The sequence below is a fragment of the Pongo abelii genome, chromosome 19 (genome assembly GCF_028885655.2).
Source record: "Pongo abelii isolate AG06213 chromosome 19, NHGRI_mPonAbe1-v2.0_pri, whole genome shotgun sequence".
Taxonomy (NCBI): domain Eukaryota; kingdom Metazoa; phylum Chordata; class Mammalia; order Primates; family Hominidae; genus Pongo; species Pongo abelii.
The window spans coordinates 90,727,363-90,868,657 of record NC_072004.2 but is presented as its reverse complement, the minus strand read 5'-3'; the positions used below and the strand labels follow the sequence as shown (position 1 = coordinate 90,868,657).

The 141,295-nt window shown below is 45.6% G+C and overlaps 2 protein-coding genes, 1 long non-coding RNA gene and 1 other non-coding gene across 5 annotated transcripts; 3 read left to right on the top strand and 1 right to left on the bottom strand.

The window, feature by feature from the left end:
* The first annotated feature begins 25,405 nt into the window (after positions 1-25,405).
* Positions 25,406-43,972, top strand: LOC129051428 (uncharacterized). The gene is made up of 3 exons (XR_008515691.2): positions 25,406-25,869; positions 34,755-34,850; positions 43,545-43,972. It is a non-coding gene; the product is annotated as an uncharacterized LOC129051428 (long non-coding RNA).
* Positions 43,081-43,183, top strand: LOC112129760 (U6 spliceosomal RNA). Its single transcript, XR_010138376.1, has one exon. It is a non-coding gene; the product is annotated as a U6 spliceosomal RNA (small nuclear RNA).
* Positions 43,973-46,522: 2,550 nt separating the features above from the next.
* Positions 46,523-134,278, top strand: GRB2 (growth factor receptor bound protein 2). 2 transcript variants are annotated; one of them, XM_009252017.4, is made up of 6 exons: positions 46,523-46,791; positions 58,645-58,859; positions 119,601-119,698; positions 126,302-126,424; positions 130,519-130,687; positions 131,807-134,278. In XM_009252017.4, the coding sequence occupies exons 2-6, from the start codon at positions 58,782-58,784 to the stop codon at positions 131,990-131,992; spliced, it is 654 nt and encodes a 217-aa protein (XP_009250292.1). In that variant the 5' UTR covers positions 46,523-46,791; positions 58,645-58,781; the 3' UTR covers positions 131,993-134,278.
* Positions 113,229-114,784, bottom strand: LOC112129589 (large ribosomal subunit protein eL42-like). Its single transcript, XM_024234593.3, has one exon. The coding sequence runs from the start codon at positions 113,558-113,560 to the stop codon at positions 113,240-113,242; it is 321 nt and encodes a 106-aa protein (XP_024090361.1). The 5' UTR covers positions 113,561-114,784; the 3' UTR covers positions 113,229-113,239.
* Positions 134,279-141,295: the final 7,017 nt, after the last annotated feature.

The window sequence follows — 141,295 nt, the reverse complement described above, 5'->3', positions numbered from 1 at the left end:
GGCAAGGACAGACTGCAAAAGGGCAGAAGGGAACTTTTGAGAGGTGAAGGAAATGCCCCATATCTTGATTAGGGTGAGAGTTATGTAGGTTTATATATTTATCAAAACTCATTCAACTATGTACTTAAAATCTGTAGGTTTTAGTGTATTTAAATTATATCTCAATTTTTTAAATGTATGTGGCCGGATGAGGTGGCCCATGCCTATAATCCCAGCACTTTGGGAGGCCAAGGCGGGTGGATCACCTGAGGTCAGGAGGTCAAGACCAGCCTGGCAAAACCTCATCTCTACTAAAATACCAAATTAGCCAGGCATGCAGGTGAGCACCTGTAATCCCAGCTACTTGGGAGGTTGGGGCAGGAGAATTGCTTGAACCCAGGAGGCAGAGGTTGCGGTGAGCCTGGATTGCACCACTGCACTTCAGCCTGGGCAACAGAGCGAGATGCCAGCTCAAAAAAAAAAAAAAAAGTATACACACACACACACACACACACACACACAGAATCTGTTTTTAATTTTTTTTTTTTTTTTTTTGGTAGAGATAGGGTCTCACTATGTTGGCCAGGATTGTCTCAAACTCCTGGACTCAAGCAGTCCTCTTGCCTTGGCCTCCCAAAGTGCTAGGATTCAGCCAGGTGTGGTGGCTCACGCTTGTAATCCCAGCACTTTGGGAGGCTGAGGAGGGTGGATCACGAGGTCAGGAGATTGAGACCAGCCTGGCCAACATGGTGAAACCCCGTCTCTACTAAAATACAAAAAACTAGCCGGGCATGGTCTTGGGCGCCTGTACTCCCAGCTACTCGGGAGGCTGAGGCAGGGGAATCGCTTGAACCCGGGAGACAGAGATTGCAGTGAGCCGAGATCGCGCCACTACACTCCAGCCTGGCGACAGAGCAAGACTCTGTTTCAAAAAAAAAAAAAAAAGTGCTAGGATTCTAGGTGTGAGCCTATGTAGACTTTCAGTCAGGGGATGATTTTGCCTCCTAGGGACATTTGGCAATGTCTGGAGACATTTTTGGTTGTCACTACAGGGGTTGGGAGAGGGCTGCTACTGACATCTAATGTGTAGAGGCCAGGAATGTTGCTAAATATCCTACAACTTACAGTACAACCCACAACAAAGAATCATCTGGTTCAAAATGTCAACGGAGCAGTGGCTCACGCCTGTAATCCCAACACTTTGGGAGGCCGAGGTGGGCAGTTCACTTGAGGTCAGGAGTTCAAGACCAGCCTGGCCAGCACGGTGAAACCCCATCTCTACAAAAAATACAAAAATTAGCCAAGCATGGTGGTGTGCACCTGAAATCCTAGCTACTTGGGAGGCTGAGGCAAGAGAATCACTTGAACCCGGAGGTGGAGGTTGCAGTGAGCCAAGATCATGCCATTGCACTCCAGCCTGGGCGACAGAGTAAGTGAGACTGTCTCAAAAAAAAAAAAAGCAATGGAGCAGAGGTTGCCTAGCCATAAGTTTAGCATCATGCATGTATCATCTTACCGATCTTTGATATTCCCTGTACTAGAAGCCTCTTTTTGTTTGCTTTCCAGGAATAATGAAATCAGTAGCCTTAGTCTATGCTCACAGACACCAAGGTCTTCCGTGTGCTGCAAAGCAGCCATCTTGACTTCCAGAGCAGAATCTGTATTTCACTGCACATTAGAGGAAACTGAGACTAATCTTCGTTGCCTGTTGTGCTTGGATAGTTTGGGGTATGGTCAGAGGGAGTGCAGCAGAAGATAAAGCTAGAAGAGATTGCGACTATTTTCTAAGGAGCCCGGGAAGTTATGAATCACCAGAAGATAAATGCTGGAGGAGAACATTTCCTCCTCCAACATTTTTAAGTAGAGAAATGAGACAGTCAAGCTTAAGAGGAAGATGAGTTTGTAGAAGATAAACTAGAAATAGCAGTTTTGGGTCAGGTGTAGTAGTTCACATCTGTTTAATCCCAGCACTTTGGGAGGCCAAGGCAGGAGGATTGCTTGAGGCCAGGAGTTGGAGACCAGCCTGGGCAACAAAGTGAGACCTTGTCTTTACAAGATTTAAAAAAATTAGCCAGGCGTAGCGATGCATGCCTGTGGTCCCAGCTATAGTACATGGGAGGATCCGTTGAGCCCAGGAGGTCAAGGCTAGGGTCAGCTGTGTTCATGCCTCTGTACTCCAGCCTGGGTGACACAGGAAGATTGTCTCAAAAGAAAGAAAAGAAAAGAAAAATAAGGGCCGGGCACAGCGGCTGATGCCTGTAATCCTAGCACTTTGGGAAGCCGAGGCCGGCAGATCACCTGAGGTCAGGAGTTCAAGACCAGCCTGGCCAACATGGTGAAACCACGTCTCTACTAAACATACAAATTAGCCAGGAGTGGTGGTGCACATCTCTAATACCAGCTACTCGGGAGGCTGAAGCAGGAGAATCGCTTTTACCCGGGAGGCAGAGGTTGCAGTGAGTCGAGATCGTACTACTGCACTCCAGCCTGGTCAAGAGAGCAAGACTCTCTCAAAAAAAAAAAAAAAAAGAGAGAGAGAGACGGGAGCCAGTGGGGACAGGAAGCCAGCCATGGTGGTCTAGGCACTAGCTGATGAGATACCCAGCCCTACTCCCATCCCAGGAACCTTATCTGGCACTTTATTTCCCAAATACCAATCCCAGTCATCTCTGCCTCGCATTCTGGACTATTTTTGAACGGCTTCTTAGCATTTGAGGTGTAAATATCACTTCATTCACTAAATTTTAAGCTCTTTGAGAGCATGGATAGTGCCTTACTACTTTTTAATTTCTCTCAGATTATCAGAGGGATTGTTGACATGTACATTTGTGTCCTAACAGTGACACCAAAATTCCTCCTGGCGAGGAAACTGTCTTTGCATAGGAAAATCACTGGTAAATGTTTTAAGAAAAGATGAGACCCAGAGCCCAGGTCAGCCTGCATCAAAGCAGTAAGAGAATGAGCCCAAATGCTCTGCATTTTATTTATTTATTTTTATTTTATTTTATTTTTTTTTTGAGATGGAGTCTCGCTTTGTCATCCAGGTTGGAGTGCAGTGGCACGATCTTGGCTCACTGCAACCTCTGCCTCCCGGGTTTGAGTGATTCTTCTGCCTCAGCCTCCTGAGTAGCTGGAACTATAGGTACCTGCCACCATGCCCAGCTAATTTTTGTATTTTTAGTAGAGACAGGGTTTCATTATGTTGGCCAGGCTGGTCTCAAACTCCTGACCTCAAATGATCCACCGCCCTTGGCCTCCCGAAGTGCTGGGATTACAGGCATGAGCTACCATGCCTGGCCTGTTTATTTTTATTTTATTTTATTATTTATTATTTATTTATTTATTTATTTATTTATTTATTTATTTTGGGATGGAGTCTCGCTCTGTCACCCAGGCTGGAGTGCAGTGGCGCGATCTCGGCTCACTGCAAGCTCTGCCTCCCGGGGTCACGCCATTCTCAGACTCCCAAGTAGCTGGGACTACAGGCGCCTGCTACCACGCCCAGCTAGTTTTTTGTATTTTTAATAGAGACAGGGTTTCACCATGTTAGCCAGGATGGTCTCAATCTCCTGACCTCGTGATCCGCCTGCCTCAGCCTCCCAAAGTGCTGGGATTACAGGTGTGAGCCACTGCGCCTGGCCTATTTTTATTTTTTATTTTTTGAGACAGAGTCTCACTTTGTTGCCCAGGCTGGAGTACAGTGGCATGATCTTGGCTCACTGCAGCCTCCATGTCCCAGGTTCTAGTGATTCTCCTGCCTCAGCCTCCCGGGTATCTGGGATTACAGGCATGCGCTACCACACGTGGCTAATTTTTATGTTTTTAGTAGAGACAGGGTTTCATCATGTTGGATAGGCTGGTCTTGAACTCCTGACCTCAGGTGATCTGCCCACCTCGGCCTCCCAAAGTGCTGGCATTACAGGCGACAGCCACCATGCGCAGCCATAAATGGTTGCCAGAGGCTGGGGTGTTGGGGTGTGGGGAGAAGAATGAGGAGTGACTGCTTTTTTTTTTTTTTGAGATGGAGTTTCGCTCTTGTTGCCCAGGCTGGTGTGCAATGGCACAATCTCGGCTCACTGCAACCTTTGCCTCCTGGGTTCAAGCGATTCTCCTGCCTCAGCCTCCCTAGTAGCTGGGATTACAGGCGCCCACCAGCACTCCCAGCTAATTTTTTGTATTTTTAGTAGAGACAGGGTTTCACTATGTTGCCCAGGCTGGTCTTGAACTCCTGACCTCAGGTGATCCACCCACCTCAGCCTCCCAAAGTGCTGGGATTACAGGCGTGAGTCACCACGCCCAGCTGCTTTTTTTTTTTTTTTGAAATGGAGTCTTGCTCTGTTGCCCAGGCTGGAGTGCAGTGGTGTGATCTAGGCTCACTGCAATCTCTGCCTTCCTGGTTCAAGCAATCATCCCACCTCAGTCTCCCAAGTAGCGATCACAGGCGTGCACCACCACGCCTGGCTAATTTTGTATTTTTAGTAGAGCAAGTTCTGTGGGTTCTAACTCCAATTTGCTGTGTTGGCCAGGCTGGTCTAAAACTCCTGACCTCGAGTGATCCTCCCGCCTCGACCTCCCAAAGTGCTGGGATTACAGGAGTGAGCCACCACACCCAGCATGCATTTAAAAAATGAACCAAAAATTTAGAATTGGAAGAGAAAGAGAGGAGAGAGCAGAGAGGAAGGCTGAGCCATGTGTAAGGAAGCTGGAGCCTGAATGGTGGAAATGGCAGAGGACTTTTGGAGAAAAAACACTGACACTGAATTGAAAGCTGCTCACGTTTCTACGATGTAAATCCCTGCATCTTCCCAACTGTTCTACAGAGATCTCTACATGTATAGAAACCTTGGGTGAGCAGTTGGTTTAGTGACAAGTGGCAAGGGTATTGTTTCACATCTCAGTCTGTGCTCTTGGATAAGGAACTACACCCGTGGGATGGTGGGAGAGTCCTTCAAGTACACCAGTTCATGGGAACCAGAAGCAACCATGAGAACATATGATCCTATGATCCTGCAAAGAAGTCTTCTTTTTTTTTTTTTTTTCCTGAGACAGAGTCTCGCTCTGTTGCCCAGGTTGGAGTGCAATGATGCGATCTCGGCTCACTGCAACCTCCGCCTCCCAGGTTCAAGCAATTCTCCTGCCTCAGCTTCCTGAATAGGGGGCATTACAGGCGCCTGCCACCACGCCTGGCTAATTTTTGTATTTTTAGTAAAGATGGGGTTTCGCCACGTTGGTCAGGCTGATCTCGAACTCCTGACCTCAGGTGATCCACCCACCTTGTCCTACAAAAGTTCTGGAATTACAGGCGTGAGCCACTGCGTCCGACCTCAAAAAAGTCTTTCGAACAGGGTTTAAGTAACAGCATCTAGATCTATAAGGGCCAAAGAAGCCCCCTGCTGTACCTAAACAATATTTATATAGCTGCCTCTGGGGTTCTCTAAAACTGAGCTGGGGCCGGGCGAGGTAGCTCACGCCTGTAATCCCAGTACTTTGGGAGGCCAAGGCCGGCGGATCACGAAGTCAGGAGATCAAGACCATCCTGGCTAACACAGTGAAACCCCGTCTCTACTAAAAATACAAAAAAATTGGCCGGGCTTTGTGGCGGGTGCCTGTAGTCCTAGCTACTCCGGAGGCTGAGGCAGGAGAATGGCATGAACCCGGGAGGCGGAGCTTGCAGTGAGCCGAGATCGCGCCGCTACACTCCAGCCTGGGCAACAAAGCGAGACTCCGTCTCAAAAAAAAAAAAAAAACTGAGTTGCTTCAATCTGGGAGGTACGCTAATGGGAGGAGGTAGCTGGGTTCCTCCCAGTCCAGTAGAACACTGGCTCATCTACAGAGGGAGACACACTGTTTGAAACAGGATGGGGAGTATTCGAGAGGCAGTCAAACATCGTGCAGAGAAGCACTCTTTGTCAGTGAATGGTCAGGGCCTTGTAGGGTAACAAGACATGCTTCCTGAAACAATTACAGCTATTTTTGGCCCACCCTTCTCCGTCTTAGAAATACTTTTTTCTGAGAGGCTGAGGCAGGAAGATTGCTTGAGGGCAGGAGTTGGAGGCCTCTGTGAGCTATGACAGCTTCAATACACTCCAGCCCAGACAACAGAGTAAGACCCTGTCTTTAAAAATAAAAAACAGCCGGGCGTGGTGGCGGGTGCCTGTAATCCTAGCCGCCTCCCCTTGGCAGGAAATGGCACTGCCGAATACCCAGTTGCTTCAGCCAAAACCTGGCATGTTTGATTTCTTCCCTTGCCTCCCTTACCATATACATCTGTCAGCAAGTTCTGTGGGTTCTAACTCCAATCACAACCCTAATATGTCTGCTTCTGTCATTTCCAACTCTACAACCTGGGTCCAGGCCATCATCGACACCTGCCGTACTAGTTTAATAGCTCCTAACACCAGGTATGGTGGCTCACACCTGTAATCCCAGCACTTTGGGAAGCCAAAGTGGGCGGATCACGAGGCCAAGAGATCGAGAGCATCCTGGCCAACATGGTGAAACCCTGTCTCTACTAAAAATACAAAAATTAGCTGGGCATGGTGGCATGTGCCTGTAGTCCCAGCTACTCAGGAAGCTGAGGCAGGAGAATCACTTGAACCCGGGAGGCAGAGGTTGCAGTGAGCCGAGATCATGCCACTGCACTCCAGCCTGGCGACAGAGCGAGACTCTGTCTCAAAAACAAAAACAAAAACAAAAACAAAAAAAAAAACAAAGGCTGAGCGCAGTGGCTCATGTCTGTAATCCCAGCACTTTGGTAGGCCAAGGCGGGTAGATCATGAGGTTAAGAGTTCAAGACCAGCCTGGCTGAGATGGTGAAACCCCATCTCTACTAAAAATACAAAAATTAGCCAGGCGTGATGGTGGGCTCCTGTAATCCCAGCTACTCGGGAGGCTGAGGCAGGAGAATCACTTGAACCCAGGAGCTGGAGGTTGCAGTGAGCCGAGATCGTGCCACTGCACTCCAGCCTGGGAGACAGAGCAAGACTCCATCTCAAAAAAAAAAAAAAAAAAAAAAAAAGCTCCAGCTGGGCGCGGTTGCTCACACCTGTAATCTCAGCACTTTGGGAGGCCGAGGCGGGTGGATCACGAGGTCAGGAGATCGAGACTATGCTGGCTAACACGGTGAAACGCTGTCTCTACTAAAAATACAAAAAATTAGCCGGGCGTGGTCACGGGCGCCTGTAGTCCCAGCTACTCGGGAGGCTCAGGCAGGAGAATGGTGTGAACCTGAGAGGCGGAGCTTGCAGTGAGCCAAGATCGCGCCACTGCACTCCAGCCTGGGTGTCAGAGCGAAACTCCGTCTCAAAAAAAAAAAAAAAAAAAGCTCCTAACTAGACCCCTGCTTCTTCTCTAGCTCCCTATTATCCAGATTCTACCCAGTAGCCAGAAGGTCTTTCCACGCCAGAGGGTCTTTCCACACCAGAAGTCAGGTCATGACCCTCCTCTGCATGAACTCCTTAAATGGCATTCCATCATACTTAGACTCAAATCCCAAGTCCTTATGGTATATTGGTAGTCTATTACTGCATAATAAACTGGCCTGGAATTTGGTGCTGTAAACAATACAAATCTGGGCCAGGCGTGATGGCTCATGCCTGTAATCCCAGCACTTTGGGAGGCTGAGGCAGATGGATTATCTGAGGTCAGGAGTTCCAGACCACCTTGGCAAACATGATGAAACCCCGTCTCTACAAAAACTACAACAATTAGCCGGGCATGGTGGCACATGCCTGTAGTCCCAGCTACTTGGGAGGTTGAAGTTGGAGGATCATTTGGGCCCAGGAGGTAGAAGTTACAGTGAACCTAGATTGCGCCACTGCATTCCAGCCTGGGTGACAGAGGGAGACCCTGTCTCAAAATAAATAAATAAATAAATACCTGTATCTTTGTTTCCTGACTTACAGGAAAAGCAAAGGAAAAAAAAAATTTAAAGAGACAGAGTTTAAAAAAAAAACAATACACATCTATTATCTCAGACAGTTTCTGTGGGTCAGGTATCTGGGAGCAGCTCTGATGGCTAATCCTGGCTCTGGGGTCATGAGGTTAAAGTCAAGATGTCAGCCAGGGCTGCAGTCATTGGAAGGCTTGGCTGGGGCTAGGACACCCAAGATGCCTCCCTCACATGAAAAGTTAATGCTGGGTGTTGACAGGAGGCCTCAGTTCCCGATGATGTGGACTCTCCACTGGGCTGTTTGAGTGTCCTCAGGACATGGCTTCTGGCTTCCCCCAGAGCAAACGATGCAAGCAAGAACAAGGAGGAGGCCTCAGTGTCTCTTAGGATCTATCCCTGGAAGTCACACTCCATCATTTCTCTTTTTTTTTTTTTTTTTGGAGACGGAGTCTCGCTCTGTCACCGAGGTTGGAGTTCTCAGCTCACTGCAAGCTCCGCCTCCTGGGTTCGTGCCATTCTTCTGCCTCAGCCTCCCAAGTAGCTGGGACTACAGGCGCCTGCCACCACGCCTGGCCAATTTTTTTGTATTTTTAATAGAGATGGGGTTTCACTGTTAGCCAGGATGGTCTCGATCTCCTGACCTCGTGATCTGCCCACCTTGGCCTCCCAAAGTGCTGGGATTATAGGCGTGAGCCACCACGCCCGGCCACACCCCACCATTTCTCTAATATCCTATCGGACACAGGATAGCCCTGTTCAATGTGGAGGGGGACCACACAGGGAGTTAACACCAAGAGACAGGGATTGGCTGGACGTGGTGGCTCATGCCTGTAATCCCAGCACTTTGGGAGGCCGAGGCAGGTGGATCCCTTGAGATCAGGAGTTCGAGACCAGCCTGGCCAACATAGTGAAACCCCGTCTCTACTAAAAATACAAAAATTAGCGGGGCGGTAGTGGCGCGCGCCTGTATTCCCAGCTGCTTGGGAAGCTGAGGCGGGAGAATCGCTTGAATCTGGGAGGCAGAGGTTGCAGTGAGCCGAGATCGCTCCACTGCACTCCAGCCTGGGTGACAGAGTGAGATTCCGTCTTCAAAAAACAAATAAATAAATAAAATAAGGCAGGGCTCACCAGAGGCCCTCGTGGAGTCAGCTGTCACATATGACTGCAGGCCTTTCCTATGTTTTCATCCTTGCTTCCCACCACTCCTTGCCTCCAAGCTCAACACATTCCAGCCACACTGGCCTTCTCTCTTTTCCTGCCACATACCTGGTGTGTTCCTGCTTCAGGACCTTTGCAGCAGCTATTCCCACAGCCAGAATGCCCTTCTCCAGGACATTTTCAGGATCAGAATGTCCCCTTCTCTGAGGGCACTCCTTCGACTCTCAACCTAACATGCTCCCCGGTTTCCATCATGCTAACTTTTTGTTTTTTCAGAATACTGATCTCTGCCTGCTCCATTTTTTTGTTTATTTGTTCATTTCCAGTCTTCCTCTACTAAGATAAAAGCTTCATACGAGCAGGAAATTGTGTCTATTTTGGTCATTGTTGTTTTCCCAGCACTGAGAGCAGCGCCTGGGCACATATTCATATAACTGACGGATGAGAGAATGAAGGGCTTTCCAAGGTCTGATGCAGTATCCCACAAGGACGTCCACGTACTTCTGACTTTGTGCTTTCTAAGCATTCTTTTGACTCAGCTTCTTGAGTGCCTTAAAACCAGCTAAGGGGTGTCCTAGGAGACACATATCAGTAATAATAATAATATCAGTAATACTTAACCCTTACGTAGGGCTTACTATGTACTACACACTGTTCTAAGTGCTTTACATAATAACAATCATCTCCATTTCAGAGATGAAAAAACTGAGACCAGTCTTTTTTTTAACCCTTTTCCTGTTTAGCAGAAAAAAGTGCAGCTCGCTGCCAGCGCTCATTTAATTTTACATAAACGTGCTCTTTGAGGCTGAAGGAAATCTGATTGATTTTTTTTTTTTTTTTTTTTTGAGATGGAGTCTCGCTCTGTCGTCGAGGCTGGAGTGCAGTGGCGCAATCTCGGCTCACTGCAACCTCCGCCTGCCAGGTTCAAGTGATTCTCCTGCCTCAGCCTCCTGAGTAGCTGGGATTACAGGCACCTGCCACCATCCTCAGCTGATTTTCGTATTTTTAATAGAGAGGGGGTTTCACTATGTTGGCCAGGCTGGTCTCGAACTTCTGAACTTGTGATCCGCCTGCCTCGGCCTCCCAAAGTGCTGGGATTACAAGCATGAGCCACCGTGCCCAGCCATCTGATTGATTTTCAATGTGAAAATAAAATATAAAAACTGTTCTTGGATTTATTTCTAAACAGAACTAACATCAGAACTGTCTGAATCATCCAAATCATCTATTTCAGAAAAATCAAATTCATCAAATGAATCTTTGGCCAACAACTGTTCGCGAACATGTTAACATCACTTGTAGGAATGCTATGTTTTCTAGGATTTGACATTTTCAGCGATCGAGGATTACTTTTTTTTTTTGAGATGGAGTTTCGCTCTTGTTGCCCAGGCTGGAGTGCAATGGTGCCATCTCGGCTCACCGCAACCTCCGCCTCCCAGGTTCAAGCGATTCTCCTGCCTCAGCCTCAGGAGTAGCTGGGATTACAGGCATGCGCCACCACGCCCGGCTAATTTTGTATTTTTAGTAGAGACGGGGTTTCTCCATGTTGATCAGGCTGGTCTCGAACTCCCGACCTCAGGTGATCCTCCCTCCTCGGCCTCCCAAAGTGCTGGGATTACAGGCATGAGCCACCGCACCCGGCCAAAGATTTCTATATTTTGTAAATGGAAATACCACTACTAAAACCAGAATGCTGTAAATAGAATGATGTCTTTTGTTTCTAATGTCAATATACTAGAGTGATATGAAAATAATAATAAAAGTGAGATATTTCATTGCAACATTATCTCAGGGTAAACACTACAGCCGCAAGCATTACCAAGTATTCTCTGGGCAAACAGGAAAAGGGTTAAACAGCTTTGTTGAAATACAATCCACATACCATACAACTCACCCATTTAAAGTGTGCCAGTCTGGCCAGGTGCAGTGGCTCACACCTGTAATCCTAGCACTTCAGTAGGCCAAGGTGAGTGGATCGCATGAACTCAGGGGTTCGAGACCAGCCTGAGCAACATGGCAAAATCCCGTCTCTACCAAAAACACCAAAAAACTAGCCAGGCATGGTGGTACACGCCTGAAGTCCCGGCTATCGGGAGGCTGAGGTGGGAGGATCACTTGAGCCTGGGAGGCAGAGGTTGCAGTGAGCCAAGGTTGTGCCACTGCACCCCCTGTCTCAAATAAAATAAAATAAAGTATACCAGTCAATGACACTTAGTATATTCACAAAGTTGCGTAACCATCACCACAACCGATTTTAGAATGTTTGTATCACCTCAAAAAAGAAACCCTGCACCCCTGAGCAGTCATTTCTGTTTCCCTGTCACTGCCTCCCCCAGCCCAGGCCATCACTAGTCTACTTTCTGTCTTTGTGGATATTTCTATTTATTATTTATTTATTTATTTATTTTTTGAGACAGAGTTTCACTCTTCTTGCCCATGCTGGAGTGCAATGGCGCAATCTCAGCTCACTGCAACCTCTGCCTCCCAGGTTCAAGCAATCCTCCTGCCTCAGCCTCCCAAGTAGCTGGGATTACAGGCACCCGCTACCACGCCTGGCTAATTTTTTGTATTCAGTAGAGACAGGGTTTCACCATGTTGGTGAGGCTGGTCTTGAACCCCTGACCTCAGGTGATTCGCCTACCTCGGCCTCGCAAAGTGCTGGGATTACAGGTGTGAGATACCATGCCCGGCCGTGGATTTTTCTATTTAGGACATTGCATATAAATGGAATAATATACTATGTGGACTTTTGCACCTGGCTTCTGTCACTTAGTATGATGCTTTCAAGGTTCATCCATGTCATAACATGTATCAGCATTCCAGTCCTCTTTAGGGCTGAATACTATTCTAGCATATGGATATATCACACTTGTTTTCCTGTTCATCAGTTAGTTGATGAACATTTAGATTGTTTCCTTTTTTTTTTTTTTTTTTGCTATTATGAGTAATGCTGCTATGAACATTCATGTAAGAGTTTTTGTGTGGACGTGTATTTTCCATTTTCCTGGGTAGATGCCTAGGAGTGGCACTACTGGGTCACGTGGGTAAAGAGGGAGGTTCTTAACTGCTTTGCTATACCTCCTCCTGTAGTGAGGGAATTCGTCATCCATTCGGTTCATACATCAGTATTTATTTATTTTATTTATTGAGAGGCAGTCTCGTTCTGTTGCCCAGGCTGGAGTGCAACAGCACAATCCCTACCCACTGCAACCTCTGCCTCCCAGGTTCAAGCGATTCTCCTGTCTCGGCCTCCTGAGTAGCTGGGATTACAGACATATGCCACAATGCCCGGCTAATTTTTGTATTTTTAGTAGAGACGGGGTTTCGCCATGTTGGCCAGGCTGGTCTCGAACTCTTGACCTCAGGCGATTTGCCCGCCTCAGCCTCCCGAGTAGCTGGGATTACAGGCGCCCGCCACCACACCCAGCTAATTTTTGTATTTTTAGTAGAGACAGGGTTTCACCATGTTGGCCAGGCTGGTCTTGAATTCCTGACCTCAGGTGATTTGCCTGCCTCGGCCTCCCAAAGTGGTGGGATTACAGGAGTGAGCCTCCACACCTGGCCTTTTTAATTTTTTTAGAGACAGAGTTTTGCTCTGTGGCTCAGGCTAGAATGCAGTGGCACAATTGTGGCTCCAATGTGTTCATACATTGGTCTTTATTTACTTATTTAGAGACGGAGTCTCGCTGTGTCACCCAGACTGGAATGCAGGAGCACAATCTTGGCTCACTGCAATCTCCACCTCCTGGTTCAAGTGATCCTCCCGCCTCAGCTTCCCAGGTAGCTGGGATTACAAGTGTGCACCACCACGTCCAGCTAATTTTTGTATTTTTAGTAGAGATGGGGGTTTCACCATGTTGGCCAGGCTGGCTTGAACTCCTGACCTCAAGTGATCTGCCCTCCTCGGCCTCCCAAAGTGTTGAGATTACAGGCGTGAACCATCACGCCCGACATATTTTTGTTTTATTTTGTTTTGTTTTTGAGACAGGGTTTTGGCTCTGTCACTCAGGCTGGAGTGTAGTGGCACAATTGCGGCTCCACGGCAGCCTCCAGCTCCTGGGCTCAAGCAATCCTCCCACCTCAGCCTCCCCAGTAACTGGGACTACGGGCAGGTGCCACCACGCCCAGCTAATTTTTTTTATTCTTTTATTATTTATTTATTTTGAGACAAGGTCTTGCTCTGTTGCCCAGGCTGGAGTGCAGTGGCACAATTATGGCTCACTGCAGCCTCAACCTTCCAGGCTCAAGTGATCCTCCTACCTCAGCCTCCCAAGTAGCTGGGATTACAGGTGCAAGCCACCACACTTGACTAACTCTTTTTTTAGTTTTTGTAAGAGGTGGGGTTTCGCCATGTTGCCCAGGCTGGTCTCAAACTCCTGGCCTCAAGCCATATGCCCTCCTTAGCCTCCCGAAGTGCTGGGATTACAGGCATGAGCCCTTGTGCCCAGCCTCATGCAGTCTTAAGATTCCTGGTTAGCACAGTTAGCACCTGCCTGACCCAATGGCCTGATCACTTCTGAGTACACTCAAAGCTGAGAGGTGATGAGTTGCCCCGAGAAGGAAGATGCCCCCAGAGGAATAACTGTTGCCTGTTGCACTTCCTTATGGAAGGTCATTTCCCCATATGGTTATTCCTCCTTGTGTAAGGGGAGTGATGTGTTTGTATCAGCTCACCTGCAGCTTTTTGCCCAGGATCCTTTCTGATCAAGGGCAGGAATTTGCAGTATGACTGGTTGGTGTCTGGAGGTGCTGTCAATACCTGGGAATATAATATTCCTATTCAAAACAATTGGTCAGGCCGGGCGCGGTGGCTGACACCTGTGGATCACCTGAGGTCAGAAGTTCAAGACCAGCCTGGCCAACATGGTGAAACCCCGTCTCTACTAAAAAATTTTTTTAGGCCGGGTGCGGTGGCTCATGCCCATAATCCCAGCACTTTGGGAGGCTGAGGCAGGAGAATCACTTGAACCCGAGAGTCAGAGGTTGCAGTGAGCGGAGATCGTGCCGTTGTACTCCAGCCTGGGCAAAAAGAGCAAAACTCTGTCTCAAAAAATAAATAAATAAATATTTTTTTTTCAGTAGAGATTTAGTAGTTTTTGTTTGTTTGTTTGTTTTTTGAGACAGGGTCTTGCTCTGTTGCCCAGGCTGGTATGCAGTGGTTCTCTCTCGGCTCACTGCAACCTCCACCTCCTGGGTTCAAGTGATTCTCCTGCCTCAGCCTCCCCAGCAGCTGGGACTACAGGCGCTCATCACCATGCCTGGCTAATTTTTGTGTTTTCGGTAGAGATGAGATTTCGCCATTTTGGCCAGGTTGGTCTCCAACTCCTGATCTCAGGTGATCCGCCCATGTTAGCCTCACAAAGTGTTGGGATTACAGGTGTGAGCCACCACACCTGGCCTCTGCTCAGCTTTTGACAGTCCCTTGCCAGGTTGGTGGTGTCAGATGTCCAAGTTGTCACTATTCCTTTTTGCCACTTTCTCCAGGTGAGGGGATGGGGTCAGGGGTGAGTTGGCACAGCAATGACTGTGAGCGATGTCAGCTAATAAATGCAGATGCTCTCTCTCTGGGAAAGCAGTCCTCTTGTGCTCAGGAAGAGACAACCCTGTGGCTGAGCAGTTTGTCTAGGAAGAGAAGGTCAAGGGACACAAGTTGTTGCCTTGGTTTTGTTTTGATTTTATCATGGGGTGTGGTTAGCGTGTGGTTTAGAAGCGAATGAACTTTATAACTCCTTGGGGCCAGGCGTGGTGGCTTACAGGCTGGGCACAGCGGCTCATGCCTGTAATCCCAACACTTTGGGTGGCCAAGGTGGGCGGATCATCTGAGGTCAGGAGTTCGAGACCAGCCTGGCCAACATGGTGAAAACCCGTCTCTACTAAAAAAAAATACAAACATTATCCGGGCGTGGTGGCACACTCCTGTAATCCTGGCTACTCAGGAGGCTGAGGCAGGAGAATTGCTTGAACCTGGGAAGTGGAGGTTGCGGGGAGCTGAGATCGCACCACTGCACTCCAGCCTGGGAGACTCAGTCTCAAAAAAAAAAAAAAGAAAAAAAAAAAGCTGGGCTCAGTGGCTCACGCCTGTAATCCCAGCAGTTTGGGAGGCTTAGGTGGGCAGATCACAAGGTCAGGAGTTCAAGACCAGACTGACCAACATGGTGAAACCCCCCCGTCTCTACTAAAAATACAAAAATTAGCCAGGCATGGTGGCAGGCGCCTGTCATCTCAGCTACTCGGGAGGCTGAGGCAGGAGAACCGCTTGAACCTGGGAGGTGGAGGTTGCAGTGAGCCGAGATCATGCCACGACACTCCAGCCTGGGCAACAGAGTGAGAGTCCATTTCAAAGAAAAAACAAAAACAAAAACAAAAAAAGAAAAAAATAGAACTCCTTGGATGTCTTTATTAGACTGAAGTTCAGCTCTATTTGCCTTTCTAGTACTAAACCATTGAATTCCCACACATTTTTTTTGAGTACTCACAGGGCTTTCTACCACTGACCTCTCTTCGTATTAAGACGTCCCTGCAGATGTGTCAACACCGTATCCATGTTCTGGAAGGCAGAAATGTCGGACAACCAGGATAAGTAGTTTTATTCAGGATCACACAATAAACGGACTGTGGGTGGACACTGAAAATAAACCCTAAGCTTGTCATTCATCACACCCTTTCCACAGTGGGAAACATTAGGCTGACTTGCCATTGCTGTCTGAGTTTGCAAGAGGCTAGGGCACATTATTTAGGGAGCAGATGCTTGCTTCACACACCCCTGGTGACCCCAGCCAATGTGAGCATGCCATTCCAGCTTCTAGACCAAAAGGGAAAATTCGACCTTAACTTGAAGGTACAGCATGCAACCTTGTTTTCTTTGTCCTTAATAAACAACCTGGTTAGCCAGGCCTGGTGGCTCATGCCTGTAATCCGGCACTTTGGGAGGCTGAGGCGGGTGGATCATGAGGTCAGGAGTTCAAGACCAGCCTGGAAGATGGTGAAATTCCGTCTCTACTAAAAATACAAAAATTAGCTGGGCATGGTGGTGGGCACCTGTAATCCCAGCTACTCTGGAGGCTGAGGCAGAGAATTGCTTGAACCCGGGAGGCGGAGGTTGCAGTGAGCTGAGATTGTGCCACTGCACTCCAGCCTGGGTGACAGAGCGAGACTCCATCTCAAATAAATAAATAAATAAATAAATAAATACAACCAGGCTATTCAAGGGTTGCAGAGGAACAACTTGGTCAAAGATGTTTTAAAATCTGTGGTCCACAAATGAGGGTAATGGTGACTCAGTGTCGGCGCTGAAACAAAATGTCAGAGAGATTTCTCCCGCCCTCCTCTTTAAAGTTTTCATTCATCATGCTCTTGAAATGAGCCGGGCACAAGCATGAGCATTCAGCAGATGATAATGACCAAATTTATCTAATTTGAAAAAAAAACCCAAATTTTTAAAATATAAAAACATACACAACAGACTTTCCTTTCTTCTTAGCATTGTAATACCAGCTGCACCTAGGAAAAAAATTATCTTCCTAAAAAATAAACATTTGGCCGGGTGCAGTGGCTCATGCCTATAATTCCAGCATTTTGAGAGGCTGAGGCAGGAGGATCACTGGAGCCCAGGAGTTGGACATCTCTATTTATTTTAAAAATAAGGCCGGGTGCGGTGGCTCATGCCGGCAATCCCAGAACTTTGGGAGGCTGAGGTGGGTGGATGACGAGGTCAACAGATTGAGACCATCCTGGCCAACATGGTGAAATCCTGTCTGTACTAAAAATACAAAAATTAGCTGGGTGTGGTGGCGTGCACTTGTAGTCCCAGCTACTTGGGAGGCTGAGGCAGGATAATTGCTTGAACCCTGAAAGTGGAGGTTGCAGTGAGTCGAGATCATGCCACTGCACTCCAACCTGGCAACAGAGTGAGACTCTATCTCAAAAATAAATAAATTAATTAATTAATTAATTAAATAGGCCAGGCACGGTGGCTCACACCTGTAATCCCAACACTTAGGGAGACTGAGGCAGGCGATCACTTGAGGTCAGGAGTTTGAGACCAGCCTGGCCAACATGGTGAAACCCTGTCTCTACTAAAAACACAAAAATTAGCTGGGCGTGGCGACACATGCCTGTAATCCCAGCTATTCTGGAGGCTGAGGCACGAGAATCGCTTGAACCCGGGAGGCGGAGGTTGCAGTGAGCTGAGATTGCGCCACTATACTCTAGCCCAGACAGCAGAGTGAAACTCCGTATCAAAAAAAAAAAAAAAAAAAAAGGCATCATGGATGCAAACTTTGAAGGTGGGAGAAATCTCTCCTACATTTTGTTCTAGTGCCAATACTGAATCACCATGACCCTCATTGTTTGAAATCAAGTCTATTTCCCCAGATGTTCTACCCTGGTCAGAGCCTGCAGACTTGGAACCCTGCTTGCTGCTGCCTTCCAGGGGCTGCTATTCCAAGGCAGCCCACCTCACTTGGTTATCTGTTGGGGCATATAGAGAGAGAGGGTATTGGATACCAGCACTAGAGGAAGACAGGACACTTGCTCCCTCAGATGAAATCATGCACGTGGAGATACTTTTGAACTGCAAAGACTATCAAGAATACGCTTATAAAGCCTTCCTCTAACAGCAGGAATAAGCTCCGTAAGGAAGGCAGCTATATTTAAAGATGATTACCAGATCCTTGCCTTGATTTTCACCACAAAAAGTTGGAGTAATTGATGGCTGTTTGTAAAACCCCTTTTCTATCTTTGGATGACAGAGGCTTTGTGCGAGCGTGTGATATGTTATCAGCTGTTATTCCACCTGGCCTTCTGCAGCCTCCTCTTGAATTGCGGGCTGCTTGGTTAGTTTTCATTGCAATCCTGTCCTTTCTTCTTGTGTCCATAGAAACTACTAGTAATGCAGGGGTTTGTCCTTTCATGGGGCTGCTAAGATTCTCACAGCTTTGCTCTGAACCCAAGAGCATTTCCCCTTAAACCAAGAAATAGGGCTGATGTGTCTGTTGGTGATGTCTTCTAACTCAAACCAAAATGTTTCCCTTTCTTTTTTTTTTTTTTTTGAGACGGAGTTTCGCTCTTGTTGTCCAGGCTGGAGTGCAGTGGTGCGATCTCAGCTCATTGCAACCTCCGCCTCCCAGGTTCAGGCAATTCTCCTGCCTCAGCCTCCCAAGTAGCTGGGATTACAGATACCCTCCACCATGCCTGACTAGTTTTGTATTTTTAGTAGAGATGGGGTTTCACCATGTTGGTCAGGCTGGTCTTGAACTCCTGACCTCAGGTGATCCGCCTGCCTTGGCCTCGCAAAGTGCCGGGATTAAAGGCATAATAAGCCACTGCGCCCGGCCGAGGTTTCCCTTTCCATTTGAATGCTGTTTACGATGTGTCCCTCTAAGAGGGACCTTGCTCAGGATTTGGTTGTAGGGGACCAGAGACCTCATACTTTGGTAAACTGGCTAGCCAGTAATCTTGCAGAAATAGTTTGTCTCCAACATGAAAAGACATGTACTGAAAACCCAGCTTTGCTGTCAAAGAGCATGCATTAAATGTGCTTCATTACTTTAGTGTCTTTTATTTTTTATTTTTATTTATTTATTTATTTATTTGAGATGGAGTCTCGCTCTGTTGCCCAGGCTGGAGTGCTGTTGCCCAGACTGGAGTGCAGTGGCGGGATCTCAGCTCACTGCAAGCTCCGCCTCCCGGGTTCACGCCATTCTCCTGCCTCAGCCTCCCAAGTAGCTAAGACTACAGGTGCCTGCCACCACGCCCGGCTAATTTTTGTATTTTTAGTAGAGATGAGGTTTCACCATGTTAGCTAGGATGGTCTGGATCTCCTGACCTCTTGATCCGCCTGCCTCGGCCTCCCAAAGTGCTGGGATTACAGGCGTGAGCCACTGCGCCCGGCCACTTTAGTGTCTTTTAGAGTCGCATCGCATCGCATCGCATCGCATCGCACGTTGAGACGGAGTCTTGCTCTTGTTGCCCAGGCTGGAGTGCAGTGGTGCGATCTCGGCTCACTGCAACCTTGGCCTCCTGGGTTCAAGCTTTTCCTGCCACAGCCTCCTGAGTAGCTGGGATTACAGGCACATGCCACAATGCCCGGCTAATTTTTGTACTTTTAGTAGAGGTGGGGTTTTGCCATGTTGGCCATGCTGGTCTCAAACTCCTGACCTTAGGTGATCTGTCCGCCTCGGCCTCCCAAAGTGCTAGGATTACCGGCGTGAGCCACCATGCCCAGCCTATTTATTTATTTTTAAAGGCTAGTCAAGTGAAGCAGTGGGATTGGAGAAGGAACATAAAAATCTGTAACTGGCTGTGATCAACTAGCCGTAAACACCACTGCACTGGGACCAGCCAGGAAATTGGTTGAAACGTGTTAGAAAGTTGTTTTTTTTGTTTTTTTTTTTGCTTTTTTTTTTTTTTTGAGACGGAGTCTTGCTCTGTCGCCCAGGCTGGAGTGCAGTGGCGCCATCTCGGCTTACTGCAAGCTCCACCTCCCGGGTTCACGCCATTCTCCTGCCTCAGCGTCCAGAGTAGCTGGGATTACAGGCGCCCGCCACTACGCCGGGCTAATTTTTTGTATTTTTAGTAGAGACGGGGTTTCACCATGTTAGCCAGGACGGTCTCAATCTCCTGACCTCGTGATCTGCCCGCCTCGGCCTCCCAAAGTGCTGGGATTACAGGCGTGAGCCACCGCGCCGGGCCGAGAAAGTTTCTAATGTGTTTGATGCAGTTTAATACTTCAGTGTTCTTACAGCTACTGAGGCAGTAGGTGTGGGGGTTACAAGCTGTGACTAGTCAGACAGACCCAAGTTTGAATTCTAGATCTGATACTTAACTGACAAAGGGACTTCTTTCTAAGCCTCAGTTTCCTTGTCTGTAGAATTTGAATAATAATGGAACTTTCTCGTTGGCTTGTTAAATGAGATAATGAACACAAGATGTGGAGGAAGTGGTCAGCAAAAGGTAGATGAGGTTGTTGTGATGATTAGTTAAATCCAGAGCTACAAAAGACAGGGAAATGGCCGGGCGCAGTGGCTCACACCTGTAATCCCAGCACTTTGGGAGGCCAAGGCGGGCGGATCCCAAAGTCAGGAGATAAAGACCATACTGGCTAACACAGTGAAACCCCATCTCTACTGAAAATACAAAAAATTAGCCGGGCGTGGTGGCGGGCGCCTGTAGTCCCAGCTACTCGGGAGGCTGAGGCAGGAGAATGGCGTGAACCCGGAAGGCAGAGCTTGCAGTGAGCCGCGATGGCGCCACTGCACTCCTGCCTGAGTGACAGAGTGAGACTCCGTCTCAAAAAAAAAAAAAAAAAAAAAAGGGAAAAAAACTCCTGAATTCCTGAATTGGAAGAGAAGGAGCTAAGTTAAATTCCACATAGTATTTTACAAGCCTTATGTTTAAATTTTTTTTTTTTCTTCTTTTTTTTTTTTTTTGAGATGGAGTCTTGCCCTGTCGCCCAGGCTGGAGTACAATGGCCCGATCTTGGCTCACTGCAACTTCTGCCTCCGGCATTCAAGCTATTCTCGTGCCTCAGCCTCCCGAGTAGCTGAGATTAGAAGCGCGCACCTCCATGCCCAGCTAATTTTTGTATTTTTAGTAGAGATGGGGTTTCACCATGTTGGCCAGGCTGGTCTCAAACTCCTGACCTCGTGATCCACCCACCTTGGCCTTCCAAAGTGCTGGGATTACAGGCGTGAGCCACTGCACCTGGCCTATGTTTAAAATTTATTTTGGAAGGCCAGGTGCGGTGGCTCACGCCTGTAATCCCAGCACTTTGGGAGGCTAAAGTGGGTGGATCATGAGGTCAGGAATTTTGAGACCAGCCTGGCCAACATGGTGAAACCCCGTCTCTACAAAAATACAAAAATTAGCGAGGCATGGTGGTGGGCGCCTGTAATCCCAGCTACTGGGGAGGCTGAGGCAGGAGAATCCGGGAGGCGGAGGTTGCAGTGAGCTGAGATAGCGCCACTGCACTCTAGCCTGGATGACAGAGCAAGACTCCGTCTCAAAAAAAAAAAAAAAAAATCAAAAGACATAAAGAAGTATACAGTGAAAAATATGTCACTCTCCCACCCCTGTCCCCTACCTCTTAGGTTTCCTACTCTGAGGCAACTAATATATGAGTATCCTCCCAGAAATTCTCTTTAACTTAAAAAACTACCTCCAAGGGAAATTCATGTTGAAGAGCACCGCGATGGGAGCATTCTCACAAATATTTTGCTAAGTATTAGGCAGAACAGTGTGATAATAAAGACAGCTGCCTGTGTGGTCTTGTTGGACCCCGAGTTTAGGGAGTATTTTGACAACATATTTAGTTCTCTGTAGCCTGAGCCAGACTGGATGAAGTCTTTCTAGCTATATTAAGACACATGGGCTCAGAAAAGCAATATGATTCAGAAGCAGAATTTACAGCTTCCAAAGCAGAGAGCCCCTCTCCAGGAGCCGCCTCGCTTCATTTTCATGAAGGATATCAGGGCGGGGCGAGCCACACCGGGCTATCTGAACCGTGGACTGTGGTCTCATTCCCGGCATTCCCCATTTGCCGAGCCCACATTGCCGACATTCCCCTAGGGTTTAGATGCTTTTCTTCCCTCCTGGACAGACATACTTGGGGTCACATAGCTTTGCCTTCAGCTGCTAGAGAGTCCCAAGGACAGGGTGGAAGAGACGATGATCAGAGGCTATGTGAAAAGAGCAAGGATTCCTTCCTGCATTCTCCCCCTGGCTGCTGGAGTCCAGCTTCTGTTTTGTAAAATGTACAGATCTTATATTTATCTATGATCAACTTGACAAATTTAAACTTGTTGAAGTCCTAGGCACACCTGTTTATTGGATAAACAGGGCTATTTGTGCCATACTGTTAATAGGGTAACTATATTTATTTATTTTTTTATTTTTTGAGACAGGGTCTCACTTTGTCGCCCAGGCTGGAGTCCAGTGACATGATCTCGGGTCACTGAAACCTCCGCCTCCCGGGCCCAAATGATCCTCCTACTTTAGTCTCCCAAGTAGCTAGGACCACAGGCACCACCACGCCTGGCTAATTTTTCTACTTTTTGTAGAGACAGGGTTTCGCCATGTTGCCCAGGCTGGTCTCAAACTCCTGGGCTCAAGCGATCCTCCTGCCTCAGCCTCCCAAAGTGCTGGGATTACAGGCATGAGCCACCACATCTGGCCACTATGTATTATTATAGATTTACAGAGCTTAGATATATTAAATATATTTAGAGAGCTTAGAGAGTTCACTGCCTTGGCTCCGACCTTATGCCAAAAAAACAGGTACCTAATCACCTCAACTGAAAGACATTCTGCAACCTCAGTAACACATTCCAGTATTTAACTCTTATGTCAAAAAGGTCCCACTTGATCTAACCTGAATTTGCTAAGCTAGAATTTGTCTGGTTTCCAATAAATAGGGAAAGCAACAGTGGTTGTCTTTCATGACAGTTTGTACTTTAAGATGTTCACTAAGCCTTTGTCCCTTTAATACTAAATGAAAGCACGTTCAAGTTCTTTCATCTTCTATTTGTGTTTAATTTCTTTCTTTTTTTTTTTTTTGAGACAGAGTCTCGCTGTGTCACCCAGGCTGGAGTGCAGTGGCATGGTCTCAGCTCACTGCAACCTCCACCTCCCGGGTCCAAGCAATTCTCATGCCTCAGCCTCCCAAGTAGCTGGGATTACACGCGCGCACCACCACACCTGGCTAATTTTTGTATTTTTAGTAGATTCGGGGTTTTGCCATGTTGGCCAGGCTGATCTCAAACTCCTGGCCTCAAGTGATCCGCCCACCTCAGCCTCCCAAAGTGCTGGGATTACAGGCGTGAGCCACCGCGCCAGCCTCTATTTGTGTTCAATTTCTAACTCCTCAGTTACACAGAGGCCTGTGGTTCAGGCCCCTCCTTTCATGGCCTCCAAACCAGGACGGAATCTGGTGAAGAATTTTCTCTGCACAGAATATCAGGAAGGATCCCTCCTGTCTTTCACTCTATTTTCACTTCCCTTGCATCCTACAGGCATTTGGAGCGGCTTCCCTGATTCATCTTCAGCCTGGGTGTATGTAAGCGCAGCTATATAAAGCAAAAGGTTTTCCCCATCTGACACAGCTAAATATCAGAGAGAATGAGTAATCCGTTCTGGTTGCTAGGCAGTTCTGGTATTTATATTGATCTTAGCTCAGGATACTTATAGAGATTTAATTTTCCTAAAGACCAAACGCTCATGTTAATTTGGGAGAGGATGGAGACTTGATTTCTTGAGCAGGGCCAAAGATTCAGGAACGGGTTGATTGTTAGCCTCAGAGAAGCTGCCAGCAGAACTTTGAAGCAAGTTGCTTGATTTCTTTGGAGCTCAGAACAGAGGGAGTATTGGTAAACTTCCGGGGGCTTTGTGACTGAGTGAAGTCTCATAAAACACTCAGCTAGGCCAAAAAAGAGAAAGGACTGGAAAAGCAGAAAGCATTAGAATTGATATGCAAGCACTCCTATCCTGTTTGCAAATGAAACAAGCCTCTAGAAAGCAGGAAAATGGACATCATCAATTATTTCTCACACACCTTACGTTACTATAGACGAGGACTCTGAGGTTTGCGGAAGTTAGTTGAGAAACTATGCCAAGTGTCCAGCACAGGGCCCGAAAACATAGTCAGTATTCTGTACGAGTTAGTTCTCCTCCTAATCTAATTGGTTGTAATAAGAAGGGTTAAAGACAGGCTTAATAGAGTGGACATTCTAGTTGCCAATTAAAACCCAGGCCAGGCACGGTGGCTCACGCCTGTAATCCCAGCACTTTGGGAGGCCGAGGTGGGCGGATCACGAGGTCAGGAGATCGAGACCATCCTGGCTAACACGGTGAAACCCCGTCTCTACTAAAAATACAAAAAATTAGCCGGGCGTGGTGGCGGGTGCCTGTAGTCCCAGCTAATCTGGAGGCTGAGGCAGGAGAATGGCCTGAACCTGGGAGGCGGAGCTTGCAGTGAGCTGAGATTGCGCCATTGCACTCCAGCCTGGGTGACACAGCAAGACTCTATCTCAAAAAAAAAAAAAAAAACAAAAAAACCCTTAGCTGTATTGTCATATAAAACACAGCCAGGAAACAGTGTCTGTTACCACCAAAACTATTGGTTTTCATTATGCCACGCTACTTCACCTTCTCCTGTGGTCAGACTGCTCGGGGAGGGGGTTGTTCCCGGTGACAGCCTGGTTCAGGGTGCCCAGATGCCTTGGGGGTAGGGGCTTGGGGCAGGCTTGCATCCTTGCAACCAATCTTGTTCCTCTAGGTTCTAACTGGCAATTATCTTAGTGTCACGATCCAGACATACAATAATAATAGCAGTAGTAGTAGTAGCTAACTTTTTTTTTGTTTGAGACGGAGTCTCGCTCTGTTGCCCAGGCTGTAGTGCAATGGTGCAATCTCGGCTCACTGCAATCTCCACCTCCCGGGTTCAAGAGATTCTCCTGCCTCAGCCTCCCAAGTAGCTGGGATTACAGGTGCCTGCCACCACGCATGGCTAATTTTTGTATTTTTAGTAGAGACGGGGTTTCATCATGTTGGCCAGGCTGGTCTCGAACTCCTGCCCTCAAGTGATCCACCCACCTCAGCCTCCCAAAGTGCTGGGATTACAGGCATGAGCCACTGTGCCCAGCTGTAGCTTACATTTAAGAGCTTGCTGAGGGTTAGACTCTGAGCTAAACACACTGTGTGCATTATTTCACTTTTGCTCCTAAGACAAAATGTCCATACATTCAGGATCCTAACCGGAGAGGAAGACATCAGACTTTGCCACTGAGCAATCTAAGTCTGAAAACGTTTTAGAAGTGAAAAGAGAATAAATTCCACAACTTTCTGCCCTTGAGCCATAAAACCAAAAAACAGTCTAGCAGAAAGGGAAGATATGTTTCATAGAAGGCAGAGAAAATACAGCTTCTGAGTTTATTAAGTAAATGGGAAAACATTATTTCTGTTCTTTCGTAACCACAAAGAATTGAAACTTGTGGTTGGCCGGGCCCAGTGGCTCACGCCTGTAATCCCAGCGCTTTGGGAGGCCGAGGTGGGCAGATCACGAGGACAGGAGATCGAGACCATCCTGGCTAACACGGTGAAACCCCGTCTCTACTAAAAATACAAAAAATTAGCCGGGCGTGGTGGCGGGCGCCTGTAATCCCAGCTACTCGGGAGGCTGAGGCAGGAGAATGGCTTGAACCCGGGAGGCGGAGCTTGCAGTGAGCCGAGATGGCGCCACTGCACTCCAGCCAGGGCGACAGAGTGAGACTCGGTCTCAAAAAAAAAAAAAAAAGAAGCTTGTGGTTAACAAAGATTTAGGGGTTGGCGGGGGAGGGAGAGAGCAGTCTTGTTGGGTCGTGAATTCTGTTTTGGTTCCAGGGAAATAGGGTTTCCATTGCATATGGTGCAACAGGATATTTCCTCCACGCTCCATCAAACAACGTTTCCTGGCACTTCTAGTGCGGCGAGTCCGGGCAGCGAGGTCGAATCCATTTTTGGAGCCAAAGGACTGCATTCCTTTACAGTTAGTTCTACAACCGCCTCCGAGGAAGCGCCTGCCTGTCTCGAGTGACATCTAATGGCAACCAAGGGAAGTGCCCGATTTTCCAGCCTGCGTAAGGATCACCTAGAAATGCTGTACTGTTTGTCACAACAGAAGACGCTTGATCCTTTCCCTCACTAATTACCCTGTGGTTGATGACGACACGTAGGGCTGACAACATGAGCAAGTAGAAGTTGTTCCACTTGCTAATTAAAACCTTCAAGTATGCTTTCATGTAAAATGGGAAACCACCGACTTACATTTGAATGCTCCCAAATCCCGGCCTCGGCAGTCATTGTCCTGAGTAAGTCACTTGTCCACCAGGGGTACACCTGCTTAGCTATAGGCTGGAGTGGCATGTTTTCTCTGTAAAGGGGCCTTAAAACATTTTTTTTTTTTTTTTTTTTTTGAGACGTAGTCTCACTCTGTTCGTCCAGGCTGGAGTGCAGTGGTGCAATCTCGGCTCACTGCAAGCTCCGCCTCCCAGGTTCAAGTGATTCTCCTGCCTCAGCCTCCGGAGTAGCTGGGATTACAGGGGCCCGCCACCATATCCGGCTAATTTTTGTATTTTTAGTAGAGACGGGGTTTTACCATGTTGGCCAGGCTGATCTCAAACTCCTGACCTTGTGATCCACCCACTTCGGCCTCCCAAAGTGCTAGGATTACAGGTGTCAGCCACTGCTCTGGACCATTATTTTTTCTTTTCTTTTCTTTTTTTTTTTTTGAGACAGAGTTTCACTCTTGTTGCCCAGGCTGGAGTGCAGTGGCACCATCTCGGCTCACTGCAATCTCCACATCCTGGGTTCAAGTGATTCTCCTGCTTCAGCCTCCCGAGTAGCTGGGATTACAGGCATGTGCCACCACGCCTGGCTAATTTTGTATTTTTAGTAGAGACGGGGTTTCTCCATGTTGGCCAGGCTGGTCTCCAACTCCTGACTGCAGGTGATCTGCCTGCCTTGGCCTCCCAAAGTGCTGGGATTACAGGTGTGAGCCACTGCGCCCGGCCTGCCATTATTTTTTCTATAAAGCTTTAAGGCACTGGGCACAGTGGCTCACACCTGTAATCCCAACACTTTGGGAAGCCGAGGTGGGCAAATCCCTTGAGCCCAGGAGTTCAAGACCAGTCTGGGCAACATGGAGAAACCCAGTCTCTACTAAAAATACAAAAATTAGCAGGGTGTGGTGTGGTGGTGCGCATCTGTAGTCCCAGCTACTAAGGAGGGTAAGGCAGGTGACAGAGGGAGACCCTGTCTCAAAAAAAATAATAAGAATAAAATAAATAATGGTCATAATCTACAAAGTGTTTTGAGATCATTGGGTGACTGAGAATATAGGTATGCTCAGGAGAGAACAGCTAAAAGATACAGTCTGAGAAGCTTTTAATAACTATGACAGTGGTGGATCCAAGTGGAATCGTTAAGACGAAGAAAGGGAAAATTGAGAGGAGAATGTCTAAAAGGTAATAATTAAGAAAAAAAATTTTTTTTTTTGAGATGGAGTTTCGCTCTTGTTGCCCAGGCTGGGATGCAATGGCGCGATCTCAGCTCACCGCAACCTCTGCCTCCCTGGTTCAACTGACTCTCCTGCCTCAGCCTCCCAAGTAGCTGGGATTACAGGCATGCACCACCACGCCTGGCTAATTTTGTATTTTTAGTCGAGACAGGGTTTCTCCATATTGGTCAAGCTGGTCTCAAACTCCCAAACTCAGATGATCTGCCCACTTCAGCCTCCCAAAGTGCTGGGATTACAGGTGTGAGCCACCATGCCCAGTCAATTAAGAAACATTTTACAACACTTGGCCGGGCGCTGTGGCTCACGCCTATATTCCCGTATTTTGGGAGGCCTAGGCGGGCAGATCACGAAGTCAGGAGATCGAGACCATCCTGGCTAACATGGTGAAACCCCGTCTCTACTAAAAATACAAAAAAATTAGCCGGGCGTGGTGGCGGGCGCCTGTAGTCCCAGCTACTCAGGAGGCTGAAGCAGGAGAATGGCGTGAACCCGGGAGGTGGAGCTTGCAGTGAGCCAAGATTGCGCCACTGCACTCCAGCCTGGGCCACAGGGGAGACTCTGTCTCAAAAAAAAAAAAAAAAGAAAAAGAAAGAATCTTTTTTTTTTTTTTTGGAGAAACGGGATCTCACTGTGTTGCCCAGACTGGTCTCAAATTTCTGGGCTCAAGAGATCCTCCTGCTTTGACCTCCCAAAGTGCTGGGATTACAGGTGTGAGTCACCACACCCAGCCAATACGCATTGTCTTATTTTGTTTCATTTTCATGTCAACTCTGTTTTGAGATATATTATTATTATTATTATTATTTTGAGATGAAGTCTCACTCTGTTGCCTAGGCTGGAGTGCATTGGCGTGATCTCAGCCCACTGTAACCTCCGCCTCCTAGGTTCAAGGGATTCTCCTGCCTCAACCTCCCAAGTAGCTGAAATTACAGGCACTGACCACCACGCCTGGCTAATTTTTTTGTATTTGTAGTAGAGACGGGGTTTCACCATGTTGGCACCATGTTGGCCAGGCTGGTGTCAAACTCCTGACCTCAAGTGATCCACCCTCCTCAGCCTCCCAAAGTGCTGGGATTACAGGCATGAGACACCATGCCTGGCCTGTTTTGAGATATATTATTATCAACACTTTTCCAGATGAAGAAATTAAGTCACAAACAAGTGACAAGACATGTCACAGATTCCTCACTCAGCACTGGGAACTGGCTGGCTGGCTGGCATTGGAACCATCTCTCCTACATTAAATCCTATTCTTATTTCACTGTGTCTCTCGGGTCGGTCCTCCAGCGCTCAAGCTGTAAACCTGGATGTCGTCCTGCTTCTCACTCTCACTCACCGCTCATTTCCAACCCTGCCACCTGTGTTTTCTCTCTACAGTAATATCTCAAGTCCACCCATCCCACGGCATCTCCAATGCCTCCAACAGAGATCAAGATGGATCTCTAATCCCTCTTCTTCGTTCAAGTCCACTTAGATGGTTAAAACAGGCTTCTAAATTTGTAATTAGGCCAAGCGTGGTGGCTCACCCCTGTAATCCCAGCACTTTGGGAGGCCATGGTGGGTGGATCACCTGAAGTCAGGAGTTTGAGACCAGCCTGGCCAAGCTGGTGAAACCCCGTCTCTACTAAAAATACAAAAATTACAAAATTAGCTGGGTATGGTGCCGGGTGCCTGTAGTCCCAGCTACTCAGGAGGCTGAGGCAGGGGAATCACTTGAACCCAGGAGGCAGAGGTTGCAGTGAGCTGAGATTGCGCCATTGCACTGCAGCCTGGGCCACAGAGCAAGACTCCATCTCAAAAAAAAAAAAAATTCTAATTAAATCATATTTGTTTACTGGCTTGTTGCTTGTTGTTCACCTTTCCTCATATGATTGTAAGCTCCAAGAGGGCAGGAACCCTGTCCTTTTATTTATTTATTTATTAGACAGGGTCTCACTCTGTTGCCCAGGCTGGAGTTCAGTGGTGCAATTTTGGCTCACTGCAGCCTTGACCTCCAAGGCTCAGGCAGTCCTCCTACCTTGGTCTCCTGAGTAGCTACAACTACAGGTACGCACCACCATACTTGGCTAATTTTTGTATTTTTGGTAGAGACGGGGTTTCCCCATGTTGCCAAGGCTGGTCCCAAACTCTTGAGCTCAAGGCATCCACCCACCTCGGCCTCCCAAAGTGCTGATATTACAGGCGTGAGTCACTGCGCCCTGGCCCAACCCTGTCCTTTTTAATTCACTCATGCATCCCTAGTGCCTGGTGATGTTCCTGGCTCATAATGCACATTCAGTATGTGTTTGTTGAATGAATGAGTGAAAGAAAATGTACAAATTCAGCAATTCCATAGTCTATTAAAATACTGATGTTGAGGGTGTGGTAGCTCATGCCTGTAATTCCAGCTACACAGGAAGCTGAGATGGGAGGATTGCAAGACCAGACTGACCAACATAGTAAGACCCTGTTTCTAAAAATAAAAAAAAAAAGATGAATTAGTTGGGTGTGATGGTGCACTCTTGTAGTCCCTAGCTACTCGGGAGGTTAAGGTGGGAGGATCATTTGAGCCCAGGAGTTCAAGGCTTCAGTGAGCTATGATTACACCACTGCACTCCAGCTTGGGCTACAGAGTGAGACATTGTCTCCAAAAATAAAAAATAAAATACTGATGTTTAGGCTCCAACCCCAGAGATTCTGATTTATCTGAGATGGGGCCAGACATCAATATTTTTTTAAATTTTAATATTGGCTGGTTATGGTGCCTCATACCTGGAATCCCAGAACATTGGGAGGCCAAGGTAGGTGGATTGCTTGGGCTCAGGAGTTCAAGACCAGCCTGGGCAACATGGCAAAACCTCATTTCTACAAAAATTACAAAATGATGAGCGAAGCATGATGGCGTGAGCTTGTAGTCCCAGCTACTTAGAAGGCTAAAATGGGAGGATCACCTGAGCCCAGGAGTTCCAGGCTGCAGTGAGCCATGATTGCAGCACTAAACTCCAGCACATGAAATAAAATGAGGCCCTGTCTCAAAAACAATTCTTGGGGGGTTTTTTTTTGGTTTTGTTTTGTTTTGTTTTTGAGGCAGAGTTTTGCTCTTGTTGCCCAGGCTGGAGTGCAGTGATGCGATCTCGGCTCACTGCAACCTCCACCTCCTTCATTCAAGCGATTCTCCTGCCTCAGCCTCCCAAGTAGCTGGGATTACGTCACCTGCCACCATGCCCAGCTAATTTTTTGTATTTTTGGTAGAGACAGGGTTTCATCATGTTGGCCAAGCTGGTCTTGAACTCTTAACCTCAGGTGATCCACCTGCTTTGGCCTCCCAAAGTGCTGGGATTACAGGCATGAGCCACTGCACCTGGCCATCAAAAACAAATTTTTTTTTATTTTAATATTTTTGGGATTTTTTTGAGACAGAGCCTTGCTGTGTCACCCAGGCTGAGTGCAGTGACACGATCTCCACTCACTGCAAATGTCACCTCCCGGGTTCAGGAGATTCTCCTGCCTCAGCCTCCTGAGTAGCTGGGATTACAGGCATGCGCCACTACGCTGGCTATTTTTTGTATTTTTAGTAGAGATGGGGTTTCACTATGTTGGCCAGGCTGGTCTCAAACTCCTGGGCTGAAGTGATCTGCCCACCTTGGCCTCCCAAAGTGCTGAGATTACAGGCATGAATCACTGTGCCCGACCAATTTTAATATTTGAAAAACTTATTATGGTATAATGTACATAAAATTTGCCATTTTAACCTTTTTAAGTGTACAATTAACTGACATTAAGTTAATGTCAGTTAACTTCACATCATTATGCAACCATCACCATTGTCCAACTCCAGAACTTTTTCTTCATCTCACATTGAAACTCCATAGCCATTAAACACACCCAAATCCTCCCTTTCTGTTTTTCACTGGGCTTGGGTTTCATGCTCCAGTGCTGTACCTGCTGCCTTGCGCACACATCCTCAACACTCTGAGCCCTCTCTCCATATCGAGTTGGCAAAACCCTAACCTGGTTAAATCAGAATCTATGCCTGCTCCGTGTCTGCAACCAGGCCGCTGAATTTGACTGGTTAAGAACACAGGCCGGGCGCAGTGGCTCACGCTTGTAATCTCAGCACTTTGGGAGGCCAAGGTGGGGGTATTGCCTGAGCTCAGGAGTTCAAGACCAGCCTGGGCAACATGGTGAAACCCCATCCCTACTAAAATACAAGAAAAAATTTAGCCAGGCGTGGTGGCATGTGCCTGTAGTCCCAGCTACTCAGGAGGCTAAGGAAGGAGAATTGCTTGAACCCAGGAGGCAGAGGTTGCAGTGAGCTGAGATAGCGCTTCTGCACTCCAGCCAGCCTGGCAACACAGCCAGACTGCGTCTCCCTTATACCAAAAAAAAAAAAAAAAAAAAAAAAGAATACAACTAGGCCAGGCATGGTGGCTCATGCCTGTAATCCCAACACTTTGGGAGCTCAAGGTGGGAGGGTGACCTGAGGTCAGGAGTTCGAGACCAGCCTGGCCAACATGGCGAAACCCTGTCTCTACTAGAAATACAAAAATTAGCCGGGCGTGGTGGCAGGCATCTGTAATCGCAGCTACTCAGGAGGCTGAGGCAGGAAAATTGCTTGAACCCAGGAGGCAGAGGTTGCAGTGAGCTGAGATCATGCCCCTGCACTCCAGCCTGGGCAACAGAGCAAGACCTCGTCTCAAAAAAACAAAACAAAACAAAACACAAAAACTACAAAAAAACACACACACAACTAGTTGTTGTTGTAGACATCAGGTAAAATAAAACAGAAAAAAAAAAAAAACACACACACCAACTAGGTTAAAAACACACTCAACTGTCTGGGCGCGGTGGCTCATGCGTGTAATCCCAGCACATTGGGAGGCTGAGGCAGGAGAATGGCGTGAACCTGGGAGGCAGAGCTTGCAATGAACCGAGATCGCACCACTGCACTCCAGCCTGGGCGACAGAGAGAGACTCCATCTAAAAAAAAAAAAAAAACCACATTCAACTAGTCTGAGCGGCCTTTTGAAATTTACAACCACCGAGGCCGGGCGCGGTGGCTCACGCCTGTAATCCCAGCACTTTGAGAGGCCGAGGCAGGTGGATCACGAGGTCGGGAGACCGAGACCATCCTGGCTAACAAGGTGAAACCCCGTCTCTACTAAAAATACAAAAATTAGCCGGGCGTGGTGGCGGGCGCCTGTAGTCCCAGCTATTCGGGAGGCTGAGGCAGGAGAATGGCATGAACCCAGGAGGCGGAGCTTGCAGTGAGCCGAGATGGCGCCACTGCACTCCAGCCTGGGCAACAGAGTGAGACTCCGTCTCAAAAAAAAAAAAAAAAAGAAAAGAAATTTACAACCATAAGTCTGAGTTGGACTTTAGCGCTGCCTGCAATGTCTCCTGAATCTATTGTTCCCCCACTGTCCAAAAGGATAGTTTCAAGCCTCCTGGTCTTTTCACAACTCCTCCAGGCTTTGCCATCCCCACCACAGGTGTTCTCATTAATTCAGCTGAGAGAATGGAAGCCATCAGAACAGAAATATCTAAAAAGATTACATCTTCCTGCCACCACTGCTACCCACCGACCTAGCTCTGTTCTCAGAAATGGTTCCTTTTTTTTTTTCTTTTTTGGGACAGGGTCTCATTCTGTTGCCGAAGCTGGAGTATAGTGGCATGATGTCAGCTCACTGCAGCCTCAAACTCCTGGGCTCAAGCAATCCTCCCACCTCAGCCTCCCAAGTAACTGGGACCACAGGCGCATGCCACCATGGCTGGCTAATTATTTTTTTACATTTTATAGAGATGGGGTCTCACAATGTTGCCCAGGCTGGTCTTGAACTCCTGGGCTCAAGCCATCCTCCCGCCTCAGACTCCTAAAGTGATGGGATTACAGGCATGAGCCCCAGTGCCTGGCCTGAGATGCGACTTCTTGCCCATGGAAATGTAGGAAGTGCAAACATTTTGTTCCTCAATTCTCTCCTGTCTCTCATAGCTGAGTTTCTCCTCTTCTAGATATTCCCCTCAGCACACAAAACATGCTGTAGTTGGCCCCATATTTAAAATCCCTTCCTTGGCCCTCCAACTCCCACTCTTTGCTCTGCTCTGTTTTATAGCAAAACTCTGAAAAAGAATAGCTTATCCTCGCTGCTCATTGTTCCTCTTTCTCCCATGCTTTCTTTTTTTTTTTTGGAGATGGAGTCCTGCTCTGTCACCCAGGCTGGAGTGCAATGGCACGATCTCAGCTCACTGCAACCTCCGCCTCCCAGGTTCAACTGATTCCTCTGCCTCAGCCTCCCAAGTAGCTGGGATTACAGGCATGCGCCACCATGCCCGGCTAATTTTGTATTTTTAGTAGAGACAGGGTTTCTCCATGTTGGTCAGACTGGTCTCAAACTCCCGACCTCAGGTGATCTGCCTGCCTCCACCTCCCGAAGTGCTGGGATTACTGGTGTGAGCCACCGCGCCCGGCCCGAATTTTTTTTTTAACGGGAGATGTTAAGGAGAAGAAAAGGGAGAATCTCATAGGGATAATATTTTACTATTTTAAAATAAACAAGTTCTGGGGATCTAATGTACAGCATAGGTGGTGGTGAATGTGTTAATTTGTGATAATCATTCACAACATATACATAGATCATCACAATGTACACCTTGAATATAAACAAACTTTCTCAGTGAAATATTTTTATTTTGCATTAGTTTTTAAACTTGGTGTAGAGATGGAGTCTTGTTATGTTACCCAGGCTGGAGTGCAATGGTTGTTCACAGGCATGATCATAGCACATTGCAGCCTTGAACTCCTGGACTCAAGTGATCCTCCCACTTCAGCCTCCTGAGTAGCTGGGACTACAGGCATGTGCCACCATGCATGGCTACTGAAATTTTTATTTATTTATTTATTTATTTATTTATTTTTGAGACAGGGTCTTGATCTGTCACCCAGGCAGTGCCATGATCACAGTTCACTGCAGCCTTAACCTCCCAGACTTAAGCAATCCTCCCACCTTAGTTTCCTGAGTAGCTGGGACCACAGGTGCATGCCACCATACCCCGGCTAATTTTTTTGAATTTTTGTAGCGACAAGGGCCTTGCTAGGTTGCCTAGGTTGGTCTGGAACTCTTGGCCTCAAGCAATCCTCCCACTTCAGCCTCCCAAATTGCTGGGATTACAGGCGTGAGCCACACCGCTTCTGGCCTGAAATATTTTTAATTTTATAAAAACCAACATTGGAGAGACTTCCTAGTATTAAGCTGCTAAAGTTGCTAATGCTTCTTTCTTGTAGGCGTAGGAACACGAGGAAATTTCCACCCTTTGGACGCATCACTTGCATTTTAGCTCATGGCCAAAATGGAACTGACTTCATCTCCTTAATGGGCAGAGTGTGTGCTAAGGAAAAAGAGATGTGCAAACTGAAACAGAAGGAAATGAGAAAGGCCAGGCTCCTCTGAACTGACCCTGGCATCGCTACAGGGAGCTGTCAGGACCAGAGTCCATTTGCTTATCTGAAGTTTTTTTTTTTTTTCTTTTTTGAGACAGAGTTTCGTTCCGTCGCTCAGGATGGAGTGTAATGGCACGATCTCAGCTCACTGCAACCTCTGACTCCCGGGTTCAAGCAATTCTCCTGCCTCAGCTTCCTGAGTAGCTGGGATTACAGGCACCTGCCACCACGCTGGGCTAATTATTTTATTTTATTTTTAGTAGCGAAAGGGTTTCACCATGCTGGCCAGGCTGATCTTGAACTCCCGACCTCAGGCGATCCGCCCATCTGGGCCTCCCAAACTGCTGGAATTACAGGTGAGAGCCACCGCGCCTGGCCTCTTTTTTTCTTAATTTAATTTAATTAATTTATTTATTTTGAGGTAGAGTCTCCCCCTATCGCCCAGGCTGGAGTGCAGTGGCGCAATCTTGGCTCACTGCTGCAACCTCCGCCTGCCGGATTCAAGTGATTCTCCTGCCTCAGCCTCCTGAGTAGCTGGGATTACAGGCATGTACCACCATGCCCGGCTAATTTTTTTGTAATTGTAGTAGAGACAAGGTTTTATCATGTTGGCCGGCTGGTCACAAACTTCTGACTTCAGGTGATCCGCCCACCTTGGCCTCCCAAGTGCTGGGATTACAGGCGTGAGCCACCATGCCTGGCCCCCTTTGAACCATTTTCATCTCCTCTGTCTCTCTCTCACCTTTCTTTCTTTCTTTCCTTCCTTCTCTCCCTCCCTCCCTCCTTCCTTCCTTTTTTTTTTTTTTGAGATGGAGTCTCGCTCTTGTTGCCCATGCTGGAGTGCAGTGGTGTGATCTCGGCTCACTGAAAGAAAGCTCCGCCTCCCGGGTTCAAGAAATTATCCTGCCTCAGCCTCCCCAGTAGCTGGGATTACAGCCATGCGCCACCACCCCTGGATAATTTTTGTATTTTTAGTAGAGATAGGGTTTCATCATGTCAGTCAGACTGGTCTCCAACTCCTGACCTCAGGTGATTCACCTGCCTCGGCCTCCTAAAGTGCTGAGATTACAGGCATGAGCCACCATGCCCAGCCCCTTCTTTCTTTCAGAGTCTCGCTTTGTTACCCAGGCTATAGTGCAGTGGTGCGATCATGGTTCACTGTATCCCCAACCTCCCAGACTCAGGTGATTCTCCCACCTCAACCCCCCGAGTAGTTGGGACTACAGGCATGCAACACCACACCTGACTCACTTTTTTACTTTTTGTAGAGATGAGGTCTTGCTATATTGCCCAGGCTGGTCTCAAAACTCCAAGGCTCAAGTGATCCACTCACCCCAGCCTCCCAACGTGCTGGGCTTAAAGGTGTAATCGCCACACCTGGCCCATTTACTTTTCTTCATGGTTCCTTCTGTCCTCCTGCCATGACTAAGCCAGCCAGTCATTTGGTTTTTATTGGAGTGTGCTCTTGCCAGGCATTAGGCTAGATGTGGCGAGCCAAGAAAAACAAGACATGGTCCCTGCGCTTGAGGAACTCATAGTCTAAAGGGGAGAGGGACAAGTGAGTAGATGATAGTTTCCTAGGGCTGCCATAACAAAATTCACAATTTTGAGTGTTTTAAAATCCTTAAAATCAAGTCCAAGATCAAGATGTTGGCAGGTTTGGTTTCTTCCTCTTCCTCTTCTTCTTCTTCTTCCTCTTCCTCTTCTTCTTCTTCCTCTTCCTCTTCTTCCTCTTCCTCTTCTTCTTTCTTCTTCTCCTCCTTCTCCTTCTCCTTCCTCTTCTTCTTCCTCTTCCTCTTCTTCTTCTTCCTCTTCCTCTTCTTCCTCTTCCTCTTCTTCTTTCTTCTTCTCCTCCTTCTCCTTCTCCTTCCTCTTCTTCTTCCTCTTCCTCTTCTTCTTCTCCTTCTCCTCCTTCTCCTCCTTCTCCTCCTTCTTCCTCCTCCTTCTTCTTTTTTTCTTTTCAAGACAGTCTTGCTCTGTTGCCCAGGCTGGAGTGCAGTTGCACGATCTTGACTCACTGCAACCTCCGCCTCCCGGGTTCGAGTGATTCTCCTGCCTCAGCCTCCTGAGTAACTCGGATTACAGGCACCCACCACCACGCCTGGCTAATTTTTGTATTTTTAGTAGAGATGGGGTTTCATCATATTGGCCAGGCTGATCTTGAACTCCTGACCTCAAGCGATCTGCCCACCCTGGCCTCCCAAGGTGCTGGGATTACAGGCATGAGTCACCACACCTGGCCAGGTTTGTTTTTTTCTGAGGCCTTATGGCTGTGGCTCCGCCGCCTAGGTTCACGCCATTCTCCTGCCTCAGCCTCCTGAGTAGCTGGGACTACAGGCGCCCGCCACCGTGCCCAGCTAATTTTTTGTATTTTTTTTTTTAGTAGAGACGGGGTTTCACCATGTTAGCCAGGATGGTCTTGATCTCCTGACCTCGTGATTCGCCCGCCTCGGCCTCCCAAAGTGCTGGGATTACAGGCTTGAGCCACCGCGCCCGGCCCCAGTCTCTTCTTAAGTGGACACCAGTCAGATTGGGTTAGGATTCAGCCTAACAGCCTTTCTTTTTTTCTTTTTCTTTTTTTTTTTTTTTTGAGATGGAGTCTGTCTCTGTTGCCCAGACTGGAGTGCAGTGGCATGATCTCGGCTCACTGCAACCTCCGCCTCCGGATTCAAACGATTCTCCTGCCTCAGCCTCTCAAGCAGCTGGGACTACAGGCGCCTGCCACCATACCTGGCTGATTTTTTTGTATTTTTAGTGGAGACGGGGTTTCACTGGGTTAGCCAGGATGGCCTCGATCTCCTGACCTCGTGATCCGCCCACCTCAGCCTCCCAAAGTGCTGGGATTACAGGCGTGAGCCACCGTGCCTGGCCTCAATAGCCTTCTTTTAATTCAGTCACCTGTTTAAAGGTCCTAGCCTCAAATACAGTCACATTCTTAGGTACTGGGGCTGGGGCTTCAACATATGGATTTTGGGGAAAAGGATACAATTCAGCCATAATACCAACATATACTGCTATGAAAAGAGCAAAGATGGAGTGTTACCAGAATACACTGGAGGAACCAGATCATCTGGGAAGGCTTCCTGTAGCAGGTGGCTCCTGAGTTAAGTGGTGAAGGACAGACAGGAGCCAGCTAAAGATGGGGAAGGCAAGGAGAGGAGGCATTTGAGCCCAAAGGAGTAGTCTGCACAAGGTAAAAGTTATGGAGCTATTCGAGAAACTGTAAATAGTTCAAAAGAGTGGGGACAAAAAATTCAAAAGGAGGTTAGGCAAAGAGTTGAGGCCATTTGTAGAAGATATTTACAACTTTTTAAAAAAGGGGTTGAGGCTGGAGTTTTCATCAGGGGCCAGCCATGGAGGGACATATGGGGCATGCTGAGGAATTTGGGACCTTATCTGTGATCCCCACACCCATTGTATTTGTGTTTTAGGAAGTCCATTCTGGTTCCAATATAGATAATGTCTTGGAGGGGACCAGGATGATTAGTTAGCAGGTTAAAGCAGCCACCCAGGAAGGATGGTGGCATGGGTCAGGTCAGGTGACAGAAATGGGGCCAGGAGGCCGGGCGCAGTGGTTCCTGTAATCCCAGCACTTTGGGAGCCTGAGGTGGGAAGGCTGCCTGAGCCCAGGAATTCAAGACCAACCTGGGAAGCCCCATCTCTACAAAAAATACAAAAATTAGCCAGGTGTGATGGTACACACCTGTAGTCCCAGCTATTCTTGGGGACTTAGGTGGGAGGATCACCTGAGCCCAGGGAAGGTTGAGGCTGCAGTGAGGCAAAATTATGCCACTGCAATCCTGCCTGGGAAACAGAGTGAGACCATGAGAAAAGAAAGAAGAGAAGGAAAGAAAGAAAGAAAGAAAGAGAAAGAGAGAGAGAGGGAGGGAGGGAGGGAGGAAGGAAGGAGAAAGAAAAAAGAGGAAAGGAAGAAGGGGGAAGGGAGGAAGAGAAGGAAGGAAAAGAAAGAAGGGAGGGAAGGAGGGAGGGGGGAAAGGAGGAAGGAAGGAAGGAAAAGAAAGAAAGAAAGAGAGAGAGAGAAAGAAGAAAAAAGAAAAGAAAAAAGAGGAAGAAAGAAGGCCAGGTGCGGTGGCTCATGCCTGTAATCCCAGCACTTTGAGAGCCCGAGGCAGGTGGATCACCTGAGGTCAGGAGTTCGAGACCAGCCTGGCCAAGACGGTGAAGCCCCGCCTCTACTAAAAATACACAAATTAGCTGGGCGTGATGGCGGGCGCCTGTAATCCCAGCTACTTGGGAGGCTGAGGCAGGAGAATCACTTGAACCCAAGAGGCAGAGTTTGCAGTGAGTCAAGATCGTGCCACTGTACTCTAGCCTGGGCAACAGAGCAGGACTCTGTCTCAGAGAGAGAGAGAGAAAGAGAGAAAGAGGGAGAGGGAAAGAGAGAAAGAGGGAGAAAGAGAGAAAGAGGGAGAGATAAAGAGAGAGGAAGGAAAGAAGGTAAAGAAAGGAAGAGCGAAAGAAAGAAAGAAAATGAAGAAAGAAAGAAGGAAAACAAGAAAGAAATAAAAGGAAAGGAAAAAGGAAAGAAAGAAAGACAAAAAGAAGGAAGGAAAGAAAGAGGGAGGGAGGGAAGGAAGGAAGGAAGGAAGGAAGGAAAAGGTGGCAAGGATGTTGGAGAGGGGTCACAGCACTTGGTCTCACTGCTAAACTCAGCATCAGAGGGAACACTGGAAGCTTGAGAGGAGTACACAGCCTTGGCTCACAACTTAAGTGAAGGAAATTCTAGATGAGAACTTCCAAGATCAATTGGGAAAGGCAGCATAAAATTTCAAATGCCGAATTTTAGGCTGTCACTGGCTGTTACTGGGTATCTAGTGCTTTCCCACTAAAGAGAAGCTTGGAAATATGGGCTCAGGATGACCCTGAGAGGGTCTTGAGCCAGATCCTAAGGGAAAGAGGCTCACTGTCAGGCCAGGTTTGTATCCAGGGTTCGGTAAATTTCAGGGCAATGTCCAGATTTTACCTGCAGGTGGCAGCCCCGTAACTCACAGAAAACAAAGCCTGAAGCCCTTTCCGACGACTAAAAACTCCCAAGGAAAACAGAGACTTTTTTGGTGATTTTGTGCATTCTGAAGCTACTGATGGAGACAGTTTGTAATTAGCAAGTTTTGCTACAGTGACAACAGGTTTTCATAGCAGGGTGTGACTTTTACTTTACAACTTGCCTCTTGTTCCAATTTCTTTTCATTATTTAACACTAGCCATGCACCTATTCAAAACACTGCTGCCTCTAATGTGCTTTTTCTCAGTGTGGAATGATCTTGGGCAACGTTGTCTCAAGTTTCTGAGTCTGTGTCTGTGAGAAAAAAAAATTTATCGAAAAGACAATATAACAAATGTTGACTTAAAAAAATGTCACCCACGAGCGTACCATTTTAACACATATTATTTTTACTTTTCAATGTTCCCTTCCAAATCTGGTTCCCATGCATATACTTTTACATGGACATACTCGATGTCTGTTTTTATCAATGGTGTATTTTAAAAGGAAATACGTACCTCTTTTTTTTCCTGTTCTCTTAGGCATCTACTCTTTTCTGAGATCTCACCCACTTCCTTAGCTTTAAATACCACCACGGCACAGAAGAGCAGCCACATTTCAGTCTCTGGTCAGCCTTTATTATTCATCCATCCATCCATCCATCCATTTATTCACTGCATGTACTGTGCTGGGTACTGGGAATACAAATGTGAAAAGGTGACCCTGTCTGTTTGGGAGCTTGTAGACCACTGAGGGGGGAGGGCTAGGGGAGAATGAGTAATGATTCATGATGCAATGAGATTGGAGGTATGGTGGAAATTTTTTTTTTTTTTTTTTTTTTGAGACAGGGTCTTGCTCTGTCGCCCAGGCTGAATACAGTGACACGATCATGCCTCACTGTAGCCTCCATCTCCTGGGCTCAGATGATCCTCCTACCTCAGCCTCCTGAGTAGCTCCCAGCTAGAGGTGTTTGCCACCCTGCCCAGCTAATTTTTGCATTTTTAGTAGAGGTGGGGTTTTACCATGTTGCCCAGGTTGGTCTTGAACTCCTGGGCTCAACAGATCCACCCACCTCCACCTCCTAAAGTGAGATGTGAGCCACCGTGCCCAACCTACCATGGAAATTTTGAAGAAGAAAACTGACTTGGGGACTTAGACGCAGGGTAGAAAGCCAACTGAACAGAGGAAATTGCATGTGTAAAGATATGGACACTCAAAGGACCATGACACCTTCCGGAAACCACAAGTGGGTTAGTATTGGTGGAGTATGTGTTGCTGGAGACTGAGAAGGTGGCACTGGCTGGAAGGGCCATATCTTTAAGAGCTTTGTAAGGGACTTGAGACAGTCTTGTCTCAAGTCTTGAGACAGATAAATGTCTTAGTTCCAATTGGTTTTCTACTCTGCAGCCAGAGTGACAAAATATTTGGAAGATAAAAATTTGACCATGGCCCACTCCTGCTTCAGTATTCCATAGAGTCGAGTCTCAAGTGTTTAGCAATAACGAAAAAGTGGGTGCAGTGGCTCATGCCTGTAACCCCAGCACTTTAGGATGCTGAGGTGGGAGGACCAAGAGTTCAAGACCAGGCTAGCAACAAAGTGAGACTCCTCTTCTCTACAAAAAATAAAAAAATTAGTCCGGGCACAGTGGCTCACGCCTGTAATCCCAGCACTTTGGGAGGCCGAGGTGTGTGGATCACTTGAGGTCAGGAGTTCGAGACCAGCCTGGCCAACATGGTAATACCTCATCTCTACTAAAAATACGAAAATTACCAGGGCATGGTGGCACGCGCCTGTAGTCCCAGCTATTGGGGAGGCTGAGGCAGGAGAATTGCTTCAACCTGGGAGGCAGAGGTTGCAGTGAGCCAAGATGGTGCCACTTCACTCCAGCCTGGCTGACAGAGCAAGACTCTGTCTCAAAAAAAAAAAAAAAAAAAAAAAATTAGTCAGGCATGGTGGTGGCGCATGCCTATGATCCCAGCTATGTGGCAGGAGGATTGTTTGAGTTCATGAGGTTGAGGCTGCAGTGAGTTGTGATCACACCACTGTACTTCAGCCTGGGCAATACAGCAAGACCTTGTCTCAAAAAAAAAAAAGAGAGAGAGAGAGAGAAAGAAAAGCAAAGGCCCTTCACGAGCTTCTTCAGCTGCTTCACCCATATGCCACACATCCTTCCTTGTCCCAGCTATTGGCTTCCTTACATCCTTGCCTACTGTCTGGCCTTCACACTTGCTGTATCCTTTCTTCCTCTCAGGCTAACCAGGGTCTCAGCTTAAAGCCCACTTCCTCTGCCTTCCCTCATAGTGGATGAGGTCAGGTGCCCTGCTGTATGCTTCCAAAGCCACCAGCACTATCCTGGTCAAATTCTCAGAGACATGTCTTCCCCTTCAGGCTGCAGACTCTGTGAAGGGTTGTCCTCCTCTCTAGAGAGTAGATGCTCTAGGCTGGGCATGGTGGCTCACGCTTGTAATCTTAGCACTTTCGGAGGCCAAGGCAGGCAGATTGCCTGAGCCCAGGAGTTTGAGACCAACCTAACATGGTGATACCCGTCTCTACTAAAAACACAAAAACTTAGCCAAGCGTGGTGCATGCCTGTTGTCCCAGGTACTGGGGGGCTGAGGTAGGAGGATCTCTTGCCCAGGAGGTTGAGGCTGCAGTGAGCCCTGATCGTGCCACTGCACTCCACCTGGGCAACAGAGTGAGACCCTGTCTCAATAAATACATACATACATACTTACATACATACATACATAACACAAAAAATTAGCTGGGCGTGGCAGCACATACCTGTAGTTCTGGCTACTTGGGAGACTCAGATGGGAGAATTACCTGAGCCTGGGAAGTCAAGGCTGCAGTGAACTGAGGTTGTACAACTGCACTTCAGCCTGGGTGACAAGAGTGAGACCCTGTCTCAAAAACAAAAAAAAAAAACAAAGAGAATAGATGCTTAGTTAATGTTGGCAAAGAAAATGAATGAATACGTCAAGCTTTTCTTTTCTTTTCTTTTTTTTTTTTGAGACGGAGTCTGGTTCTGTCCCCCAGGTTGGAGCGCAATGGCATGATCTTGGCTTACTGCAACCTCTGCCTCCTGGGTTCAAGCAATTCTCCTGCCTCAGCCTCCCGAGTAGCTGGGATTACAGGCATGTGCCACCACGCCCAGCTAATTTTTGCATTTTTAGTAGAGATGAGGTTTCACCATGTTGGCTAGGCTGGTCTCAAACTTCTGACTTCAAGTGATTCACCTGCCTCAGCCTCCCAAAGTGCTGGGATTACAGGAGAGAATGTTGCGCCCAGCTTGTCAAGCTTTTCAACAGCATACTGGATATTTCCACCTGCATGTCTCCCGGAATGCTGAATTCTGCATTTCCAAAAATGAGTCATCATCATGTTGGGGTTCAGAGAATGATACCCCAAAGTATGCTCCCCTGGCATTCTGAGCACTTTTGAATGAAAGGAAATTGGAAGGACTTACAAGCTGCCTCAGAACCAAGGACTTTTTAAAGTCTTGTTTCACCACCCCACGTGCATGCAGGGGCTGTCTGAAAGTTCCCTTAGCTGACTGAGAAACTAAAAGAAATTCAATTGTGTACTTGCTTTGGCAGCACATATACTAAAATTTGAATGATATAGAGATTAGCATAGCCCCTGAGCAAGAAGACATGCAAATTTTTGAAGGGATCTATTAAAAAAAGAAAGAAAGAAAGAAAAAGAGCAGGTGTGGTGGCTCACACCTGTAATCCCAGCATTTTGGGAGGCCGAGGCAGGTGGATCACCTGAGGTCAGGAGTTCGAGACCAGCCTGACCAACAGGGAGAAGCCCCATCTCTGCTAAACATACAAAATTAGCTGGGCGTGGTGGTGCATGCCTGTAATCCCAGCTACTCGGGAGGCTGAGGCAGGAGCATCACTTGAACCTGGGAGGTGGAGGTTTCGGTGAGCTGAGATCACGCCATTGCACTCCAACCTGGGCAACAAGAGCGAAACTACATCTCAAAAAAAAAAAGAAAGAAAGAAAAAAATAGATGCAATTGTCTTAAAATTTCCTCCCTAGGACCCTCGTCAAATAACCAGGAAATATTAACTACCAGAGAAGAGAAAAGACTAAAAGTTGTCACCACATCCAAACAGACTTTTCATCTATTCTGAGGACAGCTGAGATTATCTAGGAGACTTTATCTGCATAGTAAGACAACCTTTATTTACAGTGAAGTCCTGCACCTCACCTTCCTGAAATTTGTCACAACCTCCAGCTCCCAGAGCTCAGAGGAACTTTGTCCCAGGCATTGTTTGGGCTCATTCCTTTCCCCTAAAAATCATTGACTACCTCTCAATATTGCCGACCTCCCCTCATCTCCCTCTCCTCTGTAAAGATGGTGCTCTTTAAGCTTCAGCCAACTGGCTCTTCTCTGAGTCTCATATTCTGTATGGTAACCATGCACACTGCATGTCAGTAAATTTGTATGTGTTTTCTCCTGTTAATCTATTGCCAGTTTATTTCAGCAGACTCAAACTGTCAGAGTGGAAGGGAAAAATTCCCTTCACCCCTACAATTGTCTTCTCACCTGCCCTTCCCTGTTCTCTGTGCCCGCCCCCTCCAGTCAGCTATGCCTCTTGACTGGCAAATTTCTGTGTTCTCCCCATTATCCAGGCCCACTCAAAACAAAAAACTGCAACTCTTCCCTCATGTCTTCCTCTCTGCTTAGCAGCCAAGTCCCTCCCTTCCATTTCTATTTTTTTCTGGCTGCTATTTTAGAACAAAGTGGCATAGTGCGGGGAAAAAATGTGGATTTTAGAACAAGACAGGCCTTAGTCCAGATCTTAGGTCTACTATATTTTGGCTTCCTTGGAAAAATTACTAACCTCTCTAAGGCTTAGTTTCCAAGTCTGTAAAATGGGGATATTACCCACCCTGTGGAGGCGCTATGACTTAAGTATGCATCAAGTGGTAAATAGAGGGTCCTTTTGTTATTTTCACCTCATATCAGACACCTCCTGCTCAGAAACCTTCAGAGGTTGCCCATCACTTGACTATGACACCTAAGCCATGCATTTTGCATTTTGCATTTTGGCCCGTCTCTCTCATCACTCTTCCCCCCAATTCCTGGGGCTTGGACTAATCAAAAACATTGGTTGATGGCCAGGAGTGGTGGCTCACATCTGTTATCCCAGCGCTTTGAGAGGCCGAGGCAGATGGATCACCTGAGGTCAGGAGTTCGAGACCAGCCTGGCCAACATGGCGAAACCCTGTCTCTACTAAAAATACAAAAATTAGCTGGGTGTGGTGGCAGGCTGCTGTAATCTCAGCTACTTGAGAGGCTGAGGTGAGAGAATGCTTGAACCCAGGAGGCGGAGGTTGCAGTGAGCCAAAATCATGCCACTGCACTCCACTCCAGCCTGGGCAACAGTGCAAGTCTCAAAAAAAAAAAAAAAAAAAAAAAAACAAAGCCAGGCGCCGTGGCTGACGCCTGTAATCCCAGCACTTTGGGAGGCCAAGGTGGGTGGATCACCTGAGGTCAGGAGTTCGAGACCAGCCTGACCAACATGGAGAAAACCCATCTCTACTAAAAATACAAAATTAGCCAGATGTGGTGGCACGTGCCTGTAATCCCAGCTACTCGGGAGGCTGAGGCAGGAGAATCCCTTGAACCCAGGAGGCGGAGCTTGCGGTAAGCCAAGATTGCATGCCATTGCACTCCAGCCTGGGCAACAAGAGCAAAACTCCGTCTCAAAAAAAAATTAAAAAAAATGGCTGATTCCATTACTCTTTCCTCTTTCCTCCCTGCTTTCACTTTGCCGTTCAAACCAAATCCTTCTTGATTAGCTCAGCACCAAGTACTGGCTCCCTCCTCAGCCATCCCTATGTGTAGTTCAGTGGCACTTGGGGCCAACTGCTTGTCTTACAGATTAGGCAACTCTAGATTACAAAGCACTGAAAGCAGGGGCTTCATCTGGTTGATCTTTGACCCTGCAGAGCCCCTTGCACACAGGTGATGCTCAATAAATACTTGGTGAAAGAACAATTCATTTTCTGTGTTTCAATGGGCTTGTTTTCTCTATAAAATCAGATGCTTGGCTATTCTCACCTCAGCGCTATTTTGTTGGCTTCCAGAAGGCACATTAACACTAGGTGTGTTCTGTTCTATCCTTTAATTGGAAGAGCTTTGGAAACTGAAAAATAAGAATTATTTCTCCAAGCCTCATCTTCTGCCACTCCCCCGTACTCACCGGCCTCATACAGGAATTGAACTACTTAGCACTGCACAGAACACGACTTTCTCTCTCACGCCTCCGTTCCTCTGTACTTAGCCTCTGTACTTACGTGCCATTCCCTTTCCCTGAAATGCCCTTACTCTGGCTTCTCTGCCTGGCAAATTCCTACTCATCCTCCAAGACTCAGCTCAGACATCGCCGCATCACGTCTGTGAAGGCTCTTCTGCAATGGGCAGTGTGGCAGTCCCCCCTCCATTTTTTTAGCTTCCTCAGCAAACTCCAAATAATTATAACAGTACTTATGGCATTATTTGTTTATTTTTCTTCTACTTCCTAGACCGTGAATTCCTTAAGGGCCAAGATTTCTGTTCTATACCCAGCACAGTGTTCGGCCTATATTTGAGAATCCGGTCGGTACAAACTCTGCGGTGATTCAATCAATGAGCAAACAAACTCACCAATCATTCAACACTGCAGAGTTTGTACGGACCGGATTCTCAAACATTTTAAGACCTGGTCCTCTATTTGGAGTGCTTCATTCTGGAAGATCTCTTCCTCCCCCCAGCCCCTACCCATCCAACTGCCTAGGTTTGGTAGAAGAGGAAAAGAAAGTGATTAGACGGGGAAAGAGTCCTTCAGGGCTAAGCTGTCATTTACCCGCTCTGGCACCGAGAGGGTTACGGCGACCCGGGGGCGGAGCCGTGCCGAGGCCACCTGCTGCGGGGCGGTCTGGCGCATGCGCCCTGACACCTAGCTGGTTCCCTACCTGCAGGGGCCCGGCTGAGGAGGAGCGCTTGCGCTCTGGGCCTTTTCCGCCGAGGGAAGTCTCGCGGGGGCGGGGCGGGGCGGGGCCTCGTGGAGAAGTTCTCGCGGGACACCGACGGGGAGCGGAAGCGAGGAGGCATTGCTGCTTCGGCGACCGGGCGGCGGCGGCGGCGGCGGCGGCGGCGTCTGTGGCAGAGCCTGTGCCTGTGGCGGTGACGGCGGCGGGAGCAAGCGCTGCCCTCGCAGAGGAGCCTTGGGGACGCCGGCCGCTCGCAGCGTTGTGGAGGGGCGGGCCGGACGCTGAGCGGAGTAGCTGCGCCACGGTGAGTATGGGAGGCTGCGCTCAGCGCCTCTCTGGTGATTTTTCCTCTCGGCTCTACAGCGGGAGTGGGCCCCGGGGGAACCGGGACCGGCCCCGGGGTTCGCGTCGGGGCGGCGAGGCTTTGGACGTGGAGCGGAATCCCGGGGGCTCCGGACTCTACGTTTCCCCTTTTGGGGCGCTTCCTTCCTGGGGACCGTCCTCCTCCGGCTGTCGGCTCTGGGCAGTCCGGGAGTCCGGGGGAAGAGGTCGGGGTTCCCTGGCGAAGTCCCCTGCCTTCATCGGGAGGGTTTGCACGGAAGGGGCCCGGGAAGCCCAGGCGGGCCGAACGCCGACTGAGTCAGTCTGCCCGAGCCTGGCGGCTGGGGACTGCTGTGGGCTGCAGCTGCGGTGATTGATGTGCCTTCGACCTGCACGGCAACCACGTCACCATCTCTTGGCGTCTTTGGGCTTAATTTTGTGCGGGAATCCAGCTTGGGGCAGAATGTTTGCTGCTGGAGCCGGGGGAGATACCTTTATTCTGACACTTAAAAAAAACTATTTGAAAAATATTTGTCAAGAAAAATTCAGCAGTAGCAGGTTGGACTGCACCGAGGAAGGATTGCGGCGAGAGCCGGCGCTGGTAATTTTCATTTGCGGCGCGCCCTCTCTGTGATTGTAAGCCACACATGAGTTATGGCTTGTTTAGAAAGTTTTTCAAGGCTGGCTTCAAACGCTCTGAAAGTGCAGTTTGCAGGGGACTGAAGTGCACTTGAGGTCTGTCTCTTCTTGATGCTGTTGACTTTCAGAAATGTCAGACACATGAGAGAAATTAGCATTAGTCTATTTTGGCTTTCTTACCCCTCTTTCTCCACTTATTTCCTTCCCTCTCTATCTACTTCTGTCCATTCCACTAGGGACACGAAATGCTTGTGTAGTGCAAGTCATTTGCCCCTTCCTCCCCCCACCCCCCCTTTTTTTCTAATCTACTTCCCCTTCCTCCTTGTAGTCCCCACTCTGGCGTAATTTTTCGAGGTTTCTTCCCTTTCGTGCTGTTCGTTTTCTCTCATTTCAAGATTCTGTCTTTTTTCTCGGGAAGAGACCCTCTTTCCTTGCTTTCGTTCCTTTACTTTTGCGCGTCCCCTGCGTTCCCTGCAGTCAGCCAGAAGGGTTGCTAGAGAGCCGTGGGAGGCTGAAGTACCCTCTCTGAGAACGGGAAGGCTCAAAAGATTGAATTCATCCCTAAGAAATCAGTCCTGCCACTAGGTCACAAGTGTGGTTTGCTTGTATTATTTTTGTCTTTTAGTCTTTTTCTTTTAAGATTATGCTTCTATGCCTACTTATGCTTTCTTCTAGTATGTCTTTATAATAGTAAGGAAGATTGGGTCAGCTCAGGGCTTACATGACTTTTTTTTTTAGGCAGAGTTTTGCTCTTTTTGCCCAGGCTGGAGTGCAATGGTGCGATCTCGGCTCACTGCAACTCTGCCTCCTGGGTTCAAGCGATTCTCCTGCCTCAGCCTCCCGAGTAGCTGGGATCCCAGGCGCCCACCACCATGCCCAGCTAATTTTGTATTTTTAGTAGAGATGGGGTTTCCCTGTGTTGCCCAGGCTGGTCTTGAACTCCTGACCTCAGGTGATCCACCCGCCTCGGCCTCCCGAAGTCTTGGGATTACAGGCGTGAGCCACCGCGCCCGGCCAGAGTTAATTCTTATAATCAGCTTTCTTCTACTAAACACAAGCATTTATTTATTTATTTTATTTTTTTGAGACGGAGTCTCGCTCTGTCGCCCAGGCTGGAGTGCAGTGGTGCGATCTCGGCCCACTGCAGCCTCCACCTCCTGGGTTCAAGCGATTCTCCTGCATCGCCCTCCCGAGTAGCTGGGATTACAGGTGCTCACCACCACGCCTGGCTAATTTTTGTATTTTTGTAAAGACAGAGTTTCACCATGTTGGCCAGGCTGGTCTCGAACTCCTGACCTCAAGTGATCTGCCCATCTCAGCCTTGGGATTACAGACATGAGCCACTGCGCCCGGCCTAAACTTAAACGTTTAAATGTTTGAGGCACTTTACTTCGTCAACAAGTTATTCAGATTTGAGAGGCTTGCTAGGTTTTAAATACTACTAGTTGATGGTACTTAGAGATTCTTCTCAGTAATTGCTGTTATCATGTTGCATGTTGTCCATCAGAGTTCTAATTGTTACACATACAACAGAAGAGGAACGGATTTTGGAGAAATGAAGTAATACAGAATAGAGAGTCACCATGCCCTCCAGAGAGAAATTAATACTTGCTTAATTCAGAGGAACTCTCCACCATTACTGAATGGCTTTTGAGAGTCTGTATATATATATATATATATATATATTTTTTTTTTTTTTTGGTCAAAGTTGCCTTTTTCCTAGTTGTGCCAAGTGAATATGCATTATTTCCTTTTTTTTTTTTGAGACAGATTCTTGCTCTTGTTGACAGTCTGTATATATATATATATATATATATATATTTTTTTTTTTTTTTTTTTTTTTTTTGGTCAAAGTTGCCTTTTTCCTAGTTGGGCCAAGTGAATATGCATTATTTTCTTTTTTTTTTTTGAGACAGATTCTCGCTCTTGTTGCCCAGGCTAGAGTGCAATGGCATGATCTCGGGTCACCGCAACTTCCTTCTCCTGGGTTCAGGCAATTCTTCTGCCTCAGCCTCCCTAGTAGCTGGGATTACAGGCATGCACCACCACGCCTGGCTAATTGTGTGTTTTTAGTAGAGACAGGGTTTCTCCATGTTGGTCAGGCTGGTCTGGAATTCCCGACCTCAGGTGATCCACTCACCTCAGCCTCCCAAAGTGCTGGGATTACAGGCGTGAGTCACCGCGCCCGGCCAATATGCGTTATTTTCATTTCATGCAAGGACATTGTAGTGCATTATCTGGAATGCACATTTTAAAATCTGGTTAAGGCATCCTTATGGTATAGCAGTGATTTAAAATTTAGTATCCATAAAAATCACTGGGAGATCTCTTTAAAATTAGGTTCTGGTAGAACTCCAGGATGTACCCCACAGTGAATCAGTCTCTGAATGGGTGGATTTTGATACAGATGGTCTAAGGATCAAAACTGTTGTTACCGAATGCAGCCATACATAATAAGACTGATGTGTGGCTTTAAGTAATTCAACTTAAAATTACATTTTTCTGTGTATACACAAAGTCAGTATTTAGAATAGCCTAATGGAATGAGTGACTATAAGCGTGATTCATTTTTATGTGTGTAAATTTTTTAGCATTCTTAATACTGTGATGTGGAGTGATTTAACTTAAAATTTATACTTAGTAGGGTCATTAATTTGCCTACCAGAGAATTCTTCTGATTCTGTAGACTCAGACTAAAGATTTTTCAGCTTTACAGTGGTGTGAAAGCAACAGCACTCAGTAAAAACTATACTTCCACTACCCATATAACTGTTTTGTTTTTCACTCTCAGTACACTAGTCAGTAAATTACAGGAGATATTCATCACTTTGTTATAAAATGGGCTTTGTGTTAGATGATTTTGCTCAACTGTAGGCTAATGTGTTTGGAGCACGTTTAAGGTAAGGTAAGCTAGGCTAAGCTGTGGTGTTTGGTAGGTTAGGTGTATTAAAATGCATTTTCGTTTTTTTTGGTTTTTTTTTTTTTTTTTTGAGATGGAGTCTGGCTCTGTCGCCCAGGCTGGAGTGCAGTGGCGCAATCTTGGCTCACTGCAAGCTCCGCCTCCCGGGTTCACGCCATTCTCCTGCCTCAGCCTCCCGAGTAGCTGGGACTACAGGCACCCGCCACTACGCCCGGCTAATTTTTTGTATTTTTAGTAGAAACGGGGTTTCACCATGTTAGCCAGGATGGTCTCTATCTCCTGACCTCGTGATCCACACTCCTCGGCCTCCCAAAGTGCTGGGATTACAGGCATGAGCCACCGCGCCCGGCCTAAAATGCATTTTCATTGTAACAGTATTTTCAACTGATGATGGTTTCATCAGGATATCTGCCTATGCAGATGGAAACTCCACATTTAATCTTAGAACATGTAGGCTAGTATTTGAAAAGAGACTGAAAATACTAGTTAAGGTCTCTGGTTTATACTAGATTATAATAATAAAATCATCACAAGCCCACACTATAGTGGATAATTAGTTAGCTCAGTCTTTTGGAGAGAGCCAGAGACTTCTGCCAGGCAGTTTACAACCATTATCTCTTTTAATTATCGGAATGACTTTGTAAGGTAGTTGCTGTTGTTATTCCCATTTTCCAGTTAAGGGATACTAGAGATTACAGAATATAAGTTACTTCTCCAGTGTCCCCTCAATAGTAAGTGGAAAGTGACATTTGAATCCAAGTCTAACTCCAGAGCATCAGTAAGCTTTTTGGTTTGTGTTGTAACTGCAAAAGTAACACATGCCTGTTGTAAAAATAATGAAAATACGATTGAGGTGTATCATGCAGAAAGTAAAAGTGTTCTGTGATCTCGCTAGCAGAGATAACCATTGTTAGCCTTTTTTTTAAAGCACATACTGGTGTATTATTTTGCCTTACAGAAATAGGATAAACTATAATTTTTCTGCAGCTTTAAAAATTTGAGGTGAATGGCTTGAACCTGGGAGGTCGAAGTTGCTTTGAGCAGAGATCACACCACTGCACTCTAGCCTGGGCGACAGAGCAAGACTCCGTCTCAAAAAAAAAAAAAAAAAAATTGATAACATATCCTGGTATTTATGTAGATACTCCATACACAAGCTCATGGATATTGATCAAGGGTGTGGGTGTATATGTGTATGTTGCACATTGTGTTTTGTCTCATTGTTTCAGTGAGATAAATCTGGGAAGTGGAATTGCTTGGTCAAGAGTATATATTGGTTGGGCACAGTAGCTCACACCTGTCACCCCAGAACTTTGGGAGGCTGAGGTGGGCGGATCACTTGAGGTTCGAGACCAGCCTGACCAACATGGTGAAACCTCGTCTCTATTTGAAAATACAAACATTAAAAACACACACAAACACACAGAGAAAATTCAAAAATTAGGTGGTGGTGGCACGCCTGGAATCTCAGCTACTTGGGAGGCTGAGGCAAGGAGAATCGCTTGAACCCAGGAGGTGGAGGTTACAGTGAGATGAGATCACACCACTGCATTCCAGCCTGGGCAACAGAGCGAGACTCTGTCTCAAAAAGAAAAAAGGAGCATGAGGCTGGGTATGGTGGTACGCATGTAATCCCAGCACTTTGGGAGGCCAAGGCCGGTGGATCGCCTGAAGTCAGGGGTTCGAGACCAGCCTGGCCAACATAGTGAAAGCCCGTCTCTACTAACAATACAAAAGTTAGCCAGGCATGGTGGTGCACGCCTATAGTCCCAGCTACTTGGGAGGCTGAGGCAGGGGAATTGCTGGAACTCAGGAGGCAGAGATTGCAGTAAGCTGAGATCGTGCCATTGCACTTCAGCCTGGGTGACAGAGCAAGACTCCATCTCAAAAAAAGGAGTATGTATTTACAAAAATTAGCCAGGTGTGGTGGCACACACCTGTAGTCCCAGCTACTTGGGAAGCTGAGGCGGGAGGATGGCATGAGCCTGGGAGGTCAAGGCTGCAGTGAGCCAAGATGGCACCCACTGCACTCCAGACTGGGTGACAGAGCAAGACCCTGTCTCAAAAAAAAAGAGGACGTATTAATATTTCAAAATTGTCGGTCAGGGCAGGGCACGGTGGCTCACACCTGTAACCCCAGCACTTTGGGAGGCCGAGGTGGGCAGATCACGAGGTCAGGAGATCGAGACCATCCTGGCTAACACGGTGAAACCCCATCTCTACTAAAAGTACAAAAAAATTAGCCGGGCGTGGTGGCGGGCACCTATAGTCCCAGCCACTCGGGAGGCTGAGGCAGGAGAATGGCGTGAACCTGGGAGGTGGAGCTTGCAGTGAGCCAAGATTGCGCCACTACACCAGCCTGGGCGACAGAGCGAGACTCCGTCTCAAAAAAATAAATAAGTAATTGTTGGTCGGGCGTGGTGGCTCCCGGCCTGTAATCCCAGCACTTTGGGAGGCCAAGGCGGGTGGATCACGAGGTCAGGAGTTCAAGACCAGCCTGACCAACATGGTGAAACCCCGTCTCTACTAAAAATACAAAAGTTAGCCAGTCGTGGTGGTGGGGGCCTGTAATCCCAGCTACTCAGGAGGCTGAGGCAGGAGAATAGCTTGAACCCAGGAGACGGAGGTTGTGGTGAGCCAAGATCGCGCCACTGCATTCTAGCCTGGGTGACAAAGCGAGACTCCACCTCAAAAAAAAAGAAAAACAAGATTGTCAAGGCCAGGTGTGGTGGCTCACCCCTGTAATCCCAGCACTTGGAGAGGCTGAGATGGAGAGGATCACTTGAGTCCAGGAGTTTGAGATCAGCTTGGGCAACATGGTGAGACCTGGTCACCACAAAAAAAAAAAAAAAAAAAAAAAAGCCAGGCATGGTGGTGTGCACCTGTAGTCCCAGCTACTTGGGAGGCTAAGGCAGAAGGATGGCTTGAGCCAAGGAGTTTGAGGCTGAAGCGAACCATGATTGCTCCACTGCACTTCAGCCTGGGCAATAGAGCGAGACTCTGTCTCAAATAATAAAAGTAAATAGGCCGGGCGCAGTGGCTCACGCCTGTAATCCCAGCACTTTGGGAGGGCAAGGTGGGCGGATCACCTGAGTTCAGGAGTTCAAGACCATCTTGGGCAACATGGCGAAATCCTGTCTCTACTAAAAATACAAAAATTAGCTGGTCATGGTTGCAGGCACCTGTAATCCCAGCTACTTGGGAGGCTGAGGCAGGAGAATCGCTTGAACCCAGGAGGTGGAGGTTGCAGTGAGCGGAGATCATGCCACTGCACTCCAGCCTGGGGGATAGAGCAAGACTCTTGTCTCTAAAAAATAAATAAAAGTAAATAAAAGTTATCAATAGATTACCAAAGAGCTCACCAAAAAGATTGAGCTGAGCTCATTAATTCCTTGCTGTAGTGTGGGTTCTGTGGTGATTTTATTATTATTATGTAACACCAAGCCACATTGTCAGTTAGTAACTTCTCAAAATGTTGAATCAATGGACACCGGGTAGGGTAAAAAGTCTGTTTGTGCCTGGTGTGGTGGTTCATACCTGTAATCCCAGCACTTTGGGAGGCCAAGGCAGGCAGATCTGTTGAGCTTAGGAGTTTGAGACCAGCCTGGGCAGCATAGGGAGACCCCATCTCTACAAAAAAAAAAAAAAAATGAGCAGGGTATGGTGGCTGGTGCCTGTAGTCCCCACTAAGGAGGCTGAGGTGGGAGGATCCCTTGAGCCCAGGAGGCGGAGGTTGTAGTGAGCCACGATCACGCCACTGCCCTCCAGCCTTTGCTACAGAGTGAGACCCTTTCTGAAAAATAAATAAATAAATAAATAAAAGTGTGTTTACTCAAAGTATTGCAGATTAGCTATTATAAATATTTTTAAAATTTGCCAATTAGTATATGAAAGAACTGATTGTTTTAATTTGCATTTCTTTTCATATGTTTTAAATAGAGTAACATTTTAAATTTCTTTTGAAGGCTGGGTGCAGTGGCTCATGCCTGTAATCCCAGCACTTTGGGAGGCTGAGGTGGGAGTTTGAGACCAGCCTGGCCAACATGGCGAAACCCCATCTCTACTAAAAATGCAAAAGTTAGCCAGGCTTGGTGGTGCGCACCTGTAGTCCCAGCTACTTGGGAGGCTGAGGCAGAAGAATTGCTTGAGCCTGGGAGGCGGAGGTTGCAGTGAGCTGAGATCGTGACACTGCAGTCCAGCCTGGGCGACAGAGCTAGATGCTGTCTCAAAAAAAAAAAATTAATTAATTAATTTTGAGTGATTATTACATGTCAGGCTCTATCCAAAGCACTTAATGTGTTACCTATGTTGTCTAATTTAATCCTCAGTGGATCTTATAAGGTAGATATTATTCTCATTTTACAGATGAGAAAACTGGAGTTTGTTTCACAACTTTGCCCAAAACTGTAGCTGTAAGTGTGAGGGGCCTGCCTCTAGAGACCATGAAGATTCAACACTAAGCTATACTGGACTGGTGTCATATATTTTATTTTCTGTGAATTTTGGGAAGAAGAGAGTTAAATGGAAGAAAGAAAAAAGTCTTACAAATACCTTTAGGATAGTAGTTTTTTGGATACAGTTGACATTGTTTGAAATGAATGATTAAAACTGTACTTACCTTTCTTAAAATTCACTGCTTGGAATGGGCTGGTAACAGTTTCGAGGTTACTCTCGTTAGGCTTCAGTGTTTAGTACATTCTTGGGAAGTGAACAGCAACATCTACTCTGTTAAAATCATTACACATTGTGTCTGCTTTCAGATTTCTTCCTTTTAGTAATTAGTGTTGTGTATGTGTTAGATTTTTTTTCTGTCTTTACTGAAACACACCCTTTTGAATTCCTTTAGCGAATATGCTCTTTTGGGTGGATAACCTAATAAGCTTTCCTCTTTGAGTTTTCTGTTTTTTTACTCAGCACAGCCATGGACGTAGGGATTTAATTTTCTGTCAAACTCTGCATCTCACAAAGCAATAGTTACTCAAAACATGACTTTCAAGAAAGTTATTCTTTTTAAGCTTTCAGCAGATGAGTTGAGTAGCAGCAGGAAAGCAGGTATTGAGAACTGTCTTGGTTTTTGTACTGCTGTTGAGTAACATTGCAGTTGTCTTAAATCCTGAATGACACAGAAGCTTATGGCTGGTCTTACTACATAGCACCTTGAAAGTGACAGGGCTTTTCATTTCTATCTGATATCTGTTTTTCAAAAATAAAACTCCTTATTCTTTTCCTATCATTTTAAGTATTCTTCAGCTTGCTATCACTAATACATAGTCTCAGCAATAGAGACCAGTTAAAATAAATAGGCTGAGGAAAATCTTGATAGTAGGAGAGATTTTGGAGCATTCGTTAAAAGTAAAAATAGGGCTGGGCGTGGTGGCTCACTCTCCCCTGTATTCCTAGCACTTTGGGAGGCCGAGGCAGGCAGATTGCTTAAGGCCAGGAGTTTTGAGACCAGCCTGGGTCTTAAAAGGTAGATATTATTCTCATTTTACAGGTGAGGAAACTGGAGCTTGTTTCAAAAGTTTGCCCAAAATCGTAGCAGTTAGCGTGAGGGGCCTGCCTCTAGAGACCATGCAAATTCAACACTAAGCTATACTGGACTGGTCTCACATAGTGAGACCCTGTCTCTACAAAAGTAGAAAAAGTAGCCGGGCATAGTGGCCCACACCTGTAGTTCCAGCTACTTGGGAAGCTGAGGCATGAGGATTACTTGAGCCAAGGAGGTCAAGGGTGCAGTAAGCCATGACCATGCCACTGCACTCGTGCCTGGACAACAGAGCAAGAACCTGTCTCAAAAAAGAGAAAAGAAAAAGTAAAAGTAGATACACAGGGAACTAGGCAAGTAAAAAATAGAACATTAAGCAGTTGCTAATGCTGGGGAAAATTGAAGGATTGTACAAAAAAGTATGTTTGGGTCAGGCACAGCGGCTGATGTCTGTAATCCCAGCACTTGGGGAGGCCAAGGTGGGCGGATCACTTGAGGCCAGGAGTTCAAGACCAGCCTGGCCAACATGGCGAAACCCGTCTCTACTAAAAATATAAAAAGTAGCCAGGCTTGTTGGCACGTGCCTGCAGTCCCAGCTACAGGCCGAGGTAGGAGGATTACTTGAATCTGGGATGTGGAGGTTGCAATGAGCCGAGATCATGCCACTGTACTCCAGCCTGGGCAATCTTAGAGAGAGAACTCTATCTCAAAAAAGAAAAAAAAAGTATTATTGGTTTTAATGCATTATTTAAATTATCAGTGAGTAGTATTTCATAATATACTACTGATTAAACCAGAATATGTGATATTACTGGTATAGGTCAGGGGAAACTAAATCTTCACCTTTCGGACAATAGATAATGGCTGGAATAAACTAAGAAAGCAGTAAAAGCACATTCTTTAGAAACACTCTATCCATTTTGTGCATTGACCACAAAATTAAAAAAAAGAAAAATACTCTAAGTAAATACAAAGAGAAAGCAAAAAACAAAATTGAGAGTGATCGCCTGTGGGTTGTTGGTAGGGAGCTGCTCTTTTTCATAAGCCTTTTAATACTCTGACTTTTAAAATTATGTACATGGATTAGTTTGATCAAAATAACTACAGAGAGTGTAAGTGAAGGGCATTTAAGGATACACAAAAATAAATATTCTCAGATCAACCTCCGTATTTTTTAATATTTGCTGGGACTCTTTCTTTACTTTCCCTGTTACAGCCAGCACCACATGGAATATCTTAGGTATGGCCTGAAGGAACAAACATTGGTTTGGTTTATTAGTTACCTGCAGCAGAATGTTTGGCTTTCAGAATTTGACTGAAGGACTCATTGTCAGACGATTTATTTTCTTTTTGATAATACTTATCTCAGTCTAATCTTAATATTCCCCACTGGTTTACTACTTGGTCCATTTGCAGCTATGCTTAATTAGTGCCCCAATTGTCAACTTTAGAACAAAGGAATAATAATCACTTGTGCCCCTCAAATGAGCTGCTGGGTTGTAGTTATCCAAGAAAGGTGTCACTATAAATAATCTGTCCCAGTTCTGTTGTTTTCTGCTTTTGTTTAGCAAGTATGAAAACAGTGACCGAGCTAAACAGAACGGGGCTTTATTTTTATTTAGTTATCCACAGATCTAGGTTGTGTCCTATATTCATGGCTGGAGATGCTTCACTACACCGGTGATTGTACTACTGCCAGTTCATCATCATCTGATACAGTATCTCAGGGTTCTCACAGAACCTTTTACCTGCAAAATGCAGTTTGCATCAGTTTTATACTCTGCTTGCTCTAAGAAGCTGTGCACAGGGAGACTGTGAGAGAGACTTCTCTTTGACCTTCTTCGGGCACCATCTCCCTGCACTTTCTTTCCCAAACAAGATACTTGGCAGCTCAGATTCTGAAAAAGGGATTCCTTTCAAGTGTAGATTAGGACTTCAGCTCTGCTCCTTAGGTTAGTTAGAAATAATGTGGAGCTATTTATGGAGTGCTGAGCCTTGGTCATTTATTTCATTCCTGGTGGGGACCCCAGAGTCTTGGGGATCTGCAGGGGAAAGGGAGCCTTATGCAAGAGCGTCATCCCCACCATTTCCACCGGTACACAGCTCGGAGCTATGATCTTTCTCTGGTTACCTGAGCTTGCCGATCACAGCATGGAAGTGCAGGGGAAAGCCGCCGGTGCTTGCAGCAGTAAATGGATTGAAAAAGCAGTTCCTACATTTACTTTCTCCTGCTCTCCTGGGAGCAGATCATGGTTTAGTTTCGAGAAGAGTGCAGCAGCTCCAGAGCAAAGAGTCTTGCTTTGCTTGCTCTTGACTGTGGAGTAGGGAAGCCAGCATTCTCAGAAGACCAGAAAGGATGGCGGGGGGGAAGGGAGGGAGACAGGCCTGTTTAACCGAGAAGAGACAGGTGCCATCCCCAGGGTGAGGCCTTCCTTTCAGTGGACCGTATTTGGTGCTGGAGAACAGCCTGTGAGGAGTAAAGGAGGAAAGGCGGAGACTGAGTGGGACTCCAGCCGGTTCCTGCACGCAGTGCACACCCAGCGGGAAGGAAGAGGAAGTGTGTTCAGGAATAGCTCAGGCAGCTGTGCCATTGGCCGGCAGGCCTGTCAGTCGCCTGGGGGCTGAGGCTGAAAAGAGGAAGAAGTGGGGGGGGGCTGTTGCCTGGAAGGGAGGGAGGAGGGCTGAGCCAGGCCGAGCCAGGGGGCGTGGGGGCTGGGACAGCAGGCCGATTGGCAGGGCGGGGTTGCCTTCAATCCTGGCCACTGCTCTTAATCGTCCCTCTCCTGCTTCAGGGTGGCATTGTGTGTCCCAGAGTGCCGGAGCGAGTCCCAGAAGAGAGGCGAGGCTAAGCCCAGAGCGCTGGGTTGCTTCAGCAGGGAAGACTCCCTTCCCCCTGCTTCAGGCTGCTGAGCACTGAGCAGCGCTCAGAATGGAAGCCATCGCCAAATATGACTTCAAAGCTACTGCAGACGACGAGCTGAGCTTCAAAAGGGGGGACATCCTCAAGGTAAGTGCTGATGCCGAGCACAATGCTGAGATCGCTCTCCTCGTGCTCACCCACCTTCTTTCGCCCTGATTACACACAAAGAAGCTGTGTTTTTCATTGTACACTTTTAACATTTACCATCATATTTGTTCTGGAGAGCTTGAGATAGATGCTGAGTAGAATATTAAATATGACTTAAGTGAGTTGGTGTGATGTGTGGTGTTTAACTGCCTTTGTGTGAATGCTTCATTTGTCTGTTGATACTGGTAATATTTCAAGTAAAGTCAAAGTAATGTGATTGTAGAAAGGAAGTATATCAGTAGATTGATTTGCCCTGTAGAGTTTTATTTTAAAAATAGCATTTTTTAAAAAGACCTAGACCTGAAGTATTTATGTAAAAGCATTCAGTTAGTCTTATTTTATATAGCCAAAGGATTTTGCATTCTGGAATATGATTTTGGTAGGTTAGAAATTAATTTTCCCAGTTTAGAGAGGTTGTTAGAAGTACATACCAAGACTCATTAAAGAACCTCAGTGTGTTTTTATTCTTTGTGAAAAAACAAATGGAGTTCTAAATAATAAGGTGCAACCTGCTATTGTACAAGTCAGATTTCGACTTTCTTAAAAGAAACTTGAGGAGCAATTACCACATATTAAACTCTAATTGCACGAAAAGAAACCTGCTGACAGTTTAAAAATCAGCTTCTATACCATGTGCAGCTTATTTTGAGCCCCACTATTTATGTGAGAATTCGCTCTCCCCCAGCACATGTTAATTATGTTGTTTACCCAATTGACTGTAGCAGTTTGTCCTTTTGGATGTGTAATTTATTTTAACGAGGATGAGTGTTATCAAAGAGTATGTTAACTTTAAAGGAGGAAAGGCTGAAGCTTAATGTTTGAGTGTTCCCTGTGTCTCAAGTTTTGACATTTTTCCTTCTGAGCCTTAGACTGATTGTTGGAATTTGCTACCTCATTTGTTTACTACCCCTGAATGAAATTCTTAGAATTTTATAAAGAGAAAGCAAGTGGAGATGTAGAAATATGGTTCTTTATAAAAGGACGTGCAGTTTTTTTACTTTTAAGTTATGTGGACTTATTAATAGTCTCTATTTTGCCCTCATTGCCCAAGGCGTAGAGTTCTACTCTGAAGTTAACTGCCCAGTAATTTTTTAATGTTAGAAATGTAGGTTGAGCCTCATAGAAGATGATGCTGCAGAGCCCTTTAAAGAGAAGAAAACTTTGTGTCTGTGTGTTCATTTCAAAGCTGTGTTTGTGACACCACACTTTTTGAGGGTATTCTCAAAGTCAACATAAATTGTCAGAAAGCAGACGGAACCAGCTATAGGTTTCTATTTTCTTGGACTAGAGAAAATATGCCCAGCTAGAGATCAGGGCAAAGTTAACTTAAACTCCAAAATTGCTTAGTTTTCATTGGTGTATGGGAGAGGTAATTTGATGTTTCTGTAGGTGATTACTGTTTTCCGCAGATAACCCACTTGTGATGGTATAAGATGGGCTACTCAAATGCCCATCTATAGCCTGTACAAAAGCCCTTTTGGGCTAGTATTTTTTGTTTTTGATACAAACTTAGATTTCTTCATAAGTTTATCTTAGAAACTTGAACCTAGAAGGCTGGTGGTTCATATTTTTCTCTAAATCTGTCCCATTGCACATTAAGCACTGAAGCAACAAATTAAAACAAAACCAGGGGCATGCAGTCTCTTTTTAAGAATTTTTTTTTTTTTTTTTTTGAGATGGAGTCTCGCTCTGTCACCCAGGCTGGAGTGCAGTGGTGCAATCTGGGCTCACTGCAAGCTGCACCTCCCAGGTTCACACCATTCTCCTGCCTCAGCCTCCTGAGTAGCTGGGACTACAGGTGCCCACCACCATGCCCGGCTAATTTTTTGTATTTTTAGTGGAGATGGGGTTTCACCGTGTTAGCCAGGATGGTCTCAATCTCCTGACCTCGTGATCTGCCCACCTCGGCCTCCCAAAGTGCTGGGATTACAGGCGTGAGCTACTGCGCCCAGCTTCTTTTTAAGAATTTTTAAACAAGAACTTTCCCTGATTTCTGTCTTTGAAGTTTGTCCTAGACCTAGACCATGAACATTTTATGAATTCTTTAACTTAAATTAGTAAACTCTGGAGCAAGTGTAAAAACCTTCTTTCCTATCCTATTATTAGGGAAGAAAATCCTGTTTAACAGTCCCGCAGAAATTTTTATTATGGAGGAGAAAGTAAATCAGAATACTCACATTCACTTTCAGATTTTCTTTGAAGAGAGAGAAAAATACATATATGTGGTTCTTTTCAATTTGGTAGATAACTGAGATATGAAGTCATAATGCCATTATTGCTTTTGAACGGTGGCCATTAGCTGTTTGTTGGTAATGTTGTGGCTTTACTCCAAAAGAAAAAGAGTGACGATACAGTATTTGCCCTTTGTCTCATAACTGTGTGAAATGGCTGGGTGAAGAGGAGGAACATGCTTTCTTAAAAGCTGTTAGTTAAAAAAACGGAGTTTTCCTCATTTGATTCTTCAAGGAGTAAACTGGCTTCATTTGAATTGCTTTGATTTGGGAAGTCTTGAGGGTATTAGTTGTAAGCCAAAACACGTTTTAAAAGTTGCTGGAATAGCATTGACCAATTTAACTTTCATTGAAATAGGCATATATATGCCCTCTCTTGATAAAGGAAACGTGCATATGGATATTGAATAAGTTTCATTTCAAGATAATGAATGGCACTTAGCGTTCACCCTCTGTCTATAGTTCAGAAGGATCACATCTTCTCCTGTCTTGGAGTTCTTGGTTAACTTTTAGTTAAAAATCGTGACTCCTCTCCTCCAGCAGACCCCTTCCCTACTTTCTGTCTACACATTGACCTGTTACTGTCCTGAGAAAAAGAGGAAAAAATAAAAGCACTACTGGAAGCCTAAAATAGAGTTGAATGGTTCAATATGTCTGCCTTTGTTTCTCTCTCTTATAAAAGCTTGTGTTTTTCTTGGCTGGGGGAGGGAGAAGACACTGGGATGTAAAATAGAAGGAATTGCCCTTCCACTGCAGGTTTCAGGCCTGGTGTGGTTGGAATAAATCAGAATTCCTCCCACCATTGTAGGGCAGGCTTGAGACAGTCCCAGAGGTTCTCCACTGACAAGACCCCTAAATAGTCTACACTAGAGCACATAAAACTGGATGAGCTCACCTAGGAGTTACAGCTGCCATTTAGGGGCTTATGTATACGTACTTCAAATTGTGCTGCATAGGAATTAAGAGACCATTTTGAGCTCTCAAATCTGTGCTCATTCCATTCTAGAGCCAGCTTCTTGCTTTCTTCAGCTCTAGTGGAGAGCCAGCCTGGATCATCTAGGTGTATTCTACCCTCTCTGGCACTACCTTTACCAGTTTCTTAAACTACTTTAGAAACAGGTCTTGAGTTCACATTGAGATCTTAAAAGCATTCTGTCTCAGCACTGCCTGGCCTATTTCAGTGTCACACTGACTGAGCATCTCTTGAGCCAGATACTGGGATAAGTTGCTTTGAGAGTTGGGAGAGAAATATAAGATGTACTTTCTCCCTTCAGAAGCTCCAGAATCTCAAGTAAGAGAATTGAGATTAATATGTGAAACAGTACAAGATGGTATATAAAAATTTTTTTAGAACAGGAAAAGATCTCTTAAAATTTATTTTTATTTATTTTTTTTTTTTTTGAGATGGAGTCTCGCGCTGTCACCCAGGCTGGAGTGCAGTGGCGCGATCTCGGCTCACTGCAAGCTCTGCCTCCGGGTTCACGCCATTCTCCTGCCTCAGCCTCCCAGTAGCTGGGACTACAGGCGCCCACCAGGAAGCCCGGCTAATTTTTTGTATTTTTAGTAGAGATGGGGTTTCACTGTGTTAGCCAGGATGGTCTCGATCTCCTGACATTGTGATCCGCCTGCCTTGACCTCCCAAAGTGCTGGGATTACAGGTGTGAGCCACCGCGCCCGGCAAGATCTTTTAAAATTTCTTAAGTTAGACTTACTACTTTACAGATGAGGAAATGGTGGCCCATATAGGTTAAATGACCTGTCCAAGATCACACAACTATCATTCTTGGTAGTGATTTGTAGTAGTGATTCTTAGTAGTATTTGATGGTATACTTGAGTCGGGTTGCACACTGTAACTGCTAGAGTCATTCAGGAAGGATGAAACTGGCAGGCGCTGACATCAGTCAGGTGTGTGCAGAGTTGTGACTTGAACTGAACCTTGTAAGGAGAACAGGACGTGTAGGTTAAGAGAAGGAGGACATTTCAAGGGAGTCGGAAGTTGTGCTTGTTGTGTTTGAGATAGGAAGGCTGGAATAAGAATCTAGACTGACATAGTGGAAAATAAGGTAGAGTTGGAGCGAGGTGAGAAAAGCCCAGTAAGAGTTTGATCTGGTCCTTAAGAAGCCTCAGAAGGTTTTTAGCGATGAAGAGCATTGTGTATGTGTGTATAAAGAATTGCAAGGGGACAAGGCTGGGGCCCCAAGCCTGGATGGTGGCAAGTAATCGGATTGTGTGTCAAGTGTCTGTATCAACCCTAGGATACTAGAAATGAAGGAGGGGAGTGGTTTGAAAGATACTGAAAGGAAGAATCATGGGATTTCTGCCTGTCAGATAGGGGCATTTTAATAAGTCTCCTAAGAAAGGAATGCCCTTTGATTATGATCCTCAATGGAGAAGATCAGTGGAGAGCCAATTCCTAGTTTGGTTGGTTAGAGTTTTCACAAGTTATAAGTCCTGAGTTTCAGTGCACAAGTCCCATTTCACAGGTTCAAATTACCTAATCTAAATAAAAAGCCAGGTATGCTAGTGCAAGCCTGAAGGCCCCACCTGCTCATGAAGCTGAGAGAGGAAGATTGCTTGAGCCCAGGAGTTGGAGCCCAACCTGGGCAACAAAGCGAGACCCCATCTCCAAATTAAAAAAAGAAAAAAGTATTGTTTTTTTTTTTCCCACTATTTTAAAGTCCTAGTATCAGTATACTCTGTAGAAGCATTTATTTTTTCCTCCCAAAGTGCTGGGATTACAGGTGTGAGCCATTGCACCCAGCCTTTGCCTTTTGGTAAGAATTCTTATCAATCTTGTTGACTAAACCAGAATATTGCATTTAATCTTTAAGAAGGAGGTTAGTTTGTGGTCAGGCGTGGTGGCTCACACCTGAATCTCAACACTTTGGGGAGGCCGAGGCGCATGGATCATTTGAGGTCAGGAGTTCGAGACCAGCCTGGCTAACATGGTGAAACCCCATCTCTACTAAAAATACAAAAAACAGCCGGCCCGGTGGTGCGCGTGCGTACCTGTAATCCCAGCTACTTGGGAGGCTGAGGGAGGAGAATTGCTTGAACCCAGGATGTGAAGGTTCCAGTGAGCCAAGATTGTGCCACTCCACTCCAGCCTGGGCAACCGAGAGAGACTCCATCTCAAAAAAACAAAAAACAAAAACAAAAAAGGAAGGTAGCAGTTTGTTGTTTGAGTGCTCTTAAAGCAAATAATCTGCTTGCTTTTTATTATATTCATTTTGTCAGCTGAATGGACTATTTCCAAATAGGTGCTGAGAATGAACTTTCATTTCCTATATAAGACTCTTTTTGGGAGACTGGCTGAAGATGATTCTTCCCCGTTTGGAGAAAGAAATGAGTAAGGAAATGTAGTATTCTTTCAGAATCTTTCAGTTTCACCTCTAAACCATATGGTAGTATAGCTTCTAAGTTGTTGGGTTTTTTTTTTTTCTTTTTTGAGGCGAAGTCTCACTCTGTCGCCGAGGCTGGAGTGCAATCGCACGATCTCGGCTTGCTGCAACCTCTACCTCCTGAGTTCAAGTGATCGTCCTGTCTCAGCCTCCCGAGTAGATGGGATTATAGGCGCCCGCCACCAAGCCCGACTAATTTTTTGTATTTTTAGTAGAGATGTGGTTTTATCATGTTGGCCAGGCTGGTCTTAAACTCCTGACCTCAAGTGATCCACCTGCCTCGGCCTTCCAAAGTGCTGGGATTACAGGTGTGAGCTACCATGCCCGGCCTACTAAATTATAGATCATTTCTAATCTTGAGTGCTGAAATATTGGCCTTTTTTTTTTTTTTTTTTTTTTTTTTTTTTTTTAAAAGACAGGGTCTCCCCCTGTCACCAAGGCTGGAATGCAGAGGTACCATCATAGCTCACTGCAACCTCTGCCTCCCAGGCTCAAACGATCCTCCCACCTCAGCCTATAGCTGGGACTACAGGCACATGCTGCCACACCCTGCTAATTTTTATACTTCTAGTAGAGATGAGTTTCACCATGTTGGCCAGGTTGATCTCGAACTCCTGGCCTCAAAATATCCACCCACCTTGGCTAGGATTACAGGCTTGAGCCACCATGCTGGGCAAGATTGGCACTCTTTTTTTTTTTTTTGAGATGGAGTCTCGCTCGAGTGCAGTGGCAGGATCTCAGCTCACTGCAAGCTCCGCCTCCCGGATTCATGCTATTCTCCTGCCTCAGCCTCCCGATTAGTTGGGACTACGGGCACCCGCCACCACACCCAGCTAATTTTTGTGTGTGTGTGTGTTTTTAGTAGAGACGGGGTTTCACTGTGTTAGCCAGGATGGTCTCGATCCCCTGACCTCGTGATCCGCCCCTGTCAGCCTCCCAAAGTGCTGGGATTACAGGCGTGAGCCACCGCGCCTGGCCAAGATCGGCATTCTTAACCCCATTTTATGGGTGCAGAAACAGGCTCAAAGCTTAAGAAACTTGCTCAGATTCACACATCTAGCAAGTGACAGAGATGGAGTTTGATCTTAGGTCTTGCTGTGGTGTACTGGGTGTACCCATCACAGTACATGGATACCCCTCTTAACTGTCCAGGTATGAGTAAACCAGAAATGTTAGGGTATCAGTAGTCTTGCTTTGTTCAACTGCGCGGCATTGCTTCCATGAGTGATTTATTGGACTTCCTGTCAAGAGTAAGTTTGTCATTTTGTATGTCAGATTACCAAAGATAACAAAGATTGACCCCATCCTCTGCTGGCTACAGTGTGAAGAAATGGGTACCACTTTCCCATGTCTCTGGAGATTTTTACCAATATTGTCTTACTCACTGGTGGCTTGGTAATAGGTATCAGAACATAAAATGATCCAGCAAGTAACATTTTAAGAATTTGTTCTAAGGCCGAGCGCAGTGGCTCATGCCTATAATCCCAGCACTTTGGGAGGCCAAAGCGGGTAGATCACTTGAGGTCAGAGTTTGAGACCAGCCTGGCCAACATGGTGAAATCCCGTCTCTACTAAAAATACAAAAATTAGCTGGGCGTGGTGGTGTGTGCCTCTAGTCCCAGCTACTCAGGAGGCTGAGGCATGAGAATCGCTTGAACTCGGGAGGCAGAGGTTGCAGTGAGCCGAGATCATGCCACTGCACTCCAGCCTGGGCGACAGAGTGAGACTCTGTCTCCAAAAAAAAAAAAAAAAAGTATTTATTCTAAGAAACTCTTAAACAAGTTTTTTAAAGATGTGGACATAAGGATGTTTATTTCAATTATGTATATACCACCTAGAAAAATTTTTTTCTGCCAATACTGTCAATTGTAAGATGCATTTTAGAGATGTTAAAACACATAAAAGTGGCATGCACCTTCCAGTTCATGAAATTGCCATGCTAGCCAAAAAGCAAAACCAATTAGTGGGGTTTACAGAGGTAGATTATGGCACCTATTAAGTGGAATACAATGAAGGTGTTAACGTTGATCTATATCAACACAGAATAATGCCTACACTTGCACAGAGAAATGTTTAAATGGATCCTGTTTTAATAAGTAATAATATAACTAACATATTAAATACTTAGCATGCCTTTGCACTAAGCTAAGTATTCAACTTCCCTTCTCTTTTAATCTCACACAAATCCTGTAAAGGCAGATGCTGTTATCCCCATTTTACTGACAAAAAATCTGAGGCTTAATTTGCCCAAATTCACAAGTTAGGATTCAGATCCAATCTGGTTTAGTCCTGATTTTATGTTCTTTTTTTCTTTTCCTTTTTTTTATTTTTAGTTTTTATTTTCGAGATGGAGTTTCACTCTTGTTGCTCAGGCTGGAGTGCAGTGGCACAATCTCAGCTCACTGCAACCTCCACCTCCGTGGTTCAAGTGATTCTCCTGCCTCAGCCTCCTGAATAGCTGGGATTACAAGCATCTACCACCATGCCCAGCTAATTTTTGTATTTTTAGTAGAGACAGTGTTTCACCATGTTGGCCGGGCTGATCTCGAAATCCTGACCTCAGGTGATCTGCCTGCCTCAGCCTCCCAAAGTGCTGGGATTATAGATGTGAGCCACCACGGTCAGCCTTATTTTCATTTTTGAAACAGAGTCTTGCTCTGTCACCCAGGCTGGGATGCAGTGGCATGATTTTGACTCACTGCAGCCTTGACCTCTCAGGCTCAAGGAATCCTCCTACCTCAACCTCCTGAATAGTTGGGACTACAGCTGTGCACTACCACACCTGGATAATTTAAGGGTTGGTTTGTTTGTTTGTTTGCTTTTTTTTTTTTTTTTTTTTTGGTAGAGCCAGGAGGTCTCACTGTTGCCCACGCTGGTCTCGAACTCCTGGGCTCAAGCTATCCGCCTGCCTCCCAAAGTGCTGGGATTACTGACATGAGCTACCACGCCTGGCCTCTGTAAACAAAGCCTTTCTGTACACAAATGAGGTCAAACTAGAGAGAGAGGCCATTTAGAAAAAATTGCTGTCTTTTCCTCTTTTTTTATCACATACATAGATCTCTTTCTGAATGGTCTCCCAAGTTGTAATTGTTGTCTCCAAGTAACTGAATTTCAGGTGACTTTTACTCTTTATACTCTTTTGAATTACTTACCATATGTATCAGTTTTATTATTTATTTTATTTTATTTTATGTTATGTTATTTTGAGACAAGAGTCTCTGTCGCCCAGGCTGGAGTACAGTGGTGTGATCTCACCTCACTGCAACCTCCACCTCCCGGGTTCAAGCGATTCTCCTGCCTCAGCCTCTTGAGTAGCTGGGATTACAGGCGTGTGCCACCACGCCCGGCTAATTTTTTGTATTTTTAGTAGAGACAGGGTTTCACCATGTCGGCCAGGCTGGTCTCAAACTCCCGACCTCAGGTGATCCACCCGCCTCGGCCTCCCAAAGTGCTGGGATTACAGGGGTGAGCCACCGTGCCCAGCTATCAGTTTTATTAAAAGAAAAAAGTTACATTCAGATAGTAAGCAGTTTACATTCTCCATCTAGTTTACCTTGAAGGATATTCTAGGAAGGTGAAGTGCTCTGCTGAGGAGTGGTTTTGTTTCTTAAGCATTGAGGTTTAACCTGATTTTAAATCTTAGGCTGAAGTTCACTGTGACTGTGCTCAGTATCATAAAACTTTGAGACATTTGAAAAAGTGACCCAAAATGACTTTTTGAGGAAAACCTTTGTCCTTTTGGCAGCTACTCCCTTAATTTTACCTCCTTCTGGATGTGGAATGAGAGACATCTGAAGTATTGTAAAGAATACTGGCTCTAGACGAGACCTGCCTGTTTGGAATCCTAGCTCTGTCACAGACAGATCTGGCATTGCGATCTTGGGCAATTTACGGGATGGCTTTGTGTTTTGGTTCTGACATCTGTAAAATGGGAACAATAGTTTCCTACCTTCCTGGGGTCATAGTGAAGATTAAAAGAGCCAATATGTTGGTGTTTTTTTTTGTTGTTGTTTTCTTTCTGGAAAGGAGTCTCGCTCTGTCACCCAGGCTGTAGTGCAGTGTAGTGTAGTGGCGCTATCTCGGCTGACTGCAACCTCTGCTTCCTGGGTTCAAGCGAGTCTTCTGCCTCAGCCTCTTGAGTAGCTGGGACTACAGGAGCGCGCCACCACACCCAGCTAATTTTTTATTTTTAGTAGAGATGGGATTTCACCATATTGGCCAGGCTGGTCTCAAACTCCTGACCTTGTGATCCGCCCACCTCAGCCTCCCAAAGTGCTGGGATTACAGGCGTGAGCCACCCGCCCAGCCTATGTTGGTGTTTTTAAAGCAGTAACTAGCATAAAGTAGACAGTAATTGCTAGCTTTTAGTTTTATTAATCTATTCAGTACACAGCATTGATAAGAGGTGATTAGTCCAGATCCCGGGTTCAGGAAACTATTGAGTCACATGACTCTACCCATAAAACTGGTCAAAGGTTATCTGCTATTACCTCAGACTCAGAACTGTTCCAGCCCTGTCCCAGAGCTCAGCTGAAAGCACAGTATTGATGGAGAGTTTTTCTCCATTCTTACACATCTATAGCAAATAGATGGATACCTATGCTGTGTCCTATTGGGGGCCTCTTTTGTAAGTTTCTATAGTTTACTGAAGCTTTGGGATTGTGCAGTTGGCTCACAGTAAGGAAAGTTTGAAAAAACAGCCTTGGGAAAAACTCATAGTATTTACTGTAAGGATATTAAGGACGATTTCATTATCTCTTAATTGCCCTCAGTGAGAAGCCATGGGTAAACATTCTCTCTAGTCTCAATAATGAGAATAGGCGTATTTTTCCCAAACAACTTTTAAAAATCTTAAGGATGCCGGCTGGGTGCGGTGGCTCACGCCTGTAATCCCAGCACTTTGGGAGGCCGAGGCGGGCGGATCATGAGGTCAGGAGATCGAGACCATCCTGGCTAACATGGTGATAACCCCGTCTCTACTAAAAATACAAAAAATTAGCCGAGTGTGGTGGCGGGCGCCTGTAATCCCAGCTACTCAGGAGGCTAAGGCAGGAGAATGGCGTGAACCCGGGAGGCAGAGCTTGCAGTGAGCCCGGATAGCGCCACCGCACTCCAGCCTGGGCAACAGCACGAGACTCCGTCTAAAAAAAATAAATAAAAAAATAAAAATCTTAAGGATGCCATAGATAATGCTTAGTATTTCCTTCTTTACTAGAAAGTTTAGCCCACCTTGGTCCGGTTTCTAGCAGTAGTTCTTTTACTTTCTGTCCTAACATTTTTATCAAAAGAACTACATATTGAGTATCCCTAATCCAAAGATCTGAAATCTGAAACTTTTTTGAGCGCCAGCATGGCACTCAAAGGAAGCGCCTATTGGAGCATTTTGGATTTTGAGATTTAGGGATGCTGAACCTGTATAAATGCAAATATTCCAAAATCCAGAAACCTTGAAATGCCTCTGATCACTTATTTCAGTTAAGAGATGTACAACCTGTATTAATTATTAGCAGTAAAATAGTGAAAGTTTTTTTCTTCGTTTTAACAGTGGCTTTTATTTTCAACTAATTTATTCTTTAGTTTAATAGTGGACTTTTTATTCCTTTTTTTTGAGACAAGGTCTCGATACATTACCCAGGACTTTTTTTTTTTTGGAGACGGAGTCTCGCTCTGTCATCAGGCTGGAGTACAGTGGCGCGATCTCGGCTCACCACAACCTCTGCCTCCGGAGTTCAAGTGATTTTACTGCCTCAGCCTTCCAAATAACTGGGACTACAGGCACGCACCTCCACGCCCAGCTAATTTTTATATTTTTAGTAGAGACGAGGTGTCACCATGTTGGCCAGGGTGGTCTCGATCTCTTGACCCAGTGATCTACCCGCCTCAGCCTCCCAAAGTGCTGGGATTACAGGAACCCAGGACTTTTAAAATCTAGGTTTAACAAAATGGCAAAAGCCCTTGGTAACATTTTTCTTTTGAAAAATGCAAGAGCATTAGTTCAGTTATAAAGTGAGAAAAAATGTATTTTGGACCCTAAAACTGTAGGATTCACTGAGAACAAGAAAGGGGTATGTGTTTTGGGAAGTGTTGATCATTTCATGTCATTATTTCATATCTTTATTTTCTTTTTATTTTTTTTTTGAGATGGAGTCTTGCACCATCACCCAGGCTGGAGTGCAGTGGCGTGATCTCGGCTCATTGCAACCTCTGCCTCCCGGGTTCAAGCAATTCTCCTGCCTCAGCCTCCCGAGTAGCTGGGATTACAGGTGCCCGTCACCATGCCTGGCTAATTTTTTTTTATTTTTAGTAGAGACGAGGGTTTCACTATGTTGGCCAGGCTGGTCTTGAACTCCTGACCTCATGATCCGCCCGCCTCGGCCCCCCAAAGTGCTGGGATGAGCCACTGTACCCAGCCGTATCTTTATTTTCATGCATAACTATGAAGAGGAGTTTGAAAAGGAATGCTGAGGAAAAAGAATATATTTAGATTATTTTATTAGCAATATTTCCACTTTACTGTAACATTTGAATTACTTTAGCTTACATTAATAGATAGGAAAGTCAATAAGTCCCTCTATTCCAGTATTTTTACTATTTCAGATCTCTCTTAAGCATTATCATTATGTATACATTTTTATAATCCTGTAATTGTAGTGAATTTAAAATGTTACCATTTTCCATATTAGTTTTACTAATTATTTTCAGTGGTTGTATAATATATCAAGTTAATGTTCTGTAATTGACTTAATTATTTCCCTATTGCTGTATATTTCACTTGTTTCTGTTAATAATTTAGTTCGTAATCTCAAGGAAGGTTTTGATGTATGTATTGTCCTATTGTCTGAATGGCTGAACAAATGGTTACCTACTTAAGATGACCTTAAATAAGAATGGCCCATAATCCCTAACCAGAATACATAATAATAGCTAATGTTTGCTTCATTCTCTAGTCTCCTTTAACAATAGAACATTATTTCAAAGTTTAACAGTGTTTTATAGGACTATGTTAACCAGATTTCTGAGATGATTAAACATCTTTCCCTCAGCATGTAAGATGCTTGACACAGTTTTTCGGCCGCACATTTTATTTTGTACTATTTTTTTAAGTGGTTAATTTCCTTTTTTTTTAGCTTTGTCAGGTTAAATTAATAAGTGATTATGTTAGAGAAATATGGCATGTATTCATAATTTAATTTGTCTGTGAACTAAATGAATATTTTCTAGAGGGAGACCATCCATCTTAACTCATGCTTGGAACAAGATGGGAAGACAGACAAACCAGTCTTTGTTTAGTTTATGCTGCAAATGTTTAGCTTTAAGCCAGGAGGCTCTGCTGAGAGCTTTTGAGAAAAAAGTATTGTAACTTAATGAAACATCCTTACTCACATATACTGCAATATAAAGAAAAAAGAAGAGTGTGATGTTGGGTAACAGTTGGTTTTCTCTGGATGTAGGGATTATGGAGAACTTTAACTTTCTATATGGTGCATTTCTATAATAGATTTTTTTTTTTTTTTTTACTACAAGCTGTTAGTTTTGTAATCAGAAAAAGCAGTAAAAAAAACACTACAGTAGTTTTCCAGATGTCTGTTTGCAGGTCAACAAATATTCTAGGGCCGTTTTGCTGTCTAATAAGGAAAGAAAAAATCACTGTGCACAGCTTCAAGGAGCAAATTCGTTTCCTATTAAAACTCTTCTTGGTGTAGGCAGTACATCATCTTCCACACTGTATAAGACTATTACATAGAAATTTTGTAGAATCTAATATGATAAACTAGAAACATGACATGTTAAGCTGTTTTCTCTATGAATAAACAGATTGGCCCTAAAACTGGTCTTGCTATCTAGATTTCTAGTTATATCTCAATTATCTTTTCCCCACGTGGGATGTGAAAGTAATGTTATATGCTTTCTTATGTATGTGCTTTTGACTTAGGTCAGTCTCCACACTGCATTAAAATTACTAATGAGACAAATTGCAGTTTTCCAGAGGTTCATGTTTCCATTTCTCCTTCCTTGGCTTTCCTGCATTTTTAGCTCCAGTCAAAATTCTATTTATTATGTATCAACTTTTATAAAATGCTTGGCTTTGAAAAGTATAATTAAAAGACAAAGATCTGAAATTAATAGTGGGTTTTAGCTATCTATCATGCATTAAGAAATCAAGTGACCAGGTGAGGTGGCCTGTAATCCTAGCACTTTGGGAGGCTGAAGTGGGAGGACCACTTGAGCTCAGGAGTTCGAGACCAGCCTGGGCAACATAGCAAGACCTTGTTTCTACTAAAAATAAAAAAAAATAAGCCAGGTGTGGTGGTGCATGCCTGTAGTTCCAGGTACTTGGGAGGCTAAGGTGGGAAGACTGCTTGAGCCCAGGAGGTGGAGACTACAGTGAGCTATGTTTGCCCCACTGTACTCCAGCCTGGGTGACAGTGTGTGACCCTGTCTTTCTTTCTTTTTTTTTGTTTTTTTTAAGAAATCAAGTGTCTTCTTTATTTAATTCTTTTAAAATTTTTATTAGAATCATTTAATAGAAAAAGCATAAAAGAAATTAGATCATACTTCCCTCCTGATGCCCATATAACAATTTTGAAATTAAATAAGCAAATAAATAAATGTCTCACTCATCATTAGAAAATTTATATGACAAACCTTCTCAAAGAAAATCACTATTCAGGTTTTCTATAACCTTTCAGAAAAAACGTTTAATGCATATAGCCATAGTTACTTTTATTGCAGTTCCTGGGTACCATAAAACATAACAATGAAACCATATTCAAAATTTTATAATGAAAGTAAGCAGGTACTTCATCTTTGGAGAGACGAATGGCATTTCTGTTAAAGTGTACCTCTTTAGAAAATGGCAGTAGCTCAGAGGATTTCTGTGCCAGACTCTTAGAAAAGATACAATGATTAAGACTTTTCTCAAAATCATATTAAAGCTAAGTCAGAATAGATTGTGAACCGAAATTTGTGTGAATTTTTCAAAACATTGTGCTGAAGTAGTCCATGTCATATATCCCAGTGAATTTGTAACTAATGGCCTCATTTAATGCTAGAAGTGAGAACTGGTAGACCCTACAAGCCTTCCCTTAATTAATTGGTTGGTCTCCTTCTATACTTAGGTTACCAGTACAGAAGAACTAATACTTTAGTTGTTCGTAAACTTGGAAAAAGTCACACTGTATCTGCTCAGAGGCCTGTCATCTGCCGTGTTTAAACTTGTAATAGAACTACACCCACCTGAACAGTTGTTACCTTTAAATTTCTTAGTAGTAATTTTCATATTTAGCTGTGAGTTTGTTAGTGTTGTACGTTCATGTGTGAAATTTCTATATGTTTTTCTCTCACTTCATCCCTTCCCTGTTAGATATTAAAGGCCTGGCAAAAAGGACATGCCTCTCACCCGCATATCCTCAGGTGACCTCATGAGAAATTATTCTTGTGTAACTTGCTTTTGGGTTTGGGTGTTTGTTTGTTTGTTTGTTTGTTTTTTGAGACAGTCTCACTCTGTTGCCCAGGCTGAAATGCAGTGGTGAGATCTCAGCTCACTACAACCTCCGCCCTCCTGTGATTCTCCTGTCTCAGCCTCCCAAGTAGCTAGGATTACAGGTGCCCACCACCATGCTCAGCTAATTCTTGTATTTTTAGTAGAGACGGTGTTTCACCATGTTGGCCAGGCTGGTCTTGAACTCCTGACTGCAGGTGATCCTCTCCCCGCACACCTCGGCCTCCCAAAGTGCTGGAATTACAGGCGTGAGCCACTGCACCTGGCCTGGGTTTGGGATTTATATTGTCAACTGAAACTAAAGACTATTGAGGCAGAAATTATTTCATAAAGGTTTATTGGAAGGCCTGGCAAATGAGAATTGACCTGGGAAGACACACCAGCAGACTTGGGGGTTGTTCTGAAGTCTGTCACAAGGTGAAAGATGTTTTTGTTTTGCTGTTTGTTTCTTCGTGGGTTGTTTTCTTTTTTAGAGTCTTGCTCTCTCGCCCAGCCTAGAGTGTAATGGCGTGATCTTGGCTCACTGCAACCTCTGCCTCCCAGGTTCAAGCAGTTCTAACACCTCAGCCTCCCTAGTAGCTGGGACTACAGGCGTGTGCCACCATACCCGGCTAATTTTTGTACTTTTAGTAGAGACAGGGTTTCGCCATGTTGGCCAGGCTGGTCTCTTAACTCCTGACCTGAAGTGATCCACCTGCCTCGGCCTCCCAAAGTACTGGGATTACAGGCGTGAACCACCACACCCGGCCTTTTTTTTTTTCTGAGACAGGGTATCGCTCTGTTGCCTGGGCTGGAGTGCAGCCTCAGCTTCCTAGGCTCAAGCACTTCATCCACTTCAGCCTCTTGAGTAGCTGGGACAACAGGTAAGCACCACCATGCCCAGCTAACTTTTTGTATTTTGTAGAAACAAGATCCCTCCATGTTGCCCAGGCTGGTCTTAAACTCATGGCCTCAAGCAGTCCTCCCGCCTTGACCTCCCAAAGTGTTGGGATTACAGGCATGAACCACTGTGCCTGGCCACTTTTTGTTTGGAATAGACATGGGGTCTCATTCTGTCACCCCAGGCTGGAGTGCAGTGGCCCCACCATAGTTCATTGCAGCCTTGAACTCCTGGGCTCAAGTGATCATCTCATCTCAGCCTCCTCAGTAGCTGAGGACTACAGATGTGCACCACCACACCCTGTATTATATTTAAAAATGTAACTTTTAATTTTTTTTTTTTTTTTTGTAGAGGTGGGGGTCACTATGTTGCCCAGGCTGGTCTCGAGTGATCCTCCCATCTCAGCCTCCCAAGTAGCTGGGATTATAGATGTGAGTCACTGGACCCAGCTGTGAAGGTCTGTCTTTATGTTTTTGAGACAGGGTCTCTCTCTTACCCAGGCTGGAGTGCAGTGGTACAATCATGGCTCAGTACAGCCCCAACATTCCAGGCCCAGTTGATCCTCCTACCCTGGTCTCTGGAACTACAGGTATCCACCACCATGCCCAACTAGTTTTTGTTTGTTTGTTTGTTTTGTTTTGTTTTGTTTTGTAGGGATGGAGTCTCATTATGTTGCCCAGGCTTGTCTCAAACTTCTGGGCTTAAGCGATCCTCTCACCTTGGCCTCCCAAAGTGCTGGGTTTATAGATTACAGGTGTGAGCCACCTTGCCTGGCCTGTGAAAGGTTTTTAGGAAAGTTTAAAAGAAGGGAGGGGGTACTCCTCATACCAGAGTTGTCTTCTTTTCATTGGATGGTACAATATATAAGTTATAATCGTTGGTTGCAGATTTATGTTATACAGGCTAAAAATATCTATGTGCAAGACAATCAGTAGAAGTTCATGCTTTGGCTAATCTTTTTTTTTTTTTTTTTTTTGTGAGACAGAGTCTCGCTTGCTCTGTTGCCCAGGCTGAAATGCAGCAGTGCAGTCTCAGCTCACTGCAGCCTCCACCTCCCGCATTCAAGAGATTTTCTTGCCTCAGCCTCCTGAGTAGCTGGGATTACAGGGGCATGCCACCAGGCCGGGGTAATTTTTTTTTTTTTTTTTTTGAGACGGAGTCTCTGTCTGTCACCCAGGCTGGAGTGCAGTGGCACAATCTCGGCTCACTGCAACCTCCGCCTCCCAGGTTCAAGCAATTCTCCTGCCTCAGCCTCCCAAGTAGCTGGAACTACAGGCGCATGCCAACACACCTGGCTAAATTCTTGTATTTCAGTAGAGACGGGGTTTAACCGTGTTGCCCAGGCTGGTCTCGAACTCCTGAGCTCAGCCAATCCGCCTGTCTTGGCCTCCCAAAGTGCTGGGATTACAGGCATGAGCCACTGCGCTCATCCAGGCCCCAGTAATTTTTTTTTTTGAGACGGAGTCTTGCTCTGTCTCCCAGGCTGGAGTGCAGTGGCGCAATCTTGGCTTGCTGCAACCTCCGCCTCCCGGGTTCACGCCATTCTCCTGCCTCAGCCTCCCGAGTAGCTGGGACTACAGGCGCCCGCCACCACGCCCGGCTAAATTTTTGTATTTTTAGTAGATACAGGGTTTCACCGTGTTAGCCAGGATGGTCTCGATCTCCTGACCTCGTGATCCGCCCGCCTCGGCCTCCCGAAGTGCTGGGATTACAGGCTTGAGCCGCCGTGCCCGGCCAGTCCCCAATAATTTTTGTATTTTTTGTAGAGATGAGGTTTCACCATATTTGCCAAGATGGTCTCAAACTCCTAGCCTCAGTTAATCTACCTGCCTCGGCCTCCCAAAGTGTTGAGATTTACAGGTGTGAGCCACTGTGCCCGGCTGATTTCTATTTTCATTGTAGTTGTAGAACATACTTTGTATGATTTTAATCCTTTCAGATTTATTGGGGCTTGTTTTATGGCCTACCATCTGGTTTGTCCTGAGAATGTTCTCCTGTGCGCTTGAGATAGATTTTTATTCTGCTGTTGTTGGGTAGAGTCTTTTATAGATGTTGTTAGATCTATTGGTTAATTACTTTCTCTTTTTTTTTTCTGAAGATTGTGTTCAAATGGATTTAACTACCATGAAATTCATCATAATTCATAATCAGCAATTATAGGAAAGAATAATGTGAGCTTTTGTGGACTTGTATCCAGTTGAAAACATGAAAGATTAGACATAGAATGTGATGTGATGATTGGCATAAGAAGTATAGTGATAGAATTATGTAGATCAGGCTAGCTGGCTCACATCTGTATTCCCAGCACTTCGGGAGGCTGAGGCGGGAATGCCCCTTAAAGCCAGCAGTTTGAGACCAGCCTGGGCAACACAGTGAGACCCCCCGTCTACAAAAAAAAAAAAAAAAAAATGTTTAAATCAGCCAATCGTGGTGGCATACATCTGCAGTCCCAGCTACTCAGGAGGCTCAGGCAGGAGAATGACTTGAGTTCAGGAGTTTGAGGCTGCAGTAAGCCATGATCTCGCCACTGTACTGTAAACCTGAGCGACTGTACTGTAAACTTGAGCGACTGAATGAGACCCCTTATCTCAAAAAAAAGAAACAGAATTATTTAAATGCGTGAATCTGAATGCCGTGCAGAGAGTATATGCCATATAGAGTTATATGAGAATGTCATGATAGTAGTAGCTTTTTTTTTCTTCTTTTCTTGAGACAGAGTCTTGCTCTGTTGCCCAGGTTGGGAGTACAGTGGCGTGATTGATCATGGCTCACTGCAGCCTCAATCTCCTGGGCTCCAGCGATCTTCCCATATCAGCCTCCCGAGTAGCTGGGACTACAGGCATGTGCCACCACACTTGGCTATTTTGTGTGTGTGTGTGTGTGTGTGTGTGTGTGTGTGTGTGTGTGTGTAGGATTTTTTCCATGTTGCCAGGCTAATCTCAAACTCCTGAACTAAAGTGATCCACCTACCTTGGCCTCCCAGAATGCTGGGATTACAGGTATCAGCTACTGTACCCAGCCAAATGTAGCATTTTGAGGAATTCTTTTTTTTTTTTTTGGGATGGAGTCTTACTCTGTCTCCCAGGCTGGGGTGCAGTGGTGCAATCTCAGCTCACTGCAACCTCCGCCTCACGGGTTCCAGCGATTCTCTTGCCTCAGCCTCCTGACTAGCTGGAATTACAGGCGCCCGCCACTATGCCTGGCTAATTTTTGTATTTTTAGTAGAGAAGGTTTCACCATAATGGCCAGGCTGGTCTCAAACTCCTGACCTTAGATGATCCGCCTGCCTCGGCCTCCCAAAGTGCTAGGATTACAAGCATGAGCCTCTGTGCCTGGCCTTGATGAATTCTTAAGAATATCAGTACCTGGCAGGGCACGGTGGCTCACTCCTGTAATCCCAGCACTTTGGGAGGCTGAGGTGGGCGGATCATGAGGTCAGGAGATTGAGACCATCCTGGCTAACACAGTGAAACCCTGTCTCTACTAAAAATGCAAAAAAAAATTAGCCAGGCATGGTGGCGGGCGCCTGTAGTCCCAGCTACTTGGGAGGCTGATGCAGGAGAATGGTGTGAACCCGGGAGGCGGAGCTTGCAGTGAGCCGAGATTGCGCCTGGGCGATAGAGTGAGACTCTGTCTCAAAAAAAAAAAAATACCGGTACCTTGATGAATTATAGCAACAAATTATTGAGTGTCTCCTAAGCAAAGGGTTCTGTGTTTAGTGCTAAGGTTGATACTAAGAGCAGAATTAAAGATGTGAAATTTAATAAATACCCTGTTTTAAGAGCTTTGCTAAAGACGTGTATAGAATGTTCTGAATGAAACAGACTTAGTAAGACATGAGTGTTGAAAAGTTTTCTTAGCTAATTTAGCAGCACTCAGGACTGCTTTGTCCATGCAGATATGGCTGACTTACTGGGGACTTTTGTTTCTAACATTAGCCAAGCTTACTGTCAACTCTGAAGAGATGTTGGAGTTGTCCTAGAACACTTAAACTTGGAAGTTAAATTGCCTTTCAATGTGTTTGGCAGAGTTATAAAAGTAGATATGAGCCATATTGATAGCGGCACGGCATATGAAGAGCTTCAGAATACTTATGACACTTCTTTGACATTCTGTGAAAGGCTGTAGATAAGTACCTCCAAACTTCATGCCTCCAGCCTCACTCTTGCTTAAGGAAATACTCTGAAAGTAGATTTTCTTTCTTTTTTGAGACAGTCTCTCTGTCTCCCAGGCTGGAGTGCAGTGGCATGATCTTGGTTCACTGCAGCCTCCACCTCCTGGGTTCAACCGATTCTCCTTCCTCAGCCTCCCGAGTAGCTGGGATTACAGGTGCCCACCACCACGCCTGGCTAATTTTTGTTCTTTTAGTAGAGATGGGGATTTGGTTACGCCATGTTGGCCAGGCTGGTCTCAAACTCCTGACCGCAAGTGATCCGCCCACCTCGGCCTCCCAAAGTGCTGGGATTACGGGCATGAGATACTGCGCCCAGCCAAATATCTGTTCTTTTAGCTCTTTGATAGTTCCTATGTAGTGACAAATTATTTTCTAAAAGCTTATAAATTGGTGTTTCTGTGGAAGATGTTATTTCTCATCGAATGCGTATTGATAGTGTTTTAAGGTTAGACCACAAAGTATTTGTCTTCCATGTGCCTGATATTTACATAGTACTCTAAGCTGCACTGTTGAGTACTGTAGCCCCTAGCTTATATGGCTATTTAAATTTATATTAGGCTAAAAATTCACCAGTGCAGCCATATTTCAAGTTTTCAGTGGCTGTGAGTGGCTAATGGCTCTATTGTATTGGACAGTGCAGATATAGGACATATGCAGAAAGTATCATTGGACAACCCTGCTGTAGAATGTCACCATTGTTTCTGGAATCACTGTTTTCGTGCTTGAAGTATTTTGTGCTCCACTTTGAAATGCTAGGAAATCGTGTCTTCCCTTCTCATTGTAAACTCTTGGTGATTATTGTGGTCTTTGGAGGTGAAGCCTTTGAGCAGAATTGGGATGGGAGTGGAAAGTAAACTGCTTTGCTGTGGACTAGAAGTAGAATTGGGATGAGGTGTTCCCGTTCTCGTGAGTCCCTTCCCTGTCTGCACTGTTCCCTTTCCTTGTCAACCTTTATTTCCCAAACCCCTTCTTCACCTTTTCCACCTCCAGCCTGTGCAGAGGCAGATAGATACTGGGGACCTGTTGCACTTTGTTCTGCATCTTCACTAGTGGAAATAAAAGAGTTCTTCTCTTAGGCTTGCTGCTCGGGGGTGGCCTGTAAGATGTTCTTGAGTCTAGTGCTTTCTCTTCTAATTTGGGTGCCTTGTGTCATTGGATGTGTAATGTGGTCTTGAGCTAAATGTGCAGACAGCAGCATCTGAGACATATCCAGAGAGCAGAGGCAGCATTTCTTTGAATTCAGCAAAACCATAATTATTGTGCTTTCTTTTCAGAACTCTGTTTTACGCAAATAATCTTCGGCAAAGTCTTACTCTTATTGTAGATACTCATTTTAATTCTTTGTGTTAACTTGCACCACAATTTTGCATAATTTACTATCTTCCTCCAGAAAGCTCTACAGTGTTCCATTGGTCAACATTTTTGCCAGTAATGTCAGAAATAATGGGTTGGGTGATCTTAGTTTCTATATTTAAACAAAATTTTGTCAATTTTCAGTTAGTTGCTTGTTTTCCCTGACCACTGGGCTATCTCGTATTTCTGGTCCTCAGTCATGTTGTTCCTTTTGTCTGGTGTAACCTTTAGCATTTACGTGCCTTGGCCACCTCTCGTTGCTTAGAACAGACCCAATCTCCAGAAGGTTTTCTAGGTGTTCTTCTTTTCCCTCGGGATCCCCTTCGCTGCCCCGAGCACCATTGTGTACCTCTTGCCACAGTGTGCTTTTGTTTCTCCATTTCACAGTAGGTTCCTCTATCAGCATCTTGCACAGTTGCCTAGCAACATAGTTTAATGTGTTGGAGGCAGGAAGGGAGGAAATTCACACCATGTTCATCCTACTCAGTGTGAACTGAGTCTATAGTTGATATCCTCTTTGTGTCACTCAGTGTTGTCCTGCCTGAGTTCAGGCTTGGTTCTTACGTTGCGGCAGCTCTTTTGCCTTTATTTAGGCAACAGATCAGAAATAGAAACCCTTGAATTTTTTTTCTTATTCCTTTATTTTCCTTGCCAGCACCTTGGTTAGGTTTCTTAACTACTTTTTTCTTGAGTCTTTGTAAAGTATAATTACACTTTACTGTGCTTATGATCTAAAGAATACTAATCAGTGTTATTTTTTATTTTTATGTTTTATTTTTGTATTGATTAGGTCTCACCATGTTGCCCAGACTGGTCTCGGACTCCTGGACTCGAGCAATCCTCCCACCTTGGCCTCCCAAAGTGCTGGCATAACAGGCATGGGCCACCACACTTGGCCTCACTTTTATTTCTTAAAGTCATTGCCCAATAAACATTCCAAGTTTCAACCAGTTTTTGTTTTTGGACATTTGTTCCATCCAACATCATGGTGGCATTATATTTTAGTAGATTGTCCAAACATGGGTAAGAAAGATCAACTATGAAAGGAGGTGTCGAACACATTGGCTTTCCCACCTGAATTTGTTATTTATTCTTTGGATGTATAAAAAACAAGAATAAAACTCACAGGGAGAGTTTGAAGGAACCGTGAAGATTCATTCTAATTTACATAGTTTACACAACCCATAGCCCTAGGGAAAGTGCCAAAGAACAGCTTTGCAGAGGACTGAAGTCCTCCTGGGAAGAAGAGTCCCTTCGTATCAGATGGCTCTCTTGAGTTTACTTTGCTGCTAAAAAAGTGAGCTGGATTGAGGGGAAGGTTTTTTTTTCAAGCTTTGCCAGAACACTTGGCTTAACAAACAGCTGTTTGAAGTCTTAATTGTGTCTCTGTATTTCCAGGGATGCGTTCTGACCTCTTATTAGCAACACAGCTAGGGCTGGCTGGCATGCTTTGTGGTGCCAAACATAGCTGTAGCCAGCCTGGAAGGTATCCAAACCGAACAAGATATTGAAGTCAGAAGGAACAAGTGGTACAAATTCTCTCTTAGTCAGAGTTTGGAAAGCCTTCGTATTGAAATTCATGCGGACAGATTTGACACACTTCTGAAAATTTTTTTCGTCAACTGACATTTCAGTTCTTCCAGGCCCGGAATAGTGGGTTTCAGTCAACAAGGCATCAATATCTCTTTTTAAATTTGCCCATAGTAGCCAGCTTTTGGGGTGTATGAATATTAGTGGCAAACTTGGAGCTTGAACGTTTTATCAGTAACCTCTCTTAACGGCTAACCATATGATATCCACAAAATAATGAATTTACATTTCTCATGGGACCTGGCTTTAGCCATTACCTCGAGAGTCAGTCTGAGCATCACTTTTAAGCATTCATTCATTGAGTGTCCCTGTCTCTTAGTTAGTACTGTGATGGTCCATGTTTTGAGTAAGTAATGCCATCCTTCAAGCAAAGGAGCATATATGCTTTGAGTTGTTTTTCTAGTACTGGTAGGTACATTTGCATCAGAATCAGTAAGTTCTTAAATACCATCAGCCAGAGTCAAAAACAGCTTTTTTTTTTTGAGACAGAGTCTCTGTTGCCCAGGCTGGAGTGCAGTGGCACGATCTCAGCTCACTGCAGCCTCTGCCTCCCTGGTTCAAGCAATTACCCTGCCTCGGCCTCCTGAGTAGCTGGGGACTGCAGGCACGTACCCCCACACCCGGCTTATATATATATATTTTTTTTTGGTGGAGACGGTTTCACCGTGTTGCCCAGACTGGTCTTGAACCCCTGACGTCAAGTGATCAGCCCGCCTCGGCCTCCCAAAGTGCTGGGATTACAGGTGTGAGCTACCGCGCCCGGCCCAGAAACAGTTTTTAACCAGTGCAACTCATACCCATCCATCCAAAGTCCTTGTCTCAGTCTCACATTCTGATTTAACAGCTGAGCTCAGAGCAGCAAAGGAATAAATGGGAGTTTTTCTCAATATAAGGTTGACTATGCCTTCTTATATTTTGCCTTCTTAAATTTTCGTGTCTTTGGCTCATGGACTGTGGTGTAAAGAAACCTTCAATTTTCCTGTAACATTGTGCTGCTACTCCTGTTCCAGCTTAAAATCATTTAAATACGTTACTTTTGATATGTCCCATCGTGAACTCCTAGGTTAGGAATATCTAGTGGTAAGTTGATGCAAAATGAGGATAATCATTAATTATTAAATTTCTAAGATGTTCTTTTTATATACCAAAGCTGTGTTTTAGAAAGATGACTTTGAGTAGTGTGGATTGAAGTAGGGGAGAGGCCAGATACAGAGGACCTAGGCTGGAGCCAAATTATCTGGGTTCAAACTTTGGCTGTGCCATTTGCCATGATCATGATGTTGGGCAAGTTTTGTTCTTTTTTTAAACTTCTTTGTGTCACAGTTTCCTCACTGGAAAAATGGGGATAATAATGGTCCTTGACTCATTAGATATTGTGAGGATTAAACTAACTGAAATATGGAGGCACTTAAAACAGCAAGTATATAAGAAGCAGTTTTGTTTCAGGCAAGCTGATGGAGTATGTTAGTGGAAATGGAAAAGAGTCATATTATCTGGGTGCAGTGGCTCACACCTATAATCCCAGCACTTTGGGAGACCGAGGCAGGAGAATCATTTGAGCTGAGTTCAAGACCAGCCTGGGCAACACACTGAGACTCGGTTTCTACAAAAAAAAAATAAAAAAATGAGCCAGGCATGGTGGCATGTGCCTGTAGTTCCTGCTACTCAGAAGGCTAAGGGAGGATCATTTGAGCCTGGGAGGTTGAGACTGCAGTGAGCTATGATCTCACCACTGCACTCCAGCCTGAGTAACAGAGCAAGATCCTATCTTAAAAAAAAAAAAAAAAAAAAAGAAAACACGCCTGACGCAGTGGGTCACACCTATAATCCCAGCACTTTGGAGGCTGAGGCGGTTGGATCACGAGGTCAAGAGTTCGAGATCAGCCTGGCCAAGATGGTGAAACCCCATCTCTACTAAGAACACGCACACAAACAAAAATTAGCCGGGCACAGTGGCGGGCGCCTGTAATCCCACCTACTTGGGAGGCTGAGGCAGGAGAATCGCTTGACCATGGGAGGCGGAGTTTGCAGTGAGCCGAGATCGCATCACTGCACTCTAGCCTGGGTGACACAGCGAGAGACTCTGTCTCAAAAAAAAAAAAAAAAAAAAAAAAAAAAGAGCGCAGTAGCTCTTGTCTTTAATCCCAGCACTTTGAGAGGCCAAAGCGAGCGAATCACTTGAGGTCAGGGGTTCGAGACCAGCCTGGCCAACATGGCAAAACTCCATCTCTACAAAAAGTACAAAAATTAGCCAGGCGTGGTGGCGGGTGCCTGTAATCCCAGCTGCTCCAGAGGCTGAGGCATGAGAATCGTTTGAACCTGGGAGGCTGAGGCATGAGAATCGCTTGAACTTGGGAGGCAGGGGTTGCAGTGAGCTGACATCGCGCCACTGCACTCCAGCCTCAGTTACAGAGCAAGACTCCATCTCAAAAAACAACGAAAAAATCTAAAGGGTATTTTAAGAGAAGAAATAACAGGATTTAATGATTAGATGAGACATTCTGTTTAGCCAGAGGATTCCAGGGCTTTGAGGCCAAGGAAATATTGGTGTCATTAACAGAAATGAGTAAATTAGGAATTATCTAATTGGAGAAAGGAAGATACTGAATGCTAAAACCATAGGAAAAAATTTGACTAAAAATACTGTGAATAGTTTAGAATCTTTGCCCACTGCTGTATCAAGTAAAGAATAAAGGGCTGAACTCATTTCTCACGAGGTAACTTCTTTATGCATATTTCCCAGCAAGAAGCAGCCTTAACCTTGAGAAACATGAGTCACTTCTGAGACTTTACTGCTCTAGGCAGTTTCTACCTCATGATCTCCCTTAAAAAGAGGGTAACGGCCCAGCTCAGAGGCTCATGCCTCTAATCCCACCACTTTGGGAGGCTGAGATGGGAGGATCACTTGAGCCCAGGAGTTCAAGACCAGCCTGAGCAACACAGCAAAACTCTTACCTCTACAAAAAGATTTTTAAAAAATTAGCTGGGTGTGGTGGTGCACACCTGTAGTCCCAACTACTCCAGAGGCTGAGGTGGGAGGATTGCTTGAGTCTGGGAGGTCAGGGCTGCAATGAGCCATAATCACGCTACAGCACTTCAGCCTGGGTGACAGAGTAAGACCCTGTCCTGAATAGGGGGAAAAAAAGAGCAATGGGTCCGATTATGACCTTTGTGACAAACACTAGATCCCATTACCATAGACTTTCTGAATTGGTTATAGTAAGCCTTAATTTTATTTGTGCCTCATAAGAATAGTGTGGCCCTATAAATGATAGATTCAAGTGAGAATTCCCACATCTAAATTGTAAGACCCTCATGTACTGAAGGCTTGCGTATTATTTTTTTCCTTTTTTTTCTTTTTTGAATTTTTGTTAGTATATATCCCAGGAAATTTTACCTGGGAACCTTAAGCTTATTGGTGATCTAGTTATTAGAGATTTAAGAAGTATTTTTCATTTTCATTGGCTTATTTCAGGGAAAAAAACATTTTGTTGGATTACTTTCTTGTTTTTTGAGCCAGGGTCTCACTCTGACACCCAGGCTGGAGTGCAGTGATGCAATCATGGCTCACTGCAACCTCCACCTCCTGGGCTCAGAGGTGATCCTCCCACTTCAGCCTCCTAAGTAGCTGAAACTACAGGCATGCACTACCACAACCGGCTAATTTTTGTTCGTTTTTTTGTAGAGGTGGGGTTTTGTCATGTTGCCCAGGTGCCCAGGTTGGTTTTGAACTCCTGGGCTCAAGTGATCCACCCTCCTCAGCCTCCCAAAGTGCTGAGATTACAGTGTGAGCCACTGCACCCGGCCATTTTTTTTTTTTTTTTTTTTTTTTTTTTTGTATTTTTGGAAGCTGATCTCAAACTCCTGGGTTCAGGGGTTCAAATGATTGCCTGTGCCAGCCTCCCAAACTGCTGGGATTACAGGTGTGAACCACCATGCCTGTCCTGGGCATTTTAAAAGTAGAGATCAAACTGTATATAACTTGCCTTTTAGAAAAATAAACATTTTCCCATTGTGTTAAGCCACTGTTATTTGCAGTTAACAGAATGTGTTATACTAGCCTACACAGTCGAGTTATGTGTGTTTTGGCTCACATAATCAAAACGTTGAAAGGTAGTATATAGATCAGATAAGGTTTGATCAGGGCTCAAGCTCAGCATCTCCATGATTTTTTTTTTCCAAGTTCTGCCCTGAAATTTGTAACGGCTGCAGGGTATTTCATTATATGAATGCACTGTAATTTATTTAACTGTTCTACTACTGGACACTGTAGGGTGTTTCCTTTCTGCCTCCCACTATTAAAATAATGCTTAGGTAAACATCCTTGTTATGTTTACATGTGTTTTAAAGGAGGAGTAAGACTTGATATGTGATTAGGTATGACTATGAAAGAGAGGAAAGAGGAGAAATAGTATGAAAAGTGGTATTTCTACAGGTAGAAATGGGCAATTTCAATAGAAGGGAGACATGGGCAGCTGATGGGTTGCGTTGGGCATGCTGAGTGTTGAGTCCATTCCTCTAGCCATTCTTTTCATCTTTTTGGTGCTCCTGAGCAACCCCTGGGCACCCACTGGTTATTAATTGTTTCTAATCACTTCTGTTTTATCTTTTAATGACTCATTGTACTGGCGGTTTTTTTTTCTTTCACTCATTGTCTTTCTATCCCTCATAGTTCCATTGTACTTTCTTTTTTCTTTGTTGTACTTTAATTTGAACTTTTTCGCTTTGGTATAGATTGTACCAGATGTTCCTTTTCAAGTTAAACCAAGCAATCCATTACTACCACAGTTGTATAAGGTGAACCTTTTAAGTCATCTTCTTACCAGAATAACCTGTCCCCATCTAGTCTTCTGTGTTTCACTTTTATTAAAAATGCAAAACTGATTTATTCTGAGTAAAAGAATAGCTTACTTTTCTGTACCATTATTTATAGCAAAGTAGAATTCATTAAAGTAGGATTTAGAATTTCTTGGATATAAAGTTCTGTCCAGGAAGATTTAAATAGTTCTAATTTAGAGGTTTCGGGGGTTTTGTTTTTTGTTTGTTTTGTTTTGAGAAAGTTAACCGTGGGAGATCTAGTGTCAGATGAGCCATTCGTTTCTGCCCCCTCGATGGACTTTTCCCACTGTAAACATAAGCCTCTGGGTGGGCAGCAGATGGAGCTGCAGTGGGGTTGGTGTCGGACACCTGCCAGCTTGTGGAGCTCACATATTCTCATTATAGCAATCATTTGATACTAGAACTGCCAGAGAATGTCCTAAAAATAAAGATGGCCAGTACAAGATTCATTTGATTTTGCTCTTCATGGTCTGCCATTAGAAGTTTGGGTGTTAGGCTCAAAACTACCAAATAAAAACAATTTTGATGTTTTCAGACTGCTCTGTCTTCTGAAAAATGAGAGATGCTTTTTCCCTTTGAGAATTGACCTAAGTAAATAAGTAGTTAGTAGATTTTTTTCCTAAGTGGACCTCAAAACACTGCCTTTTTCTGCTTGGCTGGGTTTTTATGTTTGGATAGAATGGAGAGATTAGTTTGGGGACTAGATACTTGTCTGTGAAGCAGTTTAGAGTAATCCTGTTATTCTGAGTTCATTGTCCATAACAGTCTTAAATCTGAAATACCTCCATCCCCTACAGCTGCAGAAAATAGGCAACCCTAATAGAAACCTATTAGATGACTGATTACAGGAAGTACTGGTCAGAAATAGTATGGACAGTGATCTTTGGGGGTCCATTAAAGACAGTATAAAACAACACAGGGAGGGAAGTTTACATAGTGGTTACAAACATGGACTCTGGAATTGGTCAGACCTGGGTTCCAATCCTGCCTCTTCCACTTGTAAGCTCTGTCTCCTTGGGCAAGGTATCTGGTTTTTCTGGGTGGACCTTAGATTCTTCATCTGTAAAATGGTTATAGTACCTGTACACCTTACAGAGTTGTGAGGATGAAATGGCCTAATTTGTCATGAATTCTGGTACTTAATAAATCTTTACTAAATGTAAGCTGCTGCTTATTAAAGGAGAGACTAACTCATTTCTCAAATGTGTTGAGTGTCTACATAGGTATGTAATAAAACCACAGCCACTACTGTGAAGGATATGGGCTGGCTATTTAAGCCCAGTTGGTTTGAGTTCACTAGTAGAGGCAATGTACAAGGCAGCTTGGTGGCTGTGCGTACTATTAATTGGGCAAGGTAATATGGGAGATAGAATATTTTTTGGAACATACTGAGTTCCATTTGGTTATGGTTAAGTTTGTGGTTCTTGTGAGACATAGAGGGAAAGAGATGTATTGGGCTGTTAGATATGTTGGTTTAGGCTGCAGAGATTTGGGCATATCCAAATAGAATATAGGCAGTAATGAAGTTTGTGCAGAGGTTGGCTCTTTCTAAAGTGAAACTGTCGAGTTAGAACAATATCAAAAAGCAAACCTTGAGGAATACCAAACTTTTTTTTTTTTTTTTTTTTTTGAGACAGAGTGTCGCTCTGTTGCTCAGGCTGGAGTGCAGTGGCGCGATCTTGGCTCACTGCAAGCTTCGCCTCCCGGGTTCATGCCATTCTCCTGCCTCAGCCTCCTGAGTAGCTGGGACTACAGGCGCCCACCACCACGCCCAGTTAATTTTTTTGTATATTTAGTAGAGATGGGGTTTCACCATGTTGTCCAGGATGGTCTCGATCTCTTAACTTTGTGATCCACCCGCCTCGGCCTCCCAAAGTGCTGGGATTACAGGCGTGAGCCACTGCGCCCGGCCCGTTAGTTTGCTCTTAAGCTCAGCAAAAATTCAGAGTTGTGATTTAATAAGCGTGAGACTTAGTAAAGCATTTTGTAAATAGAGTATAACATTCCTTGCATTTGTTGTACTTTTGGTTTCCTGAAATAATAGACAATATATCTATCACTGTCCTCCCCACAATCCACATAGCTTTCCAGAGTAGAAAAGATAGTCCATGGAGAAAGTTTAGAAGCAGAAAATGAAATGAGAGTAGGTGGAAGTAAAAGTAGCCTATCCTCTGTAACTGATTTTAGAGGTGACCTGTGACCTGACAGTTCCTTATTTATGAGTGGGTACAGGGCACACATTGACCAAAGAAGATAATTTAGGGGAGATGCTACCCTATCTTTGAGAATGGGACTTTTGGCTCTTAAAATTAGAAACCGGGAGATCTATGGGATGGAAAATAGCCTTCCCTTTCCCCCAAATCAAACAGATACACATACTTTGTGACAGGAATAGATTATGAAATATGGTGTCCAGAACAAACTGTCTGCTGGGCTTTTAAAAGGGTTTTATACTTTCGGCTGGGCACCTAGAGCACTTACTCTCCCTTCTGTCTCCTTTTATTACCCACCTCAGTCATAATTTTTTTCCTTTCCATTCCCTAGACTTAGCCCTCTTCCTTCCTCTATCCCCAAAATGGGAAAGCCTTTAGCATTTAACTGTAGTACTTTATTTGGCTGTCAGTATTTGTCACATTAGTAATTGGGTGAGCTTGGCTGGAGGTGGGGGGCTGTTCTGCCCTTTTTAAGATTGGCCTACACGCCATTGTACTTAGGTACCCACACAGGAGCAGAGCAAGTTGGCTAGATTTTGAACACAAAAGCATGATATTGTGGGTGGGAGCATGTGTAGTTTTAGAATTTTTAAAGTAAGACAAAAGCTATGTACCTAATGAGGCCAGTGGAATAAACTTTACAACAGATAGAACTTTTGTTTCTGTTTAACACCCAGCAATAAAAATGCTAAGAACAGGGATAAAGTGAAAATTATTAAGCCCTTGTATCTATTGCTGACTGGTAAAACCAACACATCAAAAAATATCTGTTGGCTCCCAACTTGTTAATAGTTTCTGACTTACATGTGTTCTGAGTGATTTGGTGGAGTGAATGAGCTAGGTCTTGATTTTTCCCTCAAAGGATTGAAATTTGGTTCTTGAAGGGTGAAAAAACAAAACTCAACTCTTTATGCATAAAGCACAGATAAACAGTACAGTACATAAATATATATGTATTTCATCTGTGGTATCGAAATTTCATGAGAAGCTGTAATTAAGGAAAAAATGTCTACAAAGACATGGCGGAGGCGATGATGATTAATAAAAAGACTGAGATACGGGGCTCTCCCCTTTGAGGACCTGTAGGACCTACGTATCTGTGTCCTGGAGAGGCTAGTGCCCCTTCTTTATTTTTCTCATCTCTAAAACTGGCCTGAGGGTGATGAATGGTGTCACTAGCTGAAGTGCTTCAGGAATGCCAGTGGGTACTCTTAGGATTATTATGGTACAATGTATGTGGTTCTGACACTTACCAGGAATACAAGCAGTGCTTTACATACTTTCCTTGTATTGGAGAGCCTAGTGGTTGCATTAAACATGAGGGAACAAATCTGAAAAAATACTAAGGATGAGAAGAAATGAATATTTTAATAATCCCTTTTTTTTTTTTTTTTTTTTTTTTAAAGACACAGTCTCACTATGTTGCCCAGGCTGGTCTCGAACTCCTGGCCTCATGCAAGCCTCTCATCTCTCATTTTAATAGAGTTGCTCAGTTAGTAATGGACATGTAATGAGCGTAATATATTTTGCTCATGAAATCGTAATGTTTTCAGGGATATTAAAACTAAGTAAATTGGGAAGCTTTTTTCCCCCTAGTTTGGTGGGGAGTTTATTGCCCTGCGTGCATCACCGTCTCCTCACCCTGTAATTTTTAAGGATGGCTCCTCAGACTCTGTGTTTGAGTATTTCCCTCATACCATATTTGGTATTTTGCAAGTAGATAACTTGGTACCTTTGTAATATGATAAGCCTAGATAGATGAGGGAAGTAGTGTTTCCTGATAAATTACGCAGTTAGTTGGTAAGGAGATGATAGGATTTATGATGACATTTTTAAGAGTCAAGTGTTTAGACCCATTTTTCTGAGGATTTCCCTGTCTTTCCCACAGCATAGGAGACCATCTTGACCTATTTTTCTGTCCTTATACTGCCTGAAGGAAAGATGTGCATTTGGATCTTTGCCACTCTGTAGTTTAGTTTGTTCCCTTGTCCTCGTTTAAGACAGGTTAGCAAAATGTTTTTGAGAACAACACAGACCAGAATTTGAATTGAATTGCAATTTTTCTTTTTATTAGCTGTGTTTGTGGTCAAGACACCTGACCTCTTTGAGCTCTGGTTTGTTCATCTGTAAAATAAAAGTACTATCTCTAGGAAGAGCTGCCTGTAATACAGGAAGGAAGTGTAACAGTTACACAATATATTGTACCTTTTAAAAGTTTGACTTTAGGCCAGGCATAGTGGCTGATGCCTGAAATCCCAGCACTTGGGAGGCTAAGGTGGGAGGATCGCTTGAGGCCAGGAGTTTGAGACCAGCCTGTTCGATAGAGCAAGACCCCATCTCTACAAAATAAAAATAAAAATTAGCTGGGCGTGGCAGCACATGCCTGTAGTCCTAACTGCTCTAGAAGCTGAGGTGGGAGTTCAAGGCTGTAGTGAGCTGTGTTCACGCCACTGCACTCCAGCCTGGGTGAAAGAGCAAGAACCCTGTCTCAGAAAAAATTGAAAAAAGTTTAAAGTAAAAAAGAACATAGCATCGTAGGACTCTTATTTTACAAGGGGATTTATCTGAGGCCCAGAGAAGCCAAGTGGCCAGAGAGCAAGGTGAGCAGGAGCAGCTGGGCCCATGCCACAAGGTCCCTGTGTGTCCTTTTTGCCCCACAAACCTTGCTTTTGTATTAGGTCACTCCTTACTGTACAGACACATGTGGTAATGGTGGTGTTTTGCTGTCCTGTGTGAACTAGTGTTGAGTTTGACCTCAGTTGAATCAGTAGGGGATTACATTTCTGTGAGTTCTGTGGAAGCCTTCTAAAATCAGATAATTACCTTGCTTGTATTTGTGACTTCAGTTACCAGGCTTTATGTTAGGAATATGGATTGGAAAATACTCTAAAATCCCATCTGGTCCTTTGATTTTTGTGTGTGAAGGGCTTAAAATTACCAGGAATTGTTCCAGACACAGAAAACTAGCTCCTGTTGTCCAGAATTATGTTTCTAAGATAGTAATGGGGAGACTAAACTTGTAATCTGTTGAAAACATATTTTTGAGATTTAAGTTATTGAAGCATTTGCTTATTGTGAATAAAAAGAAAACAATAAAAAATCATAATCACATTTCCTTGTTTACATTTGGGAGATCGTTTATCATTTCTTTTTAATTTGACTGTTTAAGTATATTAGAGACAAGGTCTCGCCATGTTGCCCAGGCTGGTCTCTAACCCCTGGCCTCAAGCAATCCTCCCACCTCAGCCTCCTAAATTTCTGAGATTACAGGCATGAGCCACCATGCCCGGTCTGTCTTTTTTTCTTTTTTTTTTTAAGACAGAAAGAACTTTGTAACACACCATTTTTTCCAACAACATTTATCTTTCCAAGACAAGTCAAACACTTATTGAATGCCCTTGAGTATATACCAAGATTAATAGCGGAGGCTACTACCCACGAGTAGTTCAATTTAGTAGAGAAAAGAGTGTATTGAGACAGGTATACAAGGTTCAGTGGTGGAAAGAAAGTGATTCTTAAATTAGGTCTTGAGTTTGCCATTTTAGGCAGAGATAACAACATATACAAGTGTGAAAATCATAAAACATTCTGGCAGTTGGGAAACCGCAGGTAGCTTTCGTGTTGTTGAAACTTGGAGTTCAAGGCAGGAAGGCAGGAGATGACAGGGACTGGCAGGTGAAGGCTGGGGAGTTAGGCAAGATCTGGGCCATGGAGAGTGCTTACACCAATCTGAAATTACTATTATTATTATTTTGAGACAATGCCTCACTCTGTCACCCAGGCTGGAGTGCAGTGGCACGATCGTAGCTAGCTGCAACCTCGAACTCCTGGACTCAAGTGATCCTCCTGCCTCAGCCTCCCAAGTAGCTAGGATTATAAGCATGTGCCACCGTGCCTGGCTGATTTTTGTATTTTTTGTAGACATGGGTCTCACTTTTGTTGACCAGGCTGGTCTTGAGCCCTTGGCTTCAAGCAGTCCTCCTGTCTTGGCCTCCCAGTGTGCTAGATTACATGTATGAGCCATCAGCTATTTGGAGACAATTTAACCAAAGTTGTATTGTCTACTATTCCTTTTTTTTTTCTTTCTTTTTTTTTTTTTTTTTTTTGAGATAGAGTCTCGCTGTGTGGCCCAGGCTGGAGTGCAGTAGCACAATCTTGCTCACTGCAACTTCTGCAGGTTTAAGGGATTCTCCTGCCTCAGCCTCCCAAGTAGCTGGGATTACAGGCATGTGCCACCACACCCAGCTAATTTTTGCATTTTTTAAATAGAGACAGAATTTCACTATGTTGGTGAAGCTGGTCTTGAATTCCTGACCTCAGGTAATCCGCCCACCTCGGCCTCCCAAAGTGCTGGGGTTACAGGTGTGAGCCACTGGCCTATTATTGTAATTTTTTTTTTTTTTTTTTTTTTTGAGACAGAGTCTTGCCCTGTCGCCATGCTGGAGTGCAGTGGCGCAATCTCAGCTCACTGCAACCTCTGCCTCCTGGATTCAGGTGATTCTCATGCCTCAGCCTCCTGAGTAGCTGGGATTACAGGTATGTGCCACCATACCCAGCTAATTTTTTGTATTTTTTTTTTTTTTTTTTTAGTAGAGATGGGATTTCGCCATGTTGGCCAGGATGGTCTTGATCTCCTGACCTCGTGATCCGCCTGCCTCAGCCTCCCAAAGTGCTGGGATTACAGGCATGTCCAACCGCGGCCGGCCCTGTCTATTACTCTTAATGATCTTAATGACAGCTCTGTCAGTGTTAACATGTTTCTCCGTTTTAGGATAATGCCATGAATATATAGAGCTAACCACTCGGCAAACACTCAAAGGTAATGGGGAATGAGCATGCCACAGATAAACAATGGAAAGAGGCTAGAATGCAACTTAAATTGGAATTTAAAAGAAACAAAAACACACTCCACCCATAGTGTAGGAGATATTTAGTAACATGAATTGGAGTTTTAAAACTGTAGTCAAAATGTTAAATATTTGAATTTTTTTCTAACAATTTAGGTAAAATGCAATTTGGAATAATTTTAACAGGGCTTGTGGCCACATTTTTGGTTTAAATATTTATTTACTTAGCTATTTTCTTCCTCTATACTTGTGTGGGCAGTGTACCTAATAATTAGGTTAAAGGATTAAAAAAAATCAATTCCAGAGAGCTCACCTTTGACTAATATAGCAAAGACCATCATTTAGATTAAATCAGTAGTAATTTCAGGCTAGACATGGTGGCTCATGCATGTCATCTGCAACCTCCACCTCTGGGGTTCAAGTGAGTCTCTTGCCTCAGCCTCCTGAGTAGCTGGGACTTACAGGCATGCGCCACCACGCCCAACTAATTTTTGTTTTTGTGTTTTGTTTTTTTTTTTTTTGAGACAATGTCTCACTGTGTCGCCTAGGCAGGAGTGCAGTGGCGCGATCTTGGCTCTCTGCAACCTCTGCTGCCCAGATTCAAGCAGTTCTCTTGCCTCAGCCTCCCGAGTAGCTGGGATTACAGGCACCTGCCACCACGCCCAGCTAATTTTTGTATTTTTAGTAGAGACAAAGTTTCACCATGTTGGCCACGCTGGTCTCGAACTTGTGACCTCAGGTGATTTACCCGCCTCGGCCTCCCAAAGTGCTAGGATTACAGACGTGCACCCACTGCTCCTGGCCTGCCTCAGTTTTAAGCATGAATAGACCGTCAGGGAGCACCAGATGTTTGAGGAATGGAATATTTGGGCCATTGAAGGATTTTTAAGCCAAATGACCTGACAGTCCAACTTTAAAAGAAGAAGACAACTTTATTTTCTCAAAGAACAATTTTAGATTGATAGAGAAGTTGTACAAAGAGTTATCATATGCCCCACATTCACTTTCACCTATTACTATTACTATTCACTTTCACATATTACTATTATAATACACCTATTATTATGGCATATTTACTATGAATGAGCCAATATTGATACGTTATTATAACTAAAGTTCATACTTCATTCAGTATTTCCTTAGTTTTTCCCAGTGTCCTTTTCTGTTCTACAGTCCCATCCAGGATACCACATTATACCTAGTCATCATGTCTCTCTAGACTCCTCTTGGCTGTGACATTTCTGACATAACTACATCATTGTAGGGTGAGAAATAAAAATTAAAAAGAAAAAAAAAACCCTCAAACATTTCTGCCTTACATTTTAATGATGCTAATTCTGGTTGCAGGATTCAGAAGATTCTGATGGTGGCAAAGTGAAAGCAGTGAGACGGATTAGGAAGCCACTGCAGTAATCCAAGGCAGAGATAATGATAGGCTGGATCAGAGTGATGGTGGTAAAAGTGAAAAGTGTTCCATTTGGGGATGTTATAAAAGCCATTAGCCTGGATGGGGAAACTAAAGGAATGAGTGTAGATGGAGAAGAAAAGAGTTCCAGGGATGGAGCCCTTGGGGCACTTGAATGTTTAAAAGTGAGATAAGAAACTAACAAAGGAGACCCAACAGGAAGTGGCCAGTTAGATAGGAAGAAAAGCTGGGAAATGATGTGTCTTGGAAGTCAAGAAAGTGCTTCAAGGTGAAGGAAATGATCACTTCTGTTATACCCTGCTTATAGGCCAAGTCAGACGAGGGCAGAATTGACCTTTGGATTTAGCAGCAGGAGCTGGTTGGTGACCTTTGGTAGTTTCCGTAGAGTGGTACGAGCGGAATCGTGCTTGGAAGCTGGTTCAGAGAGGATGGGTATGCACAGGGAAAGCTGCACAAGGAAACTTGCTGTGGTGATAGATGTGTTCTTTATCTCAAAGGTAGCGGATATGTAAATTATACATGCAAACTAGCATTTATGAAAGAACGAATGATAGGGTCTTGCCCTGTCACCTAGGCTGCAGTACAGTGGTGTGATCATGGCTCATTGCAGCCTCGACCTCCTGGGCTCAAGCGATCCTCCTGCCTCAGCCTCCCAAGTAGCTGGGACCACAGGCACACACCACCACACCTAACTAATTTTTAGAGAACAGGGTTTCACAACATGTTGCTAGGCTGGTCTTGGCTCCTGGGCTGCAGCGAACCTCTTGCCTCGGCTTCCCTAAGTGTTGGAATTACAGGCATGATCCGCTGTACCTGGCCCAAATATTTAAATATAGGTAATAATATATATACTGAAGTATTTAGGGGGAAATGTACTCATATCTGTAACTTTGAAATGCATTAAAAATTAAGATAGATAGGGCCGGGTGCGGTGGCTCATGCCTGTAATCTTAGCACTTTGGGAGGCCAAGGCGGGTGGATTACCTGAGCTCAGGAGTTCGACACCAGCCTGGGCAACATGGTGACACCCTGATTCTACTAAAATACAAAAAAAAATTAGCCGGGCGTGGCAGCGTACGCCTGTAGTCCCAGCTACTTGGGAGGCTGAGACAGGAGAATTGCTTGAACCCGGGAGGCGGAAGTTGCAGTGAGCCGAGATCACGCCACTGTACTCCACACTCCAACCTAGGCAGCAGAGCAAGACTCTGTCTCTTTAAAAAAAAAAAAAAAAAAAAAAGACAAAAGGAAAATTAAGATAGATCAATAGGAGAGAGGGATGTATATAGATGGATAGATATGTGACAGAGCAAATAATTTAGGTCAAACTTGTCCAACCCCACAGCCCGCAGGCCACATGTGGTCCAGGATGGCTTTGAAGGCGGCCCAACACAAATTTGTACTTTCTTAAAACATTATGAGATTTTTTTTCCTTTTTTTTTTTTTTTAAGCTCATCAGCTATCATTAGTGTTAGTGTATTTTATGTGTGGCTCAAGACCTTTTTTTTTTTCCAGTGTGGCCCAGGGAAGCCAAAAGATTGGACATCTCTGATTTATGTGATGGATAAATTTATTCATTGTAAAATTCTTTTCACTTTGCTTTATGCTTGAAAGCTTTTATAACAAGATGTTTGGGGAGGAGGAGAGAACTGGGACAGAGAGTATAGACAACTGTTCCAGGAAGTTTTGATTTAAAGGGGAACAGAGAGATGAGGCAGTAGAGTCAAAAGAAGTCTGCTTTCACCCCACTCCCAGAGATGAGAGAAATGACAGCATTTTTATTTGTTGATTAGAAAAATCCAGTAGAGATTTTAATTAAAATTGATGATGCAGAAGAAAGGAAAATAACTGAGTTAATGTCCTTGAGCAGGCAAGAAGAGATGGGATTCAACACTTTCATAGAATTTTGTTTTGCTAGGAACAGGGACAAAAGTACGAGTACAGGTCCTGGCCAGGCGCGGTGGCTCACGCCTGTAATCCCAGCACTTTGGGAGGCCAAGTCAGGTGGATCACCTGAGGTCAGGAGTTCGAGACCAGCCTGGCCAACATGGTGAAACCCTGTCTCTACTAAAAATACAAAAATTAGCCAGGCATTTTGGCATGCGCTTGTAATCCCAACTACTTGGGAGACTCTCGAAGTGCTGAGATTACAAGCATGAACTGCGCCCGGCCATAGATCTGTTTTTATTCACTATGGCTGGGTTCTCAGTGGGCCCTTCCTATCTGAAAATTCATATTCATCAGCTATGAGAAGTTAAGTTTTTCCTTTTTAAAAAACATTTCATAGTGTCTTTTCTTCTATTTTCACTGTTCTCTTTCTGGAAGTTTGAATAATAGCTGTCACATCTTTTGGAAGACTGCAGCGGGTTCTTCCAGCAATTCTTGAATCCAGCAGTCCCCAACCTTTTTGCTACCAGGGAGTGGTTTCATGGAAGACAATTTTTCCATGGAAGTCGGGGGTCGGGATGGTTCGGGATGACTGTTCAACGTCACATCATCAGGCATTAGATTCTTACAAGGAGCGGGCAACCTAGATCCCTCACGTGAGCAGTTTACAATAGGGTTTGTGCTCCTACGAGAAGCACTGGCAGTGTGGTGAAAAACCCCATCTCTACTAAAAATAGAAAAATTAGCCAGTTGTGGCAGGTGCCTGTAATCCCAGCTACTCAGGAGGCTGAGGCAGGAGAATCGCTTGAACCTGGGAGGTGGAGGTTGTTGGAGTGAGCAGAGATCATGCCATTGCACTGCAGCCTGGGAGACAAGAGTGAAACTCCATCTCCCCCTGCCAAAAAAAAAAAGACCGCAAATAAACTTTGCTTGTACAACTCTGAATACCAGAAAACAATGTCTCTTCCAAGTTCTGAGGGAAAATGCTGTTCAGCCCAGGATTCTGTTGAAATCTATACCCAGCTGAACTAGCCTTCAAGTATAAACATAGAATCAAGACATTTCTAGACATGTAAGGACTCAAAACATTTGCCCTTCAAGCACCGTTTCTTGTTTTTTTTCTTTTTTTGAGACAGAGTCTCGCTCTGTCACCCAGGCTGGAGTATGATGATGGCGTGATCTCGGCTCACTGCAGCCTCCGCCTCCCGGGTCCAAGCGATTCTCCTGCCTCAGCCTCCCAAGTAGCTGGGATTACAGGCATGCACCACCATGCTTGGCTAATTTTTTGTATTTTTAGTAGAGATGGGGTTTCTCCGTGTTGGCCAGGCTAGTCTTGAACTCCTGACCTCAGATGATCTGCCTGCTTCAGCCTCCCAAAGTGCTGGGATTATAGGCATGAGCCACTGTACCTGGCCAGAATTTTTTTTTTTTTTTTTTTTTTTTTCTGAGACGGAGGTTCGCTCTTGTTGCCCAGGCTGGAGTGCAGTGGCGCAGTCTCAGCTCACCGCAACCTCTGCCTCCCAGGTTCGAGTGATTCTCCTGCCTCAGCCTCCTGAGTAACTGGGATTACAGGCATGTGCCACCACGCCTGGCTAATTTTTGTATTTTTAGTAGAGGCGGAGTTTCACCATGTTTGTCAGGCTGGTCTTGAACCCTTGACCTCATGATCCGCCTGCCTCAGCCTCCCGAAGTGCTGGAATTACAGGTGTGAGCCACCGCGCCTGGTAAAAATGGTTTTTTTTAAGGTCATAGAAACTCGAGGAAATACAGAAGGCCAACCAGTAAAGGAAGTACAGTTGACCCTTGAGCAACAGAGGTTTGAGCTGCGTGGTTCCGCTTATACACGGATTTTTTTCAGTCTACATGTGTGTCAAAAAGACAGTATTCATAGGATGCACAGCCCACTTACACAGAGGGCCAACTGTGCGACTTGAGTATGCACAGATTTGGGTATATGCAGGGGACCTGGAACCAGTCCCCCACAAATACAAGGTACAACTGTGTCTTTTTTTGTTTGTTTTTTGAGACGGAGTCTTGCTCTGTCGCCCAGGCTGGAGTGCAGTGGCGCGATCTCGGCTCACTGCAAGCTCCGCCTCCCGGGTTCACGCCATTCTCTTGCCTCAGCCTCCCGAGTAGCTGGGACTACAGGTGCCCACCACTACGCCCGGCTAATTTTTTGTATTTTTAGTAGAGACGGGGTTTCACTATGTTAGCCAGGATGGTCTCGATCTCCTGACCTCCTGGTCCACCCACCTCGGCCTCCCAAAGTGCTGGGATTACAGGCTTGAGCCACTGTGCCTGGCCAACTGTGTCTTTTTTAAAAAAAAAAACAAGTTAACTTTTTCTCCCAGAGAACGGTCTTGTGAGCTTGATGAAAATTCAACTAGAGAAAACTGGAAATTTTGGTGCTAGTCAGTTCAGAGTTGACAGCCTTAATCATTATAATAGACATTCATGACATATGACATTAAAACACTTCTACTGCATAGAGGGGATCATAAAGGCTGAATGATACCAGGCTGTAGCTGCAAACAATAGGGATATCTTAGTTGTCACATAATATGTCTGATCGCTTTTCTCCTTTGGGAAACAACTACTTGTTATTGTGAGCAGGAGAGTGAACCGTTTATGCCTGGTCACCCTTCCATTTCCAGGGAGCATGGATGTTCTGTTGGTACTGGGGGCTGACCCAGAATCATGGGATGGTACACACGTTTCTCCTTTAAGCGCAACATGAAATCAGGAAGTTGTTCTTATAACGTGGAGTCGCGGGTCTGACAAGCCTGTTGTTTGCGTTAATACATCCTATCATTTAGCCATCTTAGTCCCTCTCTTCTCTGCAGGTTGTGACAGTTCTGTGGGACAAAAGTGCTGATTTTTCACATGGAGCAGCGTGTAGGTGCTTAGAGAGAGAACTAGAGGCGGAGCAAGGCTGGGCTTGTCTCTTCGTGATAGTGCCTGCTAAGAGCAGGGGCTGTGCTGCAGCTGCCCTGCCCCGCAGCCCTCACAGTGAACCTGAACCTGCTCCTCCTGAGCTGTGCAGCTGCCTGAAGGAGGCCAGGACCCGGGTAATTAATTACTAGAGAAGCCTCTGGTCTAGCAACAAAAGGAGGTAGTTAATTTAGCCTGCCTGTTAAAAATAGTTATATTTGCCTCCGATTCCATTAGAGATGCTTAGGAAAAGGTTGTTATATCCTGAACCCTGATGTCCATTTTCTTAATGCAAAGGCCTGTACTTGGGGTCTTGTAAGCCCCCTAATGTCACTCTTTGAAGTGAAGTAACTATGCGTGGTAAGTGAATAAAATGTGTCAGAGTGTACTACTTAGAATTTTCATAGATTGTAAAGATTTTTTATATATTTATTTGAATTGGTAATTGGTTATGAGCAGTTTGGTGTAGCTGTTTTTAATTGTACAACAATTAAGATATCATCTATATTCTCGAAGAATGGGATCATTCGTTCTAGGTGAGGGATTATCCTTTTCGTATATTTTCTTTCTCTTTTTCTTTGTTTATGGTGGAGAATAATTAAACTTTTTTTTTTTTTTTTTTTTTGGAGGTAGGTCTTGCTCTGTCACCCAGATTGGGGTGCGGTGGCATGATCATAACTTACTGCAGCCTCAGCCTTCCAGACTCAACTGATCTTCCCACTGTAGCCTCAGAGTAGCTGGGACTACAGCCGCACACCACTACACCCAGCTAATTTTTTTGTTCTATTTTTTGTAGAGACAGGTCTTGGCTATATCCCTCAGCCTGGTCTTGATCTCCTGGGTTCAAGTGATTCTTCCGCCTCAGCCTCTCAAAGTGCTAGATTACAGGTGTCAGCCACGAGCACTTGGCCGTCTTCCTCTAATTTTTAATTTTTTCACTTTGAGAAGCCTATGATATGACATGGAATTTGATGTCTCATCCTGTGTGGTCCTGTGCATCCTGTTCCTACAGAAGTACAGAGGGAATCTTTTGGGAGGGAGGGATAAACTTAGATTCTTAAAAATAATGCACATGGGTTTTTCAGTGTTCATTTTAGATTCTCTTCAAAACAGAAGCCCCCTACCCTAATCTCAATTCCTGTCTGCTCCCTCCTGGCTCCCTGCAGTAACCCCTTCTCCACCTGATCTTCCTGCTGCTGCTCTTTGTCCGCTCAGAGCTGTGTGCCACACACAAGCCAGAACCATCATCCTAATGAGCAAATTCCCCAAGTCCTTATTCTATCCTGCACAGTCGGGCTCAGTTCTCTGTCCCTGTCTCCCCTAGACTATGCCACATCCCTTCCTGCCTGAGAACTTTTGCACCTGCCCCTTCCTCTGCCTGGCATGTTTCTTGCTCTCATTTGTGTCCTCCATGCCCGCCCTCAAGCCTCACTACGTACGGCCTACTTACACTCAGGGTTTCCATTTAAATATTACCGCCCAAGTGGCCAGGCACGGTGCTTCACGCCTGTAATCCCAGCACTTTGGGAGGCCGAGGTGGGTGGATCACAAGGTCAGGAGATCAAGACCATCCTGGCTAACACGGTGAAACCCCATCTCTACTGAAAATACAAAAAAGTTAGCTGGGCGTGGTGGCGGGTGCTTGTAGTTCCAGCTATTTGGGAGGTTGAGGCAGGAGAATGGCATGAACCCAGGAGGCGGAGCTTGCAGTGAGCCGAGATTGCGCCACTGCACTCCAGCCTGTGCGACAGAGCGAGACTCCATCTCAAAAAAAATTAAAAAAAATAAAGAAATATTACCGCCCAAGTGAGCTTTCCTTGCATTGATTAGATTTGGTCTCCCCAAGATGTGCTTTCATACAGAGCACTCTGGACTCATAGGACTTACACCTGAAGTTGTAGTGAACTTGGCTTCCCCTGCTGTTAGCTGTTTGAAAGTAAGGCTCATTTTTAAAATTGTGTCCGCGGGACCTAGCATAGTTCCTAACTCAAAATAGGCACTCACTCATACTTGTTTACTCAGTCTTTTTTTTTTTTTTTTTTTCCCCCCCTCAGAGATGAGATCTTGCTATATTGCCTGGGCCAGAGTGCAGTGGCTATTCACGGGTGCAATCATAGCACACTATAGCCTTAAACTGCTGGGCTTAAGGGATCCTCCCAGGTAGCTGGGACTGCAGGCACATGCCACTGTGTCCGGCTGCTCCCTTAGTCTTGACTATGTATTTTTTTTTTTTTTTTTTGGTTGTTTTATTAGGATAGAGTCCTAAGAATGGCATTACTGGGTTAATAGGTATGAACATTAGGTCTTTAATACATACAGTCAAATTACTTTTCATAAAGCCATATACCTTTTTATATTCCCACCGATACTATCCCTGTCACTGAGTATTAACTTATTTTCATCTTTGCCAATATGATCATCCAAAGTGAGGCAGTGGGTGGCTATCAAATGTCTGAGTCAGCAGGGCGTGGTGGCTCACGCCTGTAATTCCAGGATTACAAACTTTGGGAGGCCAAGGCGGGTGGATCACCTGAGGTCAGGAGTTCAAGACCAGCCTGGCCAAAATGGTCAAACCTCATCTTAACTTAAAATACAAAAATTAGCCGGGCGTGGTGGTGGGCGCCTGCAATCCTAGCTACTTGGGAGGCTGAGGCAGGAGAATCACTTGAATCCGGGAGGCGGAGGTTGCGGGGGTTGCGGTGGGCCAAGATCGCACCACTGCAGTCCAGGCTGGGCAACAGAGTAAGACTCCATCTCAAAAAAAAAAAAAAAAAAAAAAAAAAGTCTGAGTTATGAAAACAGAAGGCTCGAACAAGCCCCTTGATCTAGTTATTCCAGGCAAGCCTACATGTGTCCTCGAAGGTTTCTGGGCTCTCAGGTTTTACAGCCTTAGCAGGCTAAAGGCAACAGGGTGGACAGCTTGTCTTATCTGTTAGGCAGTAGTTTTAGTAACATGGCCAGCATGGTTACCTGTAAGAGAGGACCTTGCTTGATTGAGCCACATCCAGCTGTCCAAATGTAGGTAATTACCATTTATCATTTAAACATATGACAGCTCCATCAAAAGAGGGCAATGTGTAGTCTGGCAGAGGACAGTAGGATTAAACAAGAATGGCTTCTTTTATTTAAACTCAGTGAAAATACAAGAGGGAAAATTACTTTGCTTACTATACCCTCTCACCTGTTATAAGCTGTTCTGCCTTTAGGTTCTTGCCCTATTCCTAGACTATTTGAAGTTGTCCTTTTTTCTAGAATGTCCATACATGAGTTGAATTTTCCATGTCAGCCATGCAGCTAATTTAGAAACATGTTGCTGGGTTGGGCGCAGTGGCTTATGCCTGAAATCCCAGCATTTTGGGAGGCCGAGGTGGGCAGATTGCTTGAACTCAGGCAGATTGCTTGAACCAGCGTGGACAACATGGCAAAACCCCATCTCTACAAAAAATACAAAAATTATCCAGGCGTGGCGGCGTGCACCGTAGTCCCAGCTACTCAGGAGGCTGAGGTGGGAAGTTCACTTGGCCTAGGAGGCAGAGAATGCAGTGAGCAGGGATTGTGCCACTGCACTGTCCAGCCTGGGTAACAGAGTGAGACCCTGTCTCCAAAACTAAAAAGTAAATAGAAACATGTAGCTGTGAATTCTGTGTCCAACTCAAAATCAGCAATTTCCCTTATCTCACTTTTTTACTTATTTCCTCTTTATTTACACACATAGCTCCCTTAGCTCATAAACACTTCTGAGGGCAGGGACCATGCCTTTTCTTATTCCCTTTTCAGCTTCCTAACACAATGCTTTCAGTGTAGTAGACACTTGAACAATAACTAAAGTGCAATTCAAAGGGGCAGCTACTGCAAGTCGTTATGCCAGTCTAGTAATGGTCAGATTACAAATCTCAGGTTTTTATACCTTCACCCCCTTTCTCAACTTTTAATAGTAAACAGAATAGGGCTGGGCATTATGGCTCATGCCTATAGCCCAGCACTTTGGGAGGCTGAGATGGGAGGATACCTTGAGACCAGGAGTTCCAGACCAGCCTTGGCAACATGGTGAGACCCTGCCTCCACAAAAAATTTTAAAAGTAGCCAGCTGTAGTGGCTCGCATCTGTAGTCCCAGCTATTTCTGGGAAGATCTGAGGTGGGAGGATCACTTGAGCCCAGGAGGTTGAGGCTGCATTGAGCTGTGATTGTGCCTCTGCACTCTAGCCTGGGCCACAGAGCAAGAACCCTGTCTCAAATTTTGAAAAAGTAGTTAAGAGAACAGAATTGTTTGGTTCTTTTATAGTTTTCTTCTCCCAAGTAGTTGGTAGAATTTGGATACTTTCTGCCCCATAACAAATGTCACTTTATATAAAGGAGCATGTCCTTAATGCATTCCAAAAGACATATACAACTGATTTTAGGCTAATTTCAGTCTGAGTCCTGGTAGAGAACACCTGACACACTTAAATTGAGAGGATTTTAATAATGAGACTATTTGCAAGGTGTTGACCCCAGCCGGGGACCTCCACACTCAGCCCATTCAGGCTAAGTCCTGGTGGCGCACCAGCTCAGCTCATGGCTGGGCCAGGTATGCCCCAGCTCGCCTGTGTGGCTTGTACCCAGGTTCAGCAGTTCCCAAGGTCTTGTCCAGTGTCTGAGAAGAATGAGGTTACACTGGCAGTTTAAGGGTGAGGAGGGTGGAGAAGGAGAAGAATTCTACTGAGTGGTGAACAGCTTTCAGGAGGGGAGGGGGTAGTGGTTCCCCACCCCTGAAGTCTGGTGGTTTCTCTCCCAGTGTGGCTGGGTCGGGGCTTTTATGGGCTCAGAACAGGGTCATGCATGCTGAATGGTTTGTGGGCATGCAAAGAAAGGCTAAAGCAAAGGCACCACTCAAAGGTGGGCATGGCAGTGTAGAAAATCAATTAGGAAAGGGTAGGTAGATGTAAAATAGGTGAAGAGTGGGGATCAATCAGAGGAAAACCTACCAAATGGGAAGATGGGTTCTCAGTCCGGTCCATGTGGCTTTCAGGCTTTCAATTGTCTTTGGCTTAGAGGTGGGGTTTCACTGGGGACCCGCCCCTGTGAGGCATTTGTCTGCCTCCTGCCACTATCAGTGTGGGCGAAGTTTCTCTAGAAACCACAGGGATAATGCAGTGTCCACAGCTGGTAATCAGGTTACCACCATGAGGCCTACGACAGGGAGAAGGAAGGGGGAGGAGTTGCCCAAACCTGGAGAAGGAAAGGACTTACTTTCAATTGAGAGTCCAAGACTGTCCACAGACACTCCCAGGGTGGGAGCTGGGAGAATGAACGCCCTGACCTGACCCTCCCTTCCTCTGACCTTCTGCAGGCCTCCCCATTGATTAACAGCACTGGGAGCCAGAGAGTGAGGGAGCCTGTTGATGTGGTTCTTACAGATCCAAAAAGTCAGAGCAGGCTGGGCACAGTGGCTCATGCCTGTAATCCCAGCACTTTGAGAGGCCAAGGTGACTTGAGGTTAGGAGTTCAAGACTAGCCTGGCCAACATGATGAAACCCCGTCTCTACTAAAAAATACAAAAATTAGCCAGGTGTGGTAATCCCAGCCGCTTGGGAGGCTGAGGCAGGGGAATCACTTGAACAACCCGGGAGGTGGAGGTTGCAGTGAGCCAGGATTGCGCCACTGCACTCCTGCCTGGGCGAAGAGTGTGATTCTGTCTCCAAAAAAAAAAAAAAAGCAAGAAAAGCAAGGTGTCAGCTGGATCTGGAAAGACAGATGGAGGATACCAGCACAAGATTGATACCTGTCTTTGTTTTTTTGGAGACGGAGTCTCACTCTATTGCCCAGGCTGGAATGCAGTGGCACAATCTCGGCTCCCTGCAACTTCTGCTTCCCAGGTTCAAGCGATTCTCCTGCCTCAGCCTCCCGAGTAGCTGAGCCCACCACCATGCCCGGATAATTTTTTGTATTTTGTAGTAGAGACAGGGTTTCACTATGTTGGCCAGGTGGGTCTTGAACTCCTGACCTCAAGTGATCTGCCTGAAAAAAAAAATCAGTGGCTGAGAGGAAGACCACTGAGCAGCATCTCATCACCAAGTCCTTTTGATTCTACCTCCAGAAATACCTCGACTCTCTCCTCTCTGCCGCACTGCCCCAACCACCTGCACCTCCTTACAGTTCATCTCACAGTCAGCCAGAGGAGCTTTTGAAAAATGCAAACCTGAATGTCACTCTCAGCGACTTCTGATGATTGTAACATATAAGCTTGAGCTTCTTAATTTGCATACTGTGGTCTTCTGCCAGACCACCCACAGGAGAGCCTTTGATCTCCCTTCAAATGTCACTGGCTTGGGGAGGCTTTCTCAGACAGCCCCCACCCCCAGACTAGTTTAGGTCCCTGTGTTTTCTGCTCCCTGACCCCGTCCACTAGCTCGAATCCACATTTGCAGTTTGTATTGTCATTACCTGTTAAACTCTCTGCATTCGCCTGCAACCTGGGGGTGGGGGTGGGGGTGGGGACTTGCCACTCTACCCCAGTTCCTCTTCCTCTGTCATGTGATTATAACAAGCCTTTCCCGATTTGAAACTAGATTAACTGCTTCAGAAGTAGAAATGCGTTTGGAACTAGCTTTTTGAGTTGGAAATTAACGGCGTCCTGGTGGGAGGACCCCAGCCTTGAGTTTTTCAGTCCTGTATCCTGATGCATATGCTGGCGAATAGCTCTGTGACCAACATTGCTTTTTCTTCTTTCAATAACATCCTCTGAGGTGGCTCTTGGGTCACAGAACGACTGAAAATCGATCAGTCCTTTCATTGACCTCTTGAATCATAGTCTTACGTGGAATTAAATAAACTCTGTTGTCGGGCGGGGCTCGGTGGCTCACGCCTGTAATCCCACAACTTTGGGAGGCCGAGGTTGGCGGATCACGAGGTCAGGAGATCGAGACCATCCTGGCTAACACGGTGAAACCCCATCTCTACTAAAAATACAAAAAAAATTAGCCGGGCATGGTGGCGGGCGCCTGTTGTCCCAGCTACTTGGGAGGCTGAGGCAGGAGAATGGCGTGAACCCAGGAGCAAAGGTTGCAGTGAGCCGAGAGTGTGCCACTGCACTCCAGCCTGGGGGGCAGAGCGAGACTCCATCTCAAAAATAATAATAATAAATAAAATAAATAAACTCTGTTATCATTAATTTTCAGGGTGGAGGTTTGAGCTCCTGTTTTCTGCTTTATGCTGAGGCAGTGGGAAGTGAGTAGAGACCTTAGAGGGTGGAACTGACACACAGGAGCCGGTTTACCTGTTAGCATCACAAAACATGAGTAACGCGGCTGCTCCCCCAGGCCGGGGTGGGGGGGGCAGCGGCCGGTGGCGGGGGTTGGGGGGGGGCTTTGTGTTTTATTTTTTGAAGAGAGGAGTGTAGGATTTCATGTAAGATTAAAAGCCTCCTTCTGTTAGTGAAAGGATGAAAAGGACAGTTGCTAAATATGTGTCATTAAAGTAAAGAAATAGCTACAGTTGAGGCCGAGCGCGGTGGCTCAACACCTGTAAATCATGGCATCTTGGAAGGCCGAGGCGGGCAGATCACTTGAACTCAGGAGTTCGACACCAGCCTGGCCAACTTGATGAAACCCTGTCTGTACTGAAAATATAGAAATTAGCCAGCTTGGTGGCAGGCACCTGTAATCCCAGCTGCTCAGGAGGTTGAGGCAGGAGAATCGCTTGAACCCGGGAGGTGGAGGTTGCAGTGAGCCGAGATCGCGCCATTGCACTCCAGCCTGGGCAACAAAAGCAAGACTCCTTCTGAAAAAAAAAAATTAGCTACAGTTGAGGTTATTTGGGTTATTTCCAGTTAGAAGTTCTGATACCGTTAATAAATATTTTACTTCTAAGCTAAAAGAAGCTTAACCAGTCTTTTAGTTAATAGCAGCCAAATCTGGCCAAGAGAACAATCTGTCCCTCTATTTGCAACTTGCAGAGTCTGCCATGTTCCTTCTACTCACAATCCACACAGACTAAGCAGAGCTAAAGATGCAGACAGGGAATAACCAAGTTCACACTCATCTAGGATGTTTTCCTGATACCCCCTAACCTGGAGTTAAGTCATCGTCTTTGGTGTTTGGAAGTCAGATGTTTTCTATTGAATTGATGCCTACATAGTACCCATAACTCCCCGCTCCTGACATCCGTCACACTGTGATGAACCTAGCAGCTTTATAGTCCCTAAGCTCCTTGGGAAGGGTATCCATTTTATCCTCAGTTCACCTAGCTCAGGGCTTGGTGTTTATCTAGTACAGGTCATCATATGATTGTTGAATTTTTCAAATACACAGATTTTTCTTGAAACTTCTTGATCTCTGCATCGGTCTCTTTCTGCCCCCTCCCTTCCTCTCCTTTCTTCTCCCTGCTCCTGCAGTTGAAATTCTGACATTCCAATAGCATTTCAGCTCCACCAAATAGGACTTCCACATGTCACAGAACGAAAGACAGTTATTTTGAATGGAAACTTTTTGTACCCCTTTGGTAGAAGTTTATTTTGGGGTATTGTCTATGCATTTAGGTTTCACTGCCTCCAGATTTATCTGGGTGGAGTAATATCACATAAGTGTGAACTACCTTCCTGTTTTGTTAAAAAATATCAAGAGCAATTTCTCTTGATGATAAGAGGTCAACTGAAGAGGTTGATGAGCGTATCCTAGTTATCTTTTGAACTAAAATATTTCTCAGAGAAAGAAATATCCTGTAATTTGGTTAGTCTTAATTGTTCATCTTCTAACATGTGTGAACATTATAAAGAAATTTTTTTAATACATGAATAGTCCTGGTCTCTTAATGTGATCATTTTTCTCCGTCAACCTAGTTGCTGGTCAGTGGGTGAATCAAAAAGTCCAAGGTCTTGCAGACTGTTTTATAAAAATTTTGCTGGCAGAGTTGTAGCTATTAAAATTACCACCCTGCAAAAGCCTGTCACAAGTCAGACAGGCACACCGAAACAGAATTAGACCTCACATTGCCAGGAAGCGCCCCATCCTGAGAGGGATTAATAGGACATGTGTAGAAACAGACTTACACCTCCTCTCTCCCTGGTCCAGCCCCCTTTATCCCTGTCATACTGAAAGTTCCCTGCTCTACCCACCCACCCCCACTCCTTCGCAATCTTGTACTTTTTTTTTTTTTTTTTTTTTTGAGACAAGGTTTCTCTCTGTCACCCAGGCTGTAGTGCAATGGTGCAATCACAGGTCACTGCAGGCCTCGACCTCCCAGGCTCAAGCAATCCTCCCACCTCAGCCTCCCGAGTAGTTGGGACTATATGTGCACACCACCATGCCAGGCTAATTGTTGAATATTTTGTAGAGACAGGGTCTCCCTGTACCCTCTAGGATGGACTCAAACTCCGAGGCTCAAGGCATCCTCCCGCCCTGGCTTCCTGGAGTGCTGAAATTACAGGCGTGAGCCACTGCACCCAGCCTACTTAGACAAAGAAGTGGGTGGCCTTGTGGAAAGGTACTCCATGCAGCCTTCAGGCAGGGTGCTTAAGTTACAGGAAGACTGATTGTTTAATTCTCTTACCTCCTTTACCTCTCCTTGCTTGGATCAACAAACTCATGACAGTCTTTCTAGGATCTATTTAAGAGGTTCTTGTGTATCACCAAGAATGTATAAATTGACTGGGTACGGTGGCTCATGCCTGTATTCCTAGCACTTTGGGAGGCTGAGGTGGGAGGATCGCTTGAGCCTAGGAATTAGAGAACAGCCTGGGCATCATATGAAGACCCTCGTCTCAATTTTTTATTGAAAAAGAAGAGAGAGAATGTATAAATTGTTGTAGACCCAGCTTGCTCTAGGGCACTAAATGTATTACTTAAAACACTTAGAACAAAGCCCCCACATATAAGTCAGTTCCCCAGAATATGCTAGATACCATACTAAGAGCTGTGAGGAAGACAAATGAGAACTGGGTATGGAGCCAGCTTCATTGCTTGTGGGTTAGTTTGGGAGGGGGCCAAGACATAGCAGCACATGATACAAGTAGTGATAGACGAGATACCGTAAGGGATTATATTATTGACAGTAATTCTCCATTAAATACTATAAGATTGAAGCAGAGGGAAAGGTGACCAGGGTGGTTGTAAGCTCTGAACTGAATTTTGAAAGACTTCAATAGACAAGGAAAAGTACAGACAAGCGGTGGGGAGGAGTACAGTGTGTTTAGAGGTCGGTGAGTTGACTAGCTGACTGCACGGCAGGGCTCATTTGGAGAAGCAATGGGTGATCAGAGCAGATAGTCGGTGATGGCCAAATTATGAAAACTGGAATGCCAGACTATATTTGCACTTGCAGAAGGATACTTAAGGCTTTTTAACGGAAAAATGGTGGTGGTTAACTTTGGAGCACTTAAGCCTTGTTGCCTGGACATTTGGTGGGTCCCCATCTCCTGACTCACCAATGTTTCGCTGTCACACTGATCCCCACTTTGAGCAGCTACTTTTCAGAAAGGTGGCAGTTGGAAAGAAAGCAGTATTCAAGGGACACGACTCCTTCCTTCATAGGCAGAGGGAAGTATAAAGTAATGAATGATTTTTACCATGGAAAGTTGGAGTTTGGGGACTTTGTCCTCCTCCCTGTCTTTCCTTCCTCCTTCCCTTTTTTTTCTTCTTTTCCTTTAAAAACGTTTGAAAGATGCTAAGTCAGAACCTCTCACCATTCCATCACCAGGGGTCAGGAGGTATACTTGACTGTTTTTTTTTTTTTTTTTTTTTTTTTAAATGGAGTCACTCTGTCACCCAGGCTAGAGTGCAATGGCGTGATCTCAGCTCACTGCAACCTCTGCCTCCTGGCTTCAAGCGATTCTCCTGCCTCCAAGCGATTCTCCTGCCTCAGCCTCCTGAGTAGCTGGGATTACAGGCATGCGCCACCAAGCCCAGCTAATTTTTTATATTTTTAGTAGAGACAGGGTTTCACCATGTTAACCAGGCTGATCTCAAACTCCTGACCTCAGGTGATCCACTCGCCTCAGCCTGCCAAAGTGCTGGGATTACAGGCGTGAGGCACCGCGCCCGGCCAGGAGAGTTTCAAAACTTCATAAATGCATTTCATTTCTTCTCAACTTTCTGGTTGTTAAAAGCCAAGTACGTATCACCTGGCCTGGTTGGCGAAGATGCTTTTCAGATTTTTATTGAGCCGTGGCCTTGCTGTAGTTGCAGTCATTCCAAATGGAGACTGATCTGCTCGGCATATGTGAGAACTGTTCTCTCTGTGTTCCTGGGTGAGCAATTCAAGCTTTCTGTGGGACCAGGAACCTTAATTATTGAACTACCTTTGCTGGTTATCTCATCACTAAAATTCTTAATAGTTTATCTACACTGTGGGTGTTTTTCATGATTTGGCACACAGCATAGCAGGCAGCATTGCCAAGATGTTTTTCATGTTGCAGAAAAACTGTAACAGATGGAGGTGGTGATTGTATAGCACTTATTTAAAGTGTTAGTAATGAATCACTATAACTTGAAACTGAGTCAGTTATCCATACTAAGGGAAGTTGAAGAACATTCTAATAGCGTCTAATAAAATACGTAATCGGGCACCTGAAGATAACTGACTTTGAGTGGCTCTCCCACTACTGTTACCCTAGCCAGGGCGCTTAGAATTTATTCTTAGGAGCTAAAGTCTTTTAAAAGCTTGCATGCATGTGTGTTTTCTCTTTTCTAGGAACTTGAAATTATGTAGTAGATGTCACTAGAATTCTTGAAATTTGTCTTCAGGTCATGGCAGTATTTCAGTATCGCTCGTTTCAGTATCACTGCCTGAGTGATACTCAAGAGTTAGACTAGTTTTATCTGGGTTCTTTGAAGAACTGGGGACACCTCACTGGCTTATGTTGAATTTCTGCACTGCAGGGACCAACTATAAATGGTGTTTTTGGTTTTTTACGTGTGAAGAGCTTTAAAATGTAATTCTTCCTATCATTCATGCACAAATGTTCTCACACAAATTGCTTCACAGATTGATAAAACTTTGAATAATTTTTCCCTGAAGAAATGTTGAACTTTCTGCAAGCTGTTGGAATTGGAGCGCGTGTTGAAAGGCTTGATGGGACCATAACTGTACAGCTTATTTCTTTTAAAAAAAATTATGATTTCTATTTTTTATTCATTTACAGATGACTGAATATGTTCAGGCCAGAAAATATCCGCTTACTTCAAAATGCAGCAATTTATAAACAAAATACTTGCCATTTTTCTAAATGACACCTTTTTCTATAATTTGTATAGAAAATTAAGTGCAAGGGCCGGGTGCCGTGGCTCACGCCTGTAATCCCAGCACTTTGGGAGGCCGAGGCGGGCGGATTGCCTGAGGTCAGGAGTTCAAGACCACCCTGGCCAACATGGCGAAACTCCATCTCTACTAAAAATACAAAACAATTAGCCGGGTGTGGTGGTGGACACCTGTAATCCCAGCTGCTTGGGAGGCTGAGGCACGAGAATCACTTGAACCCAGGAGGCAGAGGTGGCAGTGAGCTGAGATGGCGCCATTGCACTCCAGCCTGGGTAACAAGAGTGAAACTGTCTCAAAAAAAAAAAAAAAAAAGAAAAGAAAAATGTATGTATCATTATAGGTCAGTGAATTTTCACAAACAGAACACACCCAGGTCAGGAAATGTGAGATAAACAGCACCTCCAGAGTTCCTTCATGTCCCCTTCCATTGACTCGTACATATATATATGTGTGTGTGTGTGTGTGTGTTTTGAAGTAAACATAAACTCTTGGGAGGCCGAGGCGGGTGGATCACGAGGTCAAGTGATCGAGACCATCCTGGCCAACATAGTGAAACCCCGTCTCTACTAAAAATACAAAAAAAAACAGCCAGGGGTGGTGGCGGGCGCCTGTAGTCCCAGCTACTCAGGAGGCGGAGGCAGGAGAATGGCATGTACCCGGGAGGCGGAGCTTGCAGTGAGCCGAGATCGCGCCACTGCACTCCAGCCTGGGCAACAGAGCGAGACTCTGTCTCAAAAAAAAAAAAAAGAAAAGAAAAGAAAAAGAAAACATAAACTCAAGATTTTATTGTCTTCATAATAAAACAAAAGATGACGCTTAGAACTGGATCACTTGGCCCTTTCTCTTCTTATCTCCTCCCAGTTCAAAATGCTTGCATCTTTTAATAGCCAGCATTCTCTTAGATCTGCAGTTGGGCTCAATGCACTCAAGCCTTAGCACAGTCTTCTTTGTGGTTTCAGCCTTTTTCCGGAAAATCGGCTTAGTCTGCCCACCATAGCCACTCTGTTTCCTGTCGTAACGCCACTTTCCCTGGGCATATAGAGAATCCTTACCCTTCTCGTACTGTGTCACTTTGTGGGGTTGGTGCTTGCCGCACTTCTTAGAGAAAGTCCAGCGAGTTTTAGGAACGTTGACCATTTGCGTGAGTGCTATCGGCACAGAAAGGACTTGTATATTTTTAATTCTTCTGTATAAAGCTCACCTCATTCCTCATCTCTTAAATTTCTTCCTGATTTGGGCTCTTAACATTATTTTCAGTCTCTTTGCAAAAAAAACCAAAAAACAAAAAGAACTCTCTTCACTGAAACTTGTCTCTTCCTCCTTTCATAATCTCATCTCTTGATCAATCTGCTTCCGTTAAACCAAAGTGTCTTGTGTGGCTAGAAAGTCATAACTCGAGGGAATATGGGGGTCGGAATAGAAAATGCAGCTGTGGGGTAATAGCTAAAAACATTCCTTGGAGATTTTAAAGCTGAAGGAAACTTTTTTTGTGAGCTCACCCGTGGATTTGTGCAGAGGGAGTGAATAAGCAAGTGAAGACACAGTGATGGGAGCAGCTTGCTCGTGCTCAGGAGTCTGACTAGGCCTTTAAAAATTATTTGTGGCCAGGCAAGGTGGCTCATGCCTGTAATCCCAGCACTTTGGGAGGCCAAGGTGGGCAGATCAGCTGAGGCCAAGAGTTCGAGACCAGCCTGGCCAACATGGTGAAACCCTGTCTCTACGAAAAATACAAAAATTAGCTGAGCATGGTGATAGGCGCCTGTAATCCTAGCTACTCAGGAGGCCAAGGCAGGTAAATCACCTGAGGTCAGAGGTTCGAGACCAGCCTGACCAATATGGTGAAACCTATGGTGAAACCCCATCTCTGCTAAAAATACAAAAACTAGCCAGGCATGGTGGCGGGTGCCTGTAATCCCAGCTACTCGAGAGGCTGAGGCAGAGAATCACTTGAACCTGGGAGGCGGAGGTTGCAGTGAGCCGAGATTGTGCCACTGCACTCCAGCCTGGGCAACAGAGTGAGACTCTGTCTCAATAAAAATAATAATAATAATAATAATAGTAGTAGTAGTAGTAGTAGTAGTAATAGTAGACCGGGCGCGGTGGCTCACGCCTGTAATCCCAGCACTTTGGGAGGCCGAGGCAGGCAGATCACGAGGCAGGAGATCGAGACCGTCCTGGCTAACACAGTGAAACCCGTGTCTACTAAAAATACAAAAAATTAGCTGGGCGTGGTTGCAGACGCCTGTAGTCCCAGCTACTGGGGAGGCCGAGGCAGGAGAATGGCCTGAACCCAGGAGGCGGAGCTTGCAGTGAGCCGAGATCGCGCCACTGCACTCCAGCCTGGGCAACGGAGCGAGACTCCATCTCAAAAAAAAAAAAATAGTAATAGTAATAAAATAAAAATTATTTGTGAAGGATGTGAGCTTTCACCTAAAGCCACAGCAAATGAAACAGTCTTTGTAGGTGCAGCCTCATCCACAGATGCTTCTGGTCTTTGCCCCCTCGAGGCTCTCCAACGTTCATTTGTGTTCTTTGCTGTTTTGTTTTCTTTTTCTTTCTTTTCTTTTTTTTTTTTAACCTGACACTTCAGTGGCTGTTTTGTATACTTGAACATTTGAATAAAAGTTAATTTTTAGGCATCTAATTACATCACTCCAGTTTCAGGGCTTCTGTGTGCAAGCTCCCAGTGCAGGTGGAGCAGTTGGGTTGAAAGGCCTGGTCTCTGGCTCAGGGTTGCAGCTACATTGTTCCTCCTGTGTTTTGCCTCCGGCAGAACCAAGCTTTTTCTGAAATTCTAGAGTGAAGAGGTTTAGAGGTATGTGCAGCAATACCTGGGCTATCTGGTAACGTGATATTCTGGATACTAGAATTTTCCAGATAACCAAAATCGTAACCATTCATGTACTCAAATGTTACATTTTTGGCCAGCATGGTGGCTCACGCCTATAATCCCAGCACTTTGAGAGGCCAAGGTAGGTGGATTGCTTGAGGCCAGGAATATGAGACCAGCCTAGCCAACATGGTGAAATCCCATGTCTGCTAAAAATACAAAAATCAGTTGGGTGTAGTGGTGCATGCCTGTAATCCCAGCTACTTGGGAGGCCGAGGCACTTGAATCACTTGAACCCGGGAGGTGAAGGTTGCAGTGAGCCGAGATCATGCCACTCCACTCCAGCCTAGGTGACAGAGCAACAGAGCAAGACTCTCTCAAAAAAAAAATTACATTTTTAAAAGCATTAATTCCATATTTTCCTGCTTTCTGGGGGAGAAAAACATACTGAACACCAAGTAATAATTTTTGTTCTGTAGACAGCCATAGTTCTAAGTTGATGTCAAATCTAGGAGTTGCCCTGGAGTTGTGTTTATTGGGGGAGGGGACACTTTTTAGGGAGTTTGCCTCTGTCTTGGTAAAGGTGACAAGAAGAGAGTGTAGCTCTATGAACTCCTGGCAGGTAAATAGAGTTATCTTTTTCTACAAAGTTATTGGTCACAAATCAAAAGTGTCCCTTTCTAATGATTACTTTGTTCTGTTTTGATGCACAAATAGGTTACAAGCAGCTCTTTGTCAGTCTGACTCTCTATCTTCCAAGAACAAGTGTATACGGTAAAAGTAGACACACCTCACCATTTCAGGAGTTAAGACATTTTCAAAAACTCTTCATAGCTGGTATGGGTGCACGCACCTGTAGTCCCAGCTACTCCAGCCTGAGCAACACAGTGAGACTCTGTCTCTGAAATAAACTAATAAATATTGTTTATAAGCCTGTGGGGTTTTTATTATTACTATAAGATAATGCTTTATAAGATCATTATTAGGTCACGTTTTCCTTCTAGACCTTAGTTTTGGTAGATAACAGAATCCTGGCCTTAAATAACTTTTAAAGTAGCTCCTTTTCTCAAAGGCTATTCAGAGTTTTCTGTGCTGCCAGTACAGGGGCAGGTGGTGGTGGCCCGGCGGGGTTCAAGCGCACTTTCCCTCCTCAAACTTGTCGTTGGTATGTGCTTTATAATTGTCTATCAATACAGCACCACTGCTGGCCGCAGCACAATGCAGTGTTTTTAAAATGAAGACTTAAAAATTATGAGTGTACCTTGCATATATTGTTTTATCTCATTCCAGTCTTTAATGTGATTTTTTTACAAGAAATGAAATGATGACTAGAAGAAAGTTTTCATCAATACTCTGTCAATATTTGTGTGACTCTTGGAAACTTTGAATACACTGGGTTTTACCACTAGCTAATTTTTTTTGAGAGTTTGCTACACATATTTATTGGCTCTTGCAGGATTTACCACCTTATCCTAAGCATTGAAACCCAGTGTCTGGCACCTGCAGCCAGAGTTTGGTAAGCATAGCAGATAAGCACCAGCATTGCAAAGCTCTGCAGGGCATACCCTCTGTTAAGAAAGCATAGTCATTAATGCAGCCTGGCTAGTTGTTGATTATCTGTCATTCTTATCTACCCTTTCTATTGCATCTCACTTTAATGGCAGTACACAGACAGCACTCACTTTAGAGCAATCCAGTTTCTGATTGGCTATGAGTACAGCATTGTTCAACATCTTGAATAAATCATTTTGTAAAGAATTTTACCAGTTTCCTCTCAGAACTTTGTTATGTAGTGTGGATTACCACTGTACTAGCCAACATTTTCCTGGGCCCACCATTTTGGGGTTGTATTCACATTTTTGTTTTATCTTTTACCAACTTTATGCCTTCTGCCCTTTGCCTTTTGTTGTAAGTCTAGAATTCATAGGGTGGCTTTCACACTGTACCTGATTCTGTTCTGCTCCATATATACTAGTCCCCCCTTACCTGCGGCCAGTTGCAATCCAACATATAAATAACATATTTTGGCCAATCACAGTGGCTCACACCTGTAATCTCAACACTTAGGTAAGCTGAGGCAGGAGGATACTTGAGTGCAGGAGTTCAAGACCAGCCTGGGCAACATGGCAAGTGCCTATAGTCCCAGGTACTCAGGAGGCTGAAATGGGAGGATTGCTTGAACCCAGGAAGTTGAGATGCCATGAGCCGTGATGGTGTCACTGTACTCCAGCCTGGGCAGCAGAGCAAGACCCTGACTCAAAAAAAAAAAAAAAAAGATATTTTGAGAGATAATACATTCACATAAATTTTTATTACAGTATATTGTTATAACTTTTCTTTTACACTTTTTAAATATAAAGACAGGGTCTCACTATGTTGCCCAGGCTGGTCCTAAACTCCTGGGCTAAAGCAGTCTTCCCACTTTAGCCTTCCAAACTGCCAAGATTACAGGTTTGAGCCAGCACACCTGGCCTGTTAAAACTTATCTATTTTACTACTAGTCATCATTAATCTCTTACTGTGCCTAATTTACAAATTAAACTTATCGGTAGGACTGGCATGGTGGCTCACACCTGTAATCTCAGCACTTTGGGAGGCTGAGGCAGGAGAATCCCTTGAGTCCAGGAGTTCAAGACTAGCCTGGGCAAAATAAATAAATCGGCCGGGCATGGTGGCTCACGCCTGTAATCCCAGCATTTTGGGAGGCTGAGGCGGGTGTATTACAAGGTCAGGAGATCGAGACCATCCTGGCTAATGTGGTGAAACTCCATCTCTACTAAAAAATACAAAAAATTAGCCGGGCGTGGTGGCAGGCACCTGTAGTCCCAGCCACTCAGGAGGCTGAGGCAGGAGAATGGTGTGAACCCGGGAGGCGGAGCTTGCAGTCAGCAAGATCGCGCCACTGCACTCCAGCCTGGGCGACAGAGCGAGACTCTGTCTCAAAAAATAAAAATAAAAAATAAATAAATCTAAAAAAAAAATAAACTTATAGGTATGTGTATAGTATAGGAAAAAGCATAGCATATCTAGAGTCCTGTACTATCCACGGTTTCAGGCACCCACTGGAGGTCTTGAAACGTATCCATCATGATAAGGAGGACTACTGTATTACTCTACACATTACAGCGTCATGGCCTGGCCTATGCATGGCCTGGTACATGCAGTTCAAGAGGCAGCATTGGAAAGAATGGTCATTGGGAATATGAAAGTCTGGGCGTGATGTTAGCTCTGTGGGGTCACTACCTCGTAACCTGGGGTGGCCATTGGTCTTGTTTTTTTACATCTGTAGAATGCAGTGGTTCAGTTCCAGGATTTCCAAGGCATCTGCCTGAATTCTGCTGGTTGATATGCTTTCAGCACTATCTAACTTTAATACAATGTGGCATTTGGGTTATTGAACTGAGTAGGATTTGCCATGCTTTTTCCTGAAAATAGTTTTCCCATACGAGGGCATATGGTTGTCCTCACAAGCAGCAGTGTTCTGGAGCCGTTTGGTGGGTGACCCATACTTGCGGTAACCCAGAGAAGCCATGAGGGAATCCAGGACTCTATCACTGTAGATTCTGGAGGTCGGTTGGAAGATCTCTAGAGGAGTCTAATAAAAGGTTCTGTTGCTGCTCAGTTCTGCTGTGACAACTCTGTCTCCCAGAGAGCAGACTTTGTCTTCGTCAAGCTCCCTTATTCTCCTATGTGTTTGCCATTTTCTAGAATCTCTTCTCCAGGTTTCTCTCTTAGAAAAACCAAACAAAACAAAAAAACTGGCCGGGCACAGTGGCTCACACCTGTAATCCCAGCAATTTGAGAGGCCAAGGTGGGGCAGATCACCTGAGGCCAGGAGTTGAAGACCAGCCTGGCCAACATGGTGAAACCCCATCTCTACTAAAAATACGAAAATTAGCTGGGCAACGTGGCATGCGCCTGTAATCCCAGCTACTCAGGAGGCTGTGGCAGGAGAATTGCCTGAACCCAGGAGGTGGAGGTTTCAGTGAGCCGAGATCGCACCACTGCACTTCAGCCTGGGCGACAGAGCAAGACTCCGTTAAAAAAAAAAAAAAAAAAAAAAAAACTAATACTTGCCATTCTTCTTTCTCCTTCCTTACTGAGGGTTTCATTCTAGATGTTTGGGAGCCTGAATTTTCATTTTCAGAGATAATTTCTATTTCATTTTAACAGAGATTAACATAATGCTGATTGTTTGAAGTTAAAAGGAGTCTTATATCCGTATAACTGATAATACTTTGAGTGAAACCGTTCACAGACCTAAAAGACAGCATAATTGTCTTGTAACTACCTTTTTAAAGGGAAAAGGACATGATTGGGTTTCTTTGTTGTCTTATTTCTTTTCAGGTTTTGAACGAAGAATGTGATCAGAACTGGTACAAGGCAGAGCTTAATGGAAAAGACGGCTTCATTCCCAAGAACTACATAGAAATGAAACCACATCCGTAAGTTGAGCTCCATTAGTCTTGGAAGGGTTGGACCCACCTCCTTCTTTCAAACACTCTTTTTAAAATTGAGATCACTGGGATGGATGTCATACTTTTTATTCACGTTTCTAGGGAATTAACAAAGGATATTGATTGTGCATGTTAATAGTATATAATAATATATCATAGTCAATAATATTATATGTTTGAGATTGATAATAACTGTCAGTGATCTTCAAAAATAAAACAATAGTTGTGCAGGTCCCTAATTCTTTTTCTGTTAAATATGTCTCAGGGCCAGATGTGTTTCATAATTCTGCATTTTTTTTGAGTTTTAGAAAAGGTACTTAGATGATTTTGTGTTTATATGTGCTAATCCTGTGGGACAGTATCTTAATATCTTTGTATCCCCAGAGCATGGTGCTTGACATCTAATAGTTCTCAATGAATGTTTATCCCTCCATGTCAGTGTTCCTACTTACGAGAGAACAAAATATGCTGTCCTCCAGGCTGCTGGGAGCGGTGAATATTTTTAATGTTTTTCAGAAGCTACCCCTGCCACGATTTTATTGATAACGCAACATAGTGGAACCCTGAGAGCCCCTGCAGACCACTGTCCTCCCATCCTCACCCACCCCTCATTCACGGGCCCTGCTCCTAGCGCAGAAGCAGTTGTTGGCTTGCCTTGCAAGTATGTCAGGGGAGCCGAGGCTTTCCACGCTCAGACTACAATGCCATTGGACATTGTCTCCTTGCTTTTACAGCAGCTGGTGGCGGAGCCTTTCAGGTGGTTTGTCAAATCTTGAGTAGGAGGGGCCTGTTGGATCATAGCACATCCTCCCCAGGTCCCATATAAGCCACATAATTTGTGTACTTCTGTTTCCTTCAGTCGTCCTCAAAAGAAACTGTAGGTCAAGGGTTGGCTAAACTTTTTCTGTGAAGAGCCTGATAGCAAGTAATTTCAGCTTTGTGGGCTGCATACAATCCTGTCAGATATTCCTTGTAAAAATTTTCTTTTAACAATCGAGTAGAAATTTTAAAAACAGTCTTAGGTTGTGGGCAGATTTAGGCCAAAGGCCATTATTGTTTGCTGGCTCCTTCATTAGATCCAAACACAACATTGACTTCAGTTCCCTTTTATTTTCATATTTTCAGATTGAAAGGGAATTCAACAGAACATCATACTACACTTCTTATATGACATGTCTGTGGCTCGAAATTCTTATTTTTCTTCAGTGTTTCGGGTAACACAGGCATTTAAGTCTGACTGTTGAGGAAAGATAGGAAAGGCTACCATCCTTGGAAAGTTGTAGTTACTGCCAGGCTGACTGGGACAGTCACTCCCTTGCCTTGACCTTTTGTCCCCACTATGAAGAACTTTAGAAGAGTTGATGGAGAAGCACCCAGCACAGGCTCAGCTGTGTTGTTATTTGCAGACTCTGCCCAAAGGGTGGGCAGTGCTCAGCCACTCTGAGCTCTGAAAAGGCAACTAGCAACTTAATAACCCTTATTTATTCAGGTCTACCATATTGCTAACAAAGACCATGCTTGTGCCTATGTAGGGGTTTGGCCTTGCAGACGTAGTTGCTGTTGTATAGGGCTGCTCTGTGGCTGGATGTTCATGAATATAGGGTCAGGGTCAGTACCAGGCCTTCTCCTCCCCATCCTGCCACCTCCTGGTTTTTTTTGTTTGTTTGTTTTTGTTTTTTTGTGGGGGTGGAGGCAGGGGTTATGGAGGAAGAGGGAAGCATAAAATGGAGCACCATGTCAGCTAATGCAGCATTCAAGTTAACAAATTAGACACAGACTGCAAAATGATCGTTGGCATTAGTGCTGCAGCATGAGTTGTATATGCTTGAGGGGTGGATCCAAATATGTGCTTTTCACATTAAATGCATATGGATGGAAGCCCATGGGATGTAGTAAAGAATTACATTGGAAAATTAGCCTTCTCCCCCCACCCCCTTAGCTCTCGCCCTTGCTATTTCTGTTGTATAAGCCCACCTTTATTTTTTTTTGTTCTTTGTTGTTGTTGTTGTTGTTGTTTTTATGAGACTGAGTCCTGCTCTGTTGCCCAGGCTGGAGTGAAGTGGTGCTATCTCAGCTCACTGCAACCTCCACCTGCTGGGTTCAAGCGATTCTTGTGCCTCAGCCTCCTGAGTAGCTGGGACTACAGGTGCGTGCCTCCACTCCTGTCGAATTTTTGTATTTTTAGTAGAGATGGGGTTTCACCGTGTTGGCCAAGCTGATCTCGAACTCTTGGCCTAAAGTGCTGGGATTACAGGTGTGAGCCACCGCACCCTGCCAAAGCTCATCTTTTTTTGTTTGTTTGTTTGAGATGGAGTCTCGCTCTGTCGCCAGGCTAGAGTGCTGTGGCACGATCTCGGCTCACTGCAACCCCCAACTCCCTGGTTCAAGGGATTCTCCTGCCTCTGCCTCCTGAGTAGTTGGGATTACAGGCATGTGCCACCACGCCCAGCTAATTTTTGTATTTTTAGTAGAGATGGGGTTTCACTGTGTTGGTCAGGATGGTCTCAGTCTCCTGACCTCGTGATCCGCCTGCCTCAGCCTCCCAAAGTGCTGGGATTACAGGTGTGAGCCACCACGCCCAGCCCAAAGCCCATCTTTTTAAAGACTTTCAAAACATTTGCATGTTAGAGCTTGCAGCAAGCCAAGATCACGCCACTGCACTCCAGCCTATTCAACAAAGCAAGACTCTGTCTCAAAAAATAAAAAAAAAAAACATTCACCCGTAAGCATGTAGTCACATGTACATATCATCATTTTAAAAAGTTAAGCAAATTTATAAATGATATAAAATGCTATAGAAATGTAGAATGGTGGTATTTCAGTGTTTTAGTAGTGACAGCTATTCACAGGGTCTTGCTCTGTCATCCAGGTTGGGCTCAAGTTATCCTCCCACCTTAGTCTCCTAAGTTGCTGCGTCTACAGCTGTGCACCACTATGCCTGGCTAATTTTTTATTTTTTGTAGAGACAGGGTCTCATTGTGTTGCCCGGGCTGGTCTTGATCTACTGGGCTTAGGGAATCCTCCCACCTTAGCCTCCCAAAGTGCTGGAATTACAGGCGTGGGCCACCACGCCTGGTGCCAGATTTTTTATTTCTTGATCTGGGTGCTTATAACAGAGTTGTGTTTTTTTTGTTTTTTGTTTTTTTAATTCCAGTTAGAGTACTTTTTAAATATTATAATTTATACTTCACTACAGTTTATTTTTTTAATTGAAAATAAAATTGCGTTAATTTTAAGCTGGGGGCAAGAAAACACATATCTATGTGCACCAGACAGAAAGGTCTGGAAACCTAAGTGTTAGAACCGCCAACACGTGCTGCCTCTGGGAAGTTTGAGGGAAGCATCTTACTTTTTATGTTTGCTTCATGTACCTCTAGGCTATTTCAATTTATATTCATTATTTTATACCTACAAATGGGAAAAAACCTCCCTAGTGGAGAGATCTTGGGGGCCTAGGAGGAAAGAGAGCCTTGCTGATTGAGAAGCTTCACCCTCACCCAGCAGTGTGGGAGAGCCAGCCAAGGCCATGTGTGGATTTTCACTGCTGTACCCAGTCAGATGCATGCTGCATACACTTACATTAGAAACCCAAGGCCACCCGATATGAGAAGGTTTAAATGGTCTCAATACCGTTAACTGTCCTTTTTTATTTATTTATTTATTTATTTATTTATTGAGACTGAGTCTCGCTTTGTCACCCAGGCTGGAGTGCAGTGGCGTGATCTCAGCTCACTGCTAGCTCCGCCTCCCAGGTTCACGCCATTCTCCTGCCTCAGCCTCCCAGGTAACTGGGACTACAGGCATCTGCCACCATGCCTGGCTAATTTTTTTGTATTTTTAGTAAAGACAGGGTTTCACTATGTTAGCCAGGTTGATCTCGATCTCCTGACTTTGTGACCCGCCCGCCTTGGCCTCCCAAAGTGCTGGGATTACAGGCGTGAGCCACCACACCCGGCCTATTTATTTAATTTTTTTGAGATGGAGTTTTACTCTTGTTGCCCAAGTTGGAGTGCAATGGCATGATCTCGGCTCACCGCAACCTCTGCCTCCCGGAGGTTCAAGCGATTCTCCTGCCTCAACCTCCCGAGTAGCTGGGATTACAGGCATGCGCCACCGTGCCCTGCTAATTTTTTATTTTTTAGTAGAGACGGAGTTTCTCCGTGTTGGTCAGGCTGGTCTCGAACTCCTGACCTCAGGTGATCCGCCCACCTCGGCCTCCCAAAGTGCTGGGATTACAGGCATGAGCCACCGCACCCAGCCTCCTTTTTATTTTATTTATTTATTTATTTATTTTTTGAGACAGAGTCTCACTCTGTCACCCAGGCTGGAGTGCAGTGGCACAGTCTTGGTTCACTACAACCTCTGCCTCCCGGGTTCAAGTGATTCTCCTGCCTCAGCTTCCCAAGTAGCTGGGATTACAGGTGCCTGCCACTGTGCCCATCTAATTTTTGTATTTTTGGTAGAGACTGGGTTTCACCATGTTGGCCAGGCTGATCTCAAACTCCTGACCTCAAGTGATTCACCCCACCTCAACCTCCCAAAGTGCTGGGATTACAGGCATGAGCTACCGGGCCCAGCCTGTCCTTTTATATTTAGAGAGCATTCTATTCTAGTGATATGTGATTTCTCTTGTGCGGCCTGATTTCCAGGCACTGCAGGTCCTAGCCTTGAGTTATTTGTAGAAGCAGGAGGATCTATTGTCCCAGCTCCTCAGCAGCCTGGCAGTAGAGTATGCAAAATGAGAAAGACTCCAGCCGGTAGATGTCGGACTATTCAGAGTTAATAAGAGTCCCTAGAGGCTGACACACACACACAAGGACAGAGTTACTAAGGGCAGCTTCTAAGTGTATCCTTCCTAGCAGTTCACATCTTTCTGTTTGAATTTGAGTATAGTATATTATTTTAGGGACATCTTCCAATATGGTTGCTTATAAGTAAGATATGTAAATGAGCCGGGCGCGGTGGCTCGCGACTGTAATCCCAGCACTTTGGGAGACCGAGGCGGACAGATCTCAAGGTCGGGAGTTCAAGACTAGCCTGGCCAATATGGTGAAACCCCATCTCTACTAAAAATACAAAAATTAGCTGGGCGTGGTGGTGGCCGCCTATAATCCCAGCTACTAGGGAAGCTGAGGCAGGAGAATTGCTTGAACCCAGGAGGCGAAGGTTGCAGTGAGCTGAGATCCTGCCACTGCACTCCAGCCTGGGTGACAGAGTGAGACTCTGTCTAAAAAAAAAAGGGCTGGGCGCGGTGGCTCATGCCTGTAATCCCAGCACTTTGGGAGGCCAAGGCAGGCGGATCAACAAGGTCAGGAGATTGAGACCATCCTGGCTAACATGGTGAAACCCCATCTTTACTAAAAATACAAAATATTGGCCGGGCATGGTGGCGGGCGCCTGTAGTCCCAGCTACTCAGCTACTCGAGAGGCTGAGGCAGGAGAATGGGGTGAACCTGGGAGGTGGAGCTTGAGGTGAGCTGAGATCATGCCACTGCACTCCAGCCTCGGCAACAGAGCGAGACTACTCAAAAAAAAAAGATATGTAAGTTAGATTTACAACTTCAATGGACTATTTGGTCCATTAAAAGGACTTTTGATATTATAATTAGCATATTAAATGAATGCCAGTTTCCATGTTTATAGGTCTTTATTTGTTATGAATAACTTTTGCTTTTAAAAATGATAACTAAAGACAATTTTGAGAAGAGAACATGGTTTTCACAGTTTCTTCTTCCTAATTAGTTATAGTTTTCATTTGAAATGCGAGGCAGCTTGACTTTAAGCTCTTGTAGAAGTGTTCTCTCCTCTTCCTCTTGATAAGCCACAGCCAGTTGCTTCACAGTTTTTCATGAATTTAGCCACTTTTTCTTCTAGCCAAGGTGAATCAGCAATTGGGAGCAGAAGAGTCTGCAGCTTGCCTCAAAAATCTGAATTTTGCAGCTAGCTGCTGAGCATATGGTAAATTACAATATTCCTGGTGGCTTCTGAAAGCTGAACTCTGAGCAGTGGCCACAGAGGCACGCCTTGAGAGGAATGCTGACCTTAGTTACGGGTAGGGGCACCCTCATACTGTCTGAACCTTTTGCCTTTGGGCTGTTAGCAAAAGTAACCCTGCCTCCAGCTCCTGGCCGTCCAGGTTTCCTCCCGACTTCCCCTTAGTCCCACTGTGGTGAAGCTGTGATCTTATCACATGGCTGCAGGAAGGGGCCAGTCTCTCCTTGTCAGTTCATCCCGTACACCAAACCCAAAGGCCTGGGCTTTTCCCCAGGCGTCTTTGTCATGAGTCAGTAGGGAGTCCAGTGGGCTTTGGCCTGGGGGGCCCATTTTCAAATGTCTTCCTCTATAGAAAGAGTGACCCACGGTTAGTGCCTTGGTGAGTCGCTTTCTGGGAAATGGAGTAGGCTAAAGACCTTTGAAGGTCCATCTCTGGGGACCCGACCCAGTGTCGATCTTGGGCACTGTGAGGCTGGAGGATGAGGAGGGAGGCCCCTTCCTCTGGCAAGGAGTGTTGTGTTACTCACATTTTGAAGGCTGGATATCCCGTTTCTTTGTGGGGAAGCAGATGTTGACCAGCTTGCCTTCCTTCCTTAGGTGGTTTTTTGGCAAAATCCCCAGAGCCAAGGCAGAAGAAATGCTTAGCAAACAGCGGCACGATGGGGCCTTTCTTATCCGAGAGAGTGAGAGCGCTCCTGGGGACTTCTCCCTCTCTGTCAAGTAAGTATTTCCTGCTGCAGTTGCCTGGAATCCTGTCTCTGACTGATCCAAATTGTGAAGCCGTCGGTCAGGTACCTGGCTACACACAAAATGGTGGAGGCTTAGCCTAAACTGTATCTTCATTTCACATTAAATTCCTAATTTCTGGCTCCTCTCAAAATGAGTTCTAGAAGCACTGGATTCCCATGTGGACACAGCCTTCAGGAGGTGAGCAGCAGCTCCCTGCAGCCAGCTGGAGCCTGCTAGTTTTCCCTAGTGCCCAGCACTCCTGAGCTTCTGTCCTCCGAGGGATTCCCGCAGCTCTCTCTAATGGGATAGTGGAGCGCCTGTCGGCTGCCTTGGCTTGCCTTGCTCAGGTCCACTGACTTAAATCCACCAGCCCTATCCTAGGCCATCACAGCCACTTAGGAAGGCTGCTGCAGGGGATTTGGGGCTTGCATTTATTTACCCGGTGGAAAGTTCAGGTGTGAAAGGGAGCGGGTAAGCAGGGAATGGAGAAGACAGGAAGTTCTGCCGCCATGGAGAGTGTGGAGAATAGAAACCAGCACTTGAAGATTCTAAACAATTCACACCTCAGCTGTGAAGTCAGGATTTTGAATTAAATTGTTATTTCCGTATGTTTTTTACTTTCAGTTATTTTCTAGTTAATGTATTATCGTAGGACCCTCCCCAGGAGTCCGACAGATCACTTCATCACTTATATATAAAGTGATTAGATTCAACATTCACATCACTACTTAATTTAGATTACATTAAGATTGTTCTGTTTTTGAATGGGGGCTAGAAAACCATTTTCCATTTATTTTATTTATTTATTTTTGAGACAGAGTCTCGCTCTGTCCCCCAGGCTGGAGTCCAATGGCATGCCTCAGCTCACTGCAACCTCCACCTCCCAGGTTCAAGCAGTTCTCCCTGCCTTACCCTCCGAGTACCTGGGATTACAGGTGCCTGACACCACGCCCGGCTTATTTTTGTATTTTTAGTAGAGATGGGGTTTTGCCATATTGGCCAGGCTGGTCTTGAACTCCTGACCTCAGGTGATCCACCCACCTTGACCTCCCAAAGTGCTGGGATTATAGGCTGGAGCCACTGCTTCCAGCCACCATTTCCCATTTATAACTGATGTAAAGCATGAGACTTTTCCATTTCAAAAATGAACTGACCAGCCTGGCCAACATGGTGAAACCCTGTTTCTACTAAAAATAGAAAATAACCCAGGCATAGTGGCGCACACCTGTAGTCCCAGCTACTCGGGAGGCTGAGGCCAGAGAATCATTTGAATCCAGGAGGCGGAGGTTGTAGTGAGGCGAGATGGCGCCATTGCACTTCAGCCTGGGCGACGAGCAGAACTCTGTCTCAAAAAAAAAAAAAAAAAAAAAAAAAAAAGACTGGGGGCAGTGGCTCACACCTGTAATCCCAGCACTTCGGGAGGCCAAGGCAGGCGGATCACCTGAGGTCAGGAGTTAGAGACCACCTTGGCCAACACGGTAAAACCCTGTCTCTACTAAAAAAAAAATACAAAAGTGGCCTGGGCATGGTGGCGTGTACCTGTAATCCCAGTTACTCAGGAGGCTGAGAGAGAAGAATTACTTGAACCCGAGAGGCAGATGAGCCGAGATTGCGCCACTACGCTCCAGCCTGAGTGACAGAGTAAGACTGTGTCTCCCAAAAAAAAAAAAAGAAAAAAAACTGAATATCTTATTTGGTTTTAGAACCACTTAATGTGTGATTAAAATGTAGATTTTTTTTTTTTTTTTTTTTGAAACGTAGATTTTAAATTTATAGTTGTGGCCCGGCATGGTGGCTCACGCCTGTAATCCCAGCCCTTTGGGAGGCTGAGGCGGGCCGATCATGAGGCCAGGAGTTTGAGACCAGCCTGACCAATATGGTGAAACCCTGTCTCTACTAAAAAATACAAAAATTAGCCGGGCATGGTGGCACACGCCTGTATTCCCAGCTACTCAGGAGGCTGAGGCAGGAGAATCACTTGAACCTAGGAGGCAGAGGTTGCAGTGAGCCGAGATTGAGGCATTGCATTCCAGCCTGGGTGAAAGAGTAAGACTCCATCTTTAAAAAAAAAAAAGAAAAGAAAAGAAAAGAAAAACTTGTGTGTCACCTGTCTTTCTTTAGTTTTATACTGGCCCAAGTGTAACTGAAACTGTATAAGATGAGGGGAACAAGCAGTAAATCACTGGGTGGTGGCCAAAACCACGGGGGCAGCCACGTGCTCGGCTGGAGGCTGCCTGTTGCTCAGCAGAAGCTCTCAAACTTCCATTTTCTCAAGTAGAATCTTTTAAGGATTTAATGCATTTATTGTTTTAGAAGTAAAGCAGGTGACATGACTCTCTTTAACAACACACACACCTTTACAAAAGAGGTTCAAGAATCAACAGTCTTCAGATGTTTCTTAGTTTTATGTTTTGAGCCTGTGATTTGAAACACTGCTCATTATTGGGGCCCTGGGCTTTTTTAGAAACCACCTGCATTGCATGGGTGGAAGTGGGCCTCTGTGGGGCCAGAAGTGCCGTGGAATATACCCTTGCTAATGAAGCTTTCTCACCTTCCACATTTTGTCTTACATGTAAAGCAGTATTTTTCCAAATGCAAGGCATCTTGTGCTGAGTGGCTTCCTTGAGGCTCAGTGCTGCCACCTGCCGTATTGATTTTCTGAAGCCTTTGGTTTCCATCAGCTGAAAGACTGAAGGAGAGGAGGGACTCATTCATTCATTGAACAAGCACTCTCAGAGAGCGCCTTTTTTTTTTTTTTTTTTTTTTTTTTTTTTTTTTTAATAAGATGGAATGTCACTCTGTCACACAGGCTGGAGTACAGTGGCCCAGTCTCGGCTCACTGCAAGCTCCTCCTCCTGGGTTCACACCATTCTCCTGCCTCAGCCTCTCGAGTGGCTGTGACTACAGGCATCTGCCACCACACCTGGCTAATTTTTTGTATTTTTAGTAGAGACGGGGTTTCACCGTGTTAGCCATGGTGGTCTCGATATCCTGACCTTATGATCTGCCCACCTCAGCCTCCCAAAGTGCTGGGATTACAGGCGTGAGCCACTGCATCTGGCCAAGAATGCCTTTTTGAGTGCCCGGCCAGGTGAACAGGACAGGCAGAAGCGCCCTCGCTGGGCTGGTATTCTAGCCAAATATCCTGTGACAGACCCTGTGAGCTAGTACCAGCCAGCCACGCTGTTGCTGGTTTTGCTAGCCAGTATAAAAGGGTGTGATCTAGTGATGGAGAAGCTTTTGGGTTTCGAAGTCTGGGCCTCTTTTATTGTCCTAGTATGTCCTTTTGTTCGGAGACCTTTTCCCCATCAGTGGAGCTAAAATTCCTGAATGGAAAACATTACTTTGAACTATTCCCAGTTACGAGAGAATTGTCGAAAGTATTTCCAGCCCTCCTCACCTTCTTCCTGCATATAAGATTTTAATTATTTTTTGATTCAAAGGACGTTAAGTCACACTCCTTTGTCTTAAGTAAGGCTGTTTTTATTTGGTAGGGTTCAGAGCACATGGACTCTTTTTTTTTTTTTTTTTTTTGAGACGGAGTTTCGCTCTTGTTACCCAGGTTGGAGTGCAATGGTGTGATCTCAGCTCACCACAACCTCGGCCTCCCGGGTTCAAGTGATTCTCCTGCCTCAGCCTCCCGAGTAGCTGGGATTACAGGCATGCACCACCACGCCCAGCTACTTTCGTATTTTTAGTAGAGATGGGGTTTCTCCATGTTGGCCAGGCTGGTCTCGAACTCCCGACCTCAGGTAATCTGCCCACCTCGGCCTCCAAAGTGTTGGGATTACAGGTGGTGTGAGCCACCGCACCTGGCCTGGACTCTTTATCTTACAAACATCTTCAGAATGAGAGTGACTGATGGCCTGTCCCTCTCTGGTTTCTGGATGTTGTCCTGGTGCCCATCAGTCATAGGGAGGGGTCCGTCCCAGGGACACACAGTGAGGAAACTTGTTGCTCTGCAGTCCCTGAGGAGTGCTGCCAGGACAGTGGTTCTCTCGAGATATTTCCTTTATGGGCAGATAGCCCTCGATTTGCCAAGTTAGAGCCTTTAGCCGGTCACATGTGCTCTCTGTCCCTCCCAGGTTTGGAAACGATGTGCAGCACTTCAAGGTGCTCCGAGATGGAGCCGGGAAGTACTTCCTCTGGGTGGTGAAGTTCAATTCTCTGAATGAGCTGGTGGATTATCACAGATCTACATCTGTCTCCAGAAACCAGCAGATATTCCTGCGGGACATAGAACAGGTGCCACAGGTAAGCCTCATCAGGGTGAGATGGGATCATTTTTAGCAGTTAAGAATAGCTCCTCAGTGTGCATTCCTGTAGGAAAGGGGAGGCGCCCCTCAACATGCAGGCTCCCTTCAGGGATTGCCGCTGGGGTTTCTGTGCTCCTTACTGAAAATGTTACCCTCCATTCACACTAAAGATTTCTTGTTTCTGGCCCAGTGTAGTAGCTCCTGCCGATAATCCCAGCACTTTGGGAGGCCGAGGCAGGCAGATCTCTTGAGGTCAGGAGTTTGAGACTAGCCTGGCCAACATGGTGAAACCCTGTCTCTACTAAAAATACAAAAATTAGCTGGATGTGGTGGCGCACACCTGCAGTCCCAGCTACTCAGGAAGCTGAGATGGAAAAATTGCTTGAACCTGGGAGGTGGAGGTTGCAGTGAGCTGAGATTGCACCACTGCACTCCAACCTGGGCGACAGAGGGAGACTTCATCTCAAAAAAAAAAAAAGAAAGAAAGATTTGTTGTTTCAAATACAAGGTTTTTGCTTTTCCAGAGGCAGTGTGTAGCCAGCTTGCCAGCCTCTCTAGGGAGTTGGTCTTTAACACACCCACCCAAAGATCCTGTCCCTGGAAGCAAATTATGAGGAAAACTATGCTTGTGAGGGAATGGGGTCAGCACCCGTTCCTGTCCCTCGAGCCCTGGTCTAAGTTACAGTTAGAGCCCTTATGTTAGAGCCCCTTATGTTATTTGAGCTCCAGAACTTCAGGCTCTAATACCTTAAGGGTGTCGTAGAAGGGATTTGCAAGATTCTGGGCCCGCGGCCTAAACACAGATGGCTGTTTCCGAAGAACTTTCCCTTCCAAGCACTGCCTGCCCTCTACTTGATAATATGGCACAGTTGGCCACCCTCCTCTGGGAGACATACTCTAATATTTTCTGAGCACTGGGAAAGATCACACTAAACCCTCTTGGCCTGTAAACTTAGAATAGGTAAGAATAAACGGGGAGTTGGGAAATGGGAGGTGAGTTTAGGAAACGTGGAGAATTTGGCACGCATTCGTTTCCCCCTGGAACCCATCTGGCCTCGGAGGTGGCCGGCCACAGACCAGGAATGCAATGTTGGTTTTTCCTGCTCCTGTTTTGCAGCAGCCGACATACGTCCAGGCCCTCTTTGACTTTGATCCCCAGGAGGATGGAGAGCTGGGCTTCCGCCGGGGAGATTTTATCCATGTCATGGATAACTCAGACCCCAACTGGTGGAAAGGAGCTTGCCACGGGCAGACCGGCATGTTTCCCCGCAATTACGTCACCCCCGTGAACCGGAACGTCTAAGAGTCAAGAAGCAATTATTTAAAGAAAGTGAAAAATGTAAAACACATACAAAAGAATTAAACCCACAAGCTGCCTCTTAACAGCAGCCTGTAAGGGAGTGCAGAACACCTGGCCGGGTCACCCTGTGACCCTCTCACTTTGGTTGGAACTTTAGGGGGTGGGAGGGGGCGTTGGATTTAAAAATGCCAAAACTTACCTATAAATTAAGAAGAGTTTTTATTACAAATTTTCACTGCTGCTCCTCTTTCCCCTCCTTTGTCCTTTTTTTCATCCTTTTTTCTCTTCTATCCATCAGTGCATGACGTTTAAGGCCACATATAGTCCTAGCTGACGCCAATAATAAAAGACAAGAAACCAAGTGGGCTGGTATTCTCTCTATGCAAAATGTCTGTTTTAGTTGGAATGACTGAAAGAAGAACAGCTGTTTCTGTGTTCTTCGTATATACACACAAAAAGGAGCGGGCAGGGCAGCTCGACGCCTTTGCTGTTTAGCTTCCTCCAGAGGAGGGGGCTTGTAGGAATCTGCCTTCCAGCCCAGACCCCCAGTGTATTTTGTCCAAGTTGGCAGTAGAGTGGGGTAGAAGGAAAGCATGTCTCTGCTTCCGTGGCTTCCCGAGAAAGCCCACCTGGGCCAGGCGCGGTGGCTCACGCCTGTAATCCCAGCACTTTGGGAGGCCAAGGTGGGCGGATCACAAGGTCAGGAGTTGGAGACCAACCTAGCCAACATGGCGAAACCCCGTCTCTACTAAAAATACAAAAATTAGCCGGGTGTGGTGGCACGTGCCTGTAGTCCCAGCTACTCGGGAGCCTGAGGCAGGAGAATCGCTTGAACCTGGGAAGTGGAGGTTGAGTGAGCCGGGACCGTGCCATTTTATTCCAGCCTGGGTGACAGAGCGAGATTCCGTCTCAAAAAAAAAAAAGCCCACCTGAAAGCCTGTCTCTTTCCACTTTGTTGGCCCTTCCAGTGGGATTATCGAGCATGTTGTTTTTTCATAGTGCCTTTTTCCTTATTTCAAGGGTTGCTTCTGAGTGGTGTTTTTTTTTTTAATTTGTTTTGTTTTAAAATAAGTTAAAGACAGTCCAGAGCTTTTCAGCCAATTTGTCTCCTACTCTGTGTAAATATTTTTCCCTCGGGGCAGGGGAGCCAGGGTAGAGCAAAGGAGACAAGCAGGAGTGGAAGGTGAGGCGTTCTCCTGCTTGTACTAAGCCAGGAGGCTTTAAGCTCCAGCTTTAAGGGTTGTGAGCCCCTTGGGGGTTCAGGGAACTGCTTGCCCAGGGTGCAGTGTGAGTGTGACGGGCCACCGGGGCAAGAGGGAAGGTGACCGCCCAGCTCTCCCACATCCCACTGGATCTGGCTTACAGGGGGTCGGAAGCCTGTCCTCACCGTCTCGGGGGTTGTGGCCCCCGCCCCCTCCCTATATGCACGCCTGCAATCAGCAAGTCCCAGACAAGGAGAGCGGAGGAAGAAGTCGTGGGAATGCAGCCTCCAGTTGTAGCAGGTTTCACCGTATTCCTATGCTGGGGTACACAGTGAGAGTACTCACTTTTCACTTGTCTTGCTCTTAGATTGGGCTGTGGCTTTCATCCTGTGTCCCCTGACCTGTCTAGGTGAGTGTGAGGGCAGCACTGGGAAGCCGGAGTGCTGCTTGTGCCTCCCTTCCCAGTGGGCTGTGTTACTGCTGCTCCCCACCCCTACCGATGGTCCCAGGAAGCAGGGAGAGTTGGGGAAGGCAAGATTGGAAAGACAAGAAGACCAAGGCCTCAGCAGAGCTCTCTGTCTTCTCTCCACTTCTGGTCCCCTGTGGTGATGTGCCTGTAATCTTTTTCTCCACCCAAACCCCTCCCCACGACAAAAACAAGACTGCCTCCTTCTCTCCCGGGAGTTGGTGACAGCCTTGGGCCTTTCAGTCCCAAAGTGGCCGATGGGAGTCTCCCTCCGACTCCGGATATGAACAGGGCCTAGGCCTGGAGCGTTTGCTGTGCCAGGAGGCGGCAGCTCTTCTGGGCAGAGCCTGTCCCCGCCTTTCCTCACTCTTCCTCATTCTGCTTCTCTTTTCCTCGCTGATGATAAAAGGAATCTGGCATTCTACACCTGGACCATTTGATTGTTTTATTTTGGAATTGGTGTATATCATGAAGCCTTGCTGAACTAAGTTTTGTGTGTATATATTTAAAAAAAAAATCAGTGTTTAAATAAAGACCTATGTACTTAATCCTTTAACTCTGCGGATAGCATTTGGTAGGTAGTGATTAACTGTGAATAATAAACATACAATGAATTCTTCACTTGGTATCTTTTTTCCCCTTGCCTGCCTTAAAAATTTAAAAACCGCATCGGGGAGTCAGGAATCTTGGGTCCTTACTTCAGACGTGATCACCCAGCTTACATCCCCCTTGGGGAGCCTGTTAACAGTACAGAATCGCAAACCCCGCCCCACATCCTCGGACATTGCGTTTGAGGACACAGACACGGCCGATGTTTCTGATGTAGAGAAACCACTGACCACGCTTTGGGAACTCTGGTCTAGACCAAGGGCTTTGGGAAGATAAAGAGCTCAGCTTATTTGGTTCTCCTGTTCTCTGTGTTAAACAAGGAGGAGGACAGAAACACCTATGAAGAAACGGTTTTAATATGCTAAGTAACTGAAACATACTTGTTTGCTCAATAGGCTGCTTTTAGGGTGAGACTAGGCATGTTTACACACACATTGGCTACAGAGGCAAAGAAGACTGAACAAAAAAGAAATGAAGGCTGGCCATGGTAGCTCATGCCTGTAATCCCAGCACTTTTGAGAGGCCAGGTGGGGGATCACTTGAGCCCAGGAGTTTTGAGGCCAGTCTGGGCAGCACAGGGAGACCCCGCCTCTCTACAAAAAGCAAATTAGCCAGATGCAGTGGCGCACGCCTGTAATTATGATTACTTGGGAGGCTGAGGTGGATCACTTGAGCCCAGGAGGGCAAGACTACATACAGTGAGCTGTGGTTGCACCACTGCATTCCAGCCTGGGCAACAGGGTGAGAGGCCTTGTCTCAAAAAAGTAATAAAAAGGGGACAGGCAGGGTGGCTCACGCCTGTAATCCCAGCACTTTGGGAGACTGAGGCCGGTGGATCACAAGGTCAGGAGTTCAAGACCAGCCTGTCCAACATGGTGAAACCCCATCTCTACTAAAAATACAAAAAGCCAGGCGTGGTGGCAGGCGCCTGTAGTCCCAGCTACTCGGGAGGCTGAGGCAGGAGAATTGCTTGAACCCGGGAGGTGGAGGTTACAGTGAGCCGAGATTGCGCCACTGCACTCCAGCCTGGGTGACAGAGCTAGATTCCCTCTCAAAAAAAAAAAAAAAAAGGTAATAAGGGCCAGGCTCAGTGGCTTACGCCTGTAATCCCAACACTTTGAGAGGCTGAGGTGGGTGGATTGCTTGAGCTCAAGAATGCCACACCAGCCTGGGCAACATAGTGAAACCCCATCTCTACCAAAAATTAGCTGAGTGTGGTGATGCACACCTGTGGTCCCAGCTACTGAGGAGACTGAAGTGGAGGTTGCAGTGAGCTGAGATCGTGCCACTGCACCCCAGCCTGAGAGACGGTGAGACCTATCTCAAAAAAAAAAAAAAAATACCCAAGAAATCTCGACTTGAATTCTTCTTGGTGTAGCCACACTGGGCAGGGGAGGCTTGTGGGTTGTTTTGTTTTGTGACAGGGTCTTTATCTGCCACCCAGGCTGGAGTGCTGTGGTGCAATCATAGCTCACTGCAGACTCAATCCCCTGGGCTCAAGTGATCACCTCAGTCTCCCAAGTAGCTGGGACTACAGGCATACGCTACTGCACCCAAGTAGCTGGGACTACAGGCATACGCTACTGCACCCAAGTAGCTGGGACTACAGGCATACGCTACTGCACCCAAGTAGCTGGGACTACAGGCATACGCTACTGCACCCAAGTAGCTGGGACTACAGGCATACGCTACTGCACCCAAGTAGCTGGGACTACAGGCATACGCTACTGCACCCAAGTAGCTGGGACTACAGGCATACGCTACTGCACCTGGCTAATTTCATTTTTTTGTACAGTGGGGTCTGTGTTGCCCAGGCTGGTCTCAGACTCCTGGGCTCAAGAGATCCCCCCACCCTTGGCCTTTCAAAGTGCTGGGAATCCAGGCGTGACCTGTGCCTGGCCTGGGACGTTTTTGACCCTCCCCTGCAGCAGTCCTGTATGAGAAGGATCTTGACCCAGCAAGAGTCAAGGCTGCTAGTCCTGTGGTCCACTTGGGCTGGCCTCCTTGAAGCTGAGCAGAAGTTTACAAAATGGAGCTATGTAATTGAAAAGGCCAGGCGTGGTGACTCATTTCGCCTCATTTGAGGCTTTTTGCTCAATTTGTCCCCTCCCTCGCATTATGTTTCAGAATTAATGGGAAAATCACTGCTTTTCTGTGATCAGCAGTTTGGTCACAGATTTCTTAGTGATTGTATCTCCCTCCTCAGGGATCCGGGATTCCTGGGAAGGCATCTGGGCGGGGCACCTTGGGAAGCCTGCCAGCATCTTTCAGGAGCCCTCTGGCCAGCGTGCAGCCCAGAGTCGCTCAGTGTGTCAGGAAAAGCTGGAGGTGGGCGGATGGCCTCGCTCTTCAAGGCACCCCCCCCGACCCCTCCTTGACACACTTCCCTCCACCCATTGAGCTGGGAGCCCCTGACAGGCCCACCTTCAGACTTGAATGTGGAGGAGATGGTGGTGACCCACAGCGCGGGGCTGCTTAGGTGGCCTCTGAGCCAAAGACCATGATGGCGCAGGCTGCCTGCCTTCCCTGGGTACTAGTCCCACCTGACTGCTCATGGGGTGGGTGACCTTCAGCCCAAAATGTTCATTTTATGGAAGTTCCTGGATAACTGGAAAAAATGACGGTGGACCTGTTTTATGTGTCTTGGAAATACTTTTTTTTTTCTTTTTTTTTTTTTTTTTTGAGACAGAGTCTCCATCTGTCCCCCAGGCTGGAATGCAGTGGCACAATCTTGGCTCACTGCAACCTCCGCCTCCCGGGTTCAAGTGATTCTCCTGCCTCACCCTCCTGAGTAGCTGGGATAACCAGCGCCTGCCACCATGCCCAGCTAATTTTTGTACCTGGGGTCAGGAGTTCAAGACCAGCCTGGCCAATGTGGTGAAACCCCGTCTCTACTAAAAATACAAAAATCAGGTGGGCGTGGTGGCGGGCACCTGTAATCACAGCTACTCAGCAGGCTGAGGCAGGAGAATCACTTGAACCCTGGAGGCAGAGGTTATAGTGAACCGAGATCGCGCCATCACACTCCAGCCTGGGCAACAGAGTGAGACTCCGTCTCAAAAAAAAGTACAATTCTGTGTGCCAACAGCACTGATAGATCAATATTACATGATAGTGGTATTGATTAAGCCACTTACTGCTTAGTGCATTCCAAACACTACTTTTAAAACTAACACTAAAAGCCATACTATACCCCGTCCAAAAAAGAAATTACTAAGACATATTTTAAGTCTCAACTCTGGGCCATCCAAGAGCAACACTGGTCTTAGGTCTCCAAGGACAGCCTTCTTTTTTTCTTCTTTTTTTCTTTTTTTTTTTTTTTTTCCAGTTGGAGTCTGGCACTGTTGCTGGAGTACAGTGGCGCCATCTCAGCTCATTGCAACCTCCGCCTCCTGGGTGCAAGCAATTCTGCTGCCTCAGCTTCCCGATTAGCTGGGACTACAGGCACCCGCCACCACACCCAGCTAATTTTTGTATTTTTAGTAGAGATGGGGTTTCACCATGTTGGGCAGGATGGTCTTGATCTCCTGACCTCATGATCTGCCCACCTCGGCCTCCAAAGTGCTCAGATTACAGGCGTGAGCCACTGGGTCCTGCCCCAGCCTTCTTTTTTAACATTCCTGGATTTGGGTTGAGAAAGCACGGCTATTGCAGCCATTCTCTGAGTGTGAGTTGCGGCGACAGCAGTGTTGGCCTCCAAAATAGCAGCTGCCAGGTCCTGAGTGCTCGCCTCGTGCTGCAGGCCTGTGGAAGGGCCCGAGCCTGGGGTGAAAGGGTGGACGTTTGCCTCCTGCTGTAACCCCACCCCTCATCCTGTGCTGTGCTAGGGAAGCAAGGGGCGAGGGTGTACCCTTTTTCATTTACTCTGTTACAGATGTGTTGTCCACACCTGTAGGGACTGACGGTGAACGTCATTCCTGGGGCGTGTGGAATTGGAGGCACTTCTCTCCCCTCTAACTGGAGGCTGAGGAGGGCCCCTGTGTCTTCCCACACCGTCAGCCACCGGTTTCCATTCTTGCACGGTGGCATTGCTGCCCTGAGTCAGCCCAAAACTGGAAACTGCCCCACTGGAGCCTTCTGTCCTTGACACAGACACACTCTTCAGTCCTGATTCTTGTATTATGCAAGCCCTCGCATGAGAGAGACGTTCAAAGAGGAAATGTAGACAGCACAGGCCAAAGGGAGGCTTGGAGGCAGATGGGAGTTGCCCTGGGGATTGGGTGAAATGACTTCGGGCAGTTACTAATAGGACAGTAGACACCCAGGGCAGGTGGTCTAGTAGAGGCGTGGCGGTGGGAGCGAGCACCTGCCTGGAGATGTCTTGAGGGAGCCTGAGTGGCCTCCTGCAACGAGGAAGAAAGAGCCCAGGTGGGGTTTGTGGGGGACTTGAATGCAGGCTGAGTGATGCCCATTCTGCCTGTTGACACAGGAGGCTCCTGTAGCTTTTTTTTTTTTTTTTTAAACAGAGCCTCACTCTCACCCAGGCTGGAGTGCCGTGGCACCATCTCAGCTCACTGCAACCTCTGCCTCCTGGGCTCAAGCAATTCTCCCTCCTCAGCCTCCCCAGTAGCTTGGATTACAGGAGTGAGCCACCATGCCCAGCTAATTTTTGTATTTTTAGTAGAGATGGGGTTTTGCCATGTTGGCCAGGCTGGTCTCAAACTCCCGACCTCAGGTGATCCACCTGCCTCAGCCTCCCAAAGTGCTGGGATTACAGGCGTGAGCCACCACGCCTGGCTGCTTCTGTAGCTCTTATAGATCAGCGGTACGATGAAAGATAAGTTTTAGGAACACCTGACTTGCAGTGGTGCGGAGACCAGAATCCAGATAGCCTGGAAGAGGCTAGGGTCATGTTGGCTGAGTGAAGTCAGGTTCTGCGGCAGACCTGCGCAGTGACCTCACCCGGCTCTCTCCTGACCAGTTTTCTGGACCATGTGCCCAACCTCCTTGCAGTTCCAAGCAGCCATGTGCTCCAGTCCTGACATGGGTGTGGTGTGTTGGGGGCCTTGTGGCCTCCCCACTTTGTTGCTTCTCTTGCCTGTGGGTGGATGCAGGAGAGCCAGCAGAAGACCCAGAGCACCCGCTAGATTTGGAACATGTCTGGGGTGGGGCACGCTGGCTCATGCCTGTAATCCCAGCGCTTGGGGAGGATCACTTTAGCCCAGGAGATTGAGAACAGCCTGGCAATATAGTGAGACCCTGTCTCTACAAAAAATTAGACCGACACAGTGGTGTGCTCCTGTAGTCCCAGCTACTCAGGAGGCTGAGGCAGGAGGATTGCTTGAGTCTGGAAGGTCGAGGCTACAGTGAACTATGATTCTGCCACTGCACTCCAGCCTGGGCAGCAGAGACCGAGACCTTGTCTCAAAAAAACAAAACAAAAATCAGCTGTGTTGCACCACTGACGTGGGGAGGAGGGGTGTCTGTTACAGCAGCCACACTGCCTATCCAGGGACAGTGCTGGGGATAGGACCTGGGGAGAAACTTGAGGCCTAGTGAAAAATACGAGGTTTTGGCCGGGCGCGGTGGCTCACGCCTGTAATCCCAGCACTTTGGGAGGCTGAGGCGGACGGATCACCTGAGGTCGGGAGTTTGAAACCAGCCTGACCAACATGAAGAAACCCCATCTCTACTAAAAATACAAAATTAGCTGGGTGTGGTGGTGCATGCCTATAATACCAGCTACTCGGGAGGCTGAGGCAGGAGAATCACTTGAACCCAGGAGGCGGAGGTTGCGGTGAGCCAAGATCATGTCATTGCACTCCAGCCTGGGCAACAAGAGCGAAACTCTGTCTCAAAAAAAAAAAAAGAAAAGAAAAAATATGAGGTTTTGGAAAAGGATGTAGAATTGCTCGTCATCTAAAATGGAAGCAGCAGTGACAGCTCTCATAAGACCAGCATCACACCATCTCCTCACAGACGGGGCTGGCTCTTCGGCACAAATCCCACTCTCCAGACCTAGCTGCATAGGACAAGCCAATTTCTCTCTGAATGTCTGTTTTTTGTTTTTGTTTTTTGAGATGGAGTCTTGCTTTGTCCCAGGCTGGAGTGCAGTGGCATGATCATAGCTCACTGCTTGCTTGAACTCCTGGGCTCAAGTGATCCTCCCGCCTCAACCTCCCAAGTAGCTGGCACGTGCGCACCACCATGCTCAGCTAATTAAAAAAAAAAAAATTCACAGAGATGGGGTCTCACTATATTGCCCAGGCTAGTCTTGAACTCCTGCATTCAAGGGATCCTCCCGCCTCAGCCTCCCAAAGTGTTGGAACTAAAGGCATAAGCCACCACACTTGGCCTTTTTTTTTTTTTCTGAGACAGAGTCTCACTCTGGAGTGCAGTGGCACGATCTCTGCTCACTCCAACCTCTGCCTCCTGGGTTCAAGCGATTCTCCTGCCTCAGCCTCTTGAGTAGATGGGACTACAGGCACCCGCCACCTTGCCTAATTTATTTTTTTTTTTTTTTTTGAGATGGAGTCTCACTCTGTTGCCCAAGCTGGAGTGCAGTGGCACAATCTCGGCTCACTGTAACCTCTGCCTGCCGGGTTCAAGCAATTCTTCTGCCTCAGCCTCCCAAGTAGCTGGGACAACAGGCATGCCACCATGCCCAGCTAATTTTTTTGTATTTTTAGTAGAGATGGGGTTTCACCATGCTGGCCAGGCTAGTCTTGAACTCTTGACCTCATGATCCACCTGCCTTGGCCTCTCAAAGTGCTGGAATTACAAGAGTGAGCCACCGTGCCTGGCCCGTGGCCTAATTTTTGTATTTTTAGTAGAGATGGGGTTTCACCAATTTGGCCAGGCTGGTCTCGAACTCCTGACCTCAAGTGATCTGCCCACCTCGGCCTCCCAAAATGCTGGGATTACAGGCATGAGCTACTGTGCTCAGCATTTTTTTTTTTTTTTTTTTTGAGACGGAGTTTTGCTCTTGTTGCCCAGGCTGGAGTGCAATGGCACAATCTCGGCTCACCACAACCTCCGCCTCCTGGGTTCAAGCGATTCTTCTGCCTCAGCCTCCCGAGTAACTGGGAT

Excerpts from the sequence above, each read along its gene's own strand:
- GRB2 (XM_009252017.4), top strand. The coding sequence starts at position 58,782 with ATGGAAGCCATCGCCAAATATGACTTCAAAGCTACTGCAGACGACGAG. Across the intron at positions 58,860-119,600 it reads AAAGGGGGGACATCCTCAAG|GTTTTGAACGAAGAATGTGA; the intron begins GTAAGTGCTGAT and ends ATTTCTTTTCAG. Across the intron at positions 130,688-131,806 it reads ACATAGAACAGGTGCCACAG|CAGCCGACATACGTCCAGGC; the intron begins GTAAGCCTCATC and ends CCTGTTTTGCAG.
- LOC112129589 (XM_024234593.3), bottom strand. The coding sequence starts at position 113,560 with ATGGTCAACGTTCCTAAAACTCGCTGGACTTTCTCTAAGAAGTGCGGC.